The sequence below is a fragment of the Cetorhinus maximus genome, chromosome 23 (genome assembly GCF_964194155.1).
Source record: "Cetorhinus maximus chromosome 23, sCetMax3.hap1.1, whole genome shotgun sequence".
NCBI lineage: Eukaryota > Metazoa > Chordata > Chondrichthyes > Lamniformes > Cetorhinidae > Cetorhinus > Cetorhinus maximus.
Genome location: NC_135901.1, coordinates 59,139,261 through 59,259,559, shown reverse-complemented (window position 1 = coordinate 59,259,559; position 120,299 = coordinate 59,139,261). Strand labels below are relative to the sequence as shown.

General features: G+C 45.2%; 2 protein-coding genes and 5 non-coding genes across 7 annotated transcripts; 5 read left to right on the top strand and 2 right to left on the bottom strand.

The window, feature by feature from the left end:
• Positions 1-21,185: 21,185 nt before the first annotated feature.
• LOC144697660 (uncharacterized) lies at positions 21,186-92,376 on the top strand (the record flags this gene model as incomplete). Its single annotated transcript, XM_078569681.1, has 8 exons — positions 21,186-21,550; positions 21,626-21,814; positions 28,937-28,942; positions 75,337-75,954; positions 81,997-82,003; positions 84,357-84,636; positions 87,199-87,430; positions 92,322-92,376. Coding segments are annotated over 8 exons (1,752 nt in total), but the record flags the coding sequence as incomplete, so codon positions are not given.
• On the top strand, positions 42,131-42,205 carry trnan-guu (transfer RNA asparagine (anticodon GUU)). Its single transcript has one exon. It is a non-coding gene; the product is annotated as a tRNA-Asn (tRNA).
• trnal-aag (transfer RNA leucine (anticodon AAG)) lies at positions 46,174-46,255 on the bottom strand. Its single transcript has one exon. It is a non-coding gene; the product is annotated as a tRNA-Leu (tRNA).
• trnae-uuc (transfer RNA glutamic acid (anticodon UUC)) lies at positions 53,669-53,740 on the bottom strand. Its single transcript has one exon. It is a non-coding gene; the product is annotated as a tRNA-Glu (tRNA).
• Positions 56,826-56,907, top strand: trnas-aga (transfer RNA serine (anticodon AGA)). Its single transcript has one exon. It is a non-coding gene; the product is annotated as a tRNA-Ser (tRNA).
• trnan-guu (transfer RNA asparagine (anticodon GUU)) lies at positions 62,006-62,079 on the top strand. Its single transcript has one exon. It is a non-coding gene; the product is annotated as a tRNA-Asn (tRNA).
• An 18,974-nt stretch (positions 92,377-111,350) lies between the features above and the next one.
• LOC144697654 (uncharacterized) lies at positions 111,351-112,388 on the top strand. Its single transcript, XM_078569678.1, has one exon. It carries the CDS (start codon positions 111,351-111,353, stop codon positions 112,386-112,388), a length of 1,038 nt encoding a protein of 345 aa, XP_078425804.1.
• The last annotated feature ends 7,911 nt before the right edge of the window (positions 112,389-120,299 follow it).

The following is a 120,299-nucleotide window of genomic DNA, read 5'->3' as shown; positions in this document are numbered from 1 at the left end:
TGTCTCTCCATGTTGGACGATCAGTTGAATCCTTGTCCACAGACAGAACACTTGCACAGTTTCTCCCCGCTGTGAATGGTGAGATTTTTTTTCAGATGGTGTAACAGGTTAAAGCTCCTTCCACAGTCAGTTCACTGGAGCACTCTCACTTGGGTGTGTCTGTGTCTCGGTGCTTTTCCAGTCACACTGATGTTTGAAATCTTTTCCCACAGACAGGGCAGACAAACATTTCTCCTTCCACAGTCAAAGATCAATGTTATTCAGTCCAATGTCGGGAATTATAGACCAGTCAGCCTGACATCGGTCGTAGGGAAAATTCTAGAGTCCATTATAAAAGATTCAGTAGCTGAGCACTTGGAAAACAGTGGCAGAATGGGACAGAGTCCACATGGATTTACGAAAGGGAAATCATGCTTGACAAATCCATTGGAATTTTTCGAGGATGTAACTTGTAGAGTTGATGAGGGGGAGCCAGTGGATGTGGTTTATTTGGACTTTCAGATAGCTTTCGACAAATTCCCACATAAGAGATTAGCGTGTAAAATTAAAGCACATGGGATTGGGGATGGTGTATTGAGGATGGATAGAAAACTGATTGGCAGGCAGGAAACAAAGAGTAAGAATAAACGGGTCTTTTTCAGAATGGTAGGCACTTACTAGTGAGGTACCACAGGGATCGGTGCTGGGACCCCAGCTTTCACAATATATATTAATGATTTAAGTGAGGAAATTAAATGTAATATCTCCAAATTTGCAGATGACACAAAGCTGGGTGGGAGGGTGAGCTGTGAGGAGGATGCAGAGATGCTTCAGTGTGATTGGGACAAGCGGAGTGAGTGGGCAGATGCATGGCAGATGCAGTATAATGTGGATAAATGTGAGGTTATCCACTTTTGTAGCAAAAACAGGAAGGCAGATTATTATCTGAATGGCTATAAATTGAGAGAGGGGAATGTGCAACGAGACCTGGGTGTCCTCGTACACCAGTTGCTGAAGGTAAGCATGCAGGTGCTGCAGACGGTAAAGGAGGCAAATGGTATGTTGGCCTTCATAGTGAGAGGATTCGAGTACAGGAGCAGGGGTGTCTTGCTGCAATTATACAGGGGCTTGGTGAGACCACACCTGGAATATTGTGTGCAGTTTTGGTCTCCTTGTCTGAGGAAGCATTTTCTTGCTATAGAGGGAGTGCAGCAAAGGTTTACCAGACTGATTCCTGGGATGGCGGGACTGACATATGAGGAGAGTTTGAGTCGTTTAGGATTATATTCACTGGAGTTCAGAAGAATGAGGAGGGATCTCATGGAAACCTAGAAAATTCTATCAGGACTAGACAGGGTAGATGCAGGAAGAAGTGTTCCCAATGGTGGGGGAGTCCAGAACCAGGGGTCACAGCCTGAGGATACAGGGTAGACCATTTAGGACTGAGATTAGGAGAAATGTCTTCACCCAGAGAGTGGTGAGCCTGTGGAATTCGTTACCACAGAAAGTAGTTGAGGCCAAAACATTGTATGTTTTCCAGAATGAGTTAGATATAGCTCTTGAGGCGAAAGGGATCAAAGGATATTGGGAGAAAGCGGCAGCAGGCTATTGAGTTGGATGATCGGCCATGATCATAATGAATGGCGGAGCAGGCTCGAAGGGCCGAATGGCCTAGCCCTGCTCCTATTTTCTATGTTTTTTTTGTTTCCTGGTGAATCGAGTGACACTGTCAGATCTTGATGTGATATTTGGTTTTAGTTTCCTATCTGCAAATCATCTCCCTCTTGTACCCGCTAAAAGGAGTTTACAAAAATCTTCATCGTAAGTACAGGATAGAGATTCAAAACAGACAATTCGAGTTTCTTTGGAACGTTCTTTCCCCAAACATATGGTCCAATCAAACAAATAGAAGTTCAAATCAGCAGCAAGGTCCCAATAAAAGCAAAGGGAACCTTCCTAACTAAACCAGGATGTTGTTTCCAGTGTCTATGAGACACTCTGCACCCTGAGATGCCCACTGGATGTGGAATGTATCAAGCGCACTGGTGGACACCGCATGTTCCCTCTCCAGGGACACCCAGACATGGACAGGACCACGGAAGAGAGATCGGCAGCCAGTGTGACCAGGTCCATGTGTGTCACCCATCCTGGATCAACAAATTCCTGTTTTAAACAGGCCCATGAACAGTTACAGGAGAAGATTCACTGTCATACCGCAGTCCCTCTCCCCACCCCTCCTACACTGGGCAACCAGAGATTAGGATTGTGGGGCTGAAGTGTCAACAAAGGCTGTGAATCAGCCCCATAGGGGCTGCAGCCTCTCACTCTGAACATATACAAGGCCCATGGACTCCTCCAGGTCGCAAACATCACCTGCAGCCTGGGAGTGGGTAAAGCTGCTTAAAACCCTGTCACCCCGCTAAATAATTGCCTCTCCCGGGCACTAGGACCCTGTTGGGAAACGGGACCATGAAGCCCCGCCCACTCACTGGTGCAGCAACAAGGCCGCGCATGCGCCCTGCTACCTACTGAAAAAAGATGGCGGCCGTTATCTTGGGTCTGGGTCTCGGGGATTTAAATAAAAAAACTCAATAAAATTAGAGATGAAATAATAGAGAAACCTGAATGTAACGGAACATCCATTATCCACCGGAAAGATGGGGAGTGGGAATTGTCCATCTCAGTCTCGTCAATAGATACTTAATGAGGGGACATTATTCTCTGTGTCTTTCCCGGACCTGGAGATGGAAAAGGGGCAAATGAATGAACTTTAAACACCTCGTCCACTTGGCACAGAAACTGTCTGAAACTCAGAATAGAAACCACATGGAACAAAATACTGACAAATACTCAACTGTCGGCTAAAAATAAATAAAAATATATATTGGGGGAGACGGTGCCACAGCGGGAATGTCACTGGACTAATAATCCAGAAAACCAGCTTGATGCTCTGGGGACAGGGATCGAATCCCACCACAGCAGCTGGTGGGATTTAAAATCAATTATTAAATCTGGAATTGAAAGTGAGTCTCAATAAGGGCAACAATTCAGCCATTGTCGATTCTCATAAAATCCCACCTGGTTCACTAATGTCCTTTCGGGGAGGAAATCTGCTGTCCTTACCTGGTCTGACATGTGACTCCAGATCCACACTGAAATGTGGCTACTGTTAAATACCCTCTGAAATGGTGTGGCAAGCACTTGCTTCAAGGGCAACAAATGCTGGCCCTGCCCACATTCCATGAAAGAAAGTTTTTAACATCACCGCCACTGAATGGTTACAATTTCGGAAGGAAGTGAAGACAGAGGGTCCAGAAAAGATGCAAGAAAACGGTTCCCCTTCCAAGGATAACAAACCAACTTCACCTCGCCTAATTGAAGTTCCGATCTCTCGTGAATCTTTCCTCCACACTCTCACATTCTTCCTAAAGCTCAGAATAGGACACAATGCTGCAGTTGGGTCCAAAGCAGTGTTTTATTCAGGTTTATTCTAACTTGGTTGATTTTGTACTTTATTCCCGTATTCATAAAGCCCAGGATTCCACATGCTTTATTCACTGCTTTCTCAGCCTGCCCCGCCATCTTCAATGATTTGTGCACATAAAGCCCCACATTACGCTGCTCCTGCACCTTTTTACACTTGTACCCTTTATTTTATATTGCCTCTCCTTGTTCTTCCTACCAAAATGAATCATTTCACACCCTCTGAATGAAATTTTATCTGCCACCTGTCTGCCCTTTCCACCATCGTGTCTATGTCCTCTTGAGGTTTATCACCATCCTCCCGACTGTAAAGAAAACTTGAAAATTTGGTGTCGTTTGCAAATTTTGAAATGCAGCCCTGCACACACAAGTCTAAATCATTAATATATATCAAGAAATCAGTGGTCTGACGACCGACCCCTTGTGATCCCACTGTATACTTTTCCTCAATTTGAAAAAGCAGCCGTTCACCATGCATGTTGTTGCCTGTCACACAACCAATGCTGCCTCTGCCCAATGGATTTTAACTCTGCTGACAAGCCTGTTACTTGGCACTGTATCAAATGCCGTTTAGCAGTTCATGTGCATATCAACCGTGTTACGCTCATCAAAATTCTCTGTTGCCTTATCAAAAAGTTAAGAAATTTAGTTCAACACGATTGTCCTGAACAAATTGTACAAGTGACCTAATTTTGACCTGAATTGCCGCTTCTAAATGCTTTCCCACACAAGAGGTTAAACTGACTGGTCTGTCAATGCTGGGTTGACCCTTCCATTTAAGATTACTAAGGATTTAATATTAGTGCCAGGAAGTGTGGGGAAATCGTGAGGAGTTGTGAAATTGTAACATTTAAAAACACTGATAACAGATAAATAGCTCAATAAATAATCAGTTTTCAAGACATAAAGTACAGATAAATTAATTTATGAATAACTGAATTGAATTATTAATAATGTCAGGTAGAGTGCTTGGAATGGAGAAACGAAAATTACTGTAATGCTTAAAACATGAAATGAAAAGATGAAAAACTGGAAACACTCAGCAGGTCTGGAAGAATCTGTAGAGAGAGAAACAGAATTAACGTTTCAGGTCTGTTAGCCATTGAAAAGGGGAGGTGGAAGAGGAACAGAAGGGAAGGTCTATGAAAGGCTGCAGGGCGAGAGAGATTAACTGACAAAAGGCTTCATAATGCAAGGTCAAAAGGAGTGGTAATGGGACTATTAAAAACACAAAAGCTGTTTCGAGATAAGGTGTGAATGGCACGATAACAACAGTCTGAATGCAATGGGAAGAAAATGAGAGAAATAAGAAAGGAAAACTAGGACTCAAAGAAATAAGGAACAAATGAGGGCAGAGATAATTACTTGGTTAAACAGGGATCCAGGGACAAAAGCAGAAGGTAGGATTCACTTTGAATGGAGCAGCAGGATAGAGACAAGTCAGAGAATCATAGAATGGTTGTAGCAAAAGAAGGAGGCCGTTCAGCCAGTCGTGTCTGTATTAGGCCCCTGAAGGGACAATTTACCTAATGCCACCTCCCTGCCTTTGCCCCCTAGCCCTGCAATTAAACAAAATTGAACAATTCTTAATCAAAACTTGTATGAAACAAGGTGTTTACGCGAAGGGACAACAGAAAAAAAGAAAAGCAACTTGGTTACAGAGTGTATCGGGGCTGGGGAGCAGCATAATGTACCTGCGCAGGTCAGTGAGGATCCCCAAGGTCCATCAGCTGTCTGCATGCAGTGTTTAGTGGGCCCTGGGGGAGGGGAGGATGGAACCATTTGGGACACAGCACAGGCAGGAGGTCACCCCTCCCCCACTATCATGGTAACACGAAGGACTCACCTTGGACTGTCCCACACCTGGGCCGGGCGGGGTCAAGGTGCAGGAAGCTGCAAGCTGGTAGGTTGAGCTGTGAACTGGGCGGAGTTTGTCCCCTTCACTGTCAGGGCTGACGGCCTGAAGGTGCTGGGGATATGGTTCGCAGGGACCAGGGCATGCGTTAGAAACTGGAAGGAGCGAGTGTCTATGGTGAAAAGGAAACTGGGCATGTGGGAGCGACGCTCCCTCTCCATTGCGGGTAAGAACCTGGTCATCAGGTGTGAGGCACTCTCGCTGTTGCTGTACGTGGCGCAGGTCTGGCCCATTCCACACTCCTGCATGGTGGCGATCACCCGAGCCATCTTCCACTTTATCTGGAGGTCAAAAATGGATCGTGTCCGCAGGGACGCGATGTACAAGCCTCTAGATAAAGGGGGAAAAAACGTGCCCAACATCGGCCTCATACTGATGGCCACCTTTGTGTGTGGCTGCATCAAGCGGTGCGTAGACCCTCAGTACGCAAACACCAAGTGTCACTACGTGCTGAGGTTCTACCTGTCCCCGGTGTTGCGAAGGATGGGTCTGGCCACGCTGCCGTGGAACGCTCCAAGTGTTGGACCGTGCCGTACCACCTGTCCCTCGTGGAAAAATTTATGCAGAAAAACCCCTTTGACCACAAGTCCATCTGGCAGTGGTCAGCACGTAACGTCTTAGAGGCCCTGAGGGAAAAGGAGAGGGTGGATCCTGTGGGATGGTTCCCCGAGCAGACTGTCAAAGTCATTTGGCAGAATGCCTCATCGCCAGAACTTTCCAACAAGCACCAAGACGTGGCTTGTCTGGTGGTGAGAAAGGCCCTCCCCGTCAGATCCTTCCTACACGCCAGGAGTCTCACCCCCTCTGCACGTTGCCCTCGAGGTGGCTGTGGTGGGGAAGAGACCGTTGTTCACCTCCTTGTAGATTGTGCCTTTGCAAAGAAGGTCCGGAGAGAGATGCAGTGGTTGCTGTCGAGGTTCATCCCGAGCAGTTCTGTGACACAGGACTCTGTGCTCTACGGGCTGTTCCCAGGGACACACACCGAGACAAACATCAACTGCAGCTGGAGGATCATCAACTCGGTGAAAGACGCGCTTTGGTCTGCCCGAAACTTGTTGGTCTTCCAGCGCAAAGAGTTGTCCCCGACCGAGTGTTGCAGACTGGCACAATCCAAAGTCCAGGACTACGTGCTGAGGGACGCACTAAAGCTTGGGGCAGCCGCTGCAAAGGCGCAATGGGGAAGGGTCGCTGCCTAAGAGCTTTCTGCCACAGCGCACGGAGGGACTGGGAACTGTTTAAATCCCCTCGGGCTGTACAGCTCAAAATGAATGTCTGCAAATGATTGTAATATTGTTTGTTCTGATGCACCTGGTGATACATGTTGTAAAAGTTGAACCTGACTGTACCTTTGTAATGGTGTTTTTGAAATGGTTTGGAATGTGGTTGAAGATATTTTATGAATAAAGTATATTTTTGCAAAAAAAGAAAAATCACGACTTTAATAAAGACTTCCTAGACAAACCTCTGGGTTCTGAGTGTTCACTCCGTTTTTCTGCGACAGATGGCGACGAGGATGGGATCCGACTGAAGTCCAGTGGCCCCTTAAGTTGGAGAGGTATTTGAAAACCTGGACCGTCGGATCTTTGAAAAAGAACCCTCGCGGAGAAAGGGAGAGACTCTCCTAAATTGGTGAGAATACGAACTGCATCCTAGCTGAAAGGGGGAGTGCAGTTAAATAGCGTCCCAGCTACCTCTTAAGTTGGAGAGGTGGCCTCTTAAGTTGGAGAGGTGAAAGGGGGACGAACAAGCATCCTAGCTGCAAGGGGGAGTGCTTGAAAAAGGGTAGCTACCGACCGAAAAGATTTGAAAGTCCCAAGGATTTGGAAAAATTGTTGAGGAATTCTTAAACACCGGTTGGCGCATAGGTAGGCAAAACGCACTGCACTGTTTAATTGTGTTTCCTTTCCAGATAAAATGGGAAATCGTGGCAGCAGAGAGGCATCTGCCGCATCTCCGGCTCCACGGGAATTCAAAAACAGACCAAAGCCAGAACCCAAATCGGGAACTTTGAAGATGGGCAAGAGAACGGAAAAACGCATGAAAATGGTAACCAGGGCTCGGCAGAAGGTAGGAGATCTGCTGGTCCCTCCGGGGTCGCCAGCTGACGTTGTTATAACAGAACCGGGAGAGGACAGGTATGCGGAGCCTTTTAGCAGTGACTTATATGGCTGGACACAAGGGGAATGGCCGTATGGCTGCAGTTTTAAAATACCCCTCATCAAGACCTGGTGGGATGGAGTTGCGAATGGGGCCGGAGATCCTACTTGGGATTTTAATTATATGCTGGGTTGTTTTGAAAAATGGATGGAGGTAGCAAAGCGGCATCAGCCCCCCAAACAAAAGAGTAAACAGGAGGGTTTGGCTTCTGATAATGAGACCCCGACCAACCGAGGGGGTACCCCTGATACCACCCTAAAGGAGAAAACTCCCGCTCCAGAGCCTGAAAACCCCTCTGCCCCTCCTCCTTATCCCACTAACTGCGGACTACTGGGGCCTTATCCCCAGTTCCCTAGACTCATGTCGCCCGTTTCTGACAGCCCTTGTCAGCCTCCTCTACCTGATACCCTGACAGAAGAACTAATAGAGATGGTAGCGGCTTGGAGACAGTGTAATAAAGTACCGAGACCGGGTGCGGAAGCTGGAGCAGAGGCAGAAGCGGGTCCGGGACCATCAAATCCAGTCCCAACTGACGACCAGCGTAAACACCCTTCCCGATTCAGGGGGTCGGAATCTGATAGTGAAAGTAAGAAAGTGACTCAGCTAAATGGAGCCATCACGCGAAGCCTCTCTAGACAGATAGCAGCTGACTCTGCCTCTCATGCATTTCAGGCCCCTAAAATAATGATTGGAGACATGGCCGGACTTAAACCTTGGACCCCAGCTGAGGCTCGCGCCATGGTAGCCGAGGCACCCAACCCCATTAAGCATCCCGCAGCCTTCCTCAATTGGTTGGAGCAAATGTGTGCAATTTATCAACCCCTTCCAGGCGACTTACAAGCCTTATTAAAATTTGCTTATGGCAGCTCCTGGGCCACATTCCGGTGCCACCTGGGGAAAATGGGGATTGGCGGTCCGATGATGGTCAAGCTGACACGGGAAATGAAAGTTTAGAGCATTGGTTACGAGGGAGGGGACGTATTGCAATTATGGGGGCAGCACAGAGACATGGGGGCCTGAGGGAAGTAACTCGGTGTTTGCAGAAGAAAGATGAGGGCGCCCCTGATTTTATTGCCAGATTCAGTAATACCTGGGAAGAGTATGCAGGTGTTCCCTTGGAGGGCAACGGGCCCTTGGCTATTCAGACGCTGCTGAACTGTATGCTGCCCCAACAAGCCCAGGCCTTTAAGATGCGAAATCTAAATTGGCAAACTAAGCGCTGGTCCGAAATTACCACTACCTTGGTCAATATGGACTGTGAGGGACTGTTTGCTAGCCCCCGGGAGGGCCCCAAACAACAAAAGACCCAATTCTATCGTCAGGAATAGGGCAGATGTAAGGGACAGGCTAGGGGTCTGAGACAGGACAAATCCCAAGACATTTGCCGTAAATGCGAAAGGGCACTGGGCCAGGGACTGCCCATCTACTCCCCCCAAGGAGCCTGCTATGCCACACAGGCAGCCGATAACTGCGGTTCCCTCCTTTAGTTATAATAACCCTTTTCCACAAAATTAGCGGGGCCCAGGGGAGGTTATGGTACAGGGAGCGGTTATATCACTTTCCCAAGACTCGGAAGCACAACCTATGGTAACCCTTAGAATAGGAGATACTCATTTACGAGCCTTGGTGGACACTGGCGCTACCTTGTCCTCTGTACCTCCCTCCCTGTGATTGCCCCTTAGTCAGAACAGGGTAGTGACTGTGGGAGTGTCTGGGGTCCCTTTATCAGAGACCCTATCGAAACGGGTTGTTTTATCATTAAAAGACAACCGTGTAGAGGAGACACTGATAGTATCATCAACCACTCCCTTACCCCTGCTAGGACACCAGACCCTGTGCAAATTAGGAGCCACTATCTACTGTACCCCTCAGGGCATGTATATGGAGGTACCCTCGCCCCAGACCCATCAGCTAATGTCCCTACTCCTTACCACCGAAGCTGAGCCCGAACCGACCTTATACTGCTGGCAACTTTAGGGTAACACTTATGCGGCAAAGATGGGCCGCTTGTGGCAGGAAATTGATAAGCTGCCGTTTTTAACTCCTGTTTGGACTCTGAAAAGCCTGTTACAGGTGATACAGTATTACTCTCGCTTACACTGTACAGCGTGGATTACAATGAAAGATGACCCTGAGTATCACCAAAAGGCCAATGCACTTGCAGGACAGTTAACCTCCGTCAGCCCCGACCGCTACATTTATTTCGGGGAAGCGGGCATAGGGCTCCCGGTGCACCTAACCACAGAGCAGCAGCCCCTGTTCCGTATGGACCTTGATTCAAGCCCCACTTGACACTCGCTATTCGGCCCCTCTTCCTGGCAAAGCACATAGGTCCCATGATTAAACGGTTACAGTCGGCCTCTACCTCTGAATGCATTGGATCTTTTGAGTGGTTTGGACCTGCTGAGGGTAGAATATACCTCCCTGGTATTTCCTGTCAGTTAATCGACCCTCTTGCTGAATTTCAGCGGCAGCAGGCCCCTGAGCAGCCCAGCCTCGTTGGCCCTCCAGCCTTGGACATAATCAATAGCGATTTGTGGGCCCTGCACAATACTCATGTAGGCCGAGTGCTCACTGCCCCGGACCACCGTGTCATACTACGAAAGGATGATGTGCTGCCCTGCGTTCGACAGTACCGACTGACCCCTGAAGCTGAGGCAGGCATCGCATCAGTCATAGACTCCCTGCTCCAACAAGGGGTTCTCAAGCCTACTGTCAGCACCTGTAACACACCAATACTGCCTATACCTAAAGTTGGACGGCCAGATGAATGGCGTTTTGTGCAGGACTTGCGAGCTGTAAATAACATCGTGATTCCCATAGCCCCGGTGCTGCCCGATGTAAATGTGATTCTATCCTCTATCCCGTCTGAAGTTGCGGTCTACACTGTAGTTGACTTGTGTTCTGCATTCTTCTCTATCCCTCTCCACCCTGGATAGCCAGTATTTGTTTGCTTTTACATATAAAGGACGACAATATACCTGGACACGGCTTCCCCAAGGGTATACAGAGAGCCCCGCTGTGTATGCAGCTGCTGTGAAATGTGATTTGGAAGAATGCTGTCTGAATGGAAACTCTACCCTGATACAATATGCTGATGACCTTTTAGTGGCCTCACCTACCCTGGAAGACTGTGTAGAGGACTCAGTGACTTTGCTCCAATTCTTAGCTACAAGAGGCCACAGGGTATCGAGGTCTAAACTACAGTTCTGCCAGTCACAAGTCTAGTACCTGGGATTCACCTTGAGGGCTGGAACTCGGCAAATAGGACCTGAGCGAGTACAGGCTATCCTACGAATACCCCCTCCTAAGACTAAAAAGGAAGTCCTTTCTTTTCTAGGCATGGTTGGCTATTGTCGACAATGGATACCCGATTATCGCCTGCATGATGCTGTCCTCTGTGCTGCTACTCTGAAAGAAGCACCCGCACGCGTTCAATGGACTCCAGAACGGGAGTCAGCATTCCGAGCCCTCAAGACAGCTGTAACAACAGCCCCGGCTTTGGGGCTACCTAACTATGCGCACCCTTTTCAGTTGCACGTCTGTGAGAAGGAAGGAATCTCCACGGGAGTGCTTACACAGGACCATGGAGGAGGAAGGAGGTCAGTTGCTTACTACTCTACGGTTCTCCCTGCTGTAGTACTGGGAATGCCTGCTTGTCTCCGTGCCATCGCAGCCACCACTGCCATGGTCGAAAAGTCTTTACCGTTGGTCCTCGACCACCCTTGTCAGGTGCGAGTACCCCATGCTGTCATGTTACTTTTAAACTCCGCCACTACACAACATTTTACTGCCTCACGACGTACAGGATACGGAGTAATTTTGCTATCACACCCCAATTACACCTACTGCCGATCACCTGCAATTAATCCTGCCACCTTTGTGCCGGAGCCCTCAACTGATGCAGAGCATGGCTGCCTCACAGTGGTCGAACAGTCCACTTCCCCCAGGGTGGATCTGCGGATAGACCCCCTGCTCGATCCGGATGTTATCTTTTACACTGACAGCTCTTCTCATCGACCAAGAGACTATTTATTCCTCGCCGGTTATGGCATCGTGGACCCGCACCACACTGTGGAAGCCTATGCATTGCCCCCTGGCACTTCAGCGCAGGCAGCGGAACTTATTGCCCTCACCCGAGCCTGCATCCTGGCCGGTGATCAGGCAGCCAATATTTACACCGATTCCCGCTATGCCTTTGGTGTTGTGCATGATTTCGGACAGATATGGAAAAATCGGGGTTTTATTACATCAGCGGGAAAGTCCATCAAGCATTCCCAACTTGTATTAAACCTCCTCGAAGCAATTCAATTGCCCAAGCACCTGGCAATTATTAAATGTGAAGCACACACTAATTTAACTGATGATGTCTCCAAAGGGAATGCCCGCGCTGACCAGGCAGCCAAAGGAGTAGCTGCCGCACAAGTACCTCTCCTGCAAGCTCTCCGCGTCTCCAGCCACCCTCCCATCCCTGTTTTAGAGTCTTCTGAACTACAGATAGCGCAACAAAACTCTACTCAACAGGAAAAGCGGACATGGGAACGGGCACAATGCAGTACTAAGGAAGGATTTTGGTTTCATCCGGATGGACGGGTGGTCCGTCCCCGAAGTCTGTTTTTGCCCCTGTATTGCCTAGTGCATGCACAGGCACACATGAGCAAAGGAGGGATGCAACATGCGATTAACCAACAATGGTTTGCGCCAGGCATAACCCCAACCATACAAAAAATCACTCGCTCTTGTTCAATTTGCCAGCAGAATAACAAAGGGCCAGCAGCCAAGTATGATCACCTCCCGATGCTCAAGATACCCTTCGAAAATTTACAGATTGATTTTGTACATATGCCCCCGGCCTTGGGATATAAGTATATGCTAGTGATAGTGGACATGTTCACCCGAAGCTTATCCCACACGAAAAGATGATGCTCGAACGGTAGTGAAAATATTGTGGAAAGAAATAATACCTAGATACGGAATACCTATGGGAATAAATAGTGACCGAGGGACTCACTTTACCGGAGAGATAGTAAAAGACTTAGCGCAGGTTATGGGATTTCAGTGGGAATTGCATATTCCCTACCAGCCAAAGTCCTCAGGGATGGTAGAAAGGGTAAATGGGGAATTTAAAAACGCCCTGTCTAAAGTTTGTCAGGATAATAAACTTTCGTGGCCAGAAGCACTCCCAGTAGTGCTTTATGCTATGCGAAATAGAAACAATAGAGCCACTGGAATAACGCCCCATGAAGCTCTTATGGGACATCCTATGACTACTGGAGCCCAGCCCCCTGTATGTGCCGAAAAATTAGCCTTAGTTTGGAACGATGAACAGACTTTGGCTTACGCCCAAGCACTATGCAAAACTGCAGCTGAATTGCATGAGAGAGTAAGGTGGGCTCAGGTGACCGCAGAAGATACTCCTATACACAACTTCCAGCCAGGTGATCAAGTGTATGTAAAAAATCTAAATAAAGACTCTCTTTCTCCTAGGTGGAAAGGACCCGACCTCGTGTTGCTAACAGCTCGGTCAGCTTTGAAGGGAAGGAAGACTGGATCCATGTCACCCGCTGTAAAAAACATTGTCTGGCGACAGTATAGCAACTGTTACTAAGTGATTTAACTTGCATTATGTATAGGATATTGTTATTTGTTATATTCCGCAGAGTATGCCCAAGGGACCCTCACCCAAACACCTTTTTGTTTCTATGCCGCACCTATGCTAGAGAGGTAGGTCAGGGTGCCTGTAGGATATGTGCCCAGACTCCCCAACATGGGGGAGAGACGGGTAATTGGCGTGCTGTTCCTCTAAATGACACTGAGTATGCTGACGTTCGAACTTTGGATATTGTAACACCGCAGCACAATATGTTTCGGGGTTGGTTCCGTCGCTCTCCACCTGCCAATGGGTGGAACTACACAGAACATGGGATTAGAATTAGACCCCCGTTAGAGCCGGTAAACGCCACCTGCTGGTGTTCCAGCCTTACACTGAGCACTTATGATCTGGGATGAAGCTCCTGTCATACTACAGTATCATACATCTTTGACCTATCTGTCCGAAAGCCCGCCGGTGCTGAACATCCACCAGACCCTCTTAATGGTACATATTGGCTTTGTGGAGATAAAGCTTACCCCTGGTTGCCTGGGATGCCTCAGCTGTCCTTTTTCTCTAACATGTCTGTAGGAAATTCGGAAAAGAACAAAACCACTCCCACCTGGAGTGGCTGTTGCTACCTAGCATACTTAAATCCCTATCTTCGCCATATAGGTAAATCAGATATGCACCCACATTGGCGCCTACATCGCCGTGGCATCTCGAAATCTGAACGATTCTGGATGATTGCTTTGCCCCCTTATGGATCAGCTCGTAATTTACGTGAAATTATCAACCTGGCAGCTGCGCTTGAAAAAGTCGCTAATTCAATGGCTGATGCTCTGATTAAAACACAGAAGCAGATCTCAGCCAGCACCACTGAAATGATAGCATTACGCCTAACCGTATTACAAAACAGGATGGCCCTTGACTTCCTTCTAGCTGAAAAAGGTGGCACTTGTGCTATGATAGGCTCAGAGTGCTGCACTTCAGTCCCCGATGTCTCTGAAAATATCACTGACTTTGGAAAGCATGTCATGGACAAGGTACAAGAAATAAAGAAGGCTGGGGAAAGTTCGAGCGATTTTTATAAAAAAGATTCTCAGTGGTCTACAATACTAGGTTGGTTTTCTGGTTGAGGAAGTTGGTTGCTATACTTTTTAATTGGGATAGTCGTAGCATGTATCATAGGGTGCTGTGCGTGTGTTACTTTACGGATTTGCTGCTCCCAGATTATCAATAGTGTCTCCACTGGATTAGGGGGTGCCCCAATCATTCCCCAAATGATGCGCACTGGCCCCAGCGAAGCCCACTGGTGGGGAGAGAAAGTTTACCCCGCCAGGGACCGGCCTTTTCCTCATGGTTATGAACCCCCGTATGATGATGAAGATATTATTCCTCACTGGTGTTAATCTAAAAGAAAAGATTAACAAGGAGGGACAGTGGAGGAATAAAATATGTGTGTAATTGGGGATGAAATAAAATACACATATAATTGTGAATGAAATAAAATACACGTATAATTGTGAATGAAATAAAATACACATACAATTGTGAATGAAATAAAATACACCTATATTTGTGAGAGAAATAAACTTAAAATACATGTATAATGTAATTTACTGTAGACTGTCCCCAAACAGTCACGCAGCCAGCACATAAATTAGCAAATCAAAGGGCCAGTGCTACCTTCCCAGACTAAGGGGCTCCGGATGTCAGATACGGTGGCAAAATCTAAGAGAAAAAAACTATTGTGAGTGTGCATTGCCCAGGATATGTAACCAATTATCACTGTCTATTTGCTAAACCATTGACATTGTCCTGTCTATTTGCTAAACCATTGACATTGTCCTGTCTATTTGCTAAACCATTGACATTGTCCTGTCCATTTGCTAAACCATTGACATTGTCCTGTCCATTTGCTAAACCATTGACATTGTCCTGTCTATTTGCTAAACCATTGACATTGTCCTGTCTAATCGTGAAACCATTAACACTGATTGCTATTTTTTGAAACCATTTGAAACTATTGTAATTGCCCAAGTTTCTGTCACGAATCTTTTGCTTTATCTATGTGTGTAAAGAGGTGCTAGGCCTGCTGAGTTTTTCCAGGTAATTCTGTTTTTGTTAGGCAGAGACTGGTTCGCTCCGTTGTATGCAACTAGGCTCTCCGTGATATCACGACTTTAATAAAGACTTCCTAGACAAACCTCCAGGTTCTGAGTGTTCACTCCGTTTTTCTGCGGCAGATTCTGTGGTGACAAGTGGTCCTCGTGTTTTTATCTGAGACAGGCCTCAGCCCAGTCATTTGCCCCGAGTGTTGATGTGATGGTTCAAGCGAAGAGATGCCGGGTACCGGGAGCAGCAGGAACAATAAATAAAACGAAGGTGTCAGTAAATACTGATATAGTTTATTTGTATCTAGTTCCATTTTTATAAATTCTGCTGAATGTGGCCCTCACCCAGTGTCAGGATATTGGATCAGAGCCACCATGGAAAATGAATTTGACACTGGTGAGATAGACAATGTCAACCGGATCCTCAGTATCTCTAACCTCCTCCAGCCCCACAACCCTTCCTGTAAATACAAGGTGGTGTTCTTGGATTACACCCTGAGATAGACAATGTAATTATATTTTAACCTTTATTCTTCAAGTAAAGTATCTCTCGTCGGGCTGTTCTCAAGGTTGCGCAAGATGAAACCAAACAGTGATTTATTTGTACTTCTTGCAGTTTAGTTACTGTATTCACTGCTCATGATGTGGTCTGCTCTACATTGGGAAGACCAAACACAGATTGGGTGATCACTTTGTGGAACAACCTCCGTTCAGTCTGTGAGCTTGACCCTGAGCTTCCGGTCACTTGTCATTTTAATTCTCCGCCCCACTCCCACTCTGACCTCTCTGTCCTTGGCCTCCTGCGGTGTTTCAATGAAGCTCAATGGGGACTCGAGGAACAGCAGCTCATCTTTCAATTCGGCACTTTACAACCTTCCACACTCAACATCGAGTTCAGCAGTTTCTGCACCAACAGTGAGTTGTCAGGATCTGGAACATTCTACCTGGAAAGGTGCTGGAACCTGATTCTATCAGGAATTTTAAAAGGGAGTTGACAGGGATTTGGGATTGAGGAACTTACAGGGTTACAAATAGAAAGTGGGTGTGTGGGACGAATACAACTGCTCTTTCAAAGAGACAGCACAAGCACAAAGGGTTGAATGGCCTCCTTCTGTGCTCTAAGTTTCGATGATTCTAGGAGTTGGCCATTTAGCCCCTCGAGTCTGTCCCACTATGCAATCAGATCACGGCTGATCTGTGACCCTTTGTCTCCTGTCCCTTGATTTATACCTTGTGTTAGGAAGGATCTATCAATGCCAGATTGAAACTGAACATTGATCAAGCATGAACTGCTAATTCAGGAAGAGAATTCCAAACTTCTCCCAACTTTTTCTGAAGAAGATTTTCCTAATCTCATCCCTGAAAGTTCTGGCTCTAAGTTTTAGACTATGTTCCTCAGTCCTGGATTCCCCAACCAATGGAAATTGTTCCCTTCTATCTACCACACCATGTCCAATTTATATCATGAAAACTTCGAGAAAATCCTCCCCAAACTTCTAAATTCCAGGGAATACAAACCTCGCCGTGAGATGATGAATATTGGCAGAATGAATAGGGTACTCAATGGTACAGTCCTAAAGGGTGTGTAGGGACTGGGGGACCTGGGGTTGATGTGCATACACATTTGAAGGCGAAAGGACATATTGAGAGAGCAGTACGCAAAATATATGAGATCGTGGGCTTCATAAGCAGATTTAATGTGTATAAACACAGGGAAAATAAGCTGACCCGTCATAAAGCTCTGGTTAGGTCACAACAGGAGTATTGCATCCAGTTCTGGTCTCCACACTTTAGGAAAGGGGTGAGGGTCCTTGAGAGGATGCGGAGGAGATTTACCAGAATGGTTCCAGGAAGAAGGGAATTCGGTTACAAAGTGAGATTGGAGAATCTGAAGTTGTTCTTCTTGGAGTTACAGAGTTGAGGGGAGATTGGATAGAGGTGAACAAGATTGTGACAGGTTAAGATAAGGTGGACAAAGAAAATGTTGTTTCCATCTGGTGATGGTACAAAGATTAGGGGGACACAGATTCAAGGTTATGGGCAAAAGATACAGGGCAAATGCAGGGAGGAATATTTTACACAACATGTGGTAATAACCCAGAACTCACTGCCTACGAGCAGGCTGGAAGCAGACATGATAAATGCTTTAAAATTAAATTGGACCAGCATTTAAGAGAAATAAACATGCAGGGGGTTGAAGACACAGCGGGGCAATGAGACAGACTGGACTGCTCTACAGAGAGCTGGCATTGACTCAGTGGGCTGAATGGCCTCTATCTGTGCTGTAATTACTCTGATGCATTTGTTTGACCACTCCTCATAATTTAACCCTTGGAGTTCAGTTGTTATTCAGGTACATCTGCACTGCTCTCCCACTAAGGCCAATATGTTCTATCCTTCCTAAAGTGTGATGCCCAGAACTGAACACAGTATTCCTGTCCTGATGAAATTTCATGTTGACTCGAAACATTAACTCTGTTTCTCTCCACAGATGCTGCCAGGCCTGCTGAGTACTTCCAGCATTATTTATTTTTATTACAGTGGTTCAGGTGCAGTCTAACCAGGATTTTGAAAATGTCGGTGGTTTTCCCACAAACAGAACAAACCTTTTTCCTTCCACAGTCAAAGTCCGATGATATTCAGGACCTGAGGAATCGAGTGACTCTGTTAGATCTTGATGTGAAGTTTGGTTTGAGTTTCCCATCTGCAAATCCGTCCCATTGAAAATCCTGTACAAAGGACATTATAAAAATCCATCCCTGTCAGTCCAGGATAGAAATTAAGAGACAAACATTTCTCTGGGTTGGAGTTTGCTGTGTGTAAATCCTCCCCTTCTAACCCCCTGTAAAAGGAGTTTCCAAACACTGGGTGTAAACTGGGCTCCGGGAGTTTGTAATCCGGGTTTGGAGTCCTACACCGGGTGTTTGTGAACCCTCCCAGTCCACCCTCCGGCTCCACTCCTCTCCTGCACTCGGCCCTTTCTCACCCGCTGGACTTTCAACCCGGCCGCCTTGATCCCGATCCCCACCCGCGCTGCGCATGCTCCAATTCAAGCCCGGCCACGCCCCTCATTCACTCCGATTGGCCGGAGGAACAGCCGCTCCCGCTGGTCCTCCAGGCCCGCCCCCTGTCCCTATTGGTCCGGAGCTACCGTCAATCATTGTCAGCTGGAGCATGTGTAGCGCGTGAAATCAGGCGTGAGGAGACTGGAGCGAGCGGATTTAAAATGCGGGATTTACAAAGACCGAGTGCGGACTGAGAGCTGGAAAAAAAGCCCGTGAGCATAGATAGGGCTGGCGGGTGAGTTGGGAGGCTTTATGAATTCACGGTCTCTGTCCTAAACCCTCAATAAGGAACCATCCTTCCAAACACAGATTAGGCAATTTCTCCGGAAGTAGGCCCGAGTTAACGGCCGCCAACTTTATAGGGGGCAAGGAGCAGCAGAGCGCATGTGCGGTCACCATCTTTATAGAGGGCAAGGCGCAGCAGAGCGCATGTGCGGTCACCATCTTTATAGGGGCAAGGCGCAGCAGTGCGCATGTGCGGTCACCATCTTTATAGGGGGTAAGGAGCAGCAGAGCGTATGTGCGGTCACCATCTTTATAGGGGGCAGGAAGCAGCAGAACGCATGTGCGGTCACCATCTTTATAGGGGGCAGGAAGCAGCAGAGCGCATGTGCGGTCACCATCTTTATAGGGGCAAGGAGCAGCAGAGCGCATGTGTGGTCACCATCTTTATAGCGGGCAATGTCCAACAGGGAGCATGCGTGGGCGCCATCTTTACAGAGGCTGCAGGCCCGGATGAATGACCCGCAGGAGGGACAATAAATCAGAGATAGAGTTTGGTGTGAAATCAATGGGTTGTTGTAAAACAGGAGATCAGGGTAACAGTCAGAAACAACAACAGCTTCTATTAACATCATAAATCATCCCAGTGAGCTTCACAGGGAAATTATAAAATAAAGTATAACATTCAGACACAGAAGGAGGTGACCAAAATATTTAAATAGTCACTTGTTTGTACAGAATTTGATTATTACTGAAAAAAGAGACAAGCTGTCAAAGCTTTTCCTGTTGCACTCACCAGGACAGACGCAAGAATCCCAAATTTCAAAGGGAACCACAATTTATACTGCACGAGAAAAGGGTGCTGATTGGTTGGACCGTCGGCTCTGATTGGTTGTTGCCATGGACAATACAGCCAGGAGCTGTCATCCCCTCTGCTTTTGTTTAACTCCACAAAAGACCCCGTGCCTGGACTTGTTCCTTCTGCCTGCAGAGGCCAGGTCCCTGTGGATGAACATATGTAGCTTCTAGCAAGTGTAAGTGAGACACATTACAAGCCTGACTGATAATTTTTGAAATTTGGTATTCTTCCCTCTATCCTGATGAGTACAAGATAAAATGTTTTGACAGAATGTCTTTTTTTATTAATACTAAGTTGTCTTAAAGGGGGAAAGTGTGGTAGACAGAGGGAGAGAATCTCAGAGCTTGGGGTCGAGGGAACTGAAGGCACGGACACGAATGGTGGAGAAATTAAAACAGGGAATGCTAGAATTAGAGCAGTGCAGATATCATAGAGGGTTGTGGGTCTGCAGGAGCCACAGAGAGGAGGCCATTGGGGGATTTGAAAACAAGGATGAGATTTTTAAAATCGAGTCGCTCCTTGAACGGGAGCCAAGGAAGGTCAGGGAATGGGCCTAGCTGTGAGTGAAGACACAGACAGCAAAAATATGGATGTCTTCAAGGTTACGGAGGGCAGAATGTGGGAGACCAGCCAGGAGTGTGTTGGAATGGTCAAGTCTGGAGGTAAAAATGGCTGTGATAAGGGTTTCAGCAGCAGATGAGACACTCCTGAGACAGGGGTGGGGTCGGGTGATATTACGGAGGTGGAAACAGGCGATCTTAGTAATGGCACAGACATGAGGTCAGCAGCTCATTTCGAGATCAAATGTGACACCGAGGTTGTGAACAGACTGGTTTAATCTCAGACCGTTCCCAGGGAAAGGGATGGAGTTGGTATCTGGGAAATGGAGATTGGAGCAGGGACTGAAAACAGTGTCTTCAGTCTTCTCAGTGTTTAATTGGAGTTAATTAGTCATCAGGAAGAGAAGCAGGAACCAGAATGGGCCATGAGACTGATCCCAGGTTTAACTCAGTTAGAGAGGGAGAGAAGGAAGGAAGGAAACTCTGGGACATTGGGAGAAACCACCTTCATAATCGCTCATTAAATCTCCACACAGTTAGTTTTGAACACAAGGTTAACATCTGCTATTCTGTCTGGTCGGTCAGGGGGTTTCAGATTAATGTTTTGTCACGAGTAATCACTGAGGTGAATGATCAGACATATTGTCAACTCCAATTATAGAAATTTGTTAAAAATATACAGAAAGAATTGTCCAAAACTCTGTTTGGATTTCAGCACAGGGAGGAGGGAGAGTGTGTGGGATGGGGATTTGCAGCTTTGGGGGAACAAGAGAGGAAAAAATGTTCCATAGAATTGTCTGTTCTGAATTTCTATCCTGTTCTTACAGTGATGGATCTTGTAAACTCCTTTTACAGATAATTAGAAGGGGAGGATTTTCAGGCAGGAAACTCAAACCAAACATCACATCAAGATCTGACACAGTCACTCGATTCATCAGGACCTGAATATCATCACCTTTGAATGTGGAGGGAGAAACGTTTGTCTGTTCTGTCTGTGGGAAAAGATTTCAAACATCAGTGTGACTGGAAAAGCACCGAGACACACACACACCCGAGTGAGAGTATCCCAGTGAACTGACTGTGGAAAGAGCTTTAACCAGTTACACAGCCTGAAATAACATCACACCATTCACAGCAGGGAGAAACTGTACACGTGTTCTCTGTGTGGACGAGGCTTCAACTGATCATCAAACTTAGAGAGACACAGGGACACCTGGACCATGGAGAAACCGTGGAAATGTAAGGACTGTGAGAAAGGATTCAATCGTCCATCCGAACTGGAAACCCATCGACGCAGTCACACTGGGGAGAGACCGTTCACCTGCTCTGAGTGTGGGAAGGGATTCAAGCGGTTATCCCACCTGCTGACACACCAGCGAATTCACACTGAGGAGAGGCCATTCAGTTGTACTTCCTGTGGAAAGAGATTCAGGACTTCATGGAACCTCAAAGTACACCAGCGAATTCACACTGGAGAAAGGCCTTTCACCTGCTCCGAGTGTGGGAAGGGATTCACTCGGTCATCCCACCTGCTGACACACCAGCGAGTTCACACTGGAGATAGGCCATTCACCTGCTTTGAGTGTGGGAAGAAATTCACTCTGTTATCCCACCTGCTGACACACCAGCGAGTTCACACTGAGGAGAGGCCATTCAGTTGAACTTCCTGTGAAAAGAGATTCAGGACTTCATGGAACCTCAAAGTACACCAGCGAATTCACACTGGAGAGAGGCCTTTCACCTGCTCCGAGTGTGGGAAGGGATTCACTCAGTCATCCCACCTGCTGACACACCAGCGAATTCACACTGCAGAGAGACCATTCACCTGCTCCCAGTGTGGGAAGGGATTCACTCAGTCATCCACCCTGCTGAAACACCAGCGAATTCACACAAGGAGAGGCCATTCCGCTGCACTTCCTGTGTAAAGAGATTCAGCCTTCATTCCACCTCAGTGTACGCCAGTGAATTCACATGGGAGACAGGCTGTTCACCTGCTCGGAGTGTGGAAAGGGATTCACTCATTTATCCAACCTGTTGAGGCACTAGCGAGTTCACAATGGGGAGATGCTGTTCACCTTCTCCGAATGTAGGAAGGGATTCACTTAGTCATCCCACCTGCTCAGACAGCAGTGAGTTCACAAGTGTCTGCAGAGGTTGGATTCTGCTGTTATTGCTGCTGTTAATCACATGCGGAACTGAACTGTGTTCATTCTGACAGTTTTGGTTTGTTTCTATTGCTGTTCATAATCCCTGTAACTGGGCTGAAGTTTAATATCTCGAAGTCTGTTAAATAAATCAGTTTTGTTTCATACTCTCAGAATGTCGAGTCCTTGATTTCTCCAGGATAAGAGAAGACTGATTGATGCCCTGTTCCTAATGGCTCCATTTTTGGATCTTTTCTCCTCTCTTAACTCTAGATTCTTTCAGTTCTCAGACCTTTGGTTACTCTCATGGATACGTCCCAGCTCCCCACAACTCCCAGAGAGCCTTGGGATCCAGGGAAGTATCAGTGTTAAAAACAGAAAATGCTGGAAATAACCGATACTTTTCCAAGTGCCAATTGATTTTCTCCCAGATTATTGTCTCCAGCCTTTCCCCACAACTGATATGAAGCTGATTGTCCTAGAATAGCTGTGTTTTTGAACAGGGGTGTAACATTTACAATCTATCAGTTCTTTGACACCACTACTATATAAGGAGGATTGGAAGATTGTGACCAGAGCCTCCACAAGTTCCATGTGAAGGATGCTGTCTCTGACAGTGCAGCAGTCCCTCAGTGTCACCCTGGAGTGTCAGCCTAGATAATGTGCTCAGGTTTATTAATATTTCCTCTTGTTATTGATGTGGGTCATTAAGAAACAATGGACTCTTATGATGTCATCCAGTCCCAGTGCAATGATGTCATCCAGTCCCAGTGCGATGATGTCATGAAGACTATTAAATACCAGCGGAGCCTTAGTGGTGAAAACAGTTTTGTTCGAGATGGCAGCAAGTCCATTACTGATAGATGTGGATTATGAAGCTGAGCAACACGTACAGTATATATCCCATCTCCTGACACTCTGCCCCCACCTCTCGACACACTGCCCCCATCTCCCAACACCCTACCACCATCTCCTGACACTCTGCCCCCACCTATTGACACACTGCGCCAATCTCCCGACACTCTGCCCCCATCTCCCAACTCCCGACATGCTGCCCCATCTCCCGACACTCTGCCCCATCTCCCGACACACTGCCCCATCTCCCAACACTCTGCCCCCCATCTCCCGACACTCTGCCCCCATCTCCTGACACTCTGCCCCCGTCTCCCGACACTCTGCCCCCATCTCCCGACACACTGCCCCATCTCCCGACACTCTGCCCCCATCTCCCGACACTCAGCCCCCGTCTCCCGACACGCTGCCCCATCTCCTGACACTCTGCCCCATCTCCCGACACTCTGCCCCATCTCCCGACACTCTGCCCCCATCTCCTGACACGCTGCCCCCATCTCCCGACACTCTGCACCATCTCCTGACATGCTGCCCCAATCTCCCGACACTCTGCCCCCATCTCCTGACACTCTGCCCCCATCTCTCGAGCAGCCTGTCTCTACCTCTGCTGAACCCACACAGGATGCACCATGTTGAAACCAGAGGAAAGGCCTGGGTGAGAAATTGTAATTCACCAAGTGTGTGCACATGGGGGTTTGACAAAATATTAAGTTTCCTGTTTTTAACAAGGACACAGAAAATGTATTGATTGGAACCACTTCCAGCTCTTGTCCATTCTGACATCCCGTGGGCCAGCTCACCCTCTCACTGGGTTCATGCTGAATGTCAATCCAGGCTGGGAGCCATTGGGTGGATGGGCAATGGGTGGATGAGTGGCTGAAGGAATGTTCAGTTCACAGGGAGGGGGATGGGGGAGGGAGGTTGGTGCTGGTGGTGGGAAGTGTTCATTCTGAAGGAGTCCCACCTGAAACAGTGACCACTAACTTATCACTTTCTAATGGCGATTGACCTGCTGTGTACTTCCCCAGGTTTGTTCTGTTCAGTATTTATATATTTTTTATCTTTGCTAAAACATATTGTTCTGACACTGAAATACAGAGAATTTTAATTATGTTAATGTCAATCTCCATCGAGTGCACAGGAGGACTCAACTGGTCCAAACTTTTTATGGTATTAATAAACAAAAATCCTACAAGATGTTTTTTAGGGGAATTGTTTTTGTCTGAGACCCGGGACAGTCAAACTATGACCCAAAGTTCAGATTTGGGCCTTGAGCCTGGGATATGGGGCCCACATACATGGAGCACCATTACCAGATGTCCTTCATCCCCGATTTTAATCACTCCACCATTGGTGGTCGTGCCTTCAGCTGCCTGGACCCTAAGCTCTGGAATTTCCTCCCTAAACCTCTCACCTTTCTCATTCACTTTCCCCCTTTCAGACACTCCTTATAACTGACCTCTTTGACCAAGCTTTTGGCCATCTGGCCAAATCTGTCCTGCTCCTGTGAAATTCCTTGGGACATTTTATCATGTTAAAAGCTTGATATAAATAGAAGTTGTTGTTGTTCTTCACAGTATCACATTATCTTTACAGTGTAGAAGGAGGCCAATTTGTCCATCGAGTCTGCACTGACTCGCTGAAAGAACATTCCACCGAGTCCCACTCCCCTGCCTTATCCCCGTAACCTTGCACATTCTCTCTCTTCATGTAACAATCCAACTCCCTTTTGAATACCTCGATCGAACCTGTCTCCACCACACTTTCAGGAAGTTTGTTCCAGAATCCAACCACCCTCTGGGTGATTTTTTTTTCCCCTCACATCACAATTGCTCCTTTTTTCAATTATTTTGAATCTGTGCCCTCCAGTTCTTGATGTTCTTTTGAGTGCGAACATTTTCTCACTACCCTGTCCCTACCGCTTAGGATCTTGAATACGTCTATTAAATCTCCTCTCAGCCTTCCTTTCTCCAAGGAAAACAGTCCTAACCTCTCTAATCTATCCTCATAGCTACAGTTCTTCATCCCGGGAATCATTCTTGTTAATCTCCTATGTATTCTCTTCAAAGCCTTCACATCCTTCCTCAAGTATGGTGCCCAGAACTGGACACAGTACTCCAGGTGAAGCCTGACAAGTGTCTTATATAAGTTCATGACCTCCTTACTCTTGTACTCAATACCCATATTAATGAAGTCTAAGATACTAAATGCTTTATTAACTGCTCTCTCAACATTCCCTGCCATCCTCAATGACTTAAGTACGTACACACAGAGGTCCCTCTGTTCCTGCATCTCCTTTAGAGGCTCTCCCTTTATTTTATGCTATCTCACCATACATTTCCTGCCAAAACAAATCACCTCACACTTCTCTGCATTGAACTTCATCTGCCACTTGTCTGCCCAATCCACCAAAATGTCTATGTCCTTTTGAAGTTCATGACTTTCCCTATCACAGTTGACAACATTTCCAATCTTCGTATCATCTGCAAATTTTGAAATCATGCCCTGCACACCACAGACTAGGACATTAATATATATCAGGAAGGGCAAGGGTCCCAACACTGACCTCTGAGCAATTCCACTACAAACCTTCCTCCAATCTGTAAAACAACCATTTACCACTACTCCCTGGTTCCTGTTTCTCGGTTAGTTTCTTATCCAAGTTCCTACTTTCCCTTTTATTCCATGGCCAAGAATTTTGCTGAAGTGTTTCGTGTGGCACCGTATCAAATGCCTTTTGAAAATCCATATACACCACATTAACGTTTCCCTTATTAACCCTTTCTGCTACCTCCTCAAAACACTGCAGCAAGTTAGTTAAACATGATTTTTCCCTTGATGAATCCATGCTGGTTTTCTTTAATTACCCTGCACTTGTCTAAGTGATGATTGATTTTATCCCGTACTTATTGTTTCCAGAAGTGTCCCTGCCACTGAGGTCAAAATGACTGGCCTGTAGTTGCCAGCTTTACCCTTACATCCCTTTTTGAACAAGGGTGTAACATTCACAGGTCTCCAGTCCTCTGGCACCTCTTCTGTGTCTGAGGAAGGCTGGAAGATTATCACTCGTGCCTCTGCACTTGTATTGCCTCTGTTCTTGCAGTTGAGTGAGACCTGACCACTTACTGAGTGAGTGAGTCTGTAACAATGTAACTCAGATAGACACAGCTTGTTGGAACAGACCTGGGGAGAAGGAAGCTTTGAATTAGCCACTGGACTTTCTGTTCTCCACAATTGGGAATAGGTAATGCTTTCCAAACATTCAAAACAACGAATCAAGTCAATAAGGAGCATTTGTTTTTAGCTGAATTATTTGGTAGAATTGGAGTGAAGGAGTGGTATTGACCCACAGCCTGAGTCACCACTTTAAGGACAGGAAGAGAGAGAATCTGGAGAGGGGAAAAGAATTAGTTGGAGACCATGCACTGAATCTGCAACAATGAGCAGAGAGGGGGAGGAGTGTGTGGGACAGGGATGTACAGATTTTGGGGAATGAAAGGCGAAAGAATATTCCACAGAAACTAGAATTGTCTGTTCTGAGTTTCTAACCTTACTGACATTGATGACTTTTGTCAACTGTGTTTACAGGGGATTAGAAGGAGAGGATTTTCATATGGGGAAACTCAAACCAAAAATCTCGACAAGATCTTATGGAATCATTGAAATCAGATGTTATCAGTCTCTGATTATGGAGGGAGAAATGGTTGTCTGTGGGGAAAGATTCACATCATCAGTGTGACTGGAAAATCACCAGGACACAGACACCCGAGTCACAACATATATCGGGGTCAAACCTGGCATCAAGCATCCAAAAAGTCTGGTTTAGTCTCAGACAGTTGCCAGGGAGAGGAATGGAGTTGGTAGCTCGGGAATGAAAACAATGGGTTGAGTCTTCGCTATATTGAATTGGAGGAAATTTCTGTGCATTCACCACTGGATATCAGAGAAACAGTCTGATAATTTAACAAAAGTGGAGAAGTGGAGAGAGGTGGTGGTGAGGTAGAGCTGGGCACTGTGTACATGTGATAACTGACACTGTGTTTTCAGATGATGTCGTTGTGGGGAGAATGTTGATGTGCAATAAGAGGAGACCAAGGCTGGTTCCTTTGGGGACATCAGAGGTAACTGTGGGAGTGGGAAGGGAAGACATTACAAGTGATTCTCTGGCTGTGATTCAATAGAGAAGAATGGAACCAGGAGAGGGCAGCTCCACCCAGCTGGATGACAGTGGAGCGGTGTTGGAGCAGAATGGTGTGGGCAACATTGTCAAAGGCTGCAGACAGGTTGAGAAGGGATAGTTTCCCTTTGTCACTGTCACATAGGATGTCATTAGCGGCTTTGATCTGAGCTGTTTCAGTACAGTGGCAGGGGCAGAAACCTGATTGGAGGGATTCAAACATGGAGTTCTGGGAAAGATGGGCACAGATTTGGGAGGTGTGAACATGTCCAAAGAGTTTGGAGAGGAAAGGGAAATTGGAGTTGGGGCAGTAGTTTGCATGGATAGTGGTGTCAAGGGTTTGTCCCTTGAGGAAGGGGTTGATGGTTTGAGGGAGAGACGGACAGTATTTGAAGAGCGAAAACTGTTAACAATATCAGTGAACATGGGGAAGTTGGGTTATCAGCAGTTCAGTGGGAAAAGGGTCAATTAGGCAGAAGGTGGGTCTCATGGACAAGATGAGCACTGAGGGGGTGGGGGGGGGGGGTCATGAGGGGAGATGGGAGAGAAACTGGAGAAAGATGTGGGTTCAGAGCTTGGACATGGGAGATGAACACTGCGAGGAGGGAAGCAGCAGAGGCAGCTGATCAGATTATTTCAATCTTAGTGACAAAGAAGCTCCATGAGCTCCTCACACTTGTTGGAGGTGAGGATGGAGGAGACAGGAAAGAAGAAGAGCCCTTCAAAATGAACTAACTTGTGTTAGACATGTTAAAAAGATTCAATACACTGTATTTAACAGAAAGCTGATTTATTTGACTTTTGTCCAGAATGTTAACATGTATAACTGGGCTGAAGTTTGTAAGGAATATATCTTTTCATTTCTGTTGGACTGTTGTAAAAGCATTTTTTTTCCCAATTTTCTTGGACTGTGGCTTGTCTTTAAAAACTAACATGGCTGCAGTTGAAAGACATGTTCCCTGGAACAGGATGTGGAATATACAATGTCTTGGAACAGTGTGCCTGGTTGGACAAAATGATATTGGAAAGGAGGCCTAGGGAACTGCCTAGCGATGGAGTTTTGATTGGCTCCTGACCAAGTGGCCAGGTTCTGTGTGGCGATTGTGCAGTAGATCAGCTCCTAGCCTGAAAATAGGAAAGACCTGAAACCTCTCTCTCCTGTATTTTGTAAGACTCCAGTAATCCTGGCATTGCAGCCAGCTGGCAATTCCTCATACCACTGTATCCTGCTTTCTTTGAGATGCCCCTGTCAAGAGGAAAAGAGGGAAACGTCATGAAGCTATTCATGTATATATTATTGGAAAATATTTTTCTTTTAAAATAGAGGTTTAGTCTTTGGGTGTCTTAACTGGACAAAAGCCAGCTGGTCTGGGTGCTTTGATATGTACTAGTTGTGTGATGTAAGAGAGATAGAGTGCATTTCCATTTTTTGAATAGATCATTCAAAAAGTGGGGTGAATTCTGACACCTAGCTTGCAGAGACCAAGCAATATATTTATATTACTAATAAAATTGGTACTATGAAAGGGGTTTTATTGTTAGAGAGGTGGAGTTCAAAGAGGTTGGTGATACAATGAGAATTGACATTCAGTGAGCCGTGCTAGGTATAACAAGACAGCCGTGTTGTGTGTGTAGGACAGAGGCAATGTAAGAAAAGCAGCTGTAAGCCTCCAACTGTCTCCACAGGAACCAAAGTGAAACGAACCTCATTTGGAATTTGTAAGGTGAAAATGCTTTGCCTGGTGTCTGGTTAAGTCTATGGGTTGCTGTTGCCTTCATGGAGAATAGTTTGGGAATTTAAAAGTTATGATCTTAGTAATTTGTAGCCATGTGCATATATTTAACTTGTGTAAATTAATAAAATGTTTCCTTTAGCTTAATATAAAACCTCTCGAGAACTGGTGGTCTGATTCCTGAATTTAGAGTTGCACCTTAAACATAATATTTAATATTATAGGTTATGATATTTGGTTAAAGTCTCCCTCTGGGATTTTTAAATAACTCAACTTTATCGACTGCTTGGTCGTAACAGAGAAATCATCAGTAGAAACATTAAAATCAAGTTTCAACCATAGAACTACAGACTGCAAGTGCTGGGAGACCACCTCATGTCAGCCACAACAACCTGCAAGGAATTTGGAAGAAAGCAATCAAAGTCAATCCATCTAATCCTGAACTCTGGATTGGTGTTATTGAACTGTTTTATCTCACTCTTAAAATCCATGTTTTGTGTGTCTTACGTGTGCTTGTGTGTGTGTTTGCATGTGTGTGTTTGCGTTTGTATTTGTGTGTTTATATTTGTGTGTTTGTATTTGTGTGTGTTTGCGTTTGTATTTGTGTGTGTTTGTATTTATGTGTTTGCGTTTGTATTTGTGTGTGTGTGTTTGTATTTGTGTGTGTTTGCGTTTGTATTTGTGCGTGTGTTTGCGTTTGTATTTGTGTTTATTTGCGTTTGTATTTGTGTGTGTGTTTGCATTTGTATTTGTGTGTGTGTTTGCGTTTGTATTTGTGTGTGTGTGTTTGCATTTGTATTTGTGTTTGCGTTTGTATTTGTGTGTGTGTTTGCGTTTGTATTTGTGTGTGCTTGTGTGTGTGTTTGTGTGTGTTTGTGTGCAGGGGTTTAAGAAGGGGTACAGCTTGTAATAGAGTTAAAAATTAGCATTTCATGTTGCTTTTGCCACTGGTTAAAGACGATTTGTTTAATAAACAGTTATTTACTTGTTAAGTTTACAAACCTGGTGCTCGTATTCTGTTAACCTAAATTAGTTACTAGTTAGGTAGAATTGGGGCAATCTGGTGGTCTAATAAAACTTTTCACATTTGTCTTGGCTCGGGGAGCAGTGGGGCTTGATATTACAGCGCACTATCCCCAGTGAGTTGTAACAAGTTTATTAACATCAGCAGAAACAGACCCCAATGAACATGGTTCAGTCCTGGATGTGATTAACCACAAAATCCAATCACTATAGTTACTTGTGAACTCGCTGGTGTCTCAGCAGATTGGGTGAAGTAGAGAATTCCTTCCCACACATTGAGCAGGTGAACGGTCTCTCCCCAGTGTGAGTTCTGTGGTGTGTCAGCAGGTTGGATGACTGACTGAATCTCTTCCCACACACAGAGCAGGTGAATGGCCTCTCCCCAGTGTGAACTCGTTGGTGTGTGCGCAGGTTGGATGACTGAGTGAATCCCTTCCCACACACAGAGCAGGTGAATGGCCTCTCCTCAGTGTGAATTCGCTGGTGTGCAGTGAGTTGAGATGATTGCCTGAACCCAATCCCACAGTGAGAGCACCTGAACGGTCTCTCGTCAGTGTGAATACGTTGATGGAACATCAGTTCCCTGGAACTTTTGTAGCACTTCCTGCAGTCTGGGCATTTAAAAGGTCTCTCATTAGTGTGAACTCGCTGGTGTGTCAACAGGTTGGATGCATCAGTGAATCGCTTCCCACACTCGGAGCAGATGAACAGTCTCTCCCCATTATGAATTCTCTGGTGTGTCTGCAGGTGGGATAACTGAGTAAATCCTTTCCCACACTCAGGGCAGATGAATGGTTTCTCCTGAGTGTGAATTCACTGGTGTCTCAGCAGGTGGGAAGAATTTATGAATCCCTTCCCACACTCGGAGCAGATGAACGGCCTCTCCCCAGTGTGACTGCGCCGATGAGTTTCCAGCTCAGATGGGGATCTGAATCCCTTCCCACAGTCACCACATTTCCATGCTTTCTCCCTGTTGTGACTGCATTTATGTTTTGACAGGTCAGATGATCGGCTGAAGTCTCGTCCACACACAGAACACGTGTATGGTTTCTCCCCACTGTGAACGGTGCTTTTTCCTTCCATGTTCAAAATCCTTCCAATAACCTGTTGATTTAAAACAGAAAAAAGGAATGAGAGAGAACCCACAAAAACACAAAGGCAGGTTGTGAAATTGAGCTGAATGAATCTGGGAATTTGTGGGGCCGGCACGAGGGAAAAGTGACCATGAAAACCGTTCGATTGTCATAAAAACCTAACTGGTTCACTGATGTCCTTCAGGGAAGGGAACCTGCCACCCAGTCTGGGCCCACACAAGACTCTGGCCTCTATAAGAACATATGAAATTAGAACAAGAGAAGACCTAACACACTGTCAAGCCAGCTCCACCATTCAATACGATCGTGGTTGATCTTGGGCTTCAACTCCACTTTCCCGCCCACTCCCCATATCCCTCGACTCCCTGAGAGACCAAAAATCTCTCTATCTCAGCCTGAAATATATTCAGTGATGGAGCATCTGCAACCCACAGAGATTTCTATGCGATAGAGAGAGGAAGATAGACAAGGGGAGTGGGAGAGGCAGAGACAGAAGGGCAGTGGGAGAGGCAGAGAGAGAAGGGCAGTGGGAGAGGCAGAGAGAGAAGGGGAGTGGTATAGGTAGAGAAGGAAGGGCAGTGATAGATGTAGGGGATGAGGAGAGGGTTTTCATAAACCGACAACTAAACCAGAACTTTGACAAAACCTCCCAAATCCTCAACCTCCACCACCTGGAAGGCCCAGGGTAGCAGGTGTATGTGAACACCATCACCTCCAAGCCACATACCCTCCAGACATGTCTGACATCCGGTACTGGAAGAACAGAAATTTCCTCCATTTAAATATCGGGAAGACTGAAGCCATTGTCTTCAGTCCCCACTACAAACTCCACTCCCTAGCCACGGACTCCATCCCTCTCCCTGACAACTGTCTGAGGCTGAACCAGACTGTTCACAACCATGGTGAAATATTTCACCCCAAGATGAGCTCCCAACCACATATCCACAGCATCACCAAGACCGCCTATTTCCACCTCAGTAACATCGCCCGACTCCAGCCCAGTCTCAGCTCATCTGCTGCTGAAAAACTCATCCATTCCTTTGTTATCTCTAGACTTAATTATCCTAACACACTCCCGGCCGACCTCCCACATTCAATCTCCCTGTAATCTTGAGGTCATCCAAAACTCTGCTACCCATGCGCTTACTCACACCAAGTCTTGTTCACCCATCACCCCTGTGCTCACTGACCTACAAAGGCTCCAGGATAAGAAGCAAAATTTAAAATTTCTCATCCGTATTTTCAATCCCTCCAGGGTCTCACCCTCCCTATCTCTGTAATCCAGCCTCACAACCCTCTGAGGTATCTCAGCTCCTCTAATTCCGGCCTCCTGAGAATTCCTGATTTTAATCGCTCCACCATTGGTGACCATTCTTTCATTTGCCTTGGCCACAAGCTCTGAAATTTCCTCCCTAAACCTCTCCACCTCTCTTTCTCCCTTTTAAGATGCTCCTTAAAACCGACCCATTTGACTGAGCTTTTGGTCACCTGCCCTAATATCTCCTCATGTGACTCAGTGTTAAACCTTGCTTTGCAACATTTCTGTGAAATGCCTTGGAATATTGTCTTACATTGAAAGTGCGATGTAAATACAATAATTTGTCATATATCACTGTTCCTTCATCATCACTGGGTGAATAACCTGTAACTCCTTACCTAACAGCATTTGGAGAGCACCTTCACCACACGGACTGCAGCGATTCAAGAAGGTCAAACATCATCTTCCCCACAGGCGACTGGGGATTGGCAATATATGGTGGTTTCTGTGGAGAAAGAAACAGAGCTAATATTTCAGGCCATGCAGAATGAATTACAGAGAATAAAAATTACACAGAATTTGATGGTCAACATAAGCTCAGAAGTGGAAGAGAAATGGACTATAGTGCAGGAAAAACAATTCCTGACTATGAAAGATGGAAATGTAAAAATGGGAAGCCATCAGCACATGGTCAGGGTTGGGGAGCGATGGAAACTTCATTTAGACACTGTCCGCAGAAGTAACAGTAAAATCCTAAATGGAGCTAAAATACACCCATTATTAGAGACAGAGGAAGTTAGACAATGGCAGAGAGGTGTTTAGGGAGGGCAGAGGTGAAACAGAGGAATGGATGAACATGGATTTAGATCCGCAGTAAAGAAGTCACACCAGTCCCTGAGGCATGAAACCTCTTACAGATGACAGAGCACAGCACTAAAGGTCTCGATTGTGGATGAATGGGCAAAAACATGCAGCTCTGAAATAAGTTCAGAGTTTGCAATGTTAAACTCTCCTGCTGGATCCTGCAGCTAGAATGATACCAGAAGCACTGGAGTCAGAGAAAAATCTCCCAGTTGAGGAAATACCCGGGGAGCGGGGTGATGTTACCGTGTAATTGTCGATGTGCGATTATGTCACAGTGTAATTGTCGATGTGTGATGATGTCACAGACACAGAGCATCTGGGTTTGTACAAACCAGTGATCACCACACATTATGAAGGATGTGAAGGTCCTGAAGTTTAGATGAGGTAGTTAAAGAAAAACTATTTCCATTAACTGATCGTAAAATGGTTATGGGAGACAGTTTAAAGAGTTTGAGAAGATCTACTAGAGGGATATAAGGAAGAAACTTTGCACGTGAGCGGTAATGACCTGAAACTCAAAGCTTACACTCAGAGACCAATAATATCCAGGTCCTGATGAATTGAGTGATTCTTGCTGACTCTAGTGTGATGTTTGTTTTGAATTTCCTACCTGCAAAATCTCATCTTCTAGTATCCTGTAAATGGAGATTATAAAATCCATCATTGTCAGTGCAGGATAGAAATTGAGAAGAGTCAAACGTTTCTGTTGGTTTGAGTTTGCTGTGTGTAAATCCTCCCCTTCTAACCCCCTGTGAAAGGAGTTTCCAAAATCCATCCCTGTCAGTCCAGGATAGAAATCCACAACATTCTCTCCTCCTGCTGACAGGACCAGGATAACCGCGCATGCGCCCTGCTGCACATTGCCCCCTATAAAGATGGCGGCCGTTACCCCGGGCCTGGCGAAGGGAGAAATCCCGACATTTGCGGCGCGTTCTCTGCAAATACAAGACCGGTACCTTGTTCTTTGGGATCTGTGGCCTGCACTGTGTCTTTATGAAGCCTCCCTGCCCACTCCGCTGGCTCCATTCCTCCTCACACACCCACTAACTCTGTTAGTTTGCTCCACTCGACATTCTCTCACCAGCTCTGAGCAGCTCCAGTCACAGACCAGCACTGCGCATGCTCGTGAAGGAGAGTAGTGCGCATGCTCCAAGCACACACCGTAATGCGCATGTGCGGCGAACTGCTGTAATGAGGATAGAGCACATTCTGTACCGCAGTGAATGCTGGGTGACCGCTCCGCCATTGAACACTAACATCGTAGAATGATACTGAAGCCCAGTAATTAGAATACAATGGGTGCCATCGAGACAAGGTATAAAGTCTTCGAATCAATTGATATAGCAACTAAAATGCTCTGGACTCCACCATAATTCTCTCCTGGATGTTATGAATAGCTGAACAAATACCCTACAGTTAGATCCACTCGATGCAGTCTCAGCAGATGGTTTATTTTTCACCATACATGGAACATTTAAACCCTGCCAATTGGAATGCTCTGACGGTGGATTTAATCCATTGAATTTTAAAGTTGGCGTGTTTACTGCTTTGCAAACTGAATGCATCCCTTCGCACATGTGAAGTATCTGGATGGTCTCGTACTGGTGTGACTGTGTTGATGAGTCAGTAATTGGGACAATGGAGTGAACGCATTTGCATTTTCAGCTTGTGCACGTGAGTTTACTTACACATTTTCAGCTGAAATATCGATCTCAAGCATTATGGCTTCCACATTCTGGTCTGGTAGCGTCTCTGGAGAGAAACACATAGCTTTTATTTCAGGTCTGTAACCTTTCATCAGAACTGTACGACATCAGTGCACAGATCTGACAGATCAGGAATAAAAACCTAAAATGGGCTTTAGGACAATATCAGACAAGACACCAAAAGGCTCGAAGTGAGAATTTGTTGTATGACAGCTGGTTCCTGGTGACATGGATGTGTCTGCAGTGGGCGGGATCGGACTGTTTCCATGTTTCCATAATCAATGTCCCACCTGTTCTTTTCGAAGAGTGAAACTGATAGAGAACAATTATCATTCCGGTGTTGACAATCTGAAGCTTTAACTCACTGAGTCAGTTTAAGATATCTTGCAGGTTTTGATTGTGTGAGTCTCTATTGTATGATTGGTAGGAATTTGGAAGGTAGCCGAAAGGCTGGTGGTTTAAGACCATCAGGGATGAAGCCTTTGCTGTTTTCTCCCCATCATCATTCATAGTCACAGAGTTCCAGGATGGCATTTGGCACTTTGGCTGGAAGAAACTATTAGCCAAACATTTCCACCTCTACTTTTATACAATGGATTCACAAAATGACAGGGTTTTTTTTCATGAATATTCATTTCAAATATAATGAGAAAACAATTTAACCTACCATATACCCACGTGAAACCCATTTGAAATCCATGAAATTATTAGATTTAAACAAACCCATCAATAATTCTCTCGTCCTCAGCTCCACAATGAGTGAGACAGGGAAAGCGGAAAAGCAGCAATATTCCTGCCCCGCACTCTCCTATCACCCACTGCTAGCAGAAGGCAGCAATTGCAGCTTCAATTAGCGGGCGACTTCACATCCCTGGGGCGCAAGATGCTCCAACCCAGGCCAAAACTCCCAAATTACCGAGCATAGGCTCAGGGAAATGCAGGTAGATTATATCCCGGTCACTAAACCTCCGAGCAGCATTTACAGAATACCCGAATGAGTGAGTCAAAAATAAAAGTCATACCAATTTTGTAAATGTTTTCCCTAAAACTTCTTTCATTTTATTGAAAAGCAAACCGTTGTGAATCTGAAAATGAGCACCATGGGATTTGTTTTCCATTGTTTATCCATCAGGTTTGCAATTCAATTTGTGTTGGATATTGAAGCGAATCCCATTTCAAAATGAGGGCACAAAGCAGGTAAATATTAAATCCAGGAACAAATCCGGAGGAAAATGGATCACAATGTTTGAGAGGAGGTGCAGCTGAGAAGCGAAGCTGTGAATTATGTTATTGATGATTGATTGGAAAGTATTGGACCCTTCGTCAATTATCGTAGCTGTGTGGTTAAATGGATGGGTTCAAAACCCGTTGGGGTTTCCCCGGGTAGATTCAAATCGTACCAACTGAGGTTCTCACTATTGCTGATTTCAACCAGGTGTCGACAGATCTATCCGGTCAATGGAAGGGAAAGCATCCAAAAATCCTCTTTAGCTCTGAAGAAGGGTCATACGGACTCGAAACTTTGAATCCGTTTCTCTCTCCAACAGATGCTGCCAGACCGCTGAGTTTTTCCAGCATTTTCTGTTTTTATTTCATATTTCCAGCATCCACAGCACTTTGCTTTTGTCCAAAAAAATCACGTGATTTTTGGAATCTAAGGGAATGAAGGGCTATCGGGATCGGGTGGGAAATTGGTGTTGGGACTGGGGACCCGCCATGATCTTATTAAGTGATGGCGGAGGCTTGTGGGGCCTTATGACGTTTTGCTGCTGCTTTGCTTCTGTTCTATTTCAGTAGCAACACCAGCCAAGGAAATGGGAAGTAACAGCCTGAGCTTGATAGTGTAGCCGAGCAGACTAAGGTGCTCGATCGTACTTCTAGTTTCTGTGGAGGCGTCGGTTTGAAGCTTACAGTTACCAAAATTACACTTTCAGAACTCCCATTGGTCGAAGAAATGCCAGCCTAAAGTTAGAGCAGGTGTGTGCGGTGTTTCACTTAAAGAGGAAGAGCGAGGAGAGACAATGCAAATATAAATTGCTGTGGAGAAAAGTCGGGTTATCAAATTCGCTGAATTCCTCTTCCATTGGACACCATAGGCCGAATGTCCTCCTCCTCTGCTGTCGCCATCTATGATTTTATACCATAGGGCCTATCGTCATGGCCGAGTGGTTAAAGCCATTGAGTCCAAATCCATTGGTATTTCCAGATTCTTATTATGTCTGGTTTTAACTGTGTGTCTACAGAGTTAACTATTGGTTAAATATAATAAAATCCATCCAAACACTCCGGGCGTTTTCCTCTTTCTGTTCATTCACGAAACTTGCAGCTGGGACAGGAAAAAATGTCATTGTCATGCTTGCTTTCTGGGTGTTTGTCTCTCCTCAGAAACAATCCCTTTCCCTCTGTCACGTTCGGTGTATATGTCTGTGTGTGTTCCTCTGTGTATGTCAATGTGGTTCAGTTCCCGAGGGGATGAGCACATTTTTACCATCACTAACTTTATTCACAATAGTTGTGCAGCTTCATATTAAAATGTTACAGGGAAAAATATCAGGGTGAATGATGCAAGAGGAGTTTGCAATGTTTGGAACGAGGTGCAGCTAAGAAGTGGAAGATGTTATTGATGATTGAGAGGAATGCATTGTTACCTTGGGGCTTGTGTAGTTCGATTACATTCCACACTTTGAAATTCAGGACAAGCTGAGGCTGCAGGTGGAAAGCAACAGTTGTCTCCATGAATGTTTGGATATGGAGTTTTTTTTGTTTTTCGCATCCCTGGCGAGCTCAGTCGGTAAAGCATGAAACTCTTAATCTCAGGGTCGTGGGTTCGAGCCCCACGTTAGTCGCTGTGATTTTTTAAAAAATCTTGCTGCTTCTAAAGGAAAGCACCAACCGAATCCCTGTGGCTGCTGTGAAACTTACAAGGCAGACATTTACCACTGAAACCAGCCGAAACACATAAAATTCAAATCACTGTCATGTCGCATCTCTTTCTGCTTCTATCCCTGCCTCTCCTCCAGCTTCCTCTGCCCGTCCAGCTCTCAGGTCCATTAGCTGCTTTATGCAGAAACAGAGACACAAGGCAATAGGTTTGCAGACCACAGGATAAAGAGATATCAGGACCTCATCTTCCTGATTCTCCCAGATACTGATTACAAGAATGTGCACAGTGCCGATTATCTACAGTCACACTCTCCTCCCAGTCTTGTGCACGTTGTTCAGCTTTGAAATTGTTCATATTTTCACGCTGTATTTCAATGGGAAGAAAGCAGAACTGTGATAAGCTTATATTCTTCAGCAGGTGTATTGCAAGAAAGTACATAACAGGCTGATGGTAACAGTGCTCTTTGGATGCGGTGAGCTCCAGTGAAGGATTGGCACCATTAATGTGTCGCTCAATTAGTCTCGTGACAAATCTCGCGCTGGAAATGACAAGAAAACTCGCTGAATTTGCTCCGTGTTTTGGTTTCAAAAGAGCCGAATACAAGTTAAGAAAGTACATTTCGCTAGAATGGGTTATAACATGTCAGACTGATTGTGAGAGAACAAGCCATGGTGTTGGAAAACATAAAATTATAGAAAGTTACAACATAGAAAGAGGTCATTCAGTCCTGTGTGCTGCTTTCAAAAAGCAATTCTGATTGATTGATCGATCAGGAGTAACATTTGTGTCAGTGCAAACAGGAGGCAGCAAAATTTATCCTTCTCCCACCCATGTTATGTCTCGCACCAACGCCCCTGTGGTCAGCGCTCTGCAACCAGCCCTTCACTTCTCCTTCTTTCATTTCTTCACTCCGCATCTGTGTTTGTTCACTATGTGACATTTTGAGCGCTGGGGCAAAAATTCAACTCTCAATCCACTGACTCCAGTGAAGCTGTTAAATATTTTCAATCAATACTTTCGCAAGACTCGTTTTTTAACCTTTTCACAAAGACAATAAATCTTCATTCCCCAACCGAGAATCAAACCCCACCTGAGGCGCTAAATCCTAACCACTAGACCACCAGGAAAACTGTCAAGTCTTCTTTCGGTGTGGCTTATCTACGCTGCTTCGGCCTTTTTTTTAAAATTTCAGACTCTTTTACCACAAAACTGTATGTTTAGACTCAACACAAACCTATGCTTCAGCCAACGAGAACAACATTCGCTGTGAGCTGGAACATGACATCGACAGTGAGGTGAAATCGCCGCACAAGCTGCTCATGTGCAACTTTCAATTTCCAAAACCCTCAAACCAGATCACTGTGTGTCCTATGAAAGCGGTGAATACTAGTCACTGGACATCAGGGAAACTACCAATAAGGCTTGAAATTTGACTTATCGAGGCTAATTTTGACATATTTTTCATTCCTGATCTCTTTCTCCAGAGACAACCTTCTCCTGCCAAATGGGCTGTTCAGGTTGAACACAAGTGACTTCTTCACCAATGAGAAGAACCATTGCTGTTACTGGAACATGAAACCGATACTTTCCTCCTTTAGGACAGTTCTTAAAGCTATCCCATTGACCAAGCTTTTAGTCACCTGACCGAATATGTGACTTGGTGTCACACTTTGTTCTTTAATGCTCCTGGGGAACGCCTTGTGACGTTTCATTAGGTTAAAGCTGCTATATAAATGTAAGTTGTTATTGTAGTCCAAGCATAGAGTCAGACAAAATCCTCTTGCATCTTTCATCCTGATATTTTTCTCTGCAACGTTTGAATATGAAGTTGCACAACTAATGTGAACGAAGTTTGTGATGGTAAAAATGTGTTCAACCCCTCGGGGAACTGAACCACATTGGGGTTGTGTGGTAAAAGGCATTGAAGTGTTCGGTCAGCCATGATCGTGTTGAATGGCAGAGCAGGCTCGATGGGGCTGAATGGCCTTCTCCTGTTCCTATGTTCCCATTCCGCCCATAGTGATTACTCAATAATCCTGCGTGTGTATGATTAAGCACTGACTATCATTTGTGAGTGTGCTGCCTGGCCACGCATCATGCAAGCCATTACTTGCAGCTCACCAAGTTCTGACCTCTGAAAATGTGTTCAGAGAGATCATTGCATTTCCTGCTGCTGTTGCCCTGATGTGAGATGTGGCTGGATGGCACAGGAACTCAAGAGGAGTTAAATCTGGCCATGTGAGAGGTAAGGAACACTGTAGGTGCAGTTTCAGAACTGAGAGAGTGAAGCACTACACTGTCTTCTTAACATTAGAAAACCAGAGGCTGCCCAACTTCTTGAGGAAGCTGTGGTGGGGCACGGCCAATCACTAATGGCTGCCATTGGTGATTTGTCATTTTGAACATACAAGTGAAGGCTGCAAGTAAGGAGGCAATGGGTAAGTTTGCCTTGACTGCAAGAAGGATGGAGTGTAGGATTTTAGAGGTGTATGTTCAGTTAACTGAAGTCTTTTTCACAACTCACATGGAGATTTGTTTGGCCTGTTTGTCTCCAGTAGACCTCGCATAAAGGGATTGCAACCAAAGTGCATTGGACATCATTGAAAAACCAGGGCTTTTGTGTATGAGATGAGAGAGAGTAGAATAGGCTTGTGTGCTGGACTGTGCTGAGGACTGTGAGGCTATCCATGTGAAGCATCAGCTGCTCAAACAGGCCTCTGCTGGGCTGCAGGGTCTACGCAGGAAAGATGTTTACCCTGGCTGGAGTGTCCACAATGTCAGATCACGGTCTCACACTAATGCTAAGGCCATCTAGCACTGAGATTTGTAGGGGTCTTTCCAATTGGAGGGTCTGGAATGGTTGCTACTCAACAACCCGTAGTACAGGTGAGGCATTCTCAGTGAACCACATTGGCACACACAAAGGAACACACACAGACATATACACCGAGAGTGACAGAGGCCTGAGGAGAAACAAGCACCCAGAAAACAAGGATGTCACCAACATGTCTAATTATTGTTCTATTTCAGACGGAGATTATGGTGAATGCTTGCAGATAAACGGAAGTGAAGAAACGAGGAAGGGAAGCATGAGAACCACCCGAGAGTGATTGGAAGGTCTTCATCCCATTTAATCAATAATTAATTTTAATATGGTGGCACCTAAAGGAAGGAACAGTGAGATCGGTAGGAATCAAGCCTAGATGGGGAGAGCACAATGGATTTCAAGTCCATAACCTTAACCATTCAGCCACGATTAGAGACCTTACATCAATTTTAATCTTGTTCATATAAAATCATAGACAGGTTATAACAGGGAAAGAGGCCATTCGGCCCCATATATTACCAGGCACTCTGCAATTCCTACTATCTCTCCTGGTTCATCCTGCCAGGAGGGACATCTAAATATGTCAACAACCACAAGCCTGGGCTCAGATGAAGTGACTGAAAAAACAGAACAGCTGAAATGGGGATTCGAACCCATGAAAACAACAAAACCCAAACCAATCTCGTTGGCACGTCGAGCTACACCACCACCATCAATGATACACTGACCGTTGCCTTGGATGGTGTTGGCTCTGAATTAGAACATAACAAATAGGAGCAGAAATAGACCATTTTTCCCCTCAAGCACCTCATAGTGTCAGAGAATCAGAGCCAAAGCTACACCACAGATGGAGGCCATTCGGCCCGACTCATAGGAACAAAGGATTCAGGGGCAGGAGTTGGCCATTCAGCCCTTTGAGCCTGCTTCACCATTCAATTAGGTAATGGCTGATCAGGCTGTGGTCTCAACTCCTCTTTCCTGTCTGTCCCCACCTCCGCACCATAACTCTTGACCCACTTGTGTATCAAAAGTCTGTCTAATTCTGCCTTGAATAAATTCAATGACCCAGCCTCCACTGCTTTCTGGGGAAAATAATTCCACAGACTAACGACCTCTGAGAGAATATGAAAATCTCCTCATCTCCATCTGAAAAGGGAGACCTCTTACTCTTCTGGAAACTAACTCACCTGGTCCCACTCCCCCGCCTTTTCCCCGGAGACCTGCATTTTCTGTCCAATTCTCTTTTGAATCCGCGATTGAATCTGCCTCCCCCACACTCTCAGGTGGTGCGTTCCAGACCCTAACCACTCGCTGTGTAACAGAGAAACCCCTTTACAATTACCAGCTTTGGGACAATCAGAATACTCAGCAACAGACAAAACACCAAAAGGCTGGAAGGGAGACGGCACCGGTTGTAGGAGAGCTGGTTCCCGTTGACATGGATGTGTCTGCAGTGGATAGGATCAGACTGTTTCCATGTATCCACAATGAATGTCCCACCCTTTATTTGGGAAGATTAAAACTGAGAGGATAATTATCATTCAGGTAGCGGAAATCTGAAGCTTTTACTCGCTGAGCCATTGGTTTAGGATATCTTACAGAGTGCAGGCGTTTTTCTGAAGTCTCTGTGGCGCAATTGGGTCAGCGCGTTCGGCTGTTAACCGAAAGGTTGGTGGTTCGAAACAACCCAGGGACGAAGCTGTACCCGTTTTCTCCCCATCGTTACCCATTAATGCTCTGGTTTGTTTTGGGGCCCTGAAACCACAAGAAAATCCCTCACCCCCACGTTTCAAACTCGGCTCCCACACCAAGCTTTGTTTATGGATATTCATTTCAGATATAACAAAGAATATGGACGATCATGTACCCCAATCGAAATCAATACAGATCAACGAGGCTATTGTATTTATACAAACCCATCAATTAATCACTCTTCCTCAGCTCCACAGTGAGTTAAACAGGAAAAGGTAACAATATTCCAGCCCGCACTCTCCAATCACCCACTGCCAGTGGAAACATCTTATTTTGCTGAATGTTATCTTCAGAAATGGTGAAGAGTGAATCTAATGTGGCTGCAAGATCCTGCATTCAGTTCACATTGAACAACAAATAGGAATGGGAGCGATGTAACTTTTCCACACAGCTGGGTGATAATGTTGCCTCAGCATTGAATGAAGTAACTTGCACATGTGAAATAAGCAGGGTAACCCCAACGCTACAGGAACATTTCCCTGCCTGAATCCCAATGGAGCTGTCTGGGATGTTAAACTGTGACGTCATGCAGCAGCACTTTGGGTCTTTGTTTTGAAGAAATGGAATTCGGCTGTTCTCATTAGGAATGCTGGAGACAGACTGATCAACAATGTCATCATCAAATGGCACAGCGCTGTAAGAGGACCTTCCACCCATTATATTTATATTAGTTTTGTTTTTACAAAGATCTTGCCAATTAATCCCAATTTCCTTCTCTCTTTCCATGTATCAGAATGTTCCCCATTTCAACCATTGCCAAATTCCCTTTTGAGGAAGGAGTTTCTGGAGAATCCATGCAGTTTGCCTCAATGAATATTTCCCTTACCCAATGAAATTAAGAGTTGGACTACGGTTCTTTCTGAAGTTTTTGACATAAACATAAGTTATTTATGCAATTCATTTCACGGTGAACTTACAAAAGATGTTTATTCTGATCTGACATGTCTTCAGTATTTTCTCAGTCATGATGACCATGAAACTATCATTGATTGCCGTACAAACCCATATGATTCCCCAGTCCTTTAGGGAATTCAATCGGTCGTCCTTGCCTGGTCTGAGCTGCATGTGACTCCAGACCCACAGTGATGTGGTTGATTCTCAACTACCCTCTGAAATGATTTAACAAGTTACACAGCTGAGGGGCAATTCGGGATGGACAACAAATGCTAGCCAGCGATGCTTATGAAAGAATTCAGATCTGTGATGTAGAGCGATACAAAGTGACTTTGCAACATCTCTCCCATTCCCTCGTGTTCAATCAAAGTATCACTTGTTTCTGTCTTTACGATGACGCTAGTCTTTGGATAATACTGGTAGTCATCTTTCAGTCAGTAAGTAACTGTGAATTTGCATTTATAAACTCATTAATTTCTGTTGTTGACTAAAGGAACTGCTAGTTTTTGTGCCTAGTCAGTTTCATCCTTCCTGATTTTGAGAATGCTTTTTGAGGCTTGGTGAAGGGCAAATTTAATGTGGCGGCGAGATACTATATTCAATTAATATTGAACAACAAATGTGAATTATAGACATTTCTCTCGCACTTAGATGTGCAAATATCGATAATGTTTCGACCCATTTCCAGACAGAGGACCTTTTGCGTGTACGAGATAACCACTATACTGCAGAAGAAATGTGCAGAACCACATGGACTGATTAGAATATCAAACCGTGCAGTCTCACTGCACTTCCGGACCCTGTATTGTGGAAGTACAATTCGACTGAAAAACATAGCCATGCGGCAGAGAAATTGGCCTGACACTGGAATCATAAAATGACAGAGCACATCAGCAGGTCATTCAACACTTCACACATGTGTGAACTACCTTACTGCAATTCGTCTCATTTATTGTCTCTTTCTCATAACCGTGCCTTTTGGAGAAAATCATTCAAAGTCTGGGGAAGTGACAATGTCACATGGCTGTGAGATAATATATTCAGCTGTCATTTAGCAACAAACAGGAATTGTGCAACTTCTCACAATTTGATGATTCAGTTTTGATAATGTTTCTGTCAGCTTTGAAACCAGTGACCTTGCACATGTGAAGTGAATGTGATCATCACTATTTGTTTCTTTATTTAATGATGGGATGTGGGCATCGCTGGCTACGCCGCTACACCACAAAAACAATTTGCAAGATAAAGCCAAAGGTGATTGTATAGAATTTTAAACTGTGTAGACATGCTGCACTGCAAGATCCTGTTTTACAGGAATAGAATTGGGATGGAACATTTTGGAATGCTGCAGAGAAATTGATCTAATTGTAAATTGACACAGCTCATTAGGAGGCCATTCGACCCAACGGCCGTGTGCTTTCTTCAAAGAGCTAACCACTTTTAGTTCCGATATCATTCTCTTTTTTCAAAACCCTGCAGTTTGTTTTTCCATTTCGATAGTTGTCAATTCCTTTTTGAAAACTCTGAGTTAAAAAAACAATATTGAAAAAGGTGCAGGAGCTTCTGCAGTGTCCATGCTCAGTGTATGAAAATTAACAAGTGTCCCTGACCCAATGACACGGAGAGTTGAACTGGGGATTCATATGTTGTCTTCGGAATAAAAAGAAATATTTATTTATACAGTTGATTTCCTCTTGAATATTTGAAAGAAGTTCATTCTGATCTAGCATCTCCTCATTTTTCTCAATCTACAATCTAACTCCCCTTGCTGTACAACCTGTTCCAGAGGCAGTTATAGAAAAGAAAGAAAGTTTTGCTACAGCTACACAAAGCCCTGGTTAGATCACACCTTAGATCATACACTCTGTGTATGGTTCTGGTGACCGCACCTTATGAAGGATCAATATTGGTCTTGGAAACAGGGCAGTGCTGATCCAGCAGAATGTCAGTTCTGGAATGTAAGTAGATATTCTCCCCTCCGCAAATTGAGGTCATCCAAAACTGTTGCACTCACAGCAAGTCCCATTCCCCTATCACCCCTCTGTTCGCTGACCCACATTGGCTCCCGGTCAAAAAATGTATCTATGTCAAAATGTCTTATCCTTGTGTTCAATTCCCTCCTTGTTCTGGCCCCTCCCTATCTTTGTGATCTGCTCTAACCCCACATGCCTCTGGGGTATCTGTGCTCCTTTAATTCTGGCCTCTTGTACATTCCCAGTCAGAATGGCTCCACCATTGGTGACCGTGGTTTCAGTTACTGAGTCCCCAAGCTCTGGAATTCCCTCCCTAAACCTCTCCACCTCTATCTCACTTTCCTCCTTCCAGACTCTTCTTAAAACCTACCTCTCCGACCAAGCTTTTGGTCATCTGACCTAACATCTCCTTATGCGTGTCAGTGTCAGACTCTTTTATATAATGACTCTGAGAAACACCTTTGGAGGTTTCATTAAAGGCACTATCTAAATGAAACCTGTTGTTGTAATGGGGCACACAGAGAAGGAGACAAAATCCTCTTGTACCTTTCACCCTGCTATTTTTTGATCTGAATTTGCACAACTAATGTGAATAAAGTTTGTTGTGTTAAAAATGTGTCCAATCCCTTGGGGAACTGAACCACATTGACACTCACACAGACGAACGTAAAGAAGAAACCACGGGACTGTTTGAGTGGTTTTGATTCAGTTTATCCATTAATTAATTCCATGGGCACCTTATTAAAATCAGGAATGATGACAACTGTAGCCAGTCGGATTTGTACCTCTGTGAGGAGACCCCACAGGATTCCAACCCCATCCCCTTATCCACTCCGCCTTGAACACAGGACTGACACTGACGTCACTGCTGTTTGTATAAAATCATCGACTGTTACTCACACACCGACTCTCTGGAACTCAACAACTAAAATTCAACATCCTGCTTTCACTCAAATTTTTATCGGCTCCTCGTTCTTCCTGTCAGAATACAACACTGCGCACTCAATTTGCGGTGGTATCTGTCCAAATGGGGCTGCTAAATCTTTGGCAGCGGTGGGATTCGAACCCACGCCTCAATAGAGACTGGAGCCTTAATCCAGCGCCTTAGACCGCTCGGCCACGCTACCATAGCGATAGGTGCTATTAATCATCTCCTTCACAGGTATGGCCACTGAAATAGAACAAAAGCAATGGAGTAGGAATTGAACATTCGGAACCTGGATCCAGCTCCGTCAGTTAATCAGATGATCCTGCACTTTGTGACAAACAGAAATCATTTCCACTCAAATACACAATGAGCTGCAGTGAAGGGTCGGCACCATTTAAACTGTCATTCAACTGGTCTAGTTCCAAATCTCCTGCTAGAAATGACAAGAAAACTTCTCACTGAATTCACTCCGGGTCTTGACTTCAGAAGGACAGGACACAAGGTTACAAAGTACATTTCGATAAAATGGGTTCTAAAATGGCGGCATGACTGGGAAAGAGAATCCGTGGTATTGGGAAACATAAAGTTATAGAAAGTTACAGGAAAGAAAGAGGCCATTCGGCCCTGGTGTGCTGCTATCAAACAGCAGTTGTGATTGGTTGATCAGGAGTGGTCAATTACTCTTTCATTTCCCACTGCGAATTTAGTGAATGTTTGCAGATGAACAGAAATAAGAAACACGGGGTATTTGGATGGTTTTTATTCCAATTAACCGATAATTAATTCTGCGGACTGTCAGCTAAAATCACTTGGCCACAACTACTTAGTGAAGTCGAACTGTTGTTTGTACAAAATAATAGAATGGGTACAGGGAGTAAGAGAGAAAAAATACTTTCAGTCCCTGCCATTAACCCAACTTCGACTGCCTCTCCCCATTCTCCCAACCAAAATGCAACACTGCTCAGGTCAGCCGTCCCCTGGCCACACGGAGGGTTTTTTGGAAGCGTCTCAAAAACAAACCACCGGAAAGTTTAACAACCGTGAGAGTGGAGCCCAAATCACAGGAGCCTCGACCAGCACCTCAGTCCATTCGGACACTCACTATCACTGTCAAAGCAGAAACAACCATCACCTTGACCGGCATTGGCACTGAATTAGAATATACAAATCCATGATCAGGAATAGGCCATTCGGCCCCTCGAGCATTCTCAGCTACTTCATAAAATCATGTGAAAACTTCAATCATCCTCCGCTTTGTAACATCCGGGCATTTAGTAGTTGAACAACCTCCACTCAAAAAGAAACAGAAATAAATGTCCTCTTGCATCTTTTAAAACAGCGCTTTTGTTTTCTCTGGAACATCTTAATATGAAGCCGCAGGACTAAGGTGAACAATGTTTGGGTGGTAAAAATGAGGAACTGAACCACATTGACACACACACAGAGGAACACACACAGACATAGACACCGAGAGTGACAGAGGGAAAGGGTTTGTCTCTAAGGAGAGACAAACACCCAGAAAGCAAACATGACACCAACCTGGCTCGGTTTTTGTTCCATTTCCGACTGCAAATTTCGTGAACGTTTTTATGAATGAACGGAAGTAGGAAAACTCCCGAGTGTTTGGATGGATTTGATTCAATTTAACCGATAATGAATTCTGTAGACACAGAGTTAAAACCAGGAATAATGAGAAGCGGGAAACCCCAATGTCTTTGGACTCCATCACTTAAACCACTCGACCACGACGACTGACCCTCTGCACAAGTTAATATGGTCGGTATAAAATCATAGATGGTTATAGCAGAGGAGTACATTCAGCCCATCGTGTCCATACCATCTCTCTGGAAGAGTCATTTAACTAATTCCAAAATATCGCCTGTTACCCCCAGCAATTTATATTGATGCTGTCTCTACTCACCCTTCCTGTTAAAATGAAACACCGCACACAAAAATTCAATCTGAGCTGGCAATTGTTCGACCTGCTGTTCAAGCTGCTCATGTACAACTTTCAATTTCCAAAACCCACCAACCTCATCCCTGTGAAACTGGCAAGGGAACACATGACGGAAATTCATCACTGAAAGTAACTGACACACATCAAATTCTAAACACTTTCATGTCGCATCTCTTTTTGCTTCTGTCCCTGCCTCACCTCCAGCTCCCTCTGCCCGTACAGCTCCCAGGTCAATTAGCTGCTTGAGCCCGACACAGAAAGTTCATGAACCCAATATTTCCCTGGGAGTCAGTGGCAGGGAATGTAAGGCACGAGGCTTTGAGAAGGGATGGGTTTACAGGATCTCATTTTCCTGATTGTGCGAGATACTGATGACAGGAATGTGCACAGTGTCAATTATCCACAGCCGCACTCTCCTTCAAGTTTTGTGCACGTTGTTAAGCTTTGAAATTGTTCATATTTTCACACTGGATTTCACTCTGAATAAAGCGGAGCTGGGGTGAGCTTATGTTGTTCAGTGGATGTACTGCAAGAAGCTACACAACAGGCCCTTGATAACATTTTTGAAGGGGTGAGCTAAAGTGAATGGTTGAGACGATTTAATTGCTGTTGAACTAGTCTGGATTCAGATTCAGTGCTAGAAATGTCAAGAAAACCCGCTGAATTTGCTCAGTGCCTTCAATTCAAAGCGTTAGATAGAAGGGCAGGAAGTACATCTCGCTAGATTGAGATATAAAACGGCAGATTAATTTAGAGAGATACAACAAGGGTATTAGGAAACACAAAAAATGCATATAGGAAAATGCAGGTAGATTGTATCCCGGTCACTAAAACTCCGAGCAGCATTTACAGGATATCCGAGTGAGTGAGTTACAAATAAAAGTCACACCAACTTTCTAATTCTATTCACTGTAAAACTCCTTCATTTAATTGAAAAGCTGACTGTTGTGAATCTGAAAATGTGCACCATGGGATTTGTGTTACCGAGTGACTTGTTTTCCATTGTTTGTCCGTCAGGTTTGTAAATCAATTTGTGTTGGCTTTTGAAACGAATCTGATTTCAAAATGATGACACAAAGCAGGTAAATATTTTAATCCAGGAACAAATCCTGAGGAAAATGGATCACAGTATTTGGAAGGAGGTGCAGCTAAGAAGTGGAAGATGTGAATGATGTGATTGATGATTGAGGGGAATGCATTGCAACCTTGGGGCATTTGTCGGCCGATTACATTCCACACTTTAAAATTCCGACCAAGCTGAGGTATCAGGTGGAAAGCAACAGGTTTCTCCATGTATGTTAGGATATGAGACAGTTTTTTCACATGCCCGGCTAGCTCAGTCAGTTGAGCATGAGACACCTAATGTCAGGGTCGCTGTAATAGTTTAAAAAATCTGAATGAGAGCCGCCGTACGGACTGGAAGTATTGACCCTGTTTTTCCCTCCAGCTGCTGAGTTCTTCCAGCATTTTCTGTGTTTGTTTCAGATTTCCATCATTCGCAGTAATTTGCTTTTATCTTTTTACTTTTAAATCTTGCTTCTGAAAAAAACACTAACTAATCACTGAGGCTCCTGTGAAACTTACAAGGCAGAAATTCATCACTGAAAGCAACTGACACACCATAGATCCATAGAACCATAGAAAAGTTACAGCACAGAAGAAGGCCATTAGGCCCATCTTGTCATGCCTGCCCGAGGACACCCAGGTGCCCTTTCTAATCCCACCTTCCTGCACCCGACCCATCGCCCTGCAGCTTACAGCACTTTAGGTGCAGATCCACGTGCTTGTTAAAAGAGTTTAAAGTTTCTGCCTCTACCACCAACTTGGGCAGCGAATTCCAGACACCCACTACCCTCTGCGTAAAAAAGTTCTTCCTCATGTCCCCCCTACACCTTCTGCCACTTATCTTGAATCTATGTCCCCTGGTTCTAGAATTCTCCATCAAGGGAAACAATTTTATCCTGTCCACTCTACCTATTCCCCTCATAAAATTGTACACCTCAATCAAGTCACCTCTCAGCCTTCTTTGTTCCAATGTAAATAACCCCAACCTATCCAATCTCTCCTCGTAGCTACACTTTTCTAACCCTGGCAACATTCTTGCAAACCTCCTCTGCACTCTCTCCAGAGCTATTACGTCCTTCCTGTAATGTGATGAACAGAACTGCACACAATACTCCAGTCGTGGCCTCACCAGTTATTTATACAATTCCAACATTATTTCCTTACTTTTATATTCTATACCTCTGCAAATGAAGGAGAGCATTCCATATGCATTCTTTACAACCTTGTCTACTTGAACTTCTGCCTTCAGGGACCTGTGCACTTGTACACGAAGCTCTCTCACTTCATCCACCCCTCCTAGTATATTCCCATTTATTTTGTAATCCCTGTAACTGTTTTACCTCCCTAAATGTATGACGTCACACTTCTCTATATTAAAATCCATCTGCTACTTTACCACCCACTCCACCAACCCATCTATATCGTTTTGGAGATTATGGCTATCCTCTACACTATCCACTACTTGGCCAATCTTTGTGTCAGCTGCAAATTTCCCAATCATCCCCCCAAATTCACGTCCAAATCGTCAATATATAACACAAACAGCAAAGGTCCCAACACCGAGCCCTGTGGAACACCACTTGAGACAACTTTCCATTCGCAAGGGCATCCATCGACCATTACCTTTTGTTTCCTGTTACAAAGCCAACCATTTATCCAGTTTGCCACATTACCCTGAAACCCATGGGCTTTTACTTTCCTGACCAATATGCCATGTGGGACCTTGTCAAATGGCTTGCTAAAATCCATGTACACAACATCCACTGCACTACCTTCATCAACCCTTCTTGTCACTTCCTCAAAGAATTCAATCAAATGTGAGGCAAGACCTTCCTTTAACAAATCCATGCTGACCATCGCTGACTAGTGCATGCCTTTCCACATGACAGTTAATCCTATCTCTCAGGATTGATTCTACTAATTTGCTCACCACCGATGTAAGACTAACTGGCCTATAATTTTTTGGCATTTCCTTTAATCCCTTTTTAAATAATGGAACTACGTTTACATTTCTCCAGTCCTCTGGTACCTCCCTTGTATCTAGTGAAAATTGGAAAATCATCCTCAGAGCGTCTGCTATCTCCTCCCTGCCTTCCTTCAATAGCCTCGGAAACAATCCATCTGGCCCTGGCAACTTATCAACTTTCAAGGATTTCAACCCTTCGAGTAATTCCTCTCTCTTTATGACTCTCCCGTTCAATATCTCACAGTGTTCCTCTTGGACTACTATATCTACATACTCCCTTTCCTTTGTAAACACGGAGACAAAATATTCATTCGAAACCCTTTCCACAGCCTCTGCATCTTCACACAAGTTTCCATCTTCATCTCTGATAGGACCCACTTTTTCCTTAACTAACCTTTTAGCATTAATATATTGGTAAAACATCTTTGGGTTATCTTTAACTTTACTTGCTAATCTTTTTTCATGCCCTCTCTTTAATGTCCTTATTTCCTTTTTTAATTCGTCCCTCCACTTCCTATCTTCGTCTAGGCTATCAGCAGTGCTTAGTTCTTTGTGCCAATCGTACGCTTTCTTATTCTGTTTGATCTTCCCCTGTATTCCTCTCCACAACCAGGGAGGTCTAGATTTGGCAGTACCACTCTTATTTTTGTAGGGGACATGTCTACTTTGTAAAATTAGGATCTCGCTTTTTAGTGCTTCCCACTGGTTTTCCACTGTTTTATCCTCCAGCAGTGCTGTCCAGTCCACCTTAGCCAAGTCCCTTCTCATTTCTGCAAAATTTGCCTTCCCCCAGTTCAAGACTTTTACTCTGGCCTTATCCCTGTCCTTTTCCATGGTAATGCTAAATCTGACTGAATTGTGATCACCGTCCCCGATTTGGCCGCCAACTGTCACTTCACCCACTTGCCCTTTTTCGTTCCCCAAGACTAGGTCTAGAATTGCATCTCCTCTCGTTGGGTTTTTCACTAATTGGTTGAAAAAATTTTCCTGGACGCACTACGTGAATTTTTCTCCCTCAGTCCAACTTATATTGTTTGAATCCCAGTTGATATTAGGATAGTTGAAGTCTCCTACTATTATTGCCCTCTTGTTCTTACAAGCAGAAAGTTGCCTATGTATTTGTTCTTCTATCTCCCTTTCACTTTTTGGGGGTCTGTAGTATGCTCCCAGTAGTGTGACTGCCCCTTTTTTATATCTAAGCTCAATCAATAAAGCCTCGTTTGTTGACCCATTTTGTATATCATCCCTTCTCACAACTGGAATTGATTCTTTAACCATTAGTGCTACTCCCCTCCTTTTTTATCTCCTACCCTATCGTGTCTGAAGATTTTATAACCAGGGATATTTAGCTGCCAGTTTTGTCCCTCCTTTAGCCAGGTCTCCGTTATAGCAATGACATCCTGCTGCCATGTTCCTATCTGTGCCTTTAACTCATCTACCTTGTTTGTAATACTCCTTGCATTGAGGTATAAACCATTTAACCCCGTCAATTTCCCTTGCTGGACACTTTGTAAACTTTGCTTCTCCTGTAACTCCATGTCTATCACAACGTCGCTAGCTAATGTCCATTTTTCTGATCTGAATCTGACCTATCTGATCCTACTCCTGGGATCCCATCCCCCTGCCACACTAGTTTAAATACTCCCCAACAGAACTAGTAAAAGCCCCCACAAGGACACACATCAAATTCAAAGTACTTTCATGTCGCATCTCTTTCTGCTTCTGTCCGTGCCTCGCCTCCAGCTCCCTCTGACCGTCTAGCTCCCAGATCAATTACCTGCTCGATGCAGACGCAGTCAGTTCATGGGAATGGGTAAAACTCGTGGGTAAAGAGACACCTGGATGTCACCTTCCTTTTTCTCCCAGATACTGATTACAGGAATGTGCCCAGTGCTGATTATCCACAGACACACTCTCCTCCCAGTTGTTTAGCTTTGAAATTGATTTTCACACTGGATTTCAATGTGAAGAAAGCAGAGCTGTGATAGGCTTATATTGTTCAGCAGATGCACTGCAAGAAAATACATGACAGGCTGATGGTAACATTGCTCTTTGGACGCGGTGAGCTCCAGTGAAGGATTGGCACCATTAATGTGTCGCTCAATTAGTCTCGTGACAAATCTCGTGCTGGAAATGACAAGAAAACTCGCTGTATTTGGTCCGTGTTTTGGTTTCAAAAGAGCCGAAAACAAGGTAAGAAAGTACATCTCGCTCAAGTGGGTTATAAAATGGCAGAATGACCCGTGCTGTTGGGAAACATAAAATTATAGAAAGTCACAGCACAGAAAGAGGCCATCCGGCCGGGCGTGCTGCTTTCAAAGAGCAGTAGTGATTGGTTGATCCATCAGGAGTGATATTTGTGCCAGTGCAAACAGTAGGCAGCAAAATTCGTTCTTCTCCCACCCTTATTTTGCCACACACCAACATTTCTACAGTCAGTGCTTTGCAACCAGCCCTTCTCTTCTCCTCTTCCTTCATTCCCTCACTCCACTTGAACCAAGTGTGATGTTTGCCAGCTCTTGAGGTGCCCTTAAACCCTCACCCCTCTGATTCTGGTGGAGTTTTTAAACGTTTCCAACCAATGAATAATCAACACTCGTTCCAAAAAACTCAGTAACTCGACATTCCCTGACCGGGAATCGAACCCGGGCCGCGGCGGTGAAAGCGCCGAATCCTGACCACTAGACCACCAGGGAAGTTGGGCTAATATTTTTCGATTCGCCTTATCTACGCTGCTTTAGCCTATTGTTTTTCAGTTCAGATCTCTTTCACCACAAAACTGCCTGTTTCGGTTCAAGATAAACGATTTCTTCAGCCAATAAAAACAACGGTTGCTGTGAGCTGGAACATGAAATTGACAAGGGGTGAAATAGCCCCACAAGTTGCACATGCGCAACTTTCAATTTCCAAAACTTGCTGTTGGTCCAATGGAAGCGCCGATTCCCAGTCACTGGACATCAGGGAAACGACCAATAAGGCTTGACCTTTGGATTACGGAGGCAGCTTTTGACATTTTTTTTTTCATTCCCGATCTCCTTCACCAGAGACAACTTTCTCCGACCAAATGGTCTGTTTCGGTTGAACACAAGCGACTTCTTCACCAATGAGAAGAACCATTGCTGTTAGCTGGAACATGAAATCGATACTTTCCTCCTTTAAGACAATTCTTAAAGCCTCCCCCTTTGACCGAGCTTTTAGTCACCTGACCGAATATGAGGCTCGGTGTCACACTTTGTTATTTAATGATCCTGGGGAACTCCTGGTGACGTTTCATTAGGTTAAAAGCGCTTTATAAATTTAAGTTGTTGTTGTTGTTGTAGGATAAATATAGAAAGGGCCAATCTCCTGTTTTATCTTTCACACTGATACTTTTCTCTGTGACATTTTAACATGAATTCACACAACTAATGAACCACATTGAGAATCACAGAGGAACAGACACAGAGAGAAAAACATCGAGATTAACAGAGGCGTAAAGAGAGACACACACCCAGAAAGCAAGGATGTCACGAATTTGGCTAAGTGTTTGTTCCATTTCCGAAAGCAAATTTCCTGAATGCTGACAAATGAATGGAAATCAGAAAATACGGACGTATTTGGATGGGTTTCCTTGTAATTAACTGATAATTAATTTGGTTAAAATCAAAAATGGTGAAAACTTTAGTCAGCAGGATTGCAACCGTCGTGTTCTTATTTACAACAAACGGAAATTATCGAACTTTCACTCACTTAAATAAACAAGCTTGGATAATGCTCTTGCCAGGTTTCAAACCGCAGCTCCATCATATGGGAAGCGAATATGACCCCACTCGCCTCTATAAACCCTGCGCTGTAAAGATCCTAATGGAGCTGTCTGGAATGTTAAACGGTGACGTCATGCAGCAGCACTTTGGGTCTTTGTTTTGAAGAAATGGAATTCGGCTGTTCTCATTAGGAATGCTGGAGACAGACTGATCAACAATGTTATCATCAAATGGCACAGCTCAGTAAGAGGACCTTCCATCCATGGTGTCTATGTCACACTTGTACAAAGAGCTTTATAATTATTGCCAATTTCCTTCTCTTTCTCCTTAACGCTGTTTTTTTTTCGCTTTCAAGCCATTGCACAATTCCCATTTGGAAACTCGATATTAAGAAAACCAATGTTGAAAGCTTCAGCTGGTTCCTCACCTGAGCAAATACATCAGACTTGCTCCAGGCAGTGACGTTTGCAGGGCTTTACTTTGGTCAGAAGAACAAGGCACTATAATTTGCAGGCTAACCTGGATCTTTTTAAAAATACATTCAGGAGATGTGGGCTTCGCTGTCTGGGCCAGCATTTATTGCCCATTCCTAGTTGCCCTTGGTGGTGGTGAGCAGCCTTCTTGAACCGCTGCAGTCCATGTGGTGTAGGTACACCCACAGTGCTGTTAGGAAGGGAATTCCAGGATTTTGACCCAGCGACAATGGAGGAACGGCGATATATTTCCAAATCAGGATAGTGAGTGACTTGAAGATGAACTTCCAGGTGGTGGTGTTCCCATCTATCTGCTGCCCTTGTCCTTCTAGCTGGGAATGGTCGTGGATTTGGACGCTGCTGTCTAAAGAGACTTGGTGAATTCCTGCAGTGCATCTTGTAGATGGTACACATGTGGATGTGGTGCCAGTCAAGTGGACTGCTTTACCCCGGACGGTGTACAGCTTCTTCAGTGTTGCGGGGGCTGCACTCACCCAGGCAAGTGGGGAGTATTCTATTACACTCCTAACTTGTGCCTTGTAGATGGTGGACAGGCTTTGGGTAGTCAGTAGGTGAGTTACTCGTTGCACGATTCCTAGCCTCTGACCTGCTCTTGTAGCCACAGTGTTTACATGGCTACTCCAGTTCAGTTCCTGCTCAATGGTACCCCCAGGATGTTGATAGTGGGAGATTCAGTGATGGTAATGCCATTGAACATCAAGAGGCGATGGTTGGATTGTCTTGTGTTGGAGATGGTCATTGCCCGACACTTGTATGGTACGAATGTTACTTGCCACTTGTCAGCCCAAGCCTGGATATTGTCTAGTTCTTGCTGCATTTGGACATGGACTGCTTCAGTATCTGAAGTGTCATGAAAGGTGCTGAACATCGTGCAATCATCAGTGAACATCCCCACTTCTGACCTTATAATGGAAGGAAGGTCATTGGTGAAGCAGCTGAAGATGGCTGGGCCGATGATACTACCCTGAGGAACTCCTGCAGTGATGTCCTGGAGCTAAGATGACTGACCTCCAACAACCACAACCATCTCCCTTTGTGCTAGGTACGACTCCAACAAGCGGGGAGTTTCCCTCTGATTCCCATTGACTCCAGTTTTGCTAGGGCTTCTTGATGCCACAGTCGATCAAATGCTGCTTTGATGTCCAGGGCAGTCACTCTCACCTCAGGAGTTCAGCTCTTTTGCCTATGTTTGAAACAAGGCTGTAATGAGGTCAGGAGCTGAGTGGTCCTTACGGAACCCAAACTGGGCATCAGTGAGCAGGTTGTTGCTCAGTCAGTGCCGCTGGAAATCACTGTTGATGACCCCTTCCATTACTTTACTGATGATGGAGAGTAGACTGATGGGACGGTAATTGGCTGGGTTGGATCATTCTCACTCTTTCATTCCCAGTTTGGTGGGATGAACGAGGAGAGACAGTATAAATTGCAGGGTTCTGGGGAAAAGGCCAGATCATGGCAATGACAAGATGGTCAGGAAGACCGCTTTCTCTGCTCTAACTGTTTTATCATTTCATACAAATAATAGTAACTTATGAGTAGCATATGTAGTCGTGGTCGAGTGGTTAAGGCGATGGATTAGAAATCCATTGGGGTTAGCCCGTGCAGTTTTGAATCCTGCTGGCTACGTTTTCCATTATACCTGGCTTTAACCGCGCACAGACAGAGCTAATTATCATTTGAATAGAGGGAAAAGCGCTCCAAACACATCCATGTTCTCTTATTTCCGTTCATTTGTCAGCCTTCTGCAAACCTCCAATCGGAAATGGAAAATAAACTGAGCCAATTTCATGTCATGCTTTCATTTCTGGCATTTGCCTCTCCTTAGGCCTCTGTCACTCTCGGAGTGTGTTCCTCTGTGTGGGTTAATGTGGTTCAGTTCCTTGAGGAGGTGAACACATTTTTACGAGCACAAACTGTATTCACATTAGTTGTGCAACTTCACATTACAATGTTACAGTGAAAAATATCAGGATGAAAGAGGCAACAAGAGTTTGTCTCTTTCTATGTATGGACAACAACAACTTATAATTATAAAGCTCCTTTTACCCCATGAACCTCACAGCGTGTTCCCCAGGAGCATTATATAACAAAGTATGACGCTGAGCCTCATATTCGGTCAAATGACTAAAAGCTCGGTCAAAGGGGGCGGCTTTAAGAACTGTCCTAAAGGAGGAAAGTATTTCATGTTCCAGCGAACAGCAATGGTTCTTCTCATTGGCTGAAGACGACACTTGTGTTCAAACAACACAGACCATTTGGCCAAAGAAACTTGTCCTTGGTGAAAGAGAGTTGTAATGAAAAAATGCCAAAAGCAGCTTCCATGTGCCAAACTGCTGGGTAATTTTATCAGTACAGCCTGCGTTCCATTCCTGGTTAGGGAGTTGAAACGTATTACTCCTAGGCGAGCTTTTCAAATCAATGTGATTGATTTGCTGGTTGAAAATAACACGGTTTAGCTCTGCTCGAATTGGTGGAGTGAGAGTGGAAGTTTTATATCAGAGCTGGAAATGTCACAAGGGCAAAACTCGGGAATAAATCCTGAGTCGGAGTGAGGGGGTGAAAATAAAAGAGAAGGGCTGTGATAGGTTACAAAGCACTGACTATAGAGCTGGTGGTGCAAGGCAGAATATTATTCCTGTATTACCCATGTCACAAGCAGATCTAATTTCCTGATTTATCCCATGCCCAACATTCCCTCTACAGTTTGGTGGTCTATAAACAACTCCCACCAATGTTTGCTGCCTATCGCTGTTTCTTAGCTCCACCCAATCTGATTTGACATCTCGATCTTTCAATCTAAGATCCTCTGTCACCGATGTACTGAGCTCATTCCTTATTAACAGCACAACGCCATCTCCTTTCCCTTTTTGTCCGTTCTTCTAAAATGACAAACATCTTTGAGCATTTAGATCAACCAATCACACTGCTCTTTGAAAGCAGCACACAGGGCTGAATGTCCTCTTTCTTTGCTGTAACTTTCTGTCATTTGATTTTTCCAAACACCCCGGTTAAGATGAACTTTCTTATCTCCCATGGGATGCTTTGAATTCAAGACACTGATCAAATTCAGCGAGTTTACTTTCATTTCTAGTACATTTCTAGAACCGGACTCGTTGAACGGCATTTAAATGGTTTCATCGTCAGATGCAGCTCACCGAGTCCAAACAGGCACTGTTACCATCAGCCTGTTATAGACATTCTTGCAGTACATATTCTGAGCAACAAGCTGATCACAGCTCCACTTTCTGCACATTGAAAGGCAGCGTGAAAATATGAACAATTTCAAATCTTAGCAACGTGCATAATTGTGATTTTCTGTGTGTGTCAATGTGGTTCAGTTTCCCATTTTTACCACCCAAACATGATCTATGTTAGTTCTCTGGCTTCATATCAGCAAAAAAAACAGTTTTAAAAGATGCAGGAGGACATTTCTCCCTTTCCTTTGAGTGGAGACTGTTCGGCAACTAAATATCCAGATGTTATAAACTGAATGATGATTGAAGTTTTCAAATGATCTAACTAAGTAGCTGAGAATGCTCGAGGGGCCGAATGGCCAATTCCTGATGATATTTTTTTATATTCTAATTCAGTGTCAATGTTGGTGAAGACAATGTTTGTGTCTAATCTGAATGTGGTAGTAAGGCCGAGTGGGCTCAGCCGCTGGTTCAGGTTCCAATCTCTCTGGTGATTTTGGGTTTTACTCCCACCACTGCCAAACTTTCTGGTGGTTTGTTATTTGAGGCGCTTTCCAAAGATTCTCCGTGCGGTGAAGGAGCAGCTGATCTGTGCAGTGTTGTGTTTCAGTTGGAAGAATGAGGAGAGACAGTGTAAATCCCAGGGTGACTGGGAAAAGGTGGGGCAATGGCACGGATTGGAAGACCTTCTTTCACTGGAACTCCCTGTATTCATTCCATTATTTTAAACAAACAACAGGCAGCCTTTACCCAGTTGTCATGGCCGAGTGGCTCAGGCGTTTTTCCACGTCGTTCGAATCCTGCCAACTCCCCTTCTTCTCATTCCTGACTGACACAAACTGTCTGCAGAATAAATTATCAGTCAAATGAAAAAGAAAACCACCCAAACACCCCTGTGTTTCTTACTTCTGTTCATCTGCAAATATTCACTACATTTTAAGCCTGAAATGGAACAATAATTGGCCAAGTTTTTGACATCTTTGCTTTCTGGGTGTTTGTCTCTTCTTTGGCCTCTAGGACTCTCGGTGTATGTGTCTGCATGTGTTCCTCTGTGTGTGTCAATGTGGTTCAGCTCTCCGAGGGGATGGGTACATAATTACTATCACAAACTTAACTCACATTAATTGTGCAGCTTCATATTAAAATGTCAAAGAGAAAAATATCAGGATGAAAGATGCAAGTGGAGTTTGCAATGTTTGGAAGGAGGTGCAGCAAAGAAGTGGAAGATGTGAATGATGTTATTGATGATTGAGAGGAATGTATGGCAACCTTGTGGATTTTATCGGTCGATTATCTCTCACACCTTGAAATTCACAACAAGCTGAGGCTCCAGGGCGGAAGAGACATTGATCTCCCTGAATTTTTGCATAGGAAGTAATGACTGTGTCTGCCTGGCTAGCTTACCTGTTAAGCGTGAGACTCTTAATCTCTGTCGTGGGTTCGAGCCCCATGCTAGGCGCTGCCGTTTTTTAAAGATTTGCTGCTTTCACATGTGCAGTGTCACTGCTCAAGCTGAATCTTTCTCAATTCCGCTTTGTTAATATCACAGCCACTGGCTTCTGAGTGAAAACAGCCTCGACTTCAAAGGAAGTCGGAGAGCTTCGTGCTTCGGATGTAATACTTTCACCGCCGCAGCCCAGGTTCAACTCCTGATCAGGAGCTAACTTTTTCTTACCGCTGTGTGAACTGTGACAATGCACAGGAATTCCTCGTGTAAACTGTTAAAGCGAACCTGAAATTTAATGTAGGGAAGTGTGAAGTGATTCATGTTGGTCGGAAGAATGAAGAGAGGCAACATCACATAAAGTGTACCATTCTGAAGGGGCTTCTGTGTTACAGAGCGAGTGGTTAGGATCTGGAATGCATGACCTGAGAGTATGAGGGAGACAGATTCAATCGCGGATTTCAAAAGAGAATTGGACAGAAAATTCAGGTCTCCGGGGAAAAGACGGGGGACCATAACATTCTAACATGAAGTTGCACGAATAATGTGAATGAAGTTTGTGATGGTAAAAAAGTGTTCATCCCCACAGGGAACTGAGCCACATTGACACACACAGGGGAACACACACAGACACATGCACCGAGAGTGACAGAGGCCTCAGGATCCACAAACACCCAGAAAGTTAGGATGTCACCAGCTTCTCCAATTATTGTTCCATTTCAGACTGCAGATTTGGTGAATGCTTGCAGATGAACGGAAATGAAGAAATGCGGAAGAGAAGCAGGAGAAACACACGGGACTGTTTGGAAAGTCTTTATTCCATTTCACCAACAATTAATTTAATTCTGGATTCACCTAAAGTAAGGAGCAGCAGACAACGAGGATTCAAACCTACACGGTGAGAGCCCAGTAGATTTCAAACCCATTGTCTTAACCACTCATCCGCAATTACAGATCTCACATCAATTTCAATCTTGTTCATATGAAATCGCAGAAAGGTTATAACAGAGAAAGAGGGAATTCGGCCCCACATATCCCCAGTCACCCTGCAATTCATACTGCGTCTCCTTGTTCTTCCTGCCAAGATGGAGATCTTAATACATGAAAGAACAAATCAACTGAAACTTTGATTCGAACCCACAAAGAGAACAGAGGCCAAACAAAACACCTTAACCCAGCCGACCACGCTGCCACTATCAAAGGTAAACTAACCATTGCCTTGGGTGGTAACGGCTTCAAAATAGAACATAACAAATAGAAGCAGGAATTGACCATTTGCCTCTCCAGCGACTCATAGTGTCAGAGAATCAGAGCTAAGGCTACACAAAGATGGCGGCCGTTCAGCCCGGGTTGTAGGAACAAAAGACTCAGGGGCAGGAGAAGGCCATTCAGCCCTTTGACCCTGCTTCTCCATTCATTAAGGTCACGGCAAATCTGGTTGTGGTCTCAACTCCGCCTTCCTGCCCGCCCCCCATAACCTTTGACCCCCTTGTCTATCAAAAATTTGTCTAATTCTGCCTTGTGTAAATTCAATGACCAAACCTCTGATGAAAATAAGTCCCCAGGCGAATGACCCTATGAGAGGAAATAAATCTCCTTAACTCCGTCTGAAAAGGGAGATCTCTTACTCTTCTGGAAACTAACTGACCTGGTCCCACTCCTCCGCGTTTGTCCCTGGAGACCTGCATTTTCTGTCCAATTCTCTTTTGAAATCCGCGATTGAATCCGCCTCCCCCACACTCTCAAGTGGTGCATTCCAGATCCTAACCACTCGCTGTGTAACAGAGAAACCCCTTTAGAATTATTGGCTTCGGGACAAGCAGAATACTTGGTAACAGACAAAACACCGAAAGGCTCGAAGGGAGATGGCACCGGTTGTAGGAGAGCTGGTTCCCGGTGACATGGATGTGTCTGCAGTGGGTGGGATCAGACTTTTTCCATGTGTCCACAATGAATGTCCCATCCTTTATTTGGGAAGAGTAAAACTGATAGGGAATAATTGTCATTGCAGTCACGGCAATCTGAAGCTTTCTTTCGCTGAGCCATTGGTTTAGGATATCTTACAGAGTGCTAGCTCCTCTATCAAGTCTCTGTGGCGCAATTGGTCAGCGCGTTCGGCTGTTAACCGAAAGGTTGGTGGTTCGAGACCACCCAGGGAAGAAGCTGGCACTTTTTTCTCCCCATCATTACTCATTAACGCTCTGATTTGTTTCGGGGCCCTGAATCTACAAGAAAATCCATCCCACCCCCCACGTTGAAAACTCGGCTCTCACCCACTGAGTTCCCACACCAAGCTCTGTTTATGGATATTCATTTCAGATATAACAAAGAATATGAACGATCGTGAACCCCCATCTAAATCAATAGAGATCTATGAGGCTATTGGATTGAAACAAGCCCATCAATTAATCGTTCTTGCTCAGCTCCACAGTGAGTGAGACAGGAACAAATCACAATATTCCAGTCCCGCACTCTCCAATCACCCGCTGCCAGCGGAAACATCTTCTTAGTTTGCTGAATGTTATCTTCAGAAATGGTGAAGAGCGAATCTAATGTGGCTGCAAGATCCAGCATTCAGTTCATATTCAACAACAAACAGGAATGGGAGCGATACAACTTTTCCACACAGCTGGGTGATAATGTTTCCCCGAGCATCGAATGGAGTAACTTGCACATGTGAAATGAGCTGGGTAACCACAACACTACAGGAACATTTCCCTGCCTGGATCCCAATGGAGCTGTCTGGAATGTTAAACGGTGATGTCATGCAGCAGCACTTTGGGTCTTTGTTTTGAAGAAATGGATTTCGGCTGTTCTCATTAGGAATGCTGGAGACAGACTGATCAACAATGTCAGCATCAAATGGCACAGCGCAGTAAGAGGACCTTCCACCCATTCTATTTGTAGCCAGCCTTCTACAAAGATCTTGCCTATAAGTCCCAGTTTCCTTCTCCTTTTCCATGAATCATAAATTTCTCCCTTTCAACCATTTCCAAATTCCCTTTTGAAGAAGGAGTTTCTGCAGAATCCATGCAGTTTGCCTTAATGAATATTTCCCTTACCCAATGAAATGAAGAGTTGGACTATGGTTCCTTCTGAAGTTTTTGATATAAACATTAGTTATTTGTGCAATTAATTTCATATTGAATTTACAAAAGACGTTTATTCTGATCGGACATGTCCTCAGTATTTTCTCAGTCATGATGACCATGAAACTATCATTGATTGCCATACAAACCCATGTGATTCACCAGTCCTTTAGGGAATACAATCGGTCGTCTTTACCTGGTCTGACCTGCCTGTGACTCCAGACCAACAGTGATGAGGTTGATTCTTAACGGCCCTCCGAAATTGTTTAACAAGTTACACAGCTCAAGGACAATGCTGGCCAGTGATGCCCATGAAAGAATGAAGATCCATGATGACGAGCGACGAAAAGTGATTTTGTACCATCTCTCCCACTCCCTCATGTTCAATCACAGTATCAGTTGCGCCTGCCTTTAGGGTAATGCTAGTCTTTGTATCACACTAGTAGTCATCTTTCAGTCAGTAAGTAACTGTGAATTTGCATTTGTAAACTCATTAATTTCTGTTGTTGACTAAAGAAACTGGCATTTTTTTGTGCCTAGTCAGCTTCATCCCTCCTGATTTTGAGAATGCTTTTTGAAGTTGGCGAAGGGCAAATTTAATGTGGCAGCAAGGTACTATATTCAGTTAATATTCAGCAACAAATGTGAATTATGGAACTTTCCCTCACACTTAGATGTGTAAATCTCGATAATGTTTCTACCCATTTCCAGACAGGGGACTTTTTGCATGTACTTGATAACCACTACACTACAGAAACAATAGACAGAACCACAGAGACTGACTTAGTATATCAAACCCTGCAGTCTTACTGCACTCCTGAACTCTGGTTTGTGGAAGTGCAGTTCGACTGAAAAACACAGCCATGGGGCAGAGAAATTGATCTGAAATTAGAATCATAAAATGCCACAGCACATCACCAGGTCATTCAACACTTCACACATGTGCGAACTATCTTACTGTAATTCGTCTCATTTTTGTCTCTTTCTCATAACTGTGCCTTTTGGAGAAAATCATTCAAAGCCTGGAGAAGTGCCAATGACACATGGCTGTGAGATAATTTATTCAGTTATTGTTTAGCAACAAACGGGAATTGTGCAACTTCTCGCAATTAGATGATTCAGTTTTGATAATGTCTTTGCCAGCTTTTGAACCAGTGACCTTGCGCATCTGAAGCAAATGTGATAACTACTATTTGTATTTTTATTCATTTATGGGACGTGGACATCGCTGGCGATGCACCACAGAAACAATTTGCGAGAAAATGCCAAAGGGAATTGTATAGAATTTCAAACTGTGTAGACCTGCTGCACTGCAAGATCCTGTTTCACAGGCATAAAATTGGGGCAGGGCATTTTGGAATGCTGCAGAGAAATTGATCTAATTGTAAACTGACACGGCGCATTCGGAGGCCATTCGACCCATCGGGTTTGTGCTTTCTTCAAAGGGCTAACCACTTAGTTCCAATATCATTTTCTTCCTTCATAACCCTGCAGGTTTTTTTCCCATTTCAAATAATTATGAATTCCTTTTTGCAAACTCTGAATTAAGGAAAACAATTCTGAAAGAGGTGCAGGAGTGTGTGAAAATTAACAAAGTTTCTCTGACCCGATGACATGGAGAGTTGAACTGGGGATTCATATGTTGTCTTCGAAATGAAGAGGAATATTTATTTATGCAATTGATTTCCTATTGAATATTTAAATGAAGTTTATTCTGACCAAGCATCTCAGTCGATATATACAATGTAATTCCCCTTATTGTACAGCCTGTTATAGAAAAGAGGGAAAGGTTTGCTACAGCTAAACAAAGCCCTGGTTAGATCACACCTGGAGGACTGTGTATAGTTCTGGGAATGGCACCTTATAAAGGATCAATATTGGTCTTGGAAACAGCGCAGTGCTGATCCAGCAGAATGTCAGTTCTGGAATGTAAGTGGACATTCTCCCCTCCGTAAATTGAGGTCATCCAAAACTACTGTCCGCGTCTTCACTCACAGCAAGTCCCATTCCCCTATCACCCTCTGCTCGTTGACGTACATTGGTTCCCGGTCAAAGAATGCATTTACTTCAAACTTTCTTATCCTTGTGTTCAAATCTCCCGTTGTTCTCGCCCCTCCCTATCTCTGAGATCTCCTCGAACCCCACACGTCTCTGAGATATCTGTTACCCTCTAATCCTGGCCTATTGTATGTTCCAATCAGAAATGCTCCACCACTGGTGACCGAGGTTTCAGTTACCGAGGCCCCAAGCTCTGGAATTCCCTCCCTCCACCTCGACCTCTCTTTCCTTCTTTAAGACTCTCCATAAAACCTATCTCTTTGACCAAGCTTTTGTTCACCTGGCCCAACATCTCAATATGTGTGTCAGTGTCAGACTCTGTTACATAATGATCCTGTCAACCATCAATTGGAGGTTTAACTACGTTAAAGACGCTATCTAAATGTAAGCTCTTGTTGTAATGGGGCATATAGAGAAGGAGACAAGCTCCTCTTCCAACTTTCACCCTGATATTTTTTTGATCTGAAGTTGCACAACTAATGTGAATAAAGTTTGTTCTGTTAAAAATGTGTCCATTCCCTTGGGGAACTGAACCACATTGACACACACAGACCAACGGAAAGAAGAAACCACGGGAGTGTTTGCGTGGTTTTGATTCCCTTTATCGAATAATTAATTCCATGGGCACCTTATTAAAATGAGGAATGATGAGAACTGGAGACGGTAGGATTTGTAACTCTGTGAGGAGACCCCACAGGATTCCAACTCCAACCCCTTATCTACTACGACTTGAACACAGGGCCGATAATGACGTCACTGCTGTTTGTATAAAATCACAGACGGCTACATCAGACGGTCATTCAGCATGTCGTCTCTATGGAAGAGCAACTCAACTACTGTAATACCACACCCCACCTTTCCCCCACAGCAACTCTCCTCGTTCTCCCTGTCAATATGAGGTGGCATCTGCTTGTCCTAATGGGGCTGCTAAATGTTGAGCAGCGGTGGGAGGCGAACTCACGATTTCGTACACACTTTAAGCCAGCGCCTTCGCTCGCTCAGCCTCGCTGGGCGAAATTTATGAACCACTTCCTTCACAAGTTTTGGCACTGAAATAGAACAAAAACTATAGATTAGGAATACGCAAACTACTGCGGATGCTGGAAATCTTAAACAAAAGCAAAAAATGCTGGAAAAACTCAGCAGGTCTGACAGCATCTGTGGAGAGAAAGGCAGGATTAACGTTTCGAGTCCGTATGACTCTTCTTCAGAGCTAAAGGGAAGTAGAAATATGAAGTCGTACTTCCCTTTAGTTCTGAAAAAGAGTCATGAGGACTCGAAACGTTATCCCTGTCTTTCTCTCCACAGATGCTGTCAGACCTGCTGAGTTTTTCCAGCATGTTTTGGTTTTGTTTCAGAGTAGGAATAGATCATTCGGAATCTCAAACCTGCTCCGTTAGTTAATCAGATCATCCTGCACTTTGTAACAAACAGAAATCATCTCCACTCAAAAACACAACGAGCTGCAGTAAAGGGTCGGCACCATTTAAACTCAATGAACTGGTCTGGTTCCAAATCTCCTGCTGGAAATGACAAGAAAACTTCTCACTGAATTCACTCCGGGTCTTGACTTCAGAAGGACAGGACACAAAGTAACAAAGTACATTTCGATAAAATGTATTATAAAATGGCAGAATGACTGGGAAAGTGCATCCGTGCTGTTGGCAAACATAAAATTATGGAAAGTTCCAGCTAAGAAAAAGGCCATTCGGCCTGGTCTGCTGCTGTCAAACAGCAGTTGTGATTGGTTGATCAGGAGTGGTCAATTACTCTTCCATTTCCGACTGTGAATTTAGTGAATATTTGCAGATGAACAGAAATAAAAATCACGGGGTATTTGGATGTTTTATATTCAATTTAACGAATAACTAATTCTACAGACCGTCAGTTAAAATCAGGAATGATAAGAAGCATAAACTACAGGGCTCAAACCTGCGTGAGAAAACTCCAGCCAATTTGCAATCCATCAGTTTAACCAATTCGCCACAATACTGAGTGAAAGTTCGCTATTGTTTGTATAAAATAATAGAATGGAGACAGAGAGTAACAGGGAAAAAAGATTTTCAGTCCGTGCCATTGCCCCAACCACCTCTCCCCATTCCCCCAACCAAAATGCAACACTGCACAGGTCAGCCGTCCCCTGGCCGCACGGAGGATTTTTTGGAAGCGTCTCAAACAACAAAGCACTGGAAAGTTTAGCAGCCGCGGGACTGGAGCCCAAAGCAGGAAAGCCTCGGCCAGCATCTTAGCCCACTCGGTGACTCAGTACCACATTTAGAGCAGAAACAACCATTGCCTGGACCGGCATCGGCTCTGAATTAGAGTGTGGGAAAAATATGATCAGGAATAGGCCATTCGGCCCCTCGGGCATTCTCAGCTACTTCATAAGATCATGTGAAAACTTCAATCATCCTCCGCTTTGTAACATCCGGGCATTTAGTAGCTGAACAGCCTCCACCAAAAAAGAAACAAAGAAATGTCCTCTTGCATCTTTTAAAACAGCGCTTTTGTTTTCTCTGGACCATCTTAATCTGAAGCCACAAATCTATCGTAAATAATGTTTGGGTGGTAAAAATGATGAACTGAACCACATTGACACACACAGAGGAACACACACAGACATCGACACCGAGAGTGACAGAGGACAAGGGTTTGTTTCTAAGGAGAGTCAAACACCCAGAAAGCAAACCTGACACCAACCTGGCTCCGTTTTTGTTCCATTTCCGACTAGAAGTTTCGTGAATATTTTCGTGAATGAACGGAAATAGGAAAACGCCCCAGTGTTTGGATGGACTTGATTCAATGTAACCGGTAATTAACTCTGTAAACACAGAGTTAAAACCAGGAATAATGAGAAGCGGGGAATCCCAATGGATTTGGACTCTATCGCCTTCGCCACTCAGTCACCACGACTGACTCAATGCACAGGGTGATGTTGTTAGTATGAAATCATGGGTGGCTACAGCAGAGAAGGGGAACATTCTTGTCCGTGTCGGCTCTCTGGAAGAGCAATTTAACTCATTCCATAACCCTCGTCTTTTTCCTCACAGCAATTTATTTTGAATCTGTCTCTCCTCGTCCTTCCTGTTAAAATGAAACACCGCACACAAACCGTACAATTCGATTTGAGCTGGCACTTGTTCAACTCGCTGTTCAAGCTGCTCATGTAGAACTTTCAATTTCCAAAACCCACCAACATCATCACTGCGGCTCCTGTGAAACTGACAAGGGAACACACGGCAGAAATTCATCACTGAAAGTAACTGACACACATCAAATTCCAAACACGTTTACCTTGGTAGGAGGCTGTGGCACAGTGGTACTTTCACTGGTTTGGGATTCTGGGGATCAAATCTCACCATGGCAAATGGTGAAATTTGTTTTCAATAAAAAATCTTGTGATCATCACTAATGGCAGTAGGGACGAAAATCTGCTGTCCCAGCAATAACTCTTATATACTCTCTGGAAGAGGGCTGACCTAGCCAGGGACTACCCACCCGTCCAGTTTATGAACCCAATCTTTCCCTGGAAAGCAGGGAATGGGAATGTAAGACACGAGAAGGGTTCACAGGACCTGATTGTCCCAGACACTGATTATAGGAATGTGCACAGTATCAATTATCCACATTCTTGTGTATGTTGTTAAACTTTGAAATTATTTTGAACTGATTTTCAATGTGAAGAATCGGAATGAGCTTATTTTGTTCAGTAGATATACAAGAAGGTACATGCTCATGTGCGAACACTGCGTGTTTGAAACTCAAGTGAATGGTTCAGATCATTTCTGCAGTTGTACTAGTCTGGTTTCAAATTCAGTTCCTAATCTGTTTAGTGTCTGGAATTCAAAGTGTCAGATAGAAGGGCAAGATGTACATCTCGCTAGATTGAGTTATGAAATGCCAGAATAACTTAGAGAGATGCAGCCGGGGTGTTAGGAATCACAAAATGACAGAAAGGTACAGCAAATAAAGAGGCCATTCGGCCCTGTGTGCTGCTTTAAAAGAGCAGTGTGATTGATCTGAATATTCAAGGGTATTCGTAATTTAGGAAGGATGGGCAAAAAGGGAAAGGAGGCGGGGTCGCACAGTTAATAACGACAAGATCGGTACTTTCGTGAGAGAGGGTCTTAGATTGAAAGATCAAGATGTCGAATCTATTTTGGTGGAGCTAAGAAACGGGCAAGAGGCAACAAACATTGGTGCGAGTTGTTTATTGGTGACCAAACTGCAGTGGTAATGTTGGGCACTGTAATAAATCAGGAAATTAGAGCTGCAAGTAACATGGGTAATACAGGAATAATATTCCGCTGTGCACCACCAGCTCTATAGTCAGTGCTTTGTAACCCATCACAGCCCTTCTCTTTCATTTTCACGCCCTCTGGATCTCTTCTTGACTTGTTCCACGTGTGACATTTCCAGCCCTGATGTGAAACTTTAACTCTCACTCCCCTAACTCTGACAGAGATGTTCTGTGTTGCTTTCAGGCAGGAAGACAATAACATTGGTTTTAAAAGTTCGCCCATGGGCAGTAAATCTCAATTTCCTAACAGGGAATCAAGCCTGAGGTGCAGCAGTGAAAGGGCTGAACCCTAACCAGTCGGCCATCAGGGAAGCTGCTAACAGGGCAGGAAATGTGGCTCATGGATGCTGATTTTGGCATTTTTTTCATTCCCGATCCCTTTCACCAGAGATAAATTTCTCCTACCAAATGGTCTGTTCAGGTTGAACACAATGAGCCAACGAGAAGAACCATTGCTGTTATCTGGAACATGAAATCGATAGTTTCCTCCATTAATACAGTTCTTCGCCTTTGATAGAGCTGTTAGTCATCTGACCGAATATGTGACTCGGTGTCACACTTAGTTATCTAATGATCCTGGGGAACACCTTGTGACGTTTAGGTTAAAGGCGCTTTATAAATATAAATTGTTGTTGCAGTTTAACATACAGAGAAATAGACAAACTCCTCTTGCATATTTTACCCTGAGAGTTTTTCCTTGTAACATTTTAAAATGAAATTGCACAACTAAATTAATTAAAGTTTCTGCTGGTAAAATGTGTTCAACCCCTTGGGGAACCGAAGCACATTGGCACATACAGAGGAACACACACAGACGGATACACCGAGTGTGACAGAGGCCTAAGGAGAAACAAACGCCCAGAAAACAAGATGTCACCAACTTGGCTCAGTTTTTGTTTCATATCCGACTGGAGACTTGTAGAAGACTGACACAGAAATGGATCTGTTTGGATGGTTTTTCTTCTATTTGAATGAGAATTAATTCTACAGTCAAGCAGAAATAACGAGAAGAACAGTCAGCAAGATTCAAACCGACGTCGGGAGGCCCCAATGGATTTTAAACCCATTCACCTTAAAAACACTGGGCCACAACTACAGAACTTGCTAACATGCTAATATTGTTTGTTTAAAATCATAGAATGGTTACAGCAGGGAAAGTGGGCCTTCTGCCCGTCCTATCATTGCCATTATCCGACCTTTTCTCCAGAACCCTGCAATTTACACTGTCTCTCATCGTTCTTCCTACAAAATAATAGCATGTTTAGTTAAAACACAGAAGACTCGTTCAGCCAATAACAGCATCGAGTGTGTTAGACATGAACATGAAGTGAACAGTGAGGTGAAATAGTGCCACAAGCTGCGGATGTACAGCTTCCAATTTCCAAAACCCACCAACCTCATCAATGCGGCTCCTCTGAAACTTTCAAGGTAAATATTGATCCTTAAAAGGGGCCGCCCCCAGATCTATGCACAGTGCTCCAGGTGTGATCTAACCAGGGCTTTGTATAGCTGTAGCAAACCTTTCCCTCTTTTCTATAACAATCTCTGTAACAGGTTGTACAGCAAGAGATATTAGATTGTATATTTCGACTGAGAAAAATGAGGAAGTGCTTGATTTCACAGCCATGTGTCCTGGTCAATGTTCACGAATATTAATCTGAAATATAATGAAAAAAACATTTAGGGCGACATCGAGCCCATTCGAAATCTATAGAGTTATTGGATTCAAACAAACCCATCAATTATTCTCTCTTCCTCAGCTCCACAGTGAGTGAGACAGGGAAAAGCAGAAAAGCAGCAATATTCCAGCCCCGCACTCTCCAATCACCCGCTGTCAGCAGAAAGCAGCGACTGCAGCTTCAATGATCGGGTTACTGCCCATCCCTGGGACACAAGACACTCCAACCCGAGCCAAACTTCCCAATTCACCGAACACAGGCTCAAGGAAACGCAGGTAGATTATAACCCGGTCCCTAACCTCCGAGCAGCATTTACTGAATACCCGAGGGAATGTGTCACAAACAAAACTAACACCAACTTTCTAAATCTTTTTATTGGATGTGTTCATTTCATTTTAAGTTCTGCTGATGGGAAAATGGCCGAAATAGAGGTTGGTGAATAACAGCTTCTCTCCCACTGCAATGCTGATCCTTCCAATTTACAGGCATTTGGGGGCAATTATCAGTTTGATACTCAGATTAGCTCCGTCTCCATATTATAAAATGAATCTAGAAGCACTGGAGAAGGTACAATAAAGATTTACTGGAGTGATGTTAGAACTGAAAAGTTTAACATTCAACAACCATTGAATTGATTAAACAGGTTTTCTCTAGAAAACAGGGTGAGGGATGACCTGATCGAAGCCTTTAATATTCCGAAAGGGTTTGGAAGATGCTACTACTTGCGGATAGACAAGAATAAATAAAAGTTGGTCACCAGGAAATCCAATGTCCAATTCAGAAGCAACGTCTTTAATCAGAGATAAAAGCAGAAAATGATGGAAATACTCAGAAAATCTGGGAATTTCTGTGGATTGAGAACCAGAATTATACTTTCAGATCTGTGCACTGATTCTGTACAGTTCCACTGACAAGTCACAGACCTGAAATGAAAACTATGTCTCTCCACAGACGCTACCAGACCTGTTTAGAATTCGAAATTGTTCTGTTTTTATTACAGATTTACAGCATAGCCTTTCCTTTTTTTCTTCAGAAGAGAATGTAGAGCCCATTGCCAGAGGTTTAGAGATCCAAGTCTGTGCTGGACACTGTGAAAACATCATTCAGCAGCTAATTATGGAAAAAGGTTTACTCGATCATCTGATTAGTTGACACAGCAGCAGTCACATCTGATGGTGAAAATTCAGAGATTTCATGCTTCTGAAGGCATTTACTCAGTTTGGCCACCAGTGAACAATCCAGCTATAAAAGTTCAAAGGATTTGCTCCGCAATAGGCGCATTCTTACTGACAAGACGGAGTTCAAATGTTTGGTGTATGGAAGGAGAAATCACTTCTTCACCTCACCTACGAAGAATCCAGTGAATCCACATCTAACTGTAGGGGTTTGTTTTGTTGTTAATTACACCCAGGACAGAAGCATGGTAGAGGCCGATGCAATTTATTGTATCAATTGATTGTATAATTTAAACATTGACCATAAAGCTGCAATTACCATCGGATCATAAAAATTTATTGGATATGCAATTACGTCCTCCCACCCAGCATTGAATGCGGGACAGAATGTGCCCGATCGAGAGCGCCAGGGTCTTACGCATGCGCATTGCGGCGTCTGATTCGCACCTGCGCAAAGCGGGCTCTTAGCTGAGCATGCGCAGTGCTGTCCTTGACTGGAGCTGCCGAGAGATGGTAAGAAAATGGCGAATGGAGCAGAATAACAGAGTTAGTGGGTTTGGGGGAGGAATGGAGCCAGCGGAGTCGGCAGGGAAGGTTTTATAAACACTTTGTGCAGCCCGCAGGCCCCGCGTTTGCAGCGAACAGACCGGAAATGACTGGGTCTCTCCCTCTGCTCGGCCCGGGGGCGCGGCTGTGCAGCAGGGCGCATGCGCGGTCATCCTGATCCAGGTAGCAGGAGGAGCTAATGTTGGGAATTTCTATCCTGGACTCACAGGGATGGATTTTGGAAACTCCTTTTACAGGGGGTTAGAAGGGGAGGATTTACACACAGCAAACTCAAACCAAGAGAAATATTTCTCAATTTCTGTCCTGGACTGACAGTGATTGATTGTTTTGTAATCTTTTCATAGGATATCACATGGAAATGATTTGCAGACGGGAAACTCAAACCAAACATCAGATCAAGATCTGACAGGCTCACTCGATTCATCAGCCTTTGAGAGTAAGTAATGAGTTTCAAGTCATTATCACTCATTGTGTAAAATTTTTGCTCACACCCCTCCTGTAAATCTTGCTTCATAACTTAAATATGTGTCCCATAACCCTTTTATGATCAGATAATGTGAACAGCTTTTCTTTAACTACCTCATGTAAACTAATCATAAACTTGTATACCTCTATCAAATTTCCCCTCAATCTACTTTGCTCCAAGGAGAACAACACCAGTTTTTCCAAACTAATCTAAAATCCTTCACCCGTTGAACCACTCTGGTAAGTCTCCTGCGCACCCTCTTAAGGACCCTCACATCCTTTATAATGTGTGGTGATCAGTGGTTTACACAAACCCAGATGTTCTGTGTCCATGTCTGTGATGTCATCGCACATCGACAATTACACTGTGACATCAGCACACATCGACAATTACACTGTGACATCAGCACACACCGACAATTGCGTGGTGACATCACCCCGCTCCCAGGGAATTTCCTCAACTGGGAGATTTTTCTCTGACTTCAGTGCTTCTGATATCTTTCCAGCTACAGTCTCCGGCAGGAGTTTCCAAAGCTGAAAAGAGTTAAATTGTTTCACGGGTGAGTAGTTTTGACAATTCATCTACAATTTGGAGCTTTTAGTCCTCTGTTATCTGTGTGAGGTCCGACAGCCCTGCGGCTGGTGTGACTCCATTACTGTGGATCTGATTCTGTGTCCATCCATTGCTCTGTTTCACCTCTGCCCTCCCTGATCACCTCTCTGCTGTTGTCTAACTTCCTCTGTCTCTAATAGTGGGTGTATTTTAGCTCTGTTTAGCATTTTACGGTTACTTCTGCCAACTGCTGCCCTGACCATGTGCTGCTGGCTTACCAGCTATAGCTTCCCACCATGTCTTACATAGTCAGGAGTTGTTTTTCCTGCGATATAGTCCATCTCTCTTCTACCCCTGAGCTTATATTGATCATCAGATTCTGCATCATTTTTATTCTGTCGTTCATTCTGCACCCCTGAAATGTTAACTCTGTTTATCTCTCCACAGATACTTCCTGACCTGCTGAGTATTTCCAGCATTTTCTCTTTTTATTTCAGATTTCCAGCAGCTGCAGTATTTTGCTATTATTTTATTGGCAGGCAAAGTTACTGAGGTGGAAATAGGCGGTCTTAGTGTTATGTAGTCAGAAGCTCAGCTGAGGGTGAAATATGACACTAAGATTGTGAAAAGTCTGGCTCAGCCCCAAAGTTGTCAGAGAGGTGGATGGCATTGATGGTTAGGGAGTGGAGTTTGTAGCAGGGACTGAAGACAATGGCTTCAATCTTCCCAATATTTAAATGGAGGAAATTTCTGTTCATCCAACACTGGATGTTAAACAAGTCAGGATGGTCTGTGACTTGGAGGGGAACTTGGAGGTGATGGTGTTCACATACATCTACCCTGGTCCTTCTAGGGGATGGAGGGTTAGGGTTTGGGAGATGTTGGTAGAATTGTAGATGCATAAAACCCCTATCCTTCACCCCCTGCCTCTCCCATCTCCCTCTCTATTTCCCCCAGTAGATGCTGATGTTTTGCATAGTCCCTGACCAGTTGGCAGGTTCCCTTCCCTGAAGGACATTAGTGAACCAGCTGGGTTTATATTACAATCCAGCTGTTTTCATGTCACTTTTTCCTGGTACTGGCCCCACAAATTCCCAGGTTCATTCACTTCAATTTCACAACCTGTTTTTGTGTTATTGTGGTTTCTCCCTCATTCACTTTTTTCTGTTAAAACTATTTCCCCAGGATTTTCAATCGGGAAACCCAACATTCATCAGAATCTGACGGTGTCGCACAATTAGTCAAAACCTGAATTTCATCGCATTTTAAGCATGAAAGATAAAAAAGCTTTTCACCGTGGGGAGAAACCGTACACGTGTTCTGTGTGTGAACGAGGTTTCAGCCGATTATCTGACCTGTCGAAACACAAGCACAGTCACACTGGAGAGAAACGATGGAAATGTGGGGACTGTGGGAAAGGATTCAATTATCCATCCAGGCTGGATACTCACCAGCGCACTCACACTGGGGAGAGGCCGTTCACTTGTTTTGTATGTGAGAAAGGATTTGTTGATTCATCCACCCTCCTGAGACACCAGCTCATTCACACTGAAGAGAGGCCGTTCACCTGCTCCGAGTGTGGAAAGGGATTCACTCGGGCATCCAACCTGCTGAGGCACCAGCGAATTCACTCTGGGGGGAGACCATTCACCTGCTCCGAGTGTGGGAAGGGATTCATTCAGTTATCCTACCTGCTGACACACCAGAGAGTTCACACTGGTGAGAGGCCATTTACCTGCTCCGAGTGTGGGAAGGCATTCACTCAGTTATCCAACCTGCAGACACACCAGCGAGCTCACACTGGTGAGAGGCCATTTACCTGCTCCGAGTGTGGGAAGGGATTCACTCGGTCGTCAAACCTGCTGATACACCAGAGAGTTCACTCTGGAGAGAGGCCGTTCACCTGCTCCGAGTGTGGGAAGCGATTCACTCAGTTATCCAACCTGCTGACACACCTGCGAGTTCACACTGGGGAGAGACCATTTATCTGCTCCGAGTGTGAGAAGGGATTCGTTAATTTATCCGATCTGTTGAGACACCAGCGAATTCACACTGTGGAGAGACAGTTCACCTGCTCCCACTGTGGGAAGGGCTTCACACAGTCATCCCACTTGCTGAGACATCAGCGAATTCATACTGGAGAGAGGCCGTTCATCTGTCCTGTATGTGGGAAGGGATTCACTGTGTCCTCTGACCTCCTGAAGCACCAGCGTATTCACACTGAGAGAGGCCATTCAGCTGCTCCTAGTGTGGGAAGGGATTCACCTGGTCATCCCAACTGATGAGACACCAGCGAGTTTACAAATAACGAACAGGATGTTGCTGTTAATCACATCCAGGACTGAACCTTGTTCATTGTAGTCTGTTTCTGCTGATGTTAATAAACTCCATCCCAGTTATTGGGGCTAATATTCTGGATAAGGACAAATAAAATATATTTGTGTTAAATATAGCATATTGAGTCTTGTTAATATCTCTAACACAAGTTAGTTTCTCTGGAAGGGCTCTCCCTCTCCCTTCTCTCCTCCATCCTCACCTCTAACAACAAGTGTAAGGAGCTCATGGAGCTTCTTTGTCACTAAGATTGAGACAATCCGATCAGCTGCCTCTGCTGCTTCCCTCCCTTCCACTAGACCACCGGAACAAACTGTCTCTAATGTTCCACCTTGTCCAAGCCGTGAACCCACAGCTTTCATTAGCTTCTCACCCATCCCCCTTCCTCCCCTCTCAGTGGTCATCTTGTCCATGAGACCCACCTCCTGCTCCATCGACCCTATTCCCACTAAACTGCTGATAACCCAACTTCCCCATGTTCACTGATATTGTTCACAGTTCTCTCCTAGTACTATCCCTCTCTCCTTCAAATCATCACACTTTCCTCATAAATCAATTACTTAACTCTCCTGTCCTTGCAAAGTATTGACCCGTCTTCAACCCCCAGTTCCTTTCTGAACTCCTGAAAAGTGTTCACACCTCCCAAATCCGTCTCCGTAACTGCACTGAAACAACTCAGATCAAAGCCACCAATGACATCCTATGTGACAGTGACAAAGGTACACTATCCCTTCTCGATCTGTCTGCAGCCCTGGACAAGGTTGACCACACCATTCTGCTCCAACACCTCTCCACTGTCGTCCAGCTGGGTGGGGCTGCTCTCTCCTGGTTCCATTTTTCTCTAACTAAACATAGTCAGAGAATCACTTGGAATGTCTTCCTTTCCCACTCCCACAGTTACCTCTGGTGTCCCCAGAGGATCCAGCCTTGGCCTCCTTTTATTTCTCAGGAAGACTTCTAGGATGAAGGATAAGCATGGCAAGTTTCAGGAACCTTGGATAACGAAGGATATTGTGATATTATTCAAAAAGAAAAGGGAAGCATTCGTAAGGGCTAGAAGCCTGGGAACAGATGAAGCCCGTGGAGAATACAAAGAAAGTAGGAAGAAACTTAAGCAAGGAGTCAGGAGGGCTAAAAGGGGTCATGAAAAGTCACTGGCAACCAGGATTAAGGAAAATCCCAAGGCCTTTTATACATATGTAAAGGGAAAAAGGGTAGCCAGGGAAAGGGTGGGCCCACTCAGGGACAGAGGTGGGAATCTGTGTGTAGAGCCAGAAGAAATGGGAGAGATACTGAATGAATACTTCTCATCAGTATTCACCAAACAGAATGACTTAGCGGTCGATTTGTCTAGGGAAAAGTATGTAGATAGCCTGGATCATGTTGAAATCAAAAAAGAGGAGGTGTTAGGCGTCTTGAAGAATATTAAGGTGGATAAGTCCCCAGGGCCAGATGGGATCTTCCCTAGAGTACTGAGAGAGGCAAGGGAGGAGATTGCTCGGGCCTTGACAGAAATCTTGTATCATCACTGGCTACGGGTGAGGTCCCAGAGGACTAGAGAATGGCCAATGTTGTTCCATTGTTTAAGAAGGGTAGCTGGGATAATCCAGGAAATTACAGGCTGGTGAGCCTTATGTCAGTGGTAGGGAAATTATTGGAGAAGATTCTTCGTGACAGGATTTACTACCATTTGGAAGCAAATGGGCGTATTAGTGAGAGGCAGCATGGTCAACGGTGGAAGGGCAGTGGATGTTATATACATGGATTTCAGTAAGGCCTTTGACAAGGTCCCTCATGGCAGACTGGTACAGAAGGTAAAGTCGCATGGGATTAGAGGTGAGCTGGCAGGATGGATACAGAATTGCCTTGGTCATAGAAGACACAGGGTAGCAGTGGAAGGGTGCTTTCTGAATGGAGAGCTGTACTAGTGGAGTTCCGCAGGGATCAGTGCTGGGATCTATGCTGTTTGTGGTATACATAAATGATTTGGAGGAAAATGAAACTGGGCTAATTAGTAAGTTTGTAGATGACACAAAGATTGGAGGAGTTCCAGATAGTGAAGAGGATTGTCAAAGGATACAACGGGATATAGATCGGTTGGAGACTTGGGCGGAGAAATGGCAGATGGTGTTTAATCCGGACAAATGTGAGGTAATGCATTTTGGAAGGTCTAATACAGGCAGGAATTACACAGTAAATGGCAGAACCCTTAAGTGTATCGACGGGCAGAGGGATCTGGGTGTACAGGTCCACAGGTCGCTGAAAGTGGCAACGCAGGTGGATAAGGTAGCCAGGAAGGCATATGGCATGCTTGCCTTCATTGGCAGGGGTATTGAGTATAAAAGCTGGGAAGTCATGCTGCAGCTGTATAGAACCTTGGTTAGGACACACTTGGAATATTGTGTGCAATTCAGGTCACCAGATTACCAGAAGGATATGGAGGCATTGGAGAGGGTGCAGAGGAGGTTTACCAGGATGCTGCCTGGTCTGGAGGTTATTAGCTATGAGGAGAGGTTGGAGAAACTCTAATTGTTCTCACTAGAGGGACGGAGATTGAGAGGCCACTTGATAGAAGTTTACAAAATTGAGTGGCATGGACAGAGTAGGTAGTCAGAGCCGTTTTCCCAGGGTGGAAGAGTCAATTACTAGGGGCATAGATTTAAGGTGAGAGGAGAAAACTATAAAGGTGATGTGCGGGGCAAGTTTTTTATGCAGAGGGTAGTGAGTGTCTGGAATTCGCTGCCAGAGGAGGTGGTGGAAGCAGGTACGATAGTGGTGTTTAAGAGGCAGCTTGACAAATACTTGAATAGGATGGGAATAGAGGGATACGGACCCTGGAAGTGCAACATGTTTTAGTTGATGGGCAATATGATTGGCGCAGGGTTGGAGGGCCGAAGGGCCTGTTCCTGTGCTGTAATTTTCTTTATTCTTTGTTCTTTGTTAACATTCTCCCCACAGCAACATCATCTGAAAACACAGTGTCAGTTATCACATGGACACTGACCAGCTCTACCTCACCAACACCTTTCTCGACTTCTCCACTTTTGTTAAATTATCAGACCGTTTGTGGATGTGCAGAAATTGTCTCCAATTAAATTTTGGGAAGATTGAAGCCATTGTTTTCATTCCTGAGCTACCAACTCCATTCTTTATCCTATTTCTATCAGGTCATCCCTGAGCCTTCTCTTTTCTAGCGAAAAGAGCTTCAGGCTGTTTAGCCTTTCCTGGCGATTATAACCTATCTGTTTTTGGAACATTTGTGATTGAACTTTTATGTCCCTGGCCCTTGCAACACCTGACAGCAGTTTCGAGCCTTCTTCAGAGGGCGTCTCTATTGGACAGAGCGGTTTCTGGGCCACAAAGAATTGTGGGATTTTGAAAATGGGAGAAGAAAGCACCGTTCACAGTGTTCTGCGTGTGGATGAGGTTTCAGCCGATCATCTGACCTGGTCAAAACATAAATGCAGTCACAACTGAAAGCCGTTGTGCAAATGTTGACAATGGGAAGGGATTCATTTACCCATCGAAATTGGAAACTCATCGGAGCGTTCACACTGGGGAGAGGCCATTGACCTGCTTAAAGTGTCAAAAGGGATTCACTCCGTTATCCCACCTGCAGACACACCAGCGAGTTCACACTGGGGTGAGGCCATTCATTTGCGCTGTGTGGAAGGAGATTCATTAATTTATCCAACCTGATTGCACTTCAAAGAGAGCTTTTAAATTTCAGGACTGGTGGAAGTGCTTTACAAGTTCTCAGGAACTGATCCAGCAGCAATGTATTCATACTGATGAGAGACCGTTCAGATGCCTTCTTTATGGGACTGGGCTCAGGCAATGATCCCACCTCTCTCCACACAAGCACTCTGACACCGGGGAGAGGCTGTACACCTGCACCGAGTGTGGGAAGATACGCATTCAGTCATCCCACCTGCCGAGACACCAACAAGTTCACAACGAACTACAGTGATTGGATTTTGCTGTTAATAATGTACAAGAATGAACTATACCCATTGGGGTCTGTTTCAGCTGATGTTAATAAACTCCTGCCCGGTTATAAGGTTAATATTCTGGATAAAGGTCAAATAACTCAACATTCTGTCAAACACAGAGGATGTTGAATCTTTCAAAACATCTCTAACACAAGTTAGTCCTTGTTTCGGACTCTCCCTCTCCTCTGTCTCCTGCATCCACACCTCCAACAAGTGTGAGGAGCTCATGGAACTTCTTTATCACTAAGATTGAGACAATCCAATCAGCTGCCTCTGCTGCTTCTCTCCCTCCCACGATTACATCCTTGACCACGACATCCTTGCAATTCGCATCCAATCTCCAACCACTCTTTTGTCTCCAAAATCATGCTTACCCCCCAAATCCACACACAATGGTCCTGGAACTAAGGGTTAAATGACATTGTGAAAGGATTGTTCACCGGCTGAATTGTGACGTTCTTACTGACAAGACGGAGTTTAAATGTTCTGTGTATGGGAAGAAAAAATAATTGTTCACACCGCCGACTGAGACTCCAGTGACTTCACACCAAAATGTAGGTGGTTTTATTGCAGTTATTTACACCCGGGACAGTATTATGGCAGAAGACCCATGCACTTTGTTTGTCATACCAATTGCCTGAATAATTTTATATTTTGGTCTTGGGCTTCGTTCGTCATCGGATCACAAAACATAATTTTCTATTCAAAAAAACGACCTCCCAATGGCAGCCTGGTTACCCAGCCTTCAACAGGGGCCAGAATGTGCCCTATCCTCACAACAGGAGCTCACTACACATGCGTATTAGGGTGTGTGCTTGGAGCATGCGTAGTGCGGCCCATTTCATGAGCATGCGCAGTAGTGGTCTATGACTGAAGTTGCTATGCCAGTAATAGAATGTCGAGTGGAGCAAACTAACAGAGTTAGTGGGTGTGTGAGGAGGAATGGAGCCAGCGGAGTGGGCAGGGAGGCTTCATAAAGATACAGTGCAGGCCGCAAACCCCAAATAACAAGGTACCGGTCTTGTGTTTGCAGAAAACGGGCCGAAAAAGTCTGGATTTCTCTCTTCGCCAGACTCGGGGTAACGGCCGCCATCTTTATAGGGGGCAATGTGCAGCAGGGCGCATGCGCGGCCATCCTGGTCCAGGTAGCAGGAGGAGACAATGTTGTGAATTTCTATCCTGGACTGACAGGGATGGATTTTGGAAACTCCTTTTGCAGGGGGTTAGAAGGGGAACATTTACAGACGGGTGAGAGCTGACAGAGTCGCTCAATTCATCAGGACCTGGATCCTCCTTTTTTAATGCTCTGTACGATCCGTTTCCCAAACCTGCCACACTCAGTCCAGGATAGGAATTCAGGACCTGGATTTTTATCGGCCTCTGAGTGTAAGCATTGAGTTCCAGGTCATTAGCACTCACTGTGTAAACATTTCTTTCTCACATCCCTCACACCTTGCCCAAAATCTTAACTCTGTGTCCCATAATCCTTTTATGATCTGCTAATGTGAACAGCTTTTCTTTAACTACTTTATGTAAACTTATTATAATTTTGTGCACCTTTTGTTGAATCTCCCCTGATTCTACTTTGCTCCAAGGAGAACAATCCCACTTTCTCCAACCTAATCTTGCAACTAAAATCCCTTATCCCTCAACCCTTTCTGGTAAATCCCCTCTCCACCGCCTCAAGGACCCTCACATCCTTCACAATGTGTGGTGATCACTCATTTGCACAGACCCAGATGTTGTGTTCGTGTGTGTGACATCATCACACATCGACAATTACATGTTGACATCACCCCGCTCCCCGGGTATTTCCTCAACTGGGAGATTTTTCTCTGACTCCAGTGCTTCTGATATATTTCCAGCTACAGGGTTCAGCAGGAGATTTTAAAATTGAAAACTGAAACTGTTTCAGAGTTGAGTATTTTTGACCATTCACCTACATTTTAGAGCTTTTAGTTCTATGCTCTGTATGTGTGAAAGGTTCCATTGCTCTAGGGCTAGTGTAACTCATTCACTGTGGATTTGAATCCATGTCCATCTGTTGCTCTGTTTCACCTCTGCCCTCCCTGATCATCTCCCTGCCATTGTCTATCTCCTTCTGTCTTTCATAATGAGTGTATTTTAGCTCTGTTTGGCATCTAACTATTACTTCTGCTGATTGTGTCTAAATAAGGTTTCCACCGCTGCCCATCCCCTGACCATGTGCTGCTGTCTCACCAGCTTTATCTTCCCACAGTATCCTTCATAGTCAGGAGTTCTTTTTCCTGCACTATTGTCCATTTCTCTTCTACTTCTGAGCTTATATTGACCATTAAATTCTGCACCATTTTTATTCCCCGTCATGCATTCTGCACACCCTGAGATGTTAACTCTGTTCCCTTCTCCACAGATACTGCCTGACCTGCTGAGTATTTCCAGAATTTTCTCTTTTTATTTCAGATTTCCAGCAACTGCAGTATTTTGCTATTATTTTATTGCAGGTGTTGCTCACAGAACCGAGTCTAGAAACACAGATGGACCAATTAAGAGCCGGTTTGTATCAGGGTGGGTGTTGGACACAGAAGTTGGTCCCTGGCCTCGAGTGTAGGTCCTTTTTCATCGAGGCACAGAATCATTGAATGATTACAATACAGACTGAGGCTATTCATCCCATTGTGCCCATGCTGGCTCTCTGCAAGAGCAAATCTCTTAGTTCCACTCCCCTGCCCTTTCCCTAACAAGACCAGCAAATATTGCCAATCCCCAGTTGCCTGTGGGGAAGATGATGTTTGACCTTCTTGAACCGCTGCAGTCCGTGTGGTGAAGGTGCTCCCACAATGCTGTTTGGTAAGGAGTGACAGGTTATTCACCCAGCGATGATGAAGGACCAATGATATGTGTCCAAATCAACAGCAAGAATTTGTGTTTATATAGCGCCTTTAAGGTAATAAAACTTTCCAAGACATTTCAAAGTGTTTATAAGAAAAAGCTTTAGAGATTAGGACTGTACGTTCAAAGCTGTCTACTGTTGACTGAGTTCTGGATTGGCTGATTGATGGACACTGTAACCAGGTCAGTCTCAGTTTCCTCACGCTGAGTCTGCAGTGGTGACTTGAGTCTGAGGAGGACGAGAGATTAACCTGATGAAGACAGAGTAAAACAGCACAACTGCACATGCACGATGGCAGCAAACACAGCCTTTAAAATAAGGATGAGAATTTTATAATTTAGGTTCTCCTTAACCCGGAGTCTGCAGGTCAGTGAGCACAGGGGTGATGGGTGAACAAGACATGGTGCGAGTAAGCACACGGGCAGCAGAGTTTTGGATGACCTTAAATTTACAGGGAGGTTGAATGTGGGAGGCCGGCTGGGAGTGCGTTAGGATAGTTAAGTCTAGAGGTAACAAAGTAATGGATGAGAGTTTCAGCAGCAGATGAGCTGAGACTGGGGTGGAGTCGGGCGATGTTACTGAGGTGGAAATAGGCAGTCTTGGTGATGATGTGGATATGTGGTTGGAAGCTCATCTTGAGGTGAAATATTTCACCATGGTTGTGAACAGTCTGGTTCAGCCTCAGACAGTTGTCAGGGAGAGGTGCAGAGGTAGTGTCTGGGGAGTGGAGTTTGTAGCGGGGACTGAAGACAATGGCTTCAATCTTCCCAATATTTAAATGGCGTAATTTTCTGTTCATCCAGTACTGGATGTCAGACAAGTCAGGACGGCGTGTGACTTGGAGGGGAACTTGGAGGTGATGGTGTTCACATACACCTGTTACCCTGGTCCTTCTAGGGGGTGAAGGTTGAGGGTTGGGGAGATTCTGTCAGGGTTCTCCTGCATCTCTCACTTCTCTCTCGCTCTTTCTCCCTCCTCCCCTAGAAGCCCGAATCTTGTGTAGGCCCAGACCAGGTGGCAGGTTCCCTTCCCTGAAGGACATTAGTGAACCAGTTGGTTTTCTATGACAATTCAGCAGTTTTCATGGTCACTTTTTCCTAGTGCCGGCCCCACAAATACCCAGATTCATTCAGCTCAATTTCACAACCTGTCTTTGTGTTTTTGTGGGTTCTCTCTCACTCCCTTTTTTCTGTTTTAAATCAATTTCACAGGGTATTCGAAGGGGAGGATTTGCTGTCGGGAAATTCACACCAAGACCTGAGAGAGTCACTCGATTCATCAGGACCTGAATATTATCAGCCTTTGAACATGGAAGCAGAAAGCGCTGCTCACGCTGGGGAGAAACCATGTAAGTGCGGTGACTGTGGGAAGGGATTCAATTACCCGTCTGACCTGGAAACTCATCGACGCACTCACACTGGGGAGAAGCCATTCACCTGCCCTAAGTGTGGGAAGGGATTTACTCAGTCATCCACTCTGCTGACACACCAGCGAGTTCACACTGGGGAGAGACCATTCACCTGCTCTGAGTGTGGGAAGGGATTCACTAGGTCATCCCACCTACTGAGACATCAGCTGGTTCACTCAGACCAGAGACCGTTTACATGCTCAGTCTGCGGGAAGTGCTATAAAAGTTACCAGGATCTGGTCTTGCATCAACATGTTCATACTGACGACAGACCATTCAGGTGCTCTCACTGTGAGACTGGGTTTAGGCGATCATCTGACCTCATTGTACATCAGCGCAGTCACACCAGGGATAGATCGCTCATCTGTTCCATGTGTGGGAAGGGATTCACTCAGTCATCCAACCTGCTGAGACACCAGCGAATTCACACTGGAGAATGGGCTGCTCACTTGCCCTGACTGTGGGAAGGGATTCATTAGTTGAACCTACCCACTGAAACACCATCGAGTTCACACTGAGGAGAGACCAGTCAGCTGGTCTGTGTGTGGAAAGCGATTCACTCAGTCATTTGTGCTGCTGAGACACCAGCGAGTTGACAAGTAACAGCAAAATCCACTTACTGTAGTTAATCACATCCTGGATGGAACCATGTTCATTGGGGTCTGTTTCTGCTGATGTTAATAAACTCCAGCCCTGTTATAGAGGTTAATATCGTTGATACTAATCAATTAAATCAACTTGGTGTGAAATACAAGGTGTGTCGAATCTTTTTAATATCTCCAATGCTCTGCTTCTCCCCTGTCTCCTCCATCCTCACCTCCAATAAGTGTGAGGAGCTCATGGAGCTTCTTTGTTACTAAGATTGAGACAATACAATCAGCTGCCTCTGCTGCTTCCCTCCCTCCCACTCTCCCACTAGGCCAAACTGTCTGTAAGGTTCCTTCTTGTCTGAGCCCAAAACTCGCATCTTTCTCTAGTTTCTCTCCCATCTCCGCTCATGTCCTCTCAGTGCTCCCCTTGTCCATGAGGCCCTCCTTCTGCTCCCTTGATCTTATTCTCACCAAACTGCTGATTATCCAACTTCCCCATGTCTCTCTCTCTTCTGGTAATGCCCCTCTCATCATCAAATCTATCGTCATCACCCATCCTAAAAATAAACTCTTGACCTGACCATCTTTTCAAACTACCACCCCATCTCCAACCTCCCTTTCCTCTCCAAAATCCTTGTACTTGGTGACCCCCAAGGATCTATCCTTGGCCCCTCCTATTTCTCATCTACATGCTGCCACTCGGTGACATCATCCAAAAGCAGCGTGTTAGTTTTCACATGTACACTGACAACACCCAGCTCTACCTCACCACCATCCTTCTCCATTCCTCCACTGTTACTAAATTATCAAACTGCTTATCCCACATCCAGTACTGGATGAGCAGAAATTTCGTCCAAACAAAAATTGGGAAGACCAAAGCCATTGTATTCGGTCACCACTACAAATTCCGTTCCCTAACTACCGAGTCCATCCCTCTCCATGGGAACTGTCTGAGGCTGAACCACACTGTTCACAATCTTGGTCTTTTATTTGACCCCAAGATGAGTTTCTGACCACATGTCCGCACCATCATTAACACCAGATATTTCCATCTCCATAACATCGCCTGTCTCCACCCCACCCCAGCTCATCTGCTGCTCAAACCCTCATCCATGTCCGTGTTACCTTTAGACTTGACAATCCCAATACATTCCTAGCCGGCCTCTCATATTCACCCCGTCCCCACACAGAAACATGAGATCATCCAAAACTCTGCTGTCCGTGAGCTTTATCAGGCCAAGTCCCGTTCACCCTTCACCCCTGTAGTCATTGACCTAAATTGGTCCCTGTTCAAGCAATGCCTCAATTTTAAAATTCGTAATCTTGTTAACAAATCCCTTCATGGCCACATCCTTCCCTATCTCTGTAACTTCTAGTCGCACAACCCTCTGAGATATCTGTGCTATCTCATTCTGTACTCTTTAGCATCCCTGATTTTAATTACTCCACCATTGGTGGCCGTGCTGAGGTGCAAAGTTCCGGAATTTCCTCCCGAAACCTCTCCAGCTCTTTCTCCTGATTAAAGAGGCTTGTTAATATCTGCCTCTCCAATCAAGGTTCTGTCCATTGACCCGAATATCTCCCCATGTCACTCGATGTCAAATGTTTCTTTATGAAAGTCCTGTGAAGGACCTTGGCATGTTTTGTTGCATTAAAGGTATTATATGAATACAAGTTGTTGCTGTTTCACGACAGCCAGTTTGTGCACAGTAAGATTCCACAAACAGCAATCAGACTAACTGATTAATCCAGGCTTTTTTTGGTGGTGTTAGTTTAAGCACGAATGTTGGTCCCACTGCACCAGGAGAACTCCCCTGTGGACAGGATGTGGAGTTGTTGAGCTCTCCTGAGCTGAGAGTGGAGCTGATTGAGCTGTCGGGCCTGCAGTGTACCTTGAAGAACCGCTGTCTGGGATTTTTCCTCTTAATTCACTGACTCCCAGCTGAAGTTGTTTCTGCAGTTAAATAGTTAACTTTGAATATCAATCCCAATTTAACCTTTGGATCAAAATCTGCAACTTTAAATCAGCTGTAAAAGAGAAAGATAGTTCATACTAACGAATTTGGGGAGGGCAAACAAAGCTGGAGAATACACAATAAACAGGAGAATATTGGGAGGCGTAAAGAAAGTGAGAGACCTTGGAGTCCATGTCCACTGGCCCCTGAAGGTGGCAGGACAGGTGGATCAGGTGTTAAAGAAAGCATATATTTATCAGAACTCACCATACACCAGAACACTCACACTGGGGAGAGGCCATTCAGCTGTACGGAGTGTGGGAAGGGATTCACTCAGTCATCCCATCTACAGACATATCAACGAGTTCACACTGATGAGAAACCGTTTAAATGCCCAGACTGTGAGAAGTGCTTTAAAAGTTCCAGTGAACTGATGCACCATGAACGTATTCACACTGACGAGAGACAGTTCAGGTGCTCTCACTGTGGGACTGGGTTCAGGTGGTCAACTCAACTCACTGTACACCAGCGAATTCACACTGGAGAGAGGCCATTCACTTGCTCCGAGAGTGGGGAAGGGATTCATTCAGTCACTAACCTGTTGAGACACCAGCGAGTTCACAATTAACAAGGTTTTGCTGTGAATCACATCCAGGTCTGAACCATGTTCATTGGGGTCTGTTTCTGCTGATGTTAATAAACTCCAGCCCAGTCATAGGGATTTATACTCTGGATAACAATCAGATGAATCAAATTTGTGTTAAACACATAGTGTATTGAGTGTTTTTTTAATATCACTAACACAAATTAGTTCCTTTTGAACATAGGAACATGTCTCAGGACATTGGGGCAGCAATGAACAAACTCAGGGGAATATTGGATACAGAGTCAAAACAACATTATATTCTTTCTCCATGTGACCTGTCTCAGAATTATCTCATCAAACAGACCATCAAGATGAGAGGAGTTGACATTTTCAGTCATTCCAAGAGGAAATTAGAGGCTGTAATTATCCACGGATGTTGTTCTGAAATTTTACAACCTCCCACTGTCACCAAAGCTGGCAATAGACAGCTCATTGTACTAATTGTGCTGTAGCCTCTGTCCCAGATGTTGTTCAATATAGATTTAATGTTCAGAGAAAGGGGTGAGATTGGATGGTCAAAACTGCTCACAGGCTATGGAGGATGATGTTGACTTGAATGTGCCAAAAACAGTGTTCTTCATAGGCACCAATACTTTATCCCCAGTATTAGTCACTTTGGTCGGTGTTGTCCAACTGATAAGATAGAATGTGTCCTCATGTGTCTGTTTGAATGGGTGCGGGTGTATCCCAGAGTGTGGAAGTGTGTGTAAATGTGTGTGGGTGTGGAGAGGATGTCTGAGTGTGTGTGAGACAGACAGAGAATGTGTGTGTGTAGGTCTCTGTGTGTGGTTGTCTGTGCTGCTTCTCATTAGCTATAACACAAACCTTCCTCTCCAAGCAGACAACATGGCTCCTGAGAATCCCATCCAGTGATGTGAATGGTACGATTCGGAGATCCTTCATCCATGGTGAAACCACAGGCTGACTGTGTGCTGCGTAAAACCTGACATCTACACAACCAGGCCCCACTTCTCCCGGAGCAACATGAAGTGTCTGCTGCTTTCCAGATCTATTCCTTTCCCCTCACTATTATCCTCAGGTAGTTCACAAATTCCTTGTGTACATCATCCTCCAACACACCTATGGTTTCCACTTTAAATAATTCCATCGGTTTTTTTCACAGACAGCAATGGGATTGCTGCTATCACAGGAATCAGTTCTGAAATACTGTCCCTCTGATCTTCAGGCTTCCTGGAGTAATACACTGATGCCGATCTTCTCACCTAACACAAATCCATATCCCCATCTGAGTTCCAGATTTTAATGTGATTGTCTAATATAGAAAACATACATCATTTAACCCATTTAAACCTGATTCAGCACACCCCCTCCACACATACTACAAGAGGTTGTCTTTGAGATCAGTTGTTCCTTTGTAATCTGGGTTGTTCTGAATGATGACAATATGAACCTTCTTCCTAACCTGTCCTAACCCTTGAAAGGTGGGAATGCGCCATAAACAAAGATATGCTTCAAGTTAGTAATTCTGCTTAGTCTGACTGACATAATTAATTTAGGACTAACAGAAGGATTAGGGTATGATCGAATGGACAGATGTCCAACGGGGTCATAAGGGGACTTCTTGCTAATGTCGGGATTACAAGGTTAGACATTATTTTTACATTCATTTTTTTAACAATTTGCTGATTTTTGATGGAAAGGGAGACAGTGAGAAGGAGCTAGAAAGTCGAGGAGGTCAGAGGGAGTGCACTTGTGGTGTGGGGTGAGAGGGGAATAACAGAGGAACCAGCTATGGGTGCAGACAATTTCTACATAGGCATGAATGCACAGGATCGAAATTATAAACAAGAGCACACGGTTCATTCTGTAATCATGATCAATGCTGTAATGTCTACAAAATACTCCAAACGTACGGGAGAAACTTGTATCGATGAGATGTCTTTGGGGCTCTCCTGTATCCCCACATTTGTCGTTAATGTTGCTTTTTCATCACACAGCTGACTCATGTCGAGTGTTTTAGATTCTCCACAACACCCTTCTGTCGGTTCCTTCACTGAAACCAGGGACTCTCCTTGTTTAACGGTGACATTCCCTGTCTGCCCGGTTATTTCTTGAAGTCAGTCAGCCCTTGAATTGTTTGTACATTGTTTCATCATGTCCCACCCAGCTGGCCACCAGTGCAGAGGCATTGGAGGAGGACGGTTTGGTCCACGTTCTTAGAGGCTGCAGACAGGCCGAGAAGGACAATGAGGGAGTTTTCCTCTGTCACATTCACATCAGATGTCATTGGTGACTTTGGGAAGAGCTATTTCGATACCGTGACAGGGACAGAGATGTTATTGGAGGGATTTAAACATGGAGTTCCGGGAAATGTGGAGATGGATTTGGGAGGTGATCAGGACTTTGGAGAGCGAAAGGAGGTGGGAGCTGGAGCGGGAGTTTAATAGGATAGTGGGGTCAAGTGTTGGTTTTATTGAGGACAGGTGATGATGGCAGATTTGAAGGAGAGATGGGCAGTACCAGGAGAGAGAGAACCAATTGCGCCACACACACTTACACAAACCTAACTGACAAGGTATCCAAACCAGGGTGTCAGTGAGTCTAATCTTCAGATTGCCGCTACCCAGATAGCTATTGTGCTCTATCAGTTTTACGCTTCCAAAATAAAGGGTGGGACATTCATTCCAAATACATGGAAACAGTCTGATCCCACCCACTGCAGACACATCCATGTCACCGGGAACGAGCTCTCTTACAACCGGTGCCATCTCCCTTCGAGCCTTTCATTGTCTTGTCTGATACCAAGTATTCTGATTGTCCTAAAGCCGATATTAGGTTTGAATTCCTGATGTGCAGTAACGAGAATCCTTTCAATGTCTCAAATCAGTTAATTTCACTGATAAAATTAGAGTCACTGTTCCAGCATCTTAAAGAAGGGAAAGGTGCCTTGACTGTCTCTGGTCAGTCGGGCAGTTCACCCTTCATTCGCATTGGATTCCATTCCTCAAAGGGGATTTTCATTTCCTTCTTGAGTTCCCTTACTACATCTGGCAGCATCTTTGGATTGAGAGGCATTATTAACATTTCAGATGCAGTGCAGTTCTGATGAAAGGTTACAGACCTGAAATGAAAACTATGTCTCTCTCTCCACAGTCACTACCAGATCTGCTGAGAATTCAAGCATTTTCTGTTTTTATTTCAGATAACCAGCATCTGCAGTATTTTGCTTTACTTTACCTGATCAGTGAAACAGAAAAATCCTCAGGGTACTTGACAGGGCGGATTTGGAGAGGATGTTACCTCTTGTGAGAGAATCTAGAACTCGGAATTGGTGTTTAAAAACAAGGGGTCACCCATTTGAAATGGAGATGAGGCGATTTTTTTTCTCTCAAAGGGTCGTGAAACTTTGGAACTCTGTTCCTGAAAAGGCTGTGGAAGCAAAGTCTTTGAATATTATTAAGGCAGAGGTCGATATATCCTTGGGAAGCAAGGGGGTGATAGGTTATGAATGATAGGTGGGATACAGATTTCAGGTGACTATCAGGTTAGCCATGATCTTATTAAATGGCGGAGTAGGCTTGAGGGGCCGAATGGCCTACTCCTGTTCCTTTTTCTTTTATGTGGTGCTAAGAATGTGGAACCCATTACCAGTCGATTTCGAAACCCATGTCTGAGCTGAAAATGTGTAGGTAAACTCACACTGTAAATAGATTGTTCACCAGTTAAAATTGGAAAGGGATTCACTCTCATCCCATTTACTGACACAACAACCCAGTCTTGCTGGTGGGAGACCATTCAGATACTTCACTTGTGCAAAGGGCTTTATTCAGTTTGCCCACATGTTAACACTCCAACTTTAAAAGTTCAAAAGATTTGATCCACAATCAGAGCAGAGATGCTGGCAAGACATGGTTTAAATGTTCCATGTAAGGGGGGAAATGTTACTAGCTCACCCCTTCTGCTGAGACTACACTGAGTTCAGATCGAACTGTCGGGGTTTGTTCTGCATCCAAGCGAGAATTGCCGTGGACCCCGGAGCAATTTGGCCGCTGTATCATTGATTCAACAATTTTATGTCTTGCCCCTATGGCACCCATCGTATTCTGATTACAGGACAAAGGTTTCTGTCCTACAACGTGATCTTTCAATGGCAGAGCGTCCACCCAGCATTCGCTGCGGGGCAGAATGTGCCCTATCTTCACAACAGCAGCGCCATACGCATGCGCAGTGCTGAGTGTGATGGGGCATGCGCATTGCGGTCGGATCCATGAGCATGCGCAGTGCTGGTCTGTGACTGAGGCTGCTCAGAGCGTGTGAGAGAATGTCGAGTGGAGCAAACTAACAGAGTTAGTGGGTGTGTGAGGAGGAATGAAGCCAGCGGAGTGGGCAGGGAGGCTTTATAAATACACAGTGCAGGCCTCAGACCCCAAATAACTAGGTCCCAGTCTTGTGTTTGCAGAGAACGGGCCGAAAATGTCTGGATTTCTCCCTTCGCCAGGCCCGGGGTAACGGCCGCCATCTTTATAGGGCGCAATGTTCAGCACTGCGCATGCGCGGTCATCCTGTTCCAGTAGCAGGAGGAGAGAATATTGTGCATTTCTATCCCGGACTAACAGGGATGGATTTTGGAAATTCCTTTTACAGGGGGTTAGAAGGGGAGGATTTACACACAGCAAACTCAAACCAAGAGAAACATTTGTTCTTTCTGAATTTCAATCCTGGATTGACCTTGATGGATTTTTTGAATTCCATTTACAGGATGTTAGACGAGGAAGGGGAACTCAAGGGATACTTAAGGGAGATGAGAAACTGAAACCAAACATCACGTCAAAATCTGAAAGTCTCTTGATTCACCAGGACCTGAATAGCACCAGCCTTTGAATGTAAGCATTGAGGTCATTTTCAGTTACTGGGAAAAAAATCTCTTCCTCACATTGTGGATCTTACCTAAAATCTTAAATCTCTGTCCCTTAATCCTTTCATAATCAGCTAATGGGAACAGCTTTTATTTAACTACCTTTCATAATCCTGTACACCTCTATCAAATCTCCCCTCAAGCTCCTTTACTCTGAGGAGAACAACCCCAGTTTCTTGAATTTAATCTTACAATTAAAATCCCTCATCCCTCGACCCATTCTGATAAATCTCCTCTGCCCCCTCTCAAGGACCCTCACACCCTTAATAATGTGTGGTGATCACTGGTTTGCACAGACCCAGATGTTCTGTGTCCATGACATCATCACACATTGACAATTACACGGTGACATCATCACACATCGACAATTACACGGTCACATCACCCCGCTCCCCGGGCATTTCCTCAACTGGGAGATTTTTCTCTGACTCCGGTGCTTCTGCTATCTTTTCAGCTGCAGGCGGGAGAGTTTAAATTTGAAAATGGTGATATTGTTTCAGAGGTGAGTATTTTTCACCATCCATCTACAATTTAGAGCTTTTAGTGCTGTGCTCTGTTTTCTGTGAGAGGTTCCAAGTCTCTGGGACTGGTGTGGCTCCTTTACTGAGGATCTGAATCCATGTCCATCCATTGCTCTGTTTCACCTCTGCCCTCCCTGATCACCTCGCTATCATTGTCCACCTTCCTCTGTCTCTAATAATGGATCTATTTGAGTTATGTTTAGTATTTTATTGTTACTTCTGCTGACTGTGTCTCAATGAGGTTTCCTCCGCTGCCCATCCCCTGACCATATGCTGCTGGTTTCCCAGCTTTATCTTCCCACAGTATCTTTCATAGTCAGGAATTGTTTTTCCTGCCCGATAGTCCATTTCTATTCCACTTCTGAGCTTATATTGATCATCAAATTCTGCAGCATTTTTACTCCTTGTAAATCATTCTGCGAACCCTGAAATGTTTACTCTGTTTCCCTCTCCACAGATACCAGCAAATATTGCCAATCCCCAGTTGCCTCAGTAGAAGATGATGTTTGACCTTCTTGAACCGCTGCAGTCCGTGTGGTGAAGGTGCTCCCACAATGCTGTTAGGTAAGGAGTTACAGGTTATTCACCCAGTCATGATGAAGGAACAGTGATATATGTCCAAATCAACAACAACAATTTGTATTTATAAAGCACTTTTAATGTAAGACAATGTTCCAAGGCATTTCACAGAAATGTTACAAAGCAAGGTTTGACACTGAGCCACATGAGGAGATATTAGGGCAGGTGATCAAGTGTTTGGTCAAAGAAGTGGGTTTTACAGAGTGAATTAAAGGAGGAAAATGAGGTAGAGAATGGGAGAGGTTTAGGGAGTGAATTCCAGAGCTTGGAGCCTTGGAAAGTGACAGAATGGGCACGAATGTGGAATAATAGAAATCAGGAACGCTCAGTATACCAAATTAGAGGGTTGTGATGCTGGAGGAGATTCCAGCAATAGGGAGCAGCCATGCAGAAATTTGAAAATAATGGGTGGAGTTGGGCGATGTTACTGAGGTGGAAATAGGCGGTCTTGGTGGTGATGTGGATATGTGGTTGGAAGCTCATCTTGGGGTGAAATATTTCACCATGGTTGTGAACAGTCTGGTTCAGTCTCAGACAGTTGTCAGGGAGAGGGATGGAGTTGGTGTCTAGGGAGTGGAGTTTGTAGCGGGGACTGAAGACAATGGCTTCAATCTTCCCAATATTTAAATGGAGGAAATTTCTGTTCATCCAGTACTGGATGTCAGACAAGTCAGGACGGTGTGTGACTTGGAGGGGAACTTGGAGGTGATGGTCTTCACATATACCTGCTACCCTGGTCCTTCTGGGTGGAGGTTGAGGGTTTGGGAGATTCTGTCAATGCTCTGGTTGTGTTGCAGATGTTTGAAATCTTTCTCCTTCCACCCTGCCTCCATCTTTCTCTCTCTTTTTTTTTATTTGTTTGGGAGGGAGCGATGGATCCTGCAGCTGGATGGATGTGGGCTTCACTGGCTGGGCCAGCATTTCTTGCCCATCCCCAGTTGCACTTGAGAAGTTGCTGATGAGCTACCTTCTTGAACCACTGCAGGCCATGTGGTATAGGTACATCCACAGTGCACTTAGGAAGGGAGTTCCAGGATTTTGACCCAGCAACAGTGAAGGAATGGTGATATGTTTCCAAGTCAGGACGGTATGTGACTTGGAGGGGAACTTGGAGGTGATGGTGTTCACATACACCTGCTACCCTGGTCCTTCTCGGGGGTAGAGGTTCAAGGTTTGGGAGATTCTGTCAAAGTTCTGGTCTATTTGTAGGTCTATGAAAAGCCCTCTCCTCACCCCTGCTCTCCCACTCCCCTCTCTGACTTTCTCTCTCCTTTTCTCCTTCTGTCACGTAGAATTCTCTAGCCTAGTGGGTTGTGGATGCTCCATCATTGAATATATTTCAGGCTGAGATGCGGTGATATTTGGTCTCTCAGGGAGTCGCGGGATATGGGGAGTGGGCGGGAAAGTGGAGATGAAGCCCAAGAAATGCCACGATCGTATTGAATGACGGAGCAGGCTCGAAGGGCCATGTGGTCTCCTGCTGCCCCGAACTCTTGTTTTATTTTTGACGCCAGAGTCTTGTGTAAGCCCAGACTGGGTGGCAGGTTCCCTTCCCTGAAGGACATTAGTGAACCAGTTGAGTTTTTGTGACAATCCAGCAGTTTTCATGGTCACTTTTTCCTAGTGCCGGCCCCACAAATTCCCAGATTCATTCAGCTCAATTTCACAACCTGCCTTTGTGTTTTTGTGGGTTCTCTCTCACTCCCTTTTTTCTGTTTTAAATCAATTTCACAGGGGGTTAGAAGGGGAGGATTTGCAGTCAGGAAACCGAAACCAAACATCACATCAGGATCTGACAGAGTCGTCTAATTTATCATAACCTGAATATCATTGGATTTTGAACATGGAAGGAAAAAGCACCGTTCACAGTGGGGAGAAAACAGACACGTGTTCTGTGTATGGACAAGGCTTCAGTCGATCATCAGGCCTGTCAAAACATAAACGCAGTGAGAATGGGGAGAAACCATGGAAATGCGGGGACTGTGGGAAGGGATTCAATTACCCGTCTGAACTGGAAACTCATCGGCACAGGCACACTGGAGAGAGACCATTCACCTGCTCCATGTGTGGGAAAGGATTCACTTGTTCATCCCATCTGCTGACACACCAGCGAGTTCACACTGGGAAGAAACCATTTACCTGCTCCGTGTGTGGGAAGGGATTCACTCAGCCATTCAACTTGTTGAAACATGAGCGACTTCATATTGTGGAGAGACCGTTCACCTGCTTCACGTGTGGGAAAGGATTCACTCAGACATCTGACCTGCTGGCACACCAGCGACTTCACACTGCGGAGAGACCATTCATCTGCTCACTGTGTGGGAAGGGATTCACTCAGTCAACTAACCTGCTGAAACACCAGCGAATTCACACTGGGGAGAGACCATTCAAATGCTCAGACTGCGGGAAGTGCTATAAAAGCTTCGGGGAAATGATGTCCCATCAACGTGTTCACAGTGACGAGAAACCATTCAGGTGCTCTCACTGCGGGACTGGGTTCAGGTGGCCATCTCAACTCACAGTACACCAGCGAGTTCACAGCGGAGAGAGACCGTTCACCTGCTCCACGTGTGGGAAGGGATTCACTCAGTTACCCCACCTGCTGAGACACCAGCGAATTCACAAGTGACAACAGTGAATGGATTTTGCTGTTATCCACATCCTGGACTGATCCATGTTGATTGGGGTCTGTTTCTACTAATGTTAATAAACTCCAACCCAGTTATAGCTGTTAATATTCTGAATAAAGTCAAATAAATCAGCTCTGTGTTAAACATACAAATTAGTTCCTTTTGAAGGACTCTCCCTCTCCCCCTGTCTCCTCCATCCTCACCTCCAACAACAAGTGTGAGGAGCTCATGGAGCTTCTTTGCCACTAAGATTGAGACAATCCGATCAGCTGCCTCTGCTGCTTCCCTCCCTTCCACTAGCCCATCGGGACAAACTGTCTCCAAAGATCCCTCTTGTCCGAGCCCTGAACCCACATCTTTCTTTAGTTTCGCTCCCATTTCCTCTCATGCCACCTTCATGCTCACCTTGTCCATGAGACCCACCTCCTGCTCCATTGACCCTATTCCCACTAAACTGCTGGTCACCCAACTTTCCCATGTTCACTGAGATTGCTAATGGTTCTCTCTCTTCAGTTACTGTCCCTCTCACCTTCAAATCTGACATCATCAAGCCCTCGTCAATAAACAAACCTTTGGCCTTGTCCTTGCAAACTGCTGTCCCATCTCCAACCTTCCTTTCCTCTCCAAACTCCTCAAACATGTTCACACCTCCCAAATCCGTGCCCATCTTTCCCAGAACTCCCTGTCTGAATCCCTGCAATCAGGTTTCTGCCCCTGCCACACTACTGAAACAGCTCTGATCAAAGCCACCAATGACATCCTATGTGACTGGGACAAAGGTAAACTATCCCTTCTCGTCCTTCTCGAGCTGTCTGCAGCCTTTGACAGGGTTGACCACACCATTCTGCTCCAACACCTCTCCACTGTCATCAAGCTGGGTGGGGCTGCTCTGTCCTGGTTTCATTCTTCTCTTTCTAACCATCGTCAGTGAATCACTTGTAATGTCTTCCCTTCCCACTCCCACAGTTACCTCTGGTAACCCCAAAGGAGCTAGCCTTGGCCTCTTATTTCTCATCAACATGCTCCCCACAACAACATCATCTGAAATCACAATGTCAGTTATCACGTGTACACTGTCAGTGCCCAGCTCTACCTCACCACCACCTCTCTCCACTTCTCCACTTTTATTAAATTATCAGACTGCTTGCCTGATATTCAATGGTGGATGTGCAGAAATTTACTCCAATTAAATATTGGGAAGACCAAAGCCATTGTTTTCATTCCTGAGCTACCAACTCCATTCCTCTCCCTGGCAACTGTCTGAGACTAAACCAGACTTTTTGCACAAGTGATGTCAGGTTTGACCCCGACATATGTTCTGACTCGGGTGTATGTGTCTTGGTGAGTTTCCAGGCAAATTATGATGTGACTCTTCCCCACAGACAGAACAGACAAACATTTCTCCTTCCATAATCAAAGGCTGGTCATTTATGAATTCAGTGATTCTATAAGATCTTGTCGAGATTTTTGGTTTGAGTTTCCCATCTGAAAATCCTCTCCCTCTAATCCCCTGTAAACACAGTTTACATAAGTCATCACTGTCAGTACAGGATAGAAATTCAGAACAGACAATTCTAGTTTCTATGGAATATTCTTTCTCCTTTCATTCCCCCAAATCTATAAATCCCTGTCCCACACACTCCTCCCCTTCTCTGCTCATTGTTCCAGATTCAGTGCCTGGTCTGCTGCTAATTCTTTTCTCCTCTCCAGATTCTCTCTCTTCCTGTCCTTAAAGTGGTGACTCAGGCTGTGGGTCAATCCCACTCCTTCACTCTAATTCTGCCAAATAATTCAGTTCAAAACAACAAATCATCTTTAATGACTTGATTCGTCATTTGGATGTTTGGAAAGAATCACCTTTTTCCCAACTGTGGAGAACAGAAAGTCCAGTGATTAATTCAGAGCCTCTTTCTCCCCAGGTCTGTTCCAACAAGCTGTGTCTATCCAAGTTACATTGATACAGACTCACATTCATTAAGTGATCAGATCTCACTGAACTATGACACAAGCTGTGTCTATCCAAGTTACATTAATACAGACTCACTCACTCATTAAGGGATCAGATCTCACTGAACTATGACACAAGCTGTGTCTATACGAGTTACATTGATACAGACTCACTCACTCAGTGAGTGATCAGGTCTCACTGAACTTTGACACAAGCTGTGTCTATCTGAGTTACATTGATACAGACTCACTCACTCAGTAAGTGATCAGATCTCACTGAACTATGACACAAGCTGTGTCTCTCTGAGTTACATCGATACAGACTCAATAAGTGATCAGGTCTGACTGAATTACATCAACAAATGCAACAACTTACATTTATATCGAGCTTCTAATTGTCCCAAGAAGTTTCACAGGGGCATAAGGACATATTAGGTCAGATGACCAACTGCTTGGTCAAAGAGGTCGGTTATAAGGAGTGTCTGAAAGGGGGAAAGTGAATTAGAAAGGTGGAGAGGTTTAGGGTGGAAATTCCACAGCTTAGGGTCCAGGCAGCTGAAGGCCCGGCCACCAATGGTGGAGTGATTAAAATCGGGGATGAAGGACATCCGGTAATGGTGCTCCATGTATGTGGGCCCCATAGCCCAGGCTCAAGGCCCAAATCTGAACTTTGGGTCATCGTTTGACCGTCCCTGGTCTCAGAGAAAAACAATTCCCCAAATAAACATCTTGAAGGATCTTGGTTTATTGATACCATAAAAAGTTTGGACCAGTTGAGTCCTCCTGTGTAGTCGATGGGGATTGACATTAACATAACTAAAATTATCTGTATTTCAGTGTCAGAACAAGAACATGTTTTCGCAAAGATAAAAAGTATATTAATACTGAAATACTGAACAGAACAAACCTGGCGAAGTACACAGCAGGTCAATCACCATTAGAAAGTGATAAGTTAGTGGTCACTGTTTCAGGTGGGACTCCTTCAGAATGAACACTTCCCACTACCAACACCAACCCCCCTCCCCCATCCCCCTCCCTGTGAACTGAACATTCCTTCACCCACTCATCCACCCATTGCACATCCACCCAATGGCTCCCAGCCTGGATTGACATTCAGCATGAACCCAGTGAGAGGGTGAGCTGGCCCACGGGATGTCAGAATGGACAAGAGCTGGAAGTGGTTCCAATCAATGCGTTTTATGTGTCGTTGTTAAAAACAGGAAACTTAATATTTTGCCAAACCCCCATGTGCACACCCTTGGTGATTTACAATTTCTCACCCAATCCTTTCCTCTGGTTTCAACATGGTGCATCCTGTGTGGGTTCAGCAAAGGTAGAGACAGGCTGCTTGGGAGATGGGGGCAGAGTGTCGGGAGATGGGGGCAGAGTGTCGGGAGATGGGGGCAGAGTGTCGGGAGATGGGGGCAGAGTGTCGGGAGATGGGGCAGAGTGTCGAGAGATGGGGGCAGCGTGTCGGGAGATGGGGGCAGAGTGTCGGGAGATGGGGGCAGTGTGTCGGGAGATGGGGGCAGAGTGTCGGGAGATGGGGGCAGAGTGTCGGGAGATGGGGGCAGAGTGTCGGGAGATGGGGCAGAGTGTCGAGAGATGGGGGCAGCGTGTCGGGAGATGGGGGCAGAGTGTCGGGAGATGGGGGCAGTGTGTCGGGAGATGGGGGCAGAGTGTCGGGAGATTGGGGCGGTGTGTCGGGAGATGGGGCAGAGTGTCGGGAGATGGGGCAGTATCGGGAGATGGGGGCAGAGTGTCGGGAGTTGGGGCAGAGTGTCGGGAGATGGGGGCAGTGTGTCGGGAGATGGGGCAGAGTGTCGGGAGATGGGGGCAGAGTGTCGGGAGATGGGGAAGAGTGTCGGGAGATGGGAACAGGGTGTCGAGAGATGGAGGCAGAGTGTCGGGAGATGGGGGCAGTGTGTTGGGAAATGGGACAGAGTGTCGGGAGATGGGGGCAGTGTGTCGGGAGATGGGACAGAGTGTCGGGAGATGGGGGCAGTGTGTCGGGAGATGGGGGCAGTGTGTCGGGAGATGGGGCAGAGTGTCAGGAGATGGGACAGAGTGTCTGGAGAGGGGGCAGTGTGTCGGGAGATGGGGGCAGAGTGTCGGGAGATGGGGGCAGAGTGTCGGGAGATGGGGGCAGAGTTTCGGGAGATGGGGCAGAGTGTCGGGAGATGGGGCAGAGTGTCAGGAGATGGGACAGAGTGTCGGGAGATGGGGGCAGAGTGTCGGGAGATGGGGCAGAGTGTCGGGAGATGGGGCAGAGTGTCGGGAGATGGGGGCAGTGTGTCGGGAGATGGGGGGCAGAGTGTCAGGAGATGGGGCAGAGTGTCGGGAGATGGGGGCAGTGTGTCGGGAGATGGGACAGAGTGTCGGGAGATGGGGGCAGTGTGTCGGGAGATGGGGGCAGTGTGTCGGGAGATGGGGCAGAGTGTCAGGAGATGGGACAGAGTGTCTGGATATGGGGGCAGTGTGTCGGGAGATGGGGGCAGAGTGTCGGGAGATGGGGGCAGAGTGTCGCGAGATGGGGGCAGAGTTGCGGGAGATGGGGCAGAGTGTCAGGAGATGGGGCAGAGTGTCAGGAGATGGGACAGAGTGTCGGGAGATGGGGGCAGTGTGTCGGGAGATGGGGGCAGAGTGTTGGGAGATGGGGCAGAGTGTCAGGAGATGGGGAAGAGTGTCGGGAGATGGAGGCAGAGTGTCAGGAGATGGGGCAGTGTGTCGGGAGATGGGACAGAGTGTGGGGAGATGGGGGCAGTGTGTCGGGAGATGGGGGCAGAGTGTCAGGAGATGGGACAGAGTGTCTGGAGATGGGGGCAGTGTGTCGGGAGATGGGGGCAGAGTGTCGGGAGATGGGGCAGAGTGTCGGGAGATGGGGCAGAGTGTCGGGAGATGGGGCAGAGTGTCGGGAGATGGGGCAGAGTGTCGGGAGATGGGAACAGGGTGTCGGGAGATGGTGGCAGAGTGTCGGGAGATGGGGCAGAGTGTCAGGAGGTTGGGCAGAGTGTTGGGAGATGGGGGCAGAGTGTCAGGAGATGGGGGCAGAGTGTCGGGAGATGGAGGCAGAGTGTCGGGAGATGGAGGCAGAATGTCGGGAGATGGGGCAGAGTGTCGGGAGATGGAGGCAGAGTGTCGGGAGATGGAGGCAGAGTGTCAGGAGATGGGGCAGTGTGTCGGGAGATGGGACAGAGTGTGGGGAGATGGGGGCAGTGTGTCGGGAGATGGGAGCAGAGTGTCAGGAGATGGGACAGAGTGTCTGGAGATGGGGGCAGTGTGTCGGGAGATGGGGGCAGAGTGTCGGGAGATGGGGCAGAGTGTCGGGAGATGGGGCAGAGTGTCGGGAGATGGAGGCAGAGTGTCGGGAGATGGGGCAGTGTGTCGGGAGATGGGGGCAGTGTGTCGGGAGATGGGACAGAGTGTCGGGAGATGGGGCAGTGTGTCGGGAGATGGGGGCAGTGTGTCGGGAGATGGGGCAGAGTGTCGGGAGATGGGGCAGAGTGTCGGGAGATGGAGGCAGAGTGTCGGGAGATGGGGCAGTGTGTCGGGAGATGGGGGCAGTGTGTCGGGAGATGGGACAGAGTGTCGGGAGATGGGGGCAGTGTGTCGGGAGATGGGACAGAGTGTCGGGAGATGGGGGCAGTGTGTCGGGAGATGAGGGCAGAGTGTCGGGAGATGGGGGCAGAGTGTCGGGAGATGGGGGCAGAGTTCCAGGAGATGGGACAGAGTGTCGGGAGATGGGACATATACTGTACATCTTCATAATTCACAACACTATTCCTGATGTTCATGAGCTGCCTCACTTTCTTTCCCATTAATTCCATTTGCTGATCTATCAGTAATGGACTTGCTGCCATCTCGAACAAAACTTTTTTCACCACTAAGGCTCCGCTGGTATTTAATAGTCTTCATGACATCATCGCACTGGGACTGGATGACATCATAAGAGTCCATTGTTTCTTAATGACCCACATCAACAACAAGAGGAAATATGAATAAACCTGAGCACATTATCTAGGCTGACACTCCAGGGTGACACTGAGGGACTGCTGCACTGTCAGAGACAGCATCCTTCACATGGAACTTGTGGAGGCTCTGGTCACAATCTTCCAATCCTCCTTATACAGTAGTGGTGTCAAAGCACTGAAAGATTGTAAATGTTACACCCCTGTTCAAAAACACAAGCTATTCCAGGACAATCAGCTTCACATCAGTGGTGGGGAAAGGTTGGAGCCAATAATCCAGGAGAAAATTAATTGGCAATTGGAAAAGTATGGATTTTTATTTCCAGCATTTTCTGTTTTTGATAGCGATGCCTTCCCTTAATTGCAAGGTGAACAGAGGATCTCTGGGAGGAACAGGGAGCTGGGACTTGTCCGTGAGAGTAAGCAAAGGTATGAGAACTGAAAGAATCTCGAGTAAGAAAGGGGAAAAGATCCAAAAAAGGGGCAGTCAGTAACAGGACATCTATCGGTCTCCTCTTATCCTGGAGAAATCAAGGACTTAACATACTGCATGTTTGAAACAAAGCTGATTTATTTAACATCAAGATATTAAACTCCAGCCCAGTTATAGAGATTATTAACATCAGTAGAAATAAACCCCAACTGAACATGGATGATATTAACAGTGACAGTAAAAGCAGAATTGAGCACATTAAGGGGAACAGAGGTTAAATGGAAATTATTTTCACTGTTTAGGCAGTCTAGGAATAGGTGGTATTGTCCAAAGGTTAGAACCAGACCCTGAGTGTAATTACATACGATACATGACACAGAAACAGGCCATTCAGTCCAGCCAGTCCATGCTGCTGTTTATGTTCCACAAGAACCTCCTCCCATTTATCCTGATCTAAATCTACAATCTTAACCATCTATTCCCTTCTCCCGCTTGTGCTTGTCCAGCTTCCCCTTAAATGATATTAGATGCGATTCTATCATTGGACAACACTTACTAAACAATCCTGAAGTAAAAGTTCAGAATCTTCTTGTAAACTAATTTCTGATGAGTTCCTGAATTATGGGGAAAGATCAGAGACAGCGGTTCTTAAAGGGACACTGCAGTCCCGAGAACACAATCATATATAGATCCAGAATATTAAACTCCAACTCAGTAACAGGGATTATTAACATCAGCAGAAACAAACCCCAACTGCCTGGATGTGATTAACAGCAGCAATAACAGTAGAATCCAACCATGCAGTCACTTATGAACTCGCTGGTGTCTATGCAGCTGTGGTGACTGAATGAATCCCTTCCCACACTGAGAGCAGGGGAATGGTCTCTCCCCAGTGTGAACTCGCTGGTGTGTCACCAGGTGAGCCAACTGAGTGAATCCCTTCCCACATTTGGAGTAGATGAACGGTCTCTCTCCAGTGTGAAGTCGCTGGTGTACAATGAGTTTGGATGAAGACCTGAATCTCTTTCCACAGGAAGTACAGCTGAACGGCCTCTCCTCTGTGTGAATTCGCTGGTGGTTTAGCAGGTCAGAGGACCCAGTGAATCCTTTCCCACACTCGGAGCAGGTGAACGGCCTTTCTCGTGTGAACTCGCTGGTGTCTCAGTAGATCAACTGCTCGAGTGAATCCCTTCCCACAATTGGAGCAGATGAATGGCCTCTCCTCAGTGTAAAGTCGCTGGTGTATATTGAGGTTGAATGAAGACCTGAATCTCTTTCCACAGGAAGTACAACTGAACGGTCTCTCCTCAGTGTGAACTCGCTGGTGTGTCAGTAGGTGAGATGACTGAATGAATCCCTTCCCACATTTGGAGCAGATGAATGGCCTCTCTCCAGTGTGAAGTCGCTGGTGTACAATGAGGTTTGATGAAGACCTCAAACCCTTCCCAGTCAGAGCAGGTAAATGATCTCTCCCCAGTGTGAACTCGCTGGTGTGTCAGTAGTTGGGATAAGTGAGTGAATCCCTTACCATATTTAGGGCAGGTGAACGGCCTCTCCCCAGTGTTACTGCGCTGATGCTTTTCCAGCTGGGATGGGTAATCGAATCCTTTCTAACATTCCTTACATTTCCACAGTTTCTCCATGGTGTGGGTATCCCTGTGTCTCTCCAGGTTGGATGATCAGTTGAAGCCTCGTCCACACAGAGAACACGTGTACAGTTTCTCCCCGCTGTGAATGGTGAAATGTTATTTCAGGCTGTGTAACTGGTTAAAGCTCTTTCCACTGTCAGTTCACTGGAACACTCTCATTCAGGGGTGTATATATCTCGGTGCTTTTCCAGACTCACTGATGTTTGAAATCTTTTCCCACAGACAGAACAGACAAATATTTCTCCTTCGACATTCAAAGACAATAATATTCAGGTCCTGATGAATCGAGTGACTCTGTCAGATCTTGATGTGATGTTTGGTTTGAGTTCCCCCTCTGTAAATCCTCCCCTTCTGATACCCTGTAAAAGGAGTTTACAAAAGTGATCATTATAAGAACAGGATAGAAATTCAGAGCAGACAATTCTCATTTCTATGGAACATTATTTCCTGTCTCCTTCTCCCAAAGCTGCAAATCCCCGTCCCACACTCTCCCTCCTCCCTGTGCTGAAGCCAAACAGAATTTTGGATAATTCTTCCTGTATCTTTGTTCCAAATTTGTCCAACTGAAGATAACAATATGTTTCATCATTCACTTCAGTCATTACTCGTGACAAAACATTAATCTGAAACCCCCTGACCGACCTTACAGAATAGCAGACATTAACCTTGTGTCCAAATCTTACTGTGTGGAGATTTAATGAGTGATTGTGAAGATGGTTTCTCCAAACCTCCCTGGGTTTCCTTCCTTCCTTCTCTCCCTCTCTAACTAAGTTAAACCTGGGATCAGTCTCATGGTCGATTCTGGTTACTGCTTCTCTTCCTGATGACTAATTAACTCCAATTAAACACTGAGAAGACTGAAGACACTGTTTTCAGTCCCTGCTCCAATCTCCATTCCCTAGATACCAACTCCATCCTTCTCCCTGGGAACAGTCTGAGATTAAACAGAGTCTGTTGATAACCTCGGTGTTACATTTGATCTCAAGATCAGGTTCTGACCTCATATCGGTGCCGTCACTAAGATCGCCTCTGTAACATCACCCGCCCTCACCCTGTCTCAGTGCATCTGCTGCTGAAACCCTCATCACTGCCGTTGTTACGTCCAGACTTGAACGACTATCCCAACACACTCCTGGCTGGTCTCCCACATTCTACTCTCCGTAAACGTGAAGCCATCCAAAAGTCTGCTGTCCACGTCTTCACTCATAGCAAGTCCTGTTCCTCTGTCACCCATTTGCTTCCTGACCTGTCTTGGATCCCGGTCAAGCAACAGCTTGATTTTAAAATTCTCATCCTTGTTTTCAAGTCCCTCCATGGCCTCGCCCCTCCCTTTCTCTGTAATATCCTCCAGCCCTACAACCCTCTGAGATATCTGCACTGCTCGAATTCTAATAGCTTGTACATTCTCCATTTTAATCGCTCCAGCATTAATGACCTTGCCTTAAGTTCCCTCGTTCCCAAATTCTGAAATTCTCTCCCTACACCTCTCCCTCTGTCTACCACATTTTCCCCCTTTAAGACACTTGAGTATTGCTAAAAAAAGAGACATTCTGTTGAAACCTTTTCTCTTGTACTCATCAGGACAGACGCAAGAACATCAAATTTCAAAGATTATAAGTCGGGCTCAAAATGTGGCTTACTTTTGCTTGCTAGAAGCTGCATATATTCATACACAGGGAACTGTCCACTGCAGACAGAAGGTGCATGTCCAGGATGGGGCCATTTGTTGAATTAAACAAAAGCATGGAGGATGATAGCTCTTTGGTGCATTCTCCGTGGCAATGCCTTGACCAATCAGAGCTGACTGGCCAACCAGTCAACACCCTTTCCTTGTGCAGCATAAATTGTTGTTCGCTGAGAAATTTTTTTTTTTTGCATCTGTCCGGATGGGTGTAACATGAAATATCAGCAATATGTCACCCTTTTTCAGCAATACTTAAATTCTGTACTGCTGAGTGACTGTGGGTTTATAATTCAATTGCTGCTGATCTAAAACTCCCGGTGAACACACATTTTATGAACGTCTCCCTCGGGCTGTTGCTCATTGTCCCCGTGAGGATGGCAGCCGCGCATGCGCCCTGTAGCACATTGGCCCATCCCCACGTTGCCCCTATAAAGATGGCGGCCGATAACTCGGGCCTTTCTCCGGCAGAGCCGAGCAAACCCGGGATCGGTGGCTCCTTATTGACGGTTTGGGGCCAACACCGTGAGTTTATGAAGCTTCTAAATTCACCCGTCAGCCCTATCTCTGTTCACGGGTTTATTTTCGGTTCTACATCCGCACTCGGTCTTTGTTAAACCCGCATTTTAAATCCGCTCGCTCGAGTTCACTTGCCGTCTGTCTCCACGGACTGCGCATGTTCCGACTCCAAATGACTGGCGGCAGCTCCGGTCCAATAGGAAGAAGGGGCGGGGTTGGATGACCGATGGGAGCAGCTGGTCCTCCAGCCAATCGGAGTGAGAGGGGCGGATCCTGCTGGGAGTGCAGCATGCGCAGTGTGGGCGCGGGACCGGGACGAAGGCGGTGGATTTTTTTTCCCAATAATTGATATAGATTTTTCTTTTCCCACCTATTTCCATTATTTTTAAATGTATTTCCATCCATTGTTTTATCTCTACCTTTTAGCCTATTTCAATCCCTTCCCCCCACCCCCACTAGGTCTATCTGTACCTTGCTCGTCCTGCTTTCTACCCTTAATTAGCACATTCCTTAGATAATATCACCACCTTCAACACCTCTTTGTTCTTTTGTCTGTGACATCTTTTGGTTACCTCCACCAATCACTGGCCCTCTATCCAGCTCTACTTGTCCCACCCCCCTTAAACCAGCTTATATTTCACTTCTCCTATTTTTACTTAGTTCTGATGAAGAGTCATATGGACTCGAGACGTTAACTGTGTTCCTCTCAGCAGATGCTGTCAGACCTGCTGAGTTTTTCCAGATGTTTTTGTTGCGGTGGAATTTAAGGTCCAGCGGGTGAGAAAGGGCCGAGTGCAGGAGAGGAATGGAGCCGGAGGGTGGACTGGGAGGGTTCACAAACACCCGGTGTAGGACTCCAAACCCAGATTAGAAAGCCCCGGAGCCCAGTTTATACCAATTGTTTGGAAACTCCTTTTACAGGGAGTGAGAAGGGGAGGATTTACACACAGCAAACTCAAACCAAGAGAAATGTTTGTCTCTTTGGACTGACCTGCTGAAACACAGTGAATTAACACTGGGGAGAGGCTGTTCAGTCGCTCACAGTGTGGTAAGAGGTTCAGGACATCATCCCACCTGCTGGGACACCATTCACACTGACAAGAGACCTTTTAATTTAAGTGTGAGAAATGCTTTAACAGGTGTGAGGAACCATGCGGGGAAATTTGCTAGTGGTGTCGGTGGGCTCTTAAACTAATTTGGCATGGGGGTGGAATACTGAGTGGAGGTATAGTAGGGGGTGATGTACGTACAAGTATATAAGAAAAAACAAGTCAGTCTGGAAGGCAGAGTGTACATAGTCAAGTTAAGGCACAAGGCAACATGGCAAGGCTGGATGACATTTATTTTAATGTAAGGAGTGTTGTGAGTAAGGCAGATGAGTTGCAGATGCTGATTAACACATGGGGATAAGATATCATTGCTATCACGTCAACATGGCTGAGGGAGGGGCAGGACTGGCAGCTCAATATTCTGAGGTATAGAATCTTCAGGTGAGACAGGAAGGGGGCAGAGGTTGTAAAAGAGATGGTGGTGTCACAATATTGATCAAGGAGTCAATTACTGCAGTAAGGAGGGATGGTATCATAGAAGGTTCCTTAAATCAGGCCGTATAGGTAGAACTTAAAAACAGAAAGGGGGCAATCACATTGTTGTGAGCATACTATAGACCCCCAAACAGTCAGGGAGAGATAGAAGGGCAGATATGTAGGCAAATCTCAGAAGTGTTAAAATAATAGGGTAATAATAATCGGGGATTTCAACTTCCCCAATATTAACTGGGATAGACAAAGTGTGAAAGACTTTGAGGTGGCAGAATTCTTCAAATGTATCCAGGCGAGATTTTGAAGCCAGCACATAGAAAGTCCTACAAGAGAGGTGCTGGACCTATTAGAGAACAAAGCTGGGCAAGTTGTAGAAGTATCAGTAGGGGAGCAGTTCAGTGATAATGACCATAACTCAGTAAGATTTAAGTAGTTATGGAAAAGGACGAAGATGGATAGAAAATAAGGGTTTTGAATTGGGGAAGGCGAATTTCAATATGATAAGACAGGACCTGGCCAATGTGGACTGGGAGCAGCTACTTGTAGGAAAATCAACACCAGAGCAGTGGGAGTCATTCAAAAAGGAAATAGTGAGAGTACAGGGCCAACATTTTCCCACAAAGGACCAACAAGTCCAGAGAAACTGGGATGTTGAGGAATTGACAGGATTAGATAAGGGGGGAAAAAAAGGGAAGCTTATGGTACATACCGAGGGCTTAAAACAGCAGGAGCCCTTGATGGGTACAGAACGTGTAGAGTTAAAGAAGAAATTAGGAAAGCGAAGAGGGGGCATGAAAAACACAGCTAGGTGAAATAAGTTAAAATCCAAAGGCATTTTATAAGTATATTCAGGGCAAGAGGATAACCAGGGAGAGATTAGGGGCCATCAGGGACCAAAATGGCAATCTGTGTGAGGAGCTGGAAGATGTAGATGAGGTTTTAAATGAGTACTTTGAATCTGTATTAACTATACAGAAGGACGATGTAGGTATAGAAATCAGGGAGGGGGACTGTGATATACTTGAACAAATGAGTATTGAGAGGGAGGAGGTATTAGCGGTTTTATTGGGCCTTAAAAGTCTATTAATCCCCAGGCCCAGATGAGATGTATCCCAGGTGCTGTGGGGGGAAAGGGAGGAGCTTTCAGGGGCCCTGACATTAATTTTCAAATCCTCTCTGGCCACAGGAGAAGTACCAGAGGACTGGAGGACAGCTAATGTGGTATCATTATTAAAGAAGAATGGTGGGGATAAACCAGGGAGCTAATAGGCCAGTGAGTCCAACATCACTGGTAGGGAAACTTTTGGAAACGTTCTGAGGGACAGAATTAATCCCCATGAGGAGAGGCAAGAATTAATCAAGGATAATCAGCATGGCTTTGTCGGTGAGAGATCATGTCTAACAAATTTGATTTAATTTTTCGAGGAGGTGACGAGGTGTGTAGATGAGGTTAGTTCAATTGATGTAGTCCACATGGAATTCTCTAAGGCTTTTGACAAGGTCTGGCATGGGAGACAGGTCCAGAAGGTAAGAGCCCATGTGATCCAGGGCAATTTGGCAAATTGGATCCAGAATTAGCTCAGTGTCAGGAGGCAGAGGGTGATGGTCAAAGGTTGTTTTTGTGACTGGAAGCCTGTGTCCAGTGGCGTACTGCAGGGTTTGGTGCTGGGTCCCTTGTTGTTCTTCGTGGACATTAATGATGTAGACATGAATGTAGGAGGTATGATCAGCAAGTTCACAGGTAACACAAAAAAATCACTAGTGTGGTAAATAGCGAGGAGGAAACCCTTAGACATATAGACAGGCTGGTCAGATGGGCAGAACAGTGGAAAATGGAATTTAATCCCAAAAAGTGTGAGGTGATGCATTTTTTGGAGGACTAACTGAACAAGGGAGTACATGATGAATGGTAGGACCCGAGGAAGTACAGAACCTTGGTGTGCATGTCCATAGATCCTTGAACATAAGAACATAAGAACTAGGAGCAGGAGTGGGCAATTCAGCCCCTCGAGCCTGCCCCGCCATTCATTATGATCATGGCTGATCTCATTTTGGCCTCAACTCCAATTTCCCTCCCTCTCCCCATAACCTTTCAACCCATTACTAATTAAGTCCGTGTGGTGAAGGTGCTCGCACAATGCTGGTAGGTAAGGAGCTACAGGTTATTCACCCAGTGATGAGGAAGGGACATTGATATATGTCCAAATCAACAACAACAATTTGTGTTTATATCGCACATTTATTGTTATATAGTTTAGCAAGACATTTCACAGAAATGTTAGAAACCAAGGAGATACTCGGGCAGGTGGCCAATAATTCGGTCAAAGAACTCGGTCTGAAGGAATATCTTAAAGGAAGCAAATGAGGTAGAGAGGCAGAGAGGTTTAGGGAGGGAATTCTAGAGTCTTGGAAACTGACAGAATGGCAACCAGTGATGGAATTATAAAAATCAGTTATTCTCGAATTCAAGAAGAGCAGATATCTCGGGGGGATTGTGAGGCTGGAGGAGGTTACAGAGATAGGAATGATCACAACCATGGAGGAAAACAAGGATGAGAATGTGAAAATTTAGGTGCTGCTTAAATGAGTGCCTTCAAATCATTTGTATAGTTTGTGAATGGCTGTGGGCCAAGCACTGATCCTTGCAGTATCCCACAAAAACAGCCTGTCATCCTGAGAATGAGACATTTATTCCGACTCTCTGTTTTCTGTCTTTTCACCAATTCTAAAACTATAACAGGATGTTACCCCAATCCCATGCACTTGAATTCTGTTTATCGACATCCTGTGCTTAGTTTAGTAACCTTCTCTCTGTCTCTCCCACTCCTCTCTCTTTCTCTCTCTGTCACATTGAATTCTCCAGCCCAGCGAGTTGTGGATGCTCCATCATTGAATATATTTCCGGCTGAGATGGACAGATTTTTGGTCTCTCAGGGAGTCGAGGGATATGGGGAGTGGGTGGGAAAGTGGAGTTGAAGCCCAAGATCAGCCACGATCGTATTGAATGGTGGAGCAGGCTCGACAGGGTGTTAGGACTTCTCTTGTTCCTATTTCGTATGTTCTTGTAGAGGCCAGAGTCTTGTGTAGGCCCAGACCGGGTGGCAGGTTCCCTCCCCTGAAGGACATTAGTGAACCAGTTGGGTTTTTATGACGATCCAGCAGTTTTCATGGTCATTTTTTCCCAGTGCCGGCCCCACAAATTCCCAGATTCATTCAGCTCAATTTCACAACCTGCCTTTGTGTTTTTGTGGGTTCTCTCTCACTCCCCTTTTCCTATTTTAAATCAATTCCACAGGGGATGAGAGGGGGAGGATTTGCATTCGGGAAACTGAAACCAAACATCACATCAGGATCTGATGGAATCGCTTAATTTATCTTAAACTGAGTATCTTCAGATTTTGAACATGGAAGGAAAAAGCACCGTTCACAGTGGGGAGAAACCGTACACGTGTTCTGTGTGTGGACGAGGCTTCATCCAATCATCTGACCTGACGGAGCATAAATGCGGTCACAATGGAGAGAAACCATGGAAATGTGGGGACTGTGGGAAGAGATTCAAATCCCCATTGGAACTGGGATCTCATTGGTGCACTCACACTGGGGAGAGACCATTCACTTGCTCTGAGCATGGGAAGGGATTCACTCAATTAGCCAACCTCATGGGACACCAGCAAGTTAACACAAATGAGAGACCTTTTAAATGCCCACAGTGTGAGACGTGCTTCAAAAGTTCTGTGGAACTAAAGTCCCATCAATGTTTTCACAATGATGAGAGACCGTTCAGGTGCTCTCACTGTGGAACTGTGTTCAGGCAATCATCTCATCTCATCGCACACCAGCGAGTCCACACTGGAGAGAGACCGTTCACCTGCTCCGAATGTGGGAAGGGATTCAGTCAGTCATCCGGCCTGCTGAGACACCAGAGAGTTCACACTGGAGAGAGGCCATTCACCTGCTCCGAATGTGGGAAGGGATTCAGTCAGTCATTCAACCTGCTGCTGCACCAGACAGTTCACACCGGAGAGAGGCCATTTACCTGCTCCGAATGTGGGAAGGGATTCAGTCAGTCATCTGACCGGCTAAGACACCAGAGAGTTCACACTGGAGAGAGGCCATTCACCTGCTCTGAATGTGGGAAGGGATTCAGTCAGTCATTCAACCTGCTGCTGCACCAGACAGTTCACACTGGAGAGAGGCCATTTACCTGCTCCGAATGTGGGAAGGGATTCAGTCAGTCATCTGACCGGCTAAGACACCAGAGAGTTCACACTGGAGAGAGGCCATTTACCTGCTCCGAATGTGGGAAGGGATTCAGTCAGTCATCCGGCCTGCTGAGACACCAGAGAGTTCACACTGGAGAGAGGCCATTTACCTGCTCCGCATGTGGGAAGGGATTCAGTCAGTCATCCCACCGGCTAAGACACCAGCAAGTTCACAAGTAACTGTCGTGATGGGATTTTGCTCTTAATAAAATTCAGGACTGAAGTATGTTCATTATAGTGTGTTTCTGTAGACATTAATAAACTCCAGCCCGCTTTGATAAAAGTCAAATAAATCAGCATTGTGTTAAACACAATGCGTTGAACCTTTTTACTATTTTTAACAAGATATTTGCTTTTTGATGTTAAACTCCAGCTCAGTTACAGATTCTGTATAAAATTGGAATAAATCAGCTTTGCGATGAACAGTTGAGTCGTTTTGATATTTCTAGCACAAGTTAGTTCCTTTTGAAGGGCTCTCCCTCTCCCCTGTCTCCTCCATCCTCACCTCCAGCAACAAGTGTGAGGAGCTCATGGAGCTTCTTTGTCACTAAGATTGAGACAATCTGATCAGCTGCCTCTGCTGTTTCCCTCCCCTCCATTAGCCCACTGGGACAAACTATCTCTAAAGATCCCCCTTGTCCGAGCCTGAACTCGTGATTAAATGACAAAGGGGATGATGGTGCAAGGCAGCATTGGGTGATAATGAGACAAGGAAATAAACTAATGGGACAAGTGGAGAAACAACACAGGCCCAGAGGAGGGATAAATGGTAAAAGAAGAACCATTACCAGCACCTACTGTCAGAAAAAATGGGAGCAGTGGTTATGATCTTAAATTGTCAAAATGAATGTTGAGTCCAGAAGGATGTAAAGTGTCCAATGAAAGATGGGCTGCTGTTCCTCGAGCTTCCATTGAGCTTCATTGGAACAGTGCAGGAGGCCGAGGTCAGAGTGGGAGTGGGTGGAGAATAAACTGGTAAATGACCAGAACCTCAGGAACACACTTGGAGACTGAAAGGTGATGTTCCACAAAGCAGTTACCCAATTGGGATTTAATGTCCTCAATGTAGAGAAAACCGCACTGTGGTCAGTGAATAGACAATACTGAATAGCAAGAAGTACAAGTAAATCACTGTGCCCCTTGGAAAGTGTTTGGGGCCCTGGAATGTGGGAAGCGAGGAGGTGGACAGGTGCTGCTGCATCTGCTGTGCTTGAATGGAAATGATACACAGTGATGTTCATAAGAACACAAGAAATAGGAGCAGGGTTGGACCAAAAGGCCCCTTGAGCCTGTTCCACCATTAAATGTTCTTCCAGCTCAACTCCATTTTCCCATCCTATCACCATATCCCTTAGTGCCCAAATATTTATGGATTTCCATCTTGAACATATCAAGATGGAGAACAACAGACTCAGTGCAACTATTAATCTGGGAAATGCACAAACAAGGTGCATGTGAGTTACAAATTCACCTCTTCACTGCTTGGTAATCATGTTAAACGAGCTTTACACTGGCCCCATGCTGAAATCTTGTCATTCTCTGACAGGTATTCTTAATGGCATAATTAGTAAATTTAGAATGAAAAATACCCTCTGCTTCACTGTAAGGCTGAGAGACAACTTTGTAATTGATTCATAATGTCACAGACCGGCTGATTTGATCTGCTCATTTCATCTAATCTTATTTTCGGCTAGTGGGAGAATGGCTGAAACAGGGGATGGTGAATAACAGCTCGAAACCACAGTCCCCTCTCGCACTGCCATAATGATCCTTACAACATACAGGAATTTGGGACAATGTGACTTAGATGCTCAGATTAGTTCTGTCTCCATGTTATAGGAAGGAGCGAAGCACTGGGGATGGTGCAAAAAAGATTTACTGGAATGATGCCAGAATTGGAAAATATGTCAAATTCACAAAGATTTAACAGATTGAAAAGTTTTTCTCTGGAAAAGAAAGTGAGGGATGACTTGACTAAGGCCTTTAAGATAATGAAAGGGGTTGACAGGGTAAACAAGTGGAAGAGTTTTCCACTTGTAGATGGTTGAGAATAAATATAGGTTAGTCTTCAATAAATCTAATGCACAATTCATATGCAACTTCTTCAATCAGAGATAAAAGCTGAAAATCATGGAAATACTCAGCACATCCAGGAGAATCTGTGAATTGAGAAATAGAGTTAAGTTTTCAAGTCTGCTCACTGATGCAGTGCAGTTCTGATGGAAAGTCTCAGCCCTGAAATTTAAATACATCTTTCACTCTCCACAGACACTGCCAGATCTGCTGAAAATTCCAATATTTTGTTTTTTTAATTTCAGATTTACAGCACCACCTTTCTCTAACTGTGGTTGAGAATGTAGAGCTTATTCTCAGAAGGGTTTGAGATGCCAGTGTGAGCTGAAACTCATGTTGCAAAATCACACCATGAAATCAAACCAGCTAAATGTGGAAATGGATTCACCTCATTATTCCATTTACTGACACAGCAGCACAGTCACACCTGTGGGAGACGATTCAGATACTTCATGTGTGCAAAGAGATTACTCACTGCCCACCTGCTAACACTCCAGTTTTAGAAGGTCAAAGGATTGGATCCACAATTGCTACATTCTAAGTGACAAGACAGAGTTTGAGTCGTCAGAGTATGGGAAGAAAAATCACTTGTCCGCGCAGCTGCTGAGACTCCAGTGAGTCTAGATCTAATTGTCAGGGTTTGTTCTGTGTTAATTACAACCAGGACAGAACTATGGTGGACTATGGTTGCCATATCAATTGAGTTAATGATTTTGTAAATTGTCCCTAAGGCGCCAATCATCATCGGATCATAAAACATAATTATCTTATCAGAAAAGGGCTTTCAATGGCGGTACGTTTACCCAGCATTCAGTGGGGGATAGAATGTGCTCTATCCTCACGACAGGAGCTCCTGGCGTATGCGCAGTAGCTGGCAGTGACTGGTACATGCGCATTGCGATGTCTGACTGGAGCATGCGCAGTACCATCTCTACCTGGAGCTGGTTGAAGACGCTGAGAAATGGTGAACACCGGCGAGTGAAAGGAGCCGGTGAATGGGGGACGGATGGAGGCGGCGGAGTGGGCGGGGAGGCTTCATGAAGACTCTGTGAAAGTCTTAAATCTTGAATAAGAAGCTACCGGTCCTGCGGTTACACCGAATGGAGAGGAGACAATTCCGACCCGCGTCTCCTCTCGGAGATAGGCCCGAGTTAACAACCGCCATCTTCACAGGGGCAATGTGCAGCAGGGCGCATGCGCGGCCATCCTGGTCCAGGTAGCAGGAGGAGAGGATGTTGTGACTTTCACTCCTGGACTGACAGGGATGGATTTTGGAAACTCCTTTTCCAGGGGGTTAGAAGGGGAGGATTTACACACAGCAAACTCAAACCAAGAGAAATGTTTGTCTCTTCTCAATTTTGGACTGATGGTTAGTGTTTTTGTAAACTTCTGATACTGGATCTTAGAAGTGGAGGGTTGACAAATGGGAAACTCAAATCAAACATCAATTCAGATCTGGCAGAGTCACTCGATTCGTGAGGACCTGAATATCATCGGCCTTTAAATCTGGAAGGTAAACAGTTGGCCTGTCTGTCTGTGGGCAAAGGTTACTTGTGGGAGAAAGAATAATTAACTGGGGAAAGCCAACTTCAGTAGGGTGAGAATGGATCTGACCCAGTAAAGTGGAGTCAAAGGTTGGCAGGAGAAACTGTAATTGAGGAATGGGCTGCCTTAAAGAGGAAATAAATCAGACATAGTAATGACATATTCTTACAAATGAGGAAGGTGTGGCTAACATATCCACAGCTCACTAAATAAGAGAAGAGATTAAGATGAAGATGAATAAGTCTGCTAACAGAGATATCAGGTGGCTAATATAACCGAGAGACAGGATAAAGAAAGAATATTCAGAGAGAAATTGGAAAAAGAAAGTAAGAGAAGCAAAGAGAGAGTATGAGGAGAGACTGGCAGATAACATGGAAGGAAATCAAAATGCTTTCTCTGGCTTATACCTAGTAACAGGTTGGGAAAAGGAAAAAGGGACTGATTAGGGATTTAAAAAAAGGTGATTTACCCATTGGGACAGGGGGCATGGATGAGGTATAGATGAATATTTGGCATCTGTCTTTACCAAAGAAGATGATGCTGCACAGGTCATGGTTAAAGAGGAGGTAGTTCAAATACTTGTGGTGTTTAATATTGATAAGGAGAAGGTATATAGGCTGTCTGATAAAGTTGACAAGGCACCAGGATTGGATGAGATGTATCCAAGGATACTGAGGGAATTCAGAGTGGAAATTGTGGAGGCACTGACCATATTATTCCAATCTTCTTCAGACCCATGAGTGGTGACAGAGGACAGGAGAATTGCAAATCATACACCTTTGTTCAAAAAGGGTGTAATGATCAGCCCAGCAACTACCAGACCAGTCAGTTTAGCCTTGGGAGTGATATTTCTGGACAAAATTAATAGTCACTTAAGCAAATGTGGGCTAATTCAGGAAAGCCAGCACAAGTTTATTAAGGGAAAATCATGTTAAACTAACTTGCTTAAGGTTTTTCAAGAGTTAACAGTGTGGTTGATGAGGGTAATGCTGTTAATGTGGTGTACATGGTCTTCCAAATGGCATTTGGTAAAGTGCCACATAACAGACTTGTGAGCAAAGTTATAGCTCATAGAACAAAATGGGCAGCAGCAACATGGGTACAAAATTAACTGAGTGACGGGAAACAGAGAGTAATGATTTTTCAGAATGGAGGAAGGTTGAAAGTGGATTTCCCCAGGAGTCAGTGTTAGGACTCCTGTTCCTATGACCTAGACCTTGGTGTTCAGGCACAATCTTGAAATTTATGGGCATAGACTGTGTAGAAGGTCCTTTCTCTGGTGGACCTTAGTGAAGCAGTTGACTTTTTGTGACAATCCAGTATCTTTCATAGTCACTTTTCCCTCGTGCCAGCCTCACAAGTTCCCAGATTCATTCAGCTCAGTTTCATAATCTGTTTTTGTGGGTTCTCTCTCACTCCCTTTTTTCTGTTTTAAATTAATTTCACAGGATATTAGAAGGAGAGGATTTGCAGTCAGGAAACTGAAACCAAACATCACATCAGGATCTGATGGATTTTCACAGTTTATTGTAACCTGAATATCATTGGATTTTGAACATGGAAGGAAAAAGCACCGTTGACAGTGGGGAGAAACCATACACGTGTTCTGTGTGTGGATGAGGCTTCAGCCAATCATCTGACCTGGCAGGACATAAATGCAGTCCCAACAGGGAGAAACCGTGGAAATGTGAGGACTGTGGGAAGGGATTCAATTACATGGAAAGACATCGGTGCAGTCAAACAGCAGAGAGACCATTCATCTGCTCCGAGTGTGGGGTGGGAGTCACTCATTCATCCTACCTACTGAAACACCAGTGAGTTCACACTGACGAGAGACCTTTTAAATGCCCAGACTGTGGGAAGTACTTCAAAAGTTCCTGGGAACTGATGTCCCATCAACGTGTTCACACTGACGAGAGACTGTTCAGCTGCTCTCACTCTGGGACTGGGTTCAGGTGATCATCTCATATGACTGTGCACCAATGAATTCACACTGGGGAGAAGCCATTTATCTGTTCCAAGTGTGGGAAGGGATTCACTCAGTCATCCAACCTGCTGAGACACCAGCATGGTCACACTGGAGAGAGGCATTTCACCTGTTCAGAATGTGGTAAGGGATTCACTGATTCATCCCATCTGGTGACGCACCAGCGAGTTCACAGTGAGGAGAGACCTTTTCAATGTCCAGACTGCGGGAAGTGCTATAAAAGTTCCGGGGACCTGATGTCCCATCAACGTGTTCACACTGACGAGAGACCGTTCAGGTGCTCTCACTGTGGGACTGGGTTCAGGCGTTCAGCTAATCTTATTTCACACCAGCGAGTTCACACTGGGGAGAGACCTTTCACCTGCTCCGAGTATGGGATGGGATTTACTCAGTCATCCAACCTCCTGGGACACCAGCGAGTTCATGAGTAACTACAGTGATTGAGTTTTGCAACTGAACCATGTTTCACTGGGGTCTGTTTCTGCTGATGTTAGTAAACTGCAGCCCAGTTATAGGTGTTAACGTTCTGGATAAAAATAAAATCATTAAGCTTTTTATTAAATAGATGATGTTGAATCTTTTTACTATCCCTAAGACATTAGTTCCTTTCGAAGGGCTCTCCCTCTCCCCTGTCTCCTCCATATTCACCTCCAGCAACAAGTGTGAGGAGCTCATGGAGCTTCTTTGTCACTAAGATTGAGACAATCCGATCAGCTGCCTCTGCTGCTTTCTTCCCTTCCACGAGCCCATTGGGACAAACTTTCTCTAAAGATCCCTCATGTCCGATTTCTGAACCCACATCTTTCTCCAGTTTCTCTCCCATCTCCCCTTCCTGCCTTCTCAGAGCTCACTTTGTCCATGAGACCCACCTCCTGCTCCATCGACCCTATTCCCGCCAAACTGCTGATCACCCATTTTCCCCATGTTCACTGATATTAATGGTTCTCTCTCTCCTGGTACTGCCCATCTCTCCTTCAAATCTGCCATCATCACCTGTCCTCAATAAACCCAACACTTGACCCCACGATCCTATTAAACTCCCGCTCCAGCCTCCTTTCGCTCTCCAAAGTCCTGATCACCTCCCAAATCCATGTCCACATTTCCCAGAACTCCATGTTTAAATCCCTCCAATAAGATCTCTGTCTCTGTCACAGTATCGAAACAGCTCTTCCCAAAGTCACCAATGACACCCGATGTGAATGTGACAAAGGAAAACTCCCTCATTGTCCTTCTCGGCCTGTCTGCAGCCTCTAACAACGTGGACCAAACCGTCCTCCTCCAATGCCTCTGCACTGGTGGCCAGCTGGGTGGGACATGATGAAACAATGTACAAACAATTCAAGGGCTGACTGACTTCAAGAAATAACCGGGCAGACAGGGAATGTCACAGTTACAACAAGGAGAGTCCGTGGTTTCAGTGAATGAACCGACAGAAGGGTGTTGTGGAGAATCTAAAACACTCGACATGAGTCAGCTGTGTGATGGAAAAGCAACATTAACAACAAATATGGGGATACAGGAGAGCCCCAAAGACATCTCATCGATAGAAGTTTCTCCCGTACGTTTGGAGTATTTTGTAGACATTACAGCATTGATGATGATTACAGAATGAACCGTGTGCCTTTGTTTATAATTTCGATCCTGTACGTTCATGCCTATGTAGAAATGGTCTGCACCCATACCTGGTTCCTCTGTTATTCCCCTCCCACCCCACACCACAAGTGCACTCCCTCTGACCTTTTCGACTTTCTAGCTCCTTCTCACTGTCTCCCTTTCCATCAAAAATCAGCAAATTGTTAAAAAAAATTTGTTAGCAATATTAAAAAAGACTCAATACACCATGTGTTTAACACAAATCTGATTCATCTGATTTTTATACAGAATATAAACCCCTATAACTGGGCTGGAGTTTATTAACATCAGCAGAAACAGACCCCAATCAACATGGTTCAGACCTGGATGAGATTGACAGCAAAATCCAATCACTTGTTAATTGTGAACTTGCTGGTGTTTCAGCAGGTTAGCGACTGAGTGAATCCCTTCCCACACTCTGAGCAGCTGAACAGCCTCTCTCCAGTGTGAACTCGCTGGTGTACAGTGAGTTGAGATGACCATCTGAACCCAGTCCCACAGTGAGAGCACCTGAACGCTCTCTCGTCAGTGTGAACACATTGATGGGACATCAGTTCACTGGAATTTTAAAGCACTTCTCACAGTCTGGGCATTTAAAAGGCCACTCAGCAGTGTGAGTTTGTTGATGTGTCTGTAGGTGGGATGACTGAGTAAATCTCTTGCCACACTCGGAGCAGCTGAACAGCTTCTCCCCAGTGTGAACTCGCTGGTGTCTCACAAGGTTGTTTGAAAGGGTGAATCTTTTCCCACACTCGGAGCAGCTCAATGGCCTCCCCGCAGTGTGAGTTTGTTTGTGTCTCAGCAGGCTGGATAACTGAGTGAATCCCTTCCCACACTCCGTACAGGTGAATGGC

Excerpts from the sequence above, each read along its gene's own strand:
- LOC144697654 (XM_078569678.1), top strand. The coding sequence starts at position 111,351 with ATGGAAGGAAAAAGCACCGTTCACAGTGGGGAGAAACCGTACACGTGT.